This window comes from Halichoerus grypus, chromosome 7 (assembly GCF_964656455.1).
Source record: "Halichoerus grypus chromosome 7, mHalGry1.hap1.1, whole genome shotgun sequence".
In the NCBI taxonomy this organism is placed as follows: domain Eukaryota; kingdom Metazoa; phylum Chordata; class Mammalia; order Carnivora; family Phocidae; genus Halichoerus; species Halichoerus grypus.
In genome coordinates this window covers 102,357,208-102,474,441 of record NC_135718.1, presented here as the reverse complement: position 1 = coordinate 102,474,441, position 117,234 = coordinate 102,357,208, and the positions used below count along the sequence as shown (strand labels likewise).

General features: G+C 37.4%; 1 protein-coding gene across 2 annotated transcripts; it reads right to left on the bottom strand.

Moving 5' to 3' along the window:
- Positions 1–27,800: 27,800 nt before the first annotated feature.
- On the bottom strand, positions 27,801–115,085 carry SUCO (SUN domain containing ossification factor). 2 transcript variants are annotated; one of them, XM_036074175.2, is made up of 24 exons: positions 114,889–115,085; positions 91,580–91,688; positions 89,430–89,540; positions 87,164–87,318; positions 85,429–85,566; positions 85,052–85,202; positions 81,183–81,306; positions 80,304–80,428; positions 79,191–79,258; positions 66,494–66,601; positions 64,777–64,882; positions 62,613–62,633; positions 62,370–62,425; positions 61,788–61,879; positions 61,236–61,301; positions 53,518–53,586; positions 52,649–52,739; positions 48,920–50,083; positions 45,789–45,876; positions 42,542–42,646; positions 40,802–40,956; positions 40,235–40,326; positions 30,878–30,933; positions 27,801–29,833 (listed from the first exon to the last, which is right to left on the bottom strand). In XM_036074175.2, the coding sequence occupies exons 1-24, from the start codon at positions 114,948–114,950 to the stop codon at positions 29,390–29,392; spliced, it is 3,756 nt and encodes a 1,251-aa protein (XP_035930068.1). In that variant the 5' UTR covers positions 114,951–115,085; the 3' UTR covers positions 27,801–29,389. The 2 variants fall into 2 exon arrangements, with proteins under 2 accessions (XP_035930068.1, XP_035930070.1); XM_036074177.2 differs by lacking the exon at positions 62,613–62,633.
- Between the last annotated feature and the right edge of the window lie 2,149 nt (positions 115,086–117,234).

Sequence of the window (117,234 nt, the reverse complement as noted above, 5' to 3'; positions counted from 1 at the left end):
TGCTCTCCCTCCCACCAGCCTTCCCGAGCACAAATCACCCTGCAGAATGACGCCAGAACCACACTGATAAAAACAAACTCGGAGATCTCAATTTCTCACCTAAAAACTTGTGTTGAGGGTTTGAAGCCTCAAGTCATTCAAATTCCCTAGCGTGACACATGGGGCCCCTTCCCGTTACACTCCAACACCCGGCACTGTCTTCTGTCCAGACACTTCTGCCCACATCCCACTCTGCACTTAGGAGACAGCGTGACAGATGAGAGCAGAACGACTGCATGAGCTTCTCACTATCTTTTCGAGATGGGCAGAGTGAATGTGCTTTTTGAACTCACATATGGCTTTACTCATACTTACGAAAAATGGCAAGTTTAAAGTCCAGAAGTGATCATAGGAATGTATAATTTTAAGAATTCCACCGTGCATAAAACCAAAAAAAAAAAAAACCTTGAAAGTATCCTGAAATAACTCAGATAAAAACCCTATAGAATCATCTTTTTTATACTGTAAAAATTTTACTGAAGTTGGCAAAGATTCAAATGAGTGAAAAAACACACCACATCGAGGATGGGGAGGATAGAAAGTGTTGCATGATGCTTAGGGGTTTCTGGTTCTTGAGTTAAACTGTGTGGGGTTCAAATCCCAGCACTTCTACTTATGAGCTGTGTGAACTGGACAGGCACTGTCCCTCCTCGGTGCCACAGTTTTCTCATCTATAAAAACGGGCCTGATCAGAACAGTATTTATTTCATAGGGCATTGTGAGCACTAAGTGAGTCAAAGCACTTGTTACACTTAAAATAGTCCCTAGCTTCAAAGTAAGCTCTTAGCAAATGTTGTCCTTGCTGTTGTAAATGCAGCAAATCTTCCCACATGTAATCCATCCTTAGACTTAACATACCTGATGGTCTTCCACTAAAGATAAAAGAAGATGCAGAGGGGAGATAGGTTGCAGGAAGAAGTACAAGTCAATGCCCAACAACCAGGATCCGCAGAGATTCTACCAGTGGACTGATGGACTGATGGACCCCTCTGTTTCAGGCTAAGATCCTCCCTGCTTTTCTCTCTCAAACTCGCACAGAAACTTCTAGCATTCTTCAGTAAAGAATTATGCTATACTTTCACACCTCCCTCTGCCCTGCTTCTTGATTTAATCCAGGATAGGAGGAATCAGAATCCTAATATCTGCCCCCAACCCATCCAGCGTCCTCGGATCCTGGGGAGAATCTGAACAGAAATAGAGACAGAGTGCAGTCTTTAAACACCAGTATCGCTCTTTGATAATGCCACCAAATATCATATGTTGGCTAAATCATGGAGAAATAAACACTCTAACAGACAATAACAGGGACTTGTCATAGTTTGGGGTACTACCAGAACCTTGTTCATTAGCAGAAATAATCTTTTCAAATAAGATGTTAGCTTTGTGATTGCTGGGGGGTGTGGGGGGAAAACACATATATTTGCCTTTGAAAGATGCACTGAAGGGGCGCCTGGCTGGCTCAGACATTAAAGCAGGCGACTCTTGATCTTGGGGCCGTGAGTTTGAGCCCCACATTGTGTGTAGAGATTCCTAAAAATAAATAAACCTTAAAAAAAAAGATGCACTGAATAAATAAATCAAAGGGACAGCAGGCTGGCAGCTCCCACGTGTGGGAAACTCCAATTGAGGAACTTCTCTCTTTCTCATTTCATCCCTCTACTTGTGCTGGCGGCCTCTCTGATTTTCGAGCCAGCGTTCCTTGAGGATGGATGGGGGAGAAAGATTCAGAAATGGTGATTTCTTTCGGATAAGGGGTAGGATTGCCTGTCGTAGAGATTTAATGGGATGTGGGTGAGGCTTGGGAGCAAATTTAAGCGCAGGACCAAATCAGAGAACGCTCCTTGTACAAGTTGTTAGAATTTTTTTTAGGTATCTGAACTTATTAGATGAAATTTAAATTATCTTTAATGATGGTTCCTCTAGCATCGTAATTCCCTTCAGAAATTGTCCAGACCCTTTAGTAAAGAATTCCAGTGATCTTTCCCCATCTTAGCATGTCAGCCACATGGAGGTTAAAAGAACAGAAGAGGAAGGGGAAGGGGCTCCTCTTTCTTTCCGTCCCTCCCATGTTTTAGCAGGGGAGCGGCCTCAGTGGACTGTCATGGCCTGGAACTCTAGACATGACTCAGCAGTCGCCCGGAGTGGTGCACAATGGAACCATTAAGATCCTTCTGCCACCTCACTCAGTGATGCTGAGCGTGCCATCTTCGGAGGACACGCTGCAGGTGCCAGCGGCCCTGCTGCCAACATGGGGAAGCACACAGCATTGCACTGTCCCCTCCTTTCTCTGAAGCCAGCACTCCTTCCATCGCCACCGATGCATTTCCATTGCCATTGAGAATAAAATCTGAAATCTTCAGGGTGACTTCCAAGCCCCTCGTTATCTGGGCTCTTCCTTACTCTGCAACTTGCTTTCTACTCTCTTCCTCTCATGCCACACTGCAGTCACACGGGCCTTTCAAATATGGCATCAAATACGGCAAGTTCTTGCCCACCTCAGGGCCTTTGCCCAAGCTGCTGCCATTGACCAGAATTGCCCCACCTCGGCCCTACTTTTATATGACCAGCTCCCAGAATCCTTCAGTTCTAAACCGAATATCACTTCCTCAAAGAGGTCTTCATTGGTCACTCCATCGAAATGAGATAATCCCAGTTAGCATTCTCTCACATCATACTCTGTTTTTTTTTTTCCCCCTTTTCTGGTACTTAGCACAATTTCAGAAATAGATATCATCAGATATAGATACAGAATCATGTCTGTCTTCTGCACTCTCTTGTATACGCAGCCTAGCACAGTGCCTGGCAACTAATGTGCAATAAATATTGAAACAATTCTTACCAGACTCCCCATACAGTAGTTCTATAGCACCCTCAAATCACAGCTCATTCACTTTCTCAGTTTCTCATCAAATTTTGGCTCTTAAACCCTGAGACAAGTCAGAAGGCATTTGAGAGGAACCTCACAGGCTTACACCCAAAGGCATCCATCCCATTAATAATCCAGCTGGGTGCCAGGTTGGTCTTTCCCACCTCCAGATGACCTCCTTGCCACTGAAGAACATCCCAAGAAGCCAGGGAGAGACTGTCCTCACTCCTGACTCAAAAGTCTGAATACCATTCAGTGCAGTCACTGTTTCTCTCAAGAGGCTTATCAAGTTTTCTTATAGTTAGAACCCTGGTGGCTGACCCTGACATGATAAAGTTTAGGTGGTAGCTTAGGAGATTGACCATCTTTTTATCTGATTTTTTTTTTTTTTTTTGGAAGGCTCCACGCCCAGTGTGGAACCCAATGCGGGGCTTGAACTCACGACCCTGAGATCAAGACCTGAGCTAATATCAAGAGCCGGATGCTAAACTGACAGACCCACCCAAGCACCCCCAAATTTTTGTATTTTTATTGAAGTACAGTTGACACACAGTGTTATATTAGTTCAGGTGTGCAAAATAGTGATTCAACTTCTCTATATATCATGTTGTGCTCACCATGAGTGTAGCTACCATCTGTCACCATACAACACTATTACACCATTGACTATATTCCCTGTGCTGTAGCTTTTATTCCCATGACTTAGTCATTCCATAACTGGAAGCCTGTGCCCCCCACTCCTCTTCACCCATTGTGCCCATCCCCCCATCCCCTGTCCTCTGGCAGCTATCAATTCGTTCCCTGTATTTAAGGGTCTTTTTCTGCTCTGTGTTTTATTTTTTAAATTTCCCATGTAAGTGAACTCATATAGTATTTGTTTTTCTCTGTCTAATTTATTTTACTTAGTATAATATCCTCTAGGTTCATCCATGTTTTAAATGGCAAGATCTCATCCTTTTCATGGCTGAATAATATTCCATTATATATGTATGTATGTATGTCTACACACACACACACACATACACCCAAAGGTGCATATATCTTTTCAAATTAGTGTTCTTATTTTCTTTGGGTAAATACCCAGTAATAGAATTACTGGCTCATTTCTATTTTTAATTTTTTGAGGGACCTCCATACTGTTTTCCATAGCGGCCGCACAAATTTGCATCACTGTCAACAGTGCATGAGGGTTCCTTTTTCTCCACATCCTCACCACCACTCGTTATTTCTTATCTTTTTGACTCTAGCCATTCTGACGTGTGAGCTGATCTCTCACTGTGGTTTGGATTTGCATTTCCCTGATGATTCATGATATGGAATACCTTTCCATATGTCTGTTGGCCATCTGTATGTCTTCTTTGGAAAATGTCTATTCAGGTCCTCGCCCATTTTTAATTGGGTTATTTATTTTTTTGGTGTCACATTTAGGTCTTTAACATTTTGAGTTTATTTTTGTGTATGGTGTGAGAAAGTGGTTGTCCAGTTTCGTTCTTGTGCATGTAGCTGTCCAGTTTCACCATTAATTGAAAAGACTGTCTCTTTCCTATTTATGTTTTTGCCTCCTTTGTTCTAGATTGACCATACAAGTATGGGTTTATTTCTTGGTTCTTTATTCTGTTTTATTGATCTATGTGTCTATTTTTGTCCTAGTACCATACTGTTTTGATTACTACAGCTTTGTAGTGTAAGCAGATTGACCATCTTTTCTTCTGAGTCCTCATATGCAAGCACAATAATACATTAGAACCACTGCAAACAGCACTGAGGTCAGATGCTGGTTATTAATCATATGAATGTCTAACTGTCTGGATTTCTGCCAGTTAGAGAAATGGCTAACTGTGAATTCCAAATCTGGAATAGTACTTGGCATTAAAGGCACTCATAAATATCTATTGATGAGATGAATGTAAGTGAGGAAACTAACACTCAAACAAGTGAAGCGACTTACCTAGGGTCACAAAGCCTGTTGATGTTTGAGCCAAAATTCTAACCCAAAAAGGGCACAATGTGAAAATGATTAGGAAACAAGAGTGCTTAAACCTACCCCATGAGCAGCAGCCCCAGGTGCATAGGGCTGGGAGCACGCTGCCTCCAGGGCGGTGAGGAGGTAGGATAGGGTGTGGGGCACACCCCTAAACAACATCTTTTAAGAATGGAAATGCCTGAGTCTTGTGGGCTCTTTTATGAGCCCCTTATTGATGTTTGAAATGCTTCATTGCAAAAGCGCATGTCATGGTGGGTTTGCGGGAAAGTCAGAAGCACCAAAGGCTGACTCAAATGTCAAAGTCGTTGTGTCTTTGTCACCCACTGTTTCCTTTGAGTGTCTAGCAGATGTTGGTGAGGGCTGTGCATCTGGATGCCTCGAGAGCCTTCCAGCCTGGGGGTCTCACGAGAATCAACTTTTGGGTGCACAGCCTCTCAGTCTGGGATATGCTTTGCTGTCACAGGCCGTGGGACAACAGGAAAAGGACAGCCTCAGCCCAATGAGTGAAGAGTCCGGAGCTCTATACCAGTTTGTTAGTAAACAAATGAGGCTCTCACCTCTGAGCCTTGTTTGCAAACCAGGCGCAATATTGTCGTATCAACCTCACACCTTCCCGGGCTCTCGAACCTCATCGCTAGAATAATGTGGAGATCATCCTGCCGCGCCCCTTATTTCACAGATGTGGACCTGAGCCCCAGAGAGGTGAGAGGATTCTCCCAAGGCCACAGCCAGAGTGTGGAAGAGTTAGGAAGAAAACCTATCTTGTCTCCCAGTGCGTCCCCACCACATCGTAAGTATCTGGACAGAAAAACGCAGCATTTATTTCTGTCCAAGTCCATCTCTACGTTCTCAAGCACCAATTCATGCAAAGCACCATGGAGGGTGCAAAGACACACCCTTGGCCATGGCACATTCCTTAAGGAGCTCCCAGTTGGGTGGGATGTCCCTGTGTCTTCTACACATTCCCTCAAATCCACAGGCCTTTCCTGTCCCTCGCAGTCAAAATGCTGACTCGGTGTCCTGTTGGGTTGGGTGGGGAGGAGAGGGGAAGGAAAGAAACATTGATTTTGCGACCACTATATGCCAGGCACTCTATACATTCTCTTACTTGACTCTCAAGCAGCCTTCTGAGGTAAGTATTATCTGCATTTTGAAATGATTCAGAAAAGCTGAAGAACTCATGAAGTGGCTGAGCTCAGATTTGAATTCAACTTTCCACCAGACCACACTGTCACTCTTTAGCTTTCTCTTCTTCCCACAGCCATCCTCTTGTCCTGCAGAGGCTCAGGCACCTGGAGAACCTTTGACAGGTAAGTTCCCCTCCCCCAACACGTAACCTCAAAATCCTTCCTGTCATTCTAGGGAACCTGAGTTCTAAGTTGATGGTCTTCATTCACACTTTTCCATCCCCACACCACCCCCTTCCCCCTTCCCTGCCCCTCCTGTTTTTATAACACCTACTGCTTCACTCTCAGCCATTAACTATCCCCACTTCCCTAAAGGCACTGTGTTCCGGCCCTGAGGCTTCACAGACCCCACCATCCCCCTCTCCTCACCCGCACCTCAAGACAGGAAGCCCAGGTATTACCACCTCCTCTGTTGACAGAAGAGGACATGAGAGCCCAGCCAGGCTGTCCTTCCACCAGGAATGCCCGGACCAGCCCCCCCCTCACCACATCCTCAGGGCTCCTGATCCTAGACCTCACTGCGCCGCACGTGTGCGGGGCTCCCACATCATGGTACACAGGATTTTCATCCCCTTTTCCTGGGAATCATTACATCATTCCAGCCCTTTGCTTGGTTTGTGCCTTCCTTCACAGTTAATCCTAGTCATCTTCTTCTAGCTGCCTAGCTTAGCCCAGTATCCCCAAATCACACTTGGGAATAGCCTCTGCCCACAATGTCCTTTGGTCTTCCTGATGAACTCTTCCTACCAAAGTCAGCTCAGACAACATCCCGTTTGTGAAAACCTTCCCTAGGTACAATGAATGCCTCCTTCCTCAAGGTTCCTGTGGCCTGTTGATTATAGCCCTTAACCCACCAAGTCACTGGAAATCTCTCCTATTTCCTAAACTCAAACATCTTCACTACAGGGACACTTTCGTGTCCATTTTGCAATCACAATCTCTAGCCCGGAGGCTGGCGCACAGGAACTGCTCAATAAATATTTTCTGAGTATTGTTCAACTGAAGAGACACTATGGGGTAAAACAAGAACCAAACAGTGGAAGGTTCTGCTCCACTAGACTCTGAGCTCTGCAAAGGCAGGGAGACAACTTCTTCCATCGGTGGATTCCCACTGTGCCGACAAAGAGCTACAAACACAGAAGGAGTGGCCGCGGGCTACCGTCAGTTCCCGGTTCCAGGAGCTAGCTGAGCACTGGATCAATGATGCCTTGGCAGAGATTTGGGGCAAGGGGCTGCACTAGATGATCCTGAGCTCCCTTGTAGCTCCAAAGAGCATGGTTCCATGGTGAGCAAGAGGTTGGTTAACAGCTCAAAAGACAAACAGGAAAAATGGAGGACAGAGGAATGGAAGTAAAAGAGGCACAAGGTGGGAAATAAAGGGTCAGTGAGGAAAGGCAGGCTGAGCACTGGAGAAAGGGAGGAGACTGGAAGGACTGGCAAGAAGAGGAACGCAGGAGGGCAGGGCTCCTTAACCACGGGGAAGTGCTTGCACACCCGCATGGCCAGACTCACGAGAGCCCTGCTAGCCCAGAGGCCGGAGTCGTAGAGAGTATTAAAGCTGACATGCCAGAAGCTGCCGCTCCTGGAAACCAGCCAGAAATGGACTTGATGCCCATTCCACCCAGGCAGGAACTGAAATCCTAGAAAATCAGCTGCAACGAACAAAACCAAGCCACACAGGAACACGGGAACGCCCTTTCTGCCCTGTGCCATCTGGCCCTACTCGACGGGCTGCAGCCTGGCCAGCCCCGAGCCAACACGCCCGAGCCTCGGTCCTCAAGCAACAGAACTCGCAGAGGGCATCCCGCCTCCAGCTCTGGCCACGCGCTGGCTCCGTACCCCATCCATCCCCTTTCTCCAAAACATATTAGCCCTGTGCCATCTGGCCCTACTCGACAGGCTACAGCCTGGCCAGCCCCGAGCCAACAAGCTCTGGGACCTGTCCAATTTCCTAGGCCAGCAAGAATAGGAGACCGGCGCTCATGTCACTTTTGCTGTGGGTCCGGTTCTAACTTCATGGCCTGGTTCTTATCAGCACACAGCCCCCTGCTGCCCCCAGGGATGTTTGCAAACATCATGAGTGTTCATGTTTACGGGGTACCCGTTATGTTCAGATACTGAATCAGATCCTCTGCATGGATTCTCATGTTGATTCCTCTAAACAAGCCAATAAGGTTAAATATTCTTCTTGGCAGATCGGGAGACTAAAGCTCAGAAAGGTTAAATGGTTTTTCCAAAATCACACACACAACTATTAAGGGGCAGAGCCTGGATTTAAACCAGTTCCAGGGCCCATGACGCAGGGCCATCCAGGAATGGAGACTTGCTCCCTGATCCCAGAGTCCCTGCCCACATGTCCCTTCCTCAAACACTCAGGCCCTGCTTTGCACCCTGCTGTCTTCCGAGGCCCGCTCCCCTGCCCCAGGCTCTCCTCCCTGGCCCCTGTGCTTGAGCCCCCCGAGGCAGCCCGCTGACAGGTGCCCCACCGGCCTACCCAGGTGCCTCCCAGCCGTCTCCAGTCCCACGCCTCACTGCTGTGGGGGCCAGCCTGCTTGCCCTTTTATGGTCAGCCTCAGAAACCCGCCCCCATCACCACTACAGAGGTTAACCTTTGCCTCGTGCTGTCCACATCTATCTAGTCTGTCCTTCCCCCAACAGAACTGGTTTGAACACACACCGAGACTGAACGCATCTCCAGAGAGCGACTGACAAATGGCTGAATCAGCTGCTTCTTTGCTGTAATCTAACCCGTGAGTGCCCTTGATCCTACGCTGCCCTTACCCTTGCATGTCTCACTGTTCACCTATCAAGGTTACTTGACAGCAAGGAAAGGGAGATGTCAGCCCCCGGCCTGGCACTCCTCGGGCTCTGATCTTCTAAGTGGAGGTGGGGGGCGGATTTCAGCCGAGGGAGCAAAGGTCCCTTCACCTTGCAGCTCTGAATTCACTTACTTCTCGGCTCCTGGCCTTCCTCACTGCTGCACGCCGAATACTTCTCTCACACCAGCAGCCTGACGTGTGCACACACGCATGTGTGACCTCCTGCACAGGTCTGCTCCTCTCCTTGTGCTCGGTTAACCAACTCCACCACACGGGGCGGGGGGCAGGGAGGCTGGAGAGGACGGGTGCAGAGAAGAAGGACACAGATGACCCACAGATGACTGCGGTCGCTAAAGCAGCTCGGTCTTCCCAGAACTCCTTGGCCTGGTTCTCTTCCAGCTGCAGCTCCACAGAGTGAGGTGGGTGCTGAGGAAGTGGTCAGTGGGCGGCAGAAAGCACTTCCTTTCCCACAAGGCCTCAGGGCCCGACGCAAAGCGTCATCACATCTCCTTCCAAAAATCTCTCCTGCCCGCATCCCCTTTCTCTAGTGGACGGGCACATTGTTTGTGTTGCCCATTTTTTCACATTCTCCGATACCCGTGGTGTGCTGGTTGCCGTCCTGGTGGGGGATCCCTGCGTTCACATTCACATTCACGGTCAGGGGAGTTGGCACTGGAATGCCTCTTAGCACTGGGCTATGTGTTCGTTCACGTACTCACTCTGCATCCGCGCACCCCTGTGCCAGGCATGGACCCTGCCCTTGGCCTTCACGCAGTGTGGCCATCCAGTATAACCTCCCCATCGTCCGTCCAGCTGGAAGTCTGGGGTGAAAGACCTTCCCAGATGCGCTGAGCATCTTGGCTGGCAGCATATCATTTCCAAAAATAAACTATGTCAGAGCAATTACATATTACAAGTGTTATATTCAGAGGTTTCTCGTGCATGGATGTGTCCTTCCCAGCCTCCTGTTCTCCACAAGTCAGGCACGCAAGGGGCGTCTGCTTGCGGTTGGTGGTGAGCAGCTTTGTGCACAAGGTCAGGCACACCTGATAGCTGACTGTGTCCCAAGAGACGAAGTCTGGTCCACACTGAAGATATATACCACGTCCTAAGTGACATCTCTCATCCCGAAACAAAGGTTAGACGTTATTGTCACTGACACTCTTCTTCTTGAATCAGACAGAAAGTCTCTTTCTTTCATTCAATCCAACTTTTGTCCCCATCTAAGAGCAGAGATTGCACTTCTTGATTGCTTTGCTGGACTAGAAATAGTGAAATGGTATTTGCCCTCTTGGCAATTGTCCTCCACAAGAAAATAGCCAACTTTCTAATAAAACAAAACAGACACCCCCCCCTGCCGAAAAAAACCCAGTTCCTATATGGAACCGGAAGGGAGTTGGGAAGGGGGACCCAATTTAGGAGCCCAGCCCTTAAGGCTTAGATAGACATGAGTGTTTTTATATGAACACTTAAACGCAGGGAGGATGCCAAAATCCTCATCAGTGACTGCACTTCTTCACTGCAGTGGAATCTTGCCCTACCACCCCTGCCCCATATGTGGTAAAAACAGTCCAATTTTCTTTGGTGGATCACCTGCCCTCCCTCTCTGTCTATGTGGTTCAGTCACAGCTAATCCCACCTGGATACCCTCCTGCTCAGTCATGAAAACCACGAATCCTGCTGGCCCCAGTGATTGGAGCTGAGAGATGGACAAAGACAGATACTTGGTGACATCATCTGAGTCCAGCAGGGCCTTAATCTTGGAGTTCTACCCCTGTTTTATAAGTTGTGGAAGCCATAACCTTTCCTTTTCATTTCTTTCTTTCCTTTCTTTTTTTCTTTCTTTCTTTCTTTCTTTCTTTCTTTCTTTCTTTCTTTCGAGTATAAGCCTATTTAAGTTGGATTTCTGTCACTTGCAACCAAAAGAGACCTAATGAACCCATAGTAAGGACACTGAGTCACTGCTCAAGGAGAATGAGAGCTTCAGTAAAGGGCAGTGACAACATTTTGGGCACCTGGCCTGAGTCCTGCGGCTCCTGAGAAGAGGAAAGGTCAGCCCCACCCAAACGGGGATGTGGGCCCTAAGGGGGTGCCCTGGTGCCCTAGCAGAGCTCACCCAGACAACAGAGCTCGTCCTGAGCTGACATCTAGTTCTCCACCCACCTAACTTTCCAGTGAGATTCAGTGTGAGAATATGAAACTGCTTTTGATGAGGTTTTGCCTCCTCTGACTCCCACAGTGCTTTCCAGGTCCTCAGAATATAATTTTTAATTTAAAGGCACCCAAAGATGCCCGAATTGGGATTCACCACCAGCCACACCTTTTTCTGTTGCTGAAACCCAAGCTTCCTCCATTGATAATAGACATCTGATCCAAAGTCCTTCTTTCTCTGTGACGGCTGTCCTTCCCTGTGTTCACCTGGCACAAACAGGGAGGACATCAGTTCTTTAACAAAAGCACAGTATTAGACCTTCATAACTGACTGCAGGTCCTACTTTTTGAGTAGATGCTTTGATTTCTTGCTGCCTTTCCTGGTTCATTTCCTGCAAATCATCAGTCCTCCCTTCCCATCCAGAGTTGGAGAGAGGCAGCAAGATAGAGACTGATGTGCCACCAGCAAACCAGGAGCTACCAGTCATTCTCCCAACTTCTGCTGAGCATCAGGCCCTGCATACCACTGTGGGGATGCAATGGAGCACAAGAGATCCTTGGTCCTCAAGGATTCTACCCAGCAACCCATCAGTGAGGATCTTATTTGTGGCTCCTAGATTACAAAATGGCTGTAAAATTATGGGCAGGCTAAAGACATAACACATAACACAGCTCATGCTGTGCTGTGTGTTCTACCAACCTGACCTGATCTACTCAAAACACATGTACAGCATCTGGCAATTCCCTTCCCACAATGTGACCAATGTGGGCTGTCGGTCACCAGGAGTGGGCAAGGGAAAGGGGTGAGCATAAGTGTCCTTGGTTCTACCCTCAATCCCTGAACTCCTGGCGCCAAGCTCTGTGCTGTACTCATCAGGGAGGCAGAGAGCAGGCCAGTCCTCGTGCTGGTCGCCCAGTCAGAAAGATGGCCCTAAAGCTGAAGAGTCTCCATGTGACAGTCACTGCATTGCAAGACCAAGGGTGACAAGCACTCTGGGGGCCTCCAAATGAGTACTGAGAGAAAAGTCCTATTTGGAGTGAGTTTGGGGGAATGGACAGTGAGGGGGCTTGACGAATCAGCCCCCCTTGTTTATTTTAGCTTTATGTTTAACAACACACAGGCATAGGAATGAAGCTGGCAAACAAGTCATGAGAAGTTGTAATCAGGTTTGTGACCGAATCTCCACTGCTCAGTGTGCTCAGAGCTCCAGGGAACTGTCCCTGAGCCACAGCCCCATGGTCCTCCTCCTCCTCCAGGTGACCCTCCTGGGTTGTTCCTGGGGGCCCTTCCCCACAGCCGCCCCTCCGGGCACACACTCCCCAGCAGCTGCCTGCTGCCTGGGGTTTCCTCTCCCCACGCGGCTCCAAGCCCGATCACTTTCTTTTGGGGTGGCTCTGACACAGCCTGAAAGTCAGGATTTCCAGAGATGAGACACATCAGAGGCTGTGCGGGCTGGGCTGAGAGCTCGAGCGTTCCGCGCGCAGTGGAACATGTATGCTCCGCCCGCCAGTGAAAGACAGTCAGCCCTCCCCTTGTTCCACAGGGCGGCCACACGGGCGCAGAGGGAGCCCCTGCCCCGGGTCTTCTAGAAAACCGAGCCAGCATCCAGGCCCACTCGCCGGTGTCCTCAGAATCTGAGCCAAAGGAGGCTTTTCTCACTGGAAACTCAGGCAGAGGAGCCAGATGGAGGAAGCACAGCGAAGAGCCAGTCAGAGATACGGATCTGAGATGGGGCTGTGCCAGAAGCAGCTTCTGGCGTTTGATGCTGGTCAATCGTAAATCTGCATCCTGTTTGCCTCAGTGGCCCAGCATAAGTGCACATGGTTCAGTCTGTACACACAGGGGATGTGTTTTTCACCTGATGTGTATGAATGTGTGCATGACTATGCAAACACGAATTGCAACTATAAATATGAGTATGCAAAGAGAATGAGTACATCAGTATCTTCTCATGACCAGGTAAAGTTAGCTTTGGCTCCTTGATTCACTGATAATATAAGACAATATTTCACACTCATTAATATCTTGCCCCTAAACCAAAGGATATAAACGATGACCTTTAACTTCATTTCCCAAGTAACCACAAGCACAGTTCTGGGCTTGGACAGCAGAGGGAAGCACTTTTCTTACTGGAAAGGGAAAGAAGAAAACAGGTGGGGAGCATTTCTCTCCCACCCAGCAGCTTCCTCCCTAAAGATCTTCACAAAGAGGGTGCTCCATTGATCGACAAAGATTTATAGAAAATTTAAGGAAATACAGAAGTCCTCAATTTAGTACTATCTGGTGGTAGATACCAGAAAGTGAATACTAGCTTAACAAACCGTTATAACCTCACAGTAAGAGTAGGCACAGTGCCTTGGGAGCTAGGAGGAGGGTCACCAACCTTACAGGGCAGAATGCGGAGTCAGAGAAAATACCGCAAGATTGTGATGCTCAAGCCAAGCCTCCAGTGATAGGTAGGTAGGAAGCAGCTAGGTGGCAAGGGAGGGAAAGTCATTCAAGGCAGACAGATGAGCATGACAAAGAAGGCATGTCCGGCAACCAGCCTGCTTTATTTTTCTCACCGACTCAGTGCCATCTGACATTTTATACCTTTATATGTGTATTGGCAGTCTCTGCCAACTAGAATATCAGCCCCCGGAGGGCAGGGACTTTGTTTTGTTCTCTGTTATATCCCCAGCATCTAGAACTTGCTTAGCATTTAGTAAGAATCGATAAATCTTGGTGAATGCATGACTGCTGGAGAGGAGTGAAAAATGAAGCTGGGGAGTCAGGTAAGCTGGCCCCCACAATCACAAGGGCATCGTGTGCTGCACTGGAGACGGTGAACATTACCTTGGAGATCCAGCACATGGTTTATAATCTGGAAGCCCACAGACCAAACACATGAGTGTTTTGCTTGACCTATAGCACGTTTTTAAAATTAGGCTATTATATATATATATATATGGCTTCCCTTAATATGCGGTAATTTGGGCCCTGAAGTCTTGCAAGACAAAGTTGCTGGTGCTGATAGCAGGTAGTCCTTTAATAAGGCCTGTGCTCCAAAGGATACAAACGTAGTGATTCAAAGGGGCACCTGCACCCCAATGTTTATAGCAGCAATGTCCACAGTAGCCAAACTGTGGAAAGAGCCAAGGTGTCCAACAACAGATGAATGGATAAAGAAGATGTGGTCCATATATACAATGGGATATTACTCAGCCATCAAAAAGAATGAGATCTTGCCATTTGCAATGCCATGGATGGAACTGGAGGGTATTATGCTGAGTGAAATAAGTCAATCAGAGAAAGACAAATACCATAGGATTTCACTCATATGTGGAATTTAAGAAACAAAACAGATGAACAAAGGGGAAGGGAAGGAAAATAAAATAAGATGAAAACAGAGAGGGAGACAAACCATAATAGACTCTTAACTATAGGAAACAAACTGAGGGTTGCTGGAGGGGAGGGGGTTGGGGGAATGGGGTAACTGGGTGATGGGCCTTGAGGAGGGCATGGGATGTAATGAGCACTGGGTGTTATATGCAACTGATGAATCACTAAATTCTACCTCTGAAACTCATAAAAAAAATGAAAATAAATAAAATAGAAAGTCAAGCCTGTGCTCTCCAGTTCCCCTCAGTCTCCTCCAGTGACACGTGTCTTGCATCAGGCCTTCCTTCCTTATATGTCACTTGTTTGCTCCCCATTTAGATACTTGGGTTTGCAACTACTAGCTTAGGTTCAGAATGTCTGGTTTAAAAATCCCACCATGATAGCAAGTCTCCAAAATAATCCCCCAATGTTATTTATGTATTTATGCCCTCCACAGTGACTACGAGCTGGTCCTGTGTAGCTAATAGCGTGCGAGGGAAGTGACATTGTGTGACCTCCAAGGCCACTTCATAAGAAGCCAGTCACCACATGAGAAGTCTGACCACCCCGGGGCCTCCATGCAGTGAGGAACCCTACACTAGCAATGTGGAGAGACCAGATAGACAGAGAGATGGCTGGACAGTTGCCAAGTGTTCTAGCCCTCCCTTCGGAGATGCCAGACCTGCGAAAGCCATCTGGGACACCCAGGCCAGCCGCCACCCACCTGCAACCATCCACAGCCATATGAGAGACTCCAAGAGAGAGCCATCTAGCGGAGCCCATTCAACCCACAGAATCATGACAAACGATAACAAATTATCTTAAGCCACCATATTTGAGGTGGCTTGTTACACAGCAATAGATAGCCAAACACCCACATCACCACTTACTAGGAATGTGGCTTTGGGTACATTATTTAGCATCATTAAGCCTCAATTTCTTCATCTTTGAAATAATGGTGATAACAGTACTGACTTCAGAGTTTTTTGAAATTCAAATTAGATCATGAATGGAATGTACTTAGCTTTAAAGCTGGCACATCTTAGGTGCTTGATAAATGCTAATCATTATTTTGTTTTAGTTGTCAAAGTTGTTGTTGCTGAAGTCTCTGTAGTGGGTAGTTATCTCTCAAAACCAGCATGTCAAAAAAGGGAGCAGAGGCAGGGAAGGTGCTGATGGACAGATCAGGGGCAAGGAGGGTGTCCACGCAGAAGACTGTGTGGTGCATATATCTTGATATCTTAAACCCTGAGACACCAGGCAGTTGGCCATTTCCTTCATTTTCATGTCTATACTAAGGATTCTGGGAACTCCTATCAAATCACAATTGATTAACTCAAACCCCATTCAAAAATATTTATTGAGCACTGACTATATGTCAGGCACTGTTCTAGGTGACCTGGGGGTACAGCAGTGATCAAAACAGATAAAGACCCCTCGGGGAACTTCCATTCTTGTGTTGAGGAACAAATACCAAACAAACAAGAAGTAAAATATGTAGTATGGCAGATGGTGATAAATACAATGGAAAAAAATAAGTAGGAGTGATAATAAGTGTGACCTGGAAGAAACTAGGTTGTAATTGTATGTAAGTGGGTCAAAGAAGGCTTTCCCGAGATGCTGGAAGGTGAGAGACAATACTGGGCTTCGGAAGGACCACCATACAGAAGGATCCAAAGGTAAAACAAAAACAAAAACAAAACCCTAGAGGCTCATATTGTTATACCTGATGATCATCAATCACATGGATGGACATACATGTTTTCTCCCAATGATTCTCTAAGACAAATGTTATCCTTAATTAGTCACTTTTTAATCCTATGGTGCTATATATCTCTTTAAGTTACTTTAACTTCTTTTTGGAACAAGGGAAGGTGATGTATTAGTCAGGTTAAGTTAGGTTAAGTAACAAATAATCCCCAAAGCACATTAGCTTAACAAAATTACAGTGTATTTCTTGGTCACAAAAGTCCTTAGTGGCTGGACTCCACAGGGCCTTCATTCAGGGACCCTGACCGCTGAGGCACAGTGGCCATGTTGCCAATCACTGCAGCAGGGAGGAGGGAAGATGGAAAATGCTGGAAGACACAGGTCACTACTTCTCTCCTATTTCATTGACCAGAGCAGGTCATGTGTAGCTCTGTGTGTGTGTGTGTGTGTGTGTGTGTGTGTGTGTGTGATCATCCTAAATGCCTAGAAGTAAAAGGAAATAAATATTAATGAATACTTTAATATCCACCATAGATGGATACCTGGATAGATAGAAATGATAGATAATAGTAGTGATAAATAATAGAGAGAGAGAAAGTAAACAAAAGGAAACTGAGTCTTAGAAAGCTCAGCAATTTGCCTAAGGTTAAGCAGCTTATAAATAGCCAAGTCAAGATCAGAACCCAGATTCCTTTGAATTTCAAATTGACCCCAGTGAGACTGCTTGGAATCTATGGCACTGAACGGAGTTCTTTGATATCCTGTCAGATGTTAGCAACTGAATGTGCCTTTCTGACTGGGTGTTAAGTTTCTCTGAATTTTGTTTTCATGAAGCACAATTTGAGAACCTCTGCTCTTTTTCCAGCAAATTTTATAAAACTATCATTATTCAACTATCACCACAAAGGACTTCAGTCAGCTCAGCAAACACTACTGTTTCGTGGGATCAGAGTCTGAGAATCACTAAGATGAAAGTGAGACTCCGGGGTATTTCCCAAAACCAACAACCAATTCTCTGGTTCTCCAGACACCAACTTGGTGTTCCACAAGTGAATTCAATTCTGACACTAACTTTCCAGAGTTAGTGCAGACCTCACAGCCTAAGGGCTCAGCCCCACAAGACTGCCCCCCACTTCAGATGCCAGTGGAAAGCTTGGGATCCCGTTCTTCTGACTGGCTATAAATCAGGGGTTCAAGCTTCCATGCCTTGGTGGGGCACACCACCTGCCTAACACCTTGAAGCATTTACAACCCTGTAATCTCTCCAAACGCTGATGTTTAAGGGTTTTATGAAGGTTTTATTATGTAGACATGATGAAGTAAATCATTGGGCCATTGGTGACTCAATGTCCAGCTCCTCTCCTCTCCCAGGAGGGAGGTTGGGGTGGGGGCTAAAAATTTAACCCTCTAATCAGTCACCTCATTAGCATACAAGAGATATTCTTTTTTTTAAAGATTTTATTTATTTATTTATTTGAGAGAAAGAGAGAGCGAGCAAGAGAGAGAGTGAATGACAGAGAGAGGAGGAGCAAGCGGGAGAGGCAGAGAGGGTGAGAGAAGCAGGCTCCCCGCTGAGCCAGGAGCCCAACTTGGGACTTGATGCCAGGACCCTGGGATCATGAACTGAGCTAAAGGCAGACGCTTAACCGACTGAGCCATCCAGGTGCCCTACAAGAGATATTCTTATCACTCTGGAGATTCCAAAGGTTTAGGAGCTGCACGCCAGAAACCCAGGACAGGGCCAAACATTTACAGATCATCCCCAACTTATGATGGTTCAACTTGCCATTTTTCGACTTTAAAATGGTATAAAAGTGACATGCATTCAGTAGAAAGTGTACTTCGAATTTTGAGTTTTGATCTTTCCCCAGCCTACTGATATACAGTACAGTCCTCTCTTACGATGTTGAGTGGTGGCAGGGACCCAACTCCCAGTGAGCCACAAGGTCACAGGGGAAACACAGATACCCTTACAGTCATTCTGTGCCCGTACAACCATGCCATTCGCCACTTCCAGTATGGTATGCAATAAATTACATGAGACATTCAACACTTCATTATCAAACAGGCTTTGTGTTAGATGATTTTGCCCAACGGTAGGCTAATCTAAGTGTTCTGAGCACGTTTAAAGTAGGCTAAGCTAAGCTATGATGTTCAGTAGGTTAGTGAATGAAATGCATTTTCCACTTAATGGTATTTTCAACTTACAATGGGTTTACCAAGCTGTAAACCCTTTATAAATTGAGAAGGATCTGTATTTTTTTTTTTATCATACTACATTCACCATGCTTAGACTAATTTTATTCCAAAATATCCCAAACTTGCTGCTTTGAATGTGGAGATAATTTGTAACTCTCCAGAAATGGAAACTAGGAGTGGGAGATGCCTGAGAGAAACAAATTTTAAAAATTATTCAATTAGGGGCCCCTGGGTGGTACAATCAGTTAAGCATCCAACTCTTGGTTTTGGCTCAGGTCCTGATCTCAGGGTGGTGAGATCAAGCCCCACATTGGGCTCCGTGCTCAACATGGAGTCTGCTTGAGATTCTCTCTCTCTCTCCCCCTCCCCCCACTCATGCTCTCTCTCTCTCAAATAAATAAGTCTTAAAAAAAAGTTGTTCAATGGAATTGAAAACGGAAATTACTGAAACTGGACATTAATACCTGGAAAACTTCAACGATTTTTTATAGGTGGTGTATCTGGGGTGCCCCAGTCGGATGGGGGCCAGCAGTGCGGATGGTAAAAGAATTCACCCAAAGCAGAACGAAAGAGATAACAGTGTATTGTATACACTGTTAGGGAGTCACCGGCAATACAGCAGAGGAGAGGCTAGGAGGCAGTGGGTGGGGGCTGTTTTTAAAGGGGGAAGATGAGGAGGTATGGCGACATATGGAATTCTCCCTTTTTTGGTAACTATGCCTGGTCGTAAGTAGCCTGTTGGTCAGCTAGGGCCTATGGCTACTTCGAGGTGGGCCGCTTAATGAGCTTGACTGCATTCAGCTCTGTGGGCGCAGTGGGCCCTTTTGCCTTGCTCAGGATTCCATGGCTCAAGCCTGTTGCCTAAAAGCAACCTCTACAGTGTGTACATGGTTCCTATGAAATATTTCACTTGTTGAGTTGTGGAGATCTCTATATGTATATATAATACAGACCTACAGTCCCTCTTCCAAACTGGAAATTTTTCAAAACTCACTTGGCCCTAAATTGAATTCATTTGGTGACCATATTTGACCTAAATAGTCATAAGGCTACTTAAGAGTCTTTATAGAGTCTTTTTTTTTTCTGTACTAGTGTGAATATTCATAGAACTGTCAAAATGTGAATTTTGATCATGTCAACCTAAAATTATCAGGAGGCAATAATTAAGAGTGTTTATTTTGCATCAAAATATTGCAGTTTGGGGCACACAGATTTGGGAAGCAACCCCAATAGTGTCCCATTAGGGAGCAAAAGTCAAGGGTTTTTAAAGCGAAAAGGGAATGCTTGCATACATTGTTTACAAAGAATTTTTGATTGGCGTTGGCGGCAGAAAGCTGACTTCGACTGAATGTAATTGGTTGCTAAGCCTATCTATTAAGCAAAATCTCTTACTGTAGCAAGTTGCAAGTGTTCGGGCTGAGTCCTGGTAATTTTTGAGGTTTGGCCCAGTTCAAAAGTTCATGGTTCCACCCGGTGAGGACATGCAGAAGGCCCACCTCCTTGATGGCCTCTCGGCCCCATTGTAAAACTCCTTGACATAAGTGACCCCGTTTCATTTCACCTTTCACAACCAAATATTAGTTTGATCATGAAAATCTGATCCAGAGTGGGTATTACGTCATAGCAAGATATGTACTGTGTTATCTTTGTAAAATGGAAACGTTTCAAAATTTTGAAGCACATTCGGCCCCCAAGATTTGAATCAGAGATGGTGACCTAGATGGTCATCTGTCCTGCTGATAAAACTGTCCAGGTACTGTGCCAGTTGAACCAGTTTGGGAGCCAGTACTCTCCCCCTTGTAGGGATGTCTTTTCTTACCCACCCCCTTCTCCAAGGCCGAGACAAGGGGAATTATTCTGCCTGCTCTCTCATATCAGTCAACGATGTGGCTGACGTCCTTATCTCTTATTTATCTTCCTCTAGGGGAAAAAAGAGGTCCTTGTAATTCCCTGTTGCAGTTTTACAAGCTCGGCCTCATGGTTTCCTCTTTCCGTTGGTCTCTCTTTTAATAAGTATCCTTGCTTGTTCCATTCTTCTCTGTCCCTGCACAGAGCCTCCTGCCCCACAAGCTTTCTTTGTATCTGAGCCAGTGGAGAAGGATGGGTCTCTGCAGATGTTGTCTTCCCATTTCTTCCTCACAAGAGTAATCTGTGATTTATTGCCAGAATTTTTTTAAATAGCCAGATGGAAAGGGCTCTGATGTGACTTTTCCTGTGTCCTTCAGATCCCTCTTGAGAGAGATGTGACACAGCATCGAAGGGAGGTTCCACCCCTCTCTTCCCCTCCCCCAACCCCGCTTGCCCCTTAAGATGGAAGGACTTCAAACACACTGTATCATACTCAAGGTTTTAGGAATGACAGAGCCTTCTGTGAAATGATGAAAATCAAAGACCCCTAGACAAAGAACAAACTCAGCATTTTGCATAGAGTTTCAGGTTTCTCAGATACCCTCTGCCAGGCCCAGATTAAGAACTTCCATCCTGACCAGTGATTCTCAAAGGCTAGGGATCTTGGGAGGTCCCTCCGATCTTTGGGCAGGGAGGTTCAAGTTCTACACCACACTCTCTCCCACTCTGAGACACACACCCAGCAAGACCAGCTGAAAACATTTTGAACAACAAGAAAGAGATCCCATGTGTGTCCTCAGTCTCGCATTATTCAAGGAAAATAATTCCTCCAGGTGGTTTACCTCTTTGATGTGAAATCTTCTTTCTGTAGAGTCATTATAGAAGATGAAAATTTTCCTGAGATAAATTCACCTTATCAGGACTGATCCTGTCTTGACTCAGACTTCTGAACTCAATCTCCTTGGTCATTTGTGTCCTTAGTTTCTTGCATGCTGATCACTATTTAAAAACTAAGTTTTTCTCTTATATTTACTTTGGAATTTTTTTCTTTGTCCTCTCTGGAGAAAGGCAATGAAGAAAATGAGAAGTGACTCACTTTTCTCCATCCTTTGCCTAAAAGGGATTTAAAATTCCTACAGCACCCAAAGATTTTAGAAACAGAAGTTAATTCAGTTGATTCACCCAGAATAGAACCAATAAGGACTCATAGGGGTCCACAATCACAGCCAAGGCTCCTTCGTTAATCCCCAGTCAACCATCCTCTCAAACATAAGTCTACGGTCACAACAAGGACTAGACGATACTTTGGAGGCCCCACACCTACTAATTAATCTCCAAGAGCAGAAAGCTCTATGATGGTGGTTAGTCATATGATAAGAGAAAGCCAAGAGGAGATATAAGACTCTGATGACCTTTATCCTGGGAAAGAAATTGAAATCCATCTGATCAATCACCAGCTGTGGCTACGAAGATCATTGCCCTCTATGCCTCTGGGCTTTTTAGGGCTCTTTCTGGAAGAAATACCCTTCTGATGCCTGGTCCTAACTCCTACCCTTCCTGACAATGTCTATCACCCCTGCTTCTCTTGCCTGGTAAACTCCGACTCACTCTTCACAACCTAGCTTATAAAGGCAATTTCTCTGTGAAATGTGCCTTGCTCAGGCAGAATTAAACCCTCCTCGTTCCTATAGATGTTCATCATACTGCTGCTAGAATACTATGATATTATATTGATGGCCATATGTTTGCACTTCTTTGTCCACTCTGCTCATAGACCATGAAGTTCCTGAGATTAGGAACTCTGTTTTTTCCATGTAACGTAACACTTAAATTAGCTTGGCCTGGAGTGTCTGCAATTTGTTCTTGGGGAAGTTTTGTAACTGCAAAGTAACCCAAATGAAGATGTTTCTAACAGAGATCTTAATTGGGAATACATTAGCTATGATTTTTGAGTGAACTATGCATATCTTTTGGCCTTATTCTAGAACTTCAATTTCTCAGGAACTTTACAGTTGTAGTAAGGAGGAGTCGACATAAGCCAATGGTCATCATTATATTAATGATTATAATATTAATATTATTAATGTGATGATTAATGTGAAATAGGATATGAGTAGAGAGAGGACGATGGTTAGAACTTGTTTTCTAAATGTGCATTTGACAGTCTTTGAGAGGTATGGGTTGTTTTTTTTTTGGAAGGCACGTGTACACGAACAAGCATGTGGGTGAGTGTGTGTGTGTGCAAACACGTGTGAACTTGTCCAAACTGTGCCTGGGAGATGGGAGCACAACCAGACCAAGGCAGGAAGCCAAGTAGGTTTGACCTGCTCTTCTTCTCAGGCCACACCTTGAAGAAAACAGAACAAGACTTGACACAGCCCAGCGGCTGCTGGTCCCCCTACCACCACTGCTACCATGAGGGTCTCTGTATGTGAGAATGTTTTATTGGACTGTGAAGATTTTAAAGGACTGGGTTGTGCTACTCAGGAAAAGTTTTGAGATGGGTCAGGCAAAGATCTTCTGTTAGGCCCCTTTGAACTCAGGGTTATAAATGAGTTACTAACAGGTAACAGTTACTGGATCCCCCAGAGAAAGAGCTCTAGGACCTATAAAACACATGATGAAAGTCAGCAAATGACAGATTTGGGGGAAACTAGTTCACCTAATTACTAGTGGAAGTTTGTTCATCTGTAACTCCTCTTATAGGAGGTATGAAATCTGTTAGCAATTAATGTTCCTCAGTAGAAATCTTGAGAACAAGGAATCATTTCCTTAAATTTCATTGTCTCTTAGTTATGTGACTCCTCTTTCACAAATACTGCAGAATGGAAATACAAACCACAGCCACTTGTCAAAGATGGGTTGACAATTTGTCATAAATAACAGTTTGTGAATCAATTTAGTCACCATAGGATCGACTAAAGGCTTGGACTCTCGGTCCTGATAACATCTGAAGAGGCTCACTAATCTTTAAAATCAAAGAACCAGAGGAGACAGCTCTAATCGATCTATGCTATAGTGAACATAATAAACACTCTAAAATGCCCCGTGTTATTTGATAGAGCTATAATTAGGCAAATCAGCAATGTGACAGAGTGAGCCTTGGATAGGCCATATGGCCCTTGGTAAATATTTCAGATATTTCTGAGCGACTCAATGAGCTCAGTGGCTCTGGAATACAGAGACAAAACGATCAGAGCTAATGAAGCCTGGGTAGGGCTCACACAATACATGCGAAGGGTGTTCTGGAGCAGTGGGGGGAGTCTTGGGGGAAAAGGAGAGCCACAGCTTCCGTTCTCTGCTAGTAGTTGTTATTTTTAAAGCAGAGCATCTTTGATGTGATGTACATTAGCATTTCATGGTCCTTCAATATTCTTTTTCATGTGGGGATTTTGAGTCATTTTTATACTTCTCTTTTAAAGTTCCTTAAACCCCAATAAAAAAGAATACTGATTGCCAGCTCTTGGAGAAAACAGACTTTACCACTGATATAAATACTATTCATTTCTCCTCATTGCTCCCTGGTTCCTGGAATTGGACTGTGTAGAATTCTGGACCCCTTAAGGTTAAGGGCTGTGGCAGTCCCTGCCTAATGAATCGTGTTCACAGAATATTAGTTTACCTCATTGAACAAAATACCTCCTTGAAGGAAGGATTCACATATTCTTATCTGATAACTACATGCTAACATATTCTTGGCACTTTTTTTTCTAAATTGGAACTTTCTCTTAAAGAACTTACTTCGGGCCCCCAATTCCCTGGCGTAAATAAAAAAAAATTTAAACCGAGGTATACTTGACATAGAACATTATATTAATTTCAGGTGTACAGCATAATGATTTGATGTTCGTATGCTTGTAAATGATCACCACAGTAAGTCAGATTAATGTCTGTCACCTTACATAGTTACAATAAATAAAAAATTTTACAACTTTTCCATTAGGAAATTTGGTACCCATAATTTTTTCAAAGAGTATTATGGATTTGTTCCCCCCAAGAACTATTGCAAAACATAACCTTGGAACTTTTATGGTAACTACTTTAGTTATCATAAAAATATTTTTTAAAGGAACACTGAGAGGACAGATACTAAATGCAACATTCTGTCCCAAATATGTATAGTTAATGCATTTCTGAGTGTTTGGTCTCACCAGGGTGTGACTACAAAATAAGGACTTTACAGGACAGGTCCAACCAGCCTAATGCCAGGAAGTGGTGCTTCTGTGAGTTCCTCAGAGGGCTCTTGGGCATTCTCAGGTAGTGTCCCCCATGTCTCCACCAGGAGGCATTACAGCATGGTGAAGAGCCTAGTCACTGAAGCCCTTCAGATAGATACGGGCTTAAATCCCTGCTCTTCCACTTATTAATTTTGTGACCTGAATAAACACCATGAATAAACACCATGAATAAATAAAATGAATAAACTGAGGCGCAGTTTATTGAATGAATGAATTAATGAATAAACTGTGCCTCAGTTTATTCATTTTAAAACTGGCACAATAACAGCACTTACATAGATTATTAAACAAGAGGCTATGTATACAGTGCGTTAGCATGGTGTTGGCACCTAGTAAGAGCAACTTCTATCAGATGGGATGCTTTTGGCGTAACACAAATACGTAACACAAAAACCAGTTGAGAATGGCTTAAACATGAGAAGGATTTATTATCTCATTTAACAAGGAGTCCCAAGGTAGGGTGGCTCCAGGATTGGTTGGTTCAGTGGCTTAGAGTGAGGTCATGAGCAACTTCTTTTTCTACTCTATCCTCTTCACCATGTCAGATTTTCCTCAGGCTGCCCTTGTGTGTGAGAAATTTATGTATATCATCCAGACAAGAAATTGTCCAGAGGGAAAACATCTTTCTCTTACTACAACTTGATTTTTGACAACAAAAAAGCCCCTCTCTTGGCAGACTTCTCTTCATTTGCCACTGGTCAGAATTTCACCACATATCCATACCTAAACCAGTCACCAGTAAGGCGAATGAATGGATTTACCATGATTGACTTACACTGACCAAGATTTACATCTGATCTAGGAATAAGATCACCTCCCCCAGGAGTATGTGCCCATGAAGTTGGGGGAAGAAGGAGCACAAAAGACTGGTGACTGATTCCCACCTAGAAAATGAAAAAGTTGAGAGACTGGCTTGCTAAGTACTCTGATGGTATGAACAAGGAGTCTGCAACCTGTTGGGACTGAGCAGCATTCCCAGGGTTTATGGCTGAAGATGCATGTTTTCCCTCTAAGAGAAGGGAGGGAAAACTGAATGGGAAGAAATTAGAGAGGGAGACAAACCACGAGAGACTCTGGACTCAGGGAAACAAACTGAGGGTTGCAGGAGGGAGGGGGGTGGGGGGATGGGGTAACTGGGTGATGGGCATTAAGGAGGGCATGTGATCTGATGAGCACTGGGTGTTACACAACTAATGAATTATTGAACACTACATCAAAAACTAATGATGTATTATATGCTGGCTAATTGAATTTAAATTAAAACTAAAAAAAAAAGAAAATACATGCTTAAGTATTTAGGGGTGAAGGGTCTTACTGTCCCAACTAACTTTCAAATGGTTCGCCCAAAAGAATGTGTGTATTGTGCGTGTATGTATGCAAATAGACACACACACAGGAAAAAAAAAAAAAAACTAAAAATGTTAACTGCTGAATCTGGGTAAAGCTGCACAGATATTCAACTGAAATTTTTCAAATTAAAAAGCTGGGGAAAAGCATGAGTTTTTTTTTTTTTCCCTAAATAGGACGAGTTTATTTTCAGTATTAACGAGATTAACAATAGTTCTCATTATTCTGACTTACCCATATTCAAACTCACCTGCTCAGAAAGTTGCAGGCCCAGTTTCTAACAAGTCCTACTAATCATTAAGAAAGGACTTACAATAAAGGTTATGTGCATAGGAAAGATCAAAGAGTAGAAAATGCCAAACAGAGGTATCCAGAGAGAAAGAAGGCTTTCTGTGACTGAAATATTTTGGGTCCATGGTTCGGGAATAAGATGCTTCTGCTGGGAGCTGAGAAATCAAGATGAGAAAACTTTGGCATCCCAATTGGATGTCGGAATTCTCTGCGGTGGTTATTTGTGGCTAGTTTAATGCAAACAGTGGGAGAAAGAGACCTGAGGAGGAGGAAGAAATTCTCAACCTCTACTCAATCACCAGCTGCAGGGTTAGGACTGAGAACCGACTGTGAATACACTCAAGGCCTGACCTTGAAGGGCACTGGGACAACTCAGAAAACGAATCACTTAGTACTCAAGTCAAGCCTGTTGTGAATGAAGGGCCAGCTCAGTTGCAGCCCAGGGCCCTTGTACTGGAGACCCTCAGAATGGGCACCAGAGGTGAGGATGACGCAGCTAGTTATGTGATTTAAAAGGTAGTAACCCACAAGGATGGAAGTAATAGCCCTCACCACTATTCTGCAGATAATCGACAGGACTCCATCCTTAGGGCAACAGGACTAAATCCCTAGTAATTTCATGTTAGGCAGGATCGTGGGTCATAGCTCTAAGTAGAAGCTATAGGTTCTACTCTATAAAAATCGATGTACGGTATAGATCCAGGAGGCTGGGACACTTACAGAGTGTGGCAGAATACATGGTCTTCAAAGATCTGCTTCTCTTTTGCTGGGAAGGTCTTGTCACAAACTGGACAATTCAAACAAAGGGTCTGCATGAGGTTCTTAATAAATCTGATGACTGACATTACTTCATATGCCATGCTCTTACGTAGATTTGTTCAAGTAGGTTAACAAATACCTATTTTGTATTTCATATATGTAAGCTTGTATCTTCAAATTGGGAACACCTCTAAAACTGGAAAACCAGTAGGTGGTAAAAGCAGCACACCAACTGGGGACAAGAGTTGCAGGTTGCTGTTGAGGAGCAAACAGTCCTTGGAGGGGCCCCCGGGGCCAGTGGCAGACAGTAGAGAACTCCTGTTTTCCCATATAAGGCTTATCAAAAAGCTATTTAATTCCTCAAATTATATGTAACACAGTATTTTTAAAAATCCAATTAAAAGAACTGTTTTACTTGGCATCTTTGCTCTTATGATCCCTGTTTCCTTTTATTTTATGCTGTTTTAATGCTAACGTTTAGAAGAAAGAAGATGAGGCCAACTATCAAGCCACACTGAAAGCCTATTCTGCATACGCAGCTTCGCTTCCTACCAGGCACACGTCTACAACTGGCAAGAACTCTTTTTTTTCCTCATGTAAGTATAATCTCAGAGAGGAAAAATAAGCCCCAAATTGTAAAATGTTATGCTCTGGTTAGATGTTTAAAAGTTGAAAAGTAAATTGTAAAGCATTACACTCTATTTAGATGTGGAAAAACTTAAAAATTAGTAGTCCTCAAGATGACACCTGATAAGAATATACATACATGTACTCTACTAAATAAAGATCAAAAACTCTCATTTTAGTGTTTGAAATGGTGAAATTACAATTGTATAGGGAACAAAATGTTTACGTGTAAGTTCAATCAGTTTAGAGTTGGCTGAAATGTGATCAATTACGTAATGAGATGTTGCTGTAGTTTTTAAAGTGGCAAAAACTTCATTCTATGTTCCGAGTAATATATTTGTAAGTTCTCCTTCAAAGAACAGAAGAGCCAGTAATTAATAAAGACAAGTGTTCAGATTTATTTGGAAATTCACAGTTTCTAATGGCGCTACAGCTCCGTAGTTACAAACTGAAAGTCATCTTTCCACAACCCTGGGTGCTGCACGCAGATTGTGTAACTCCCGGTCTCCCTCCGCTCTCATCTGGACCTCTTCTCAATGAGTTTCCATACAATCAGGCCCTCTTGCTCTGAATGGCTAATTGTACAGACTGGAAAAAAATTTAAATCATCTAAAACATACTGTTAACCTAAAAGCAGCAACTTAAACAAAAAAAGGCTTTAAATAGGTCACATTACAAACAATACCCCCAGAAAGGTATTAGACAAGTTTAAAAAGTTATTACTAAAAGTGCTCAATAAGTTATAACTTAAATCTTACAACACAAAATGGTCAATTCTCTCCCTTTCAAAAAGAAACTTCCCACTTTCACTCATTACTGTACAAACACACACTAAGAAATCATTTTACTCAAATACAGTCGCTGCCCATTATTTTTAAAGAAAACAAAAGACCAAATGAAGACAGACACATTGACATCACATGTATACCTCTGCACATTTGTAGCCAATACAAAGCAAACATCAAGGAATAATGATCCCTTTAGACTTGACCAATTAGACGAGGTCTGGCAAACTCACTCACTGGTTCCGTGCATATGTACATAGGCAGTGATTCTATCATATGAGACCTGGACTCATCTGACAAACCTTCAAATGTTCTACTTGTAGTAACAGGAAACAATTACCTAAAAGTCTGGAGGATTAGTGCTTATTGTGAATGTTTAAAATGTAATGTAGCTAACGAAAACCCTTACAACAAGTGGTTAAATGTGTTTAAAAGGTGAATTTATAAAAAAATTTAGTTGCAAATACCAGTCATTTGCAAGAAAAAATCTTGTAGGCTTTTTTCTCATTGAGTCAGTAACTAGAGAAAAATGAGTGTGAATAAGTTAAATGAAAATATCAGTACTGCCGTTTACCCAAAAGAACAGAAAAAATTCCAGCAAGTTTTTGTTTCAAGTGAGTTTGCTACGCAGAAGTCTATTTGGCAAGTCTGCAGGATCTTTATACTGTCTGACCCACATTACTGAACTTCAGGTGCAGATCACCTTAAAGCCTTGTAGTGTTTGCAGCTTCAAAAAACTAACAAAGTTATAAAAGAAATCAAATGACAGAAAAAGTTCTCCCTCCTCTTCCAGTGGCATTATAAATAGACAAAAGGCACATAAATATGGGAAGGTGCAAGAAATAGGAACAAAGCTAAAGGAAGAGGTTTAGGCTTTCATTCCTATCCCACCCAAAGGAACTGGGCTTCCAAATTACATTTGTCCCAGTAATTAATCTGTGAAAAAACATCTTTATAAAATGTCTACCATTGTCCTTGTAGGACGTGATCAGCCTTGTAAAACTGCTCATTAACCAAGATTGACACAATCCCACCTACTTTTTTAAAAAGGCAGAAACCATAATTTCTGAATACTTTTCCCATTAATATTTCTCCCTCCCCCAAACCCTTCAAATACCACAGACTGTTCTTCAAAGAACAACAACAAAAAGTCTCCAGTATGAAAAGTTCTATTCATTTTAGATATGTCCCGAGACCGCTGTGACACCAAATGTTCCCACGGTGATCTCTTTGTTTCCTTTGATTATGTCATGCAGGCTCGGCAATGATCCTGACTTAGTCTGTATTAGAGTTTTTATCAATTTTCCTTGGTCTTGGACTTTAGATCGCCTTCGTTTTAAAGCCCTCTTCTCAGTTTTTGTCTTTTGGGACTGTCCATTGCACAGACTTGTGCAAGCGGAAATGCCACAAAAGTAAGACTCTTCTGACTGTGATGATGTTTCTGAGCTTCCTTCAGACGGAGGACCCTTGTAAGAAGAGTGATAAACTTCTCCCATATTAGAAAAATCTCTCTGGTTCATAAAGGGCTTCCTTCCTTTTAGGTCTCCATTGGCTACAGGGTGCAATGGATCTGCTGGCTTTATGGTTTCAATTTTTTCAGTCTTGTACTTGCAGCGTTTCTTCTATAACATTAAAACAAGGTAGTAATGAGACCTCCAACAGTTACCTCATCAAAACATCTAGAGAGCTGAGCTAATGGAGAAAAGTGCCCACTCCCGGTGAAAAGTAAAACAGTATTATGAACAGCATACATACTGTTACGTTCTGTATAGATATTACCATTACCTTCCCATTTTGTAAGTGCTACTCAATCAAAACTCTTTACTTAGCTGCCACCTCTGAAAACAGATTTAGGGGGTGATAACTAACATCTGAGTACTTACTACGCACCAGGTATTATACTAGTTGTTTTCATGTGTATCTTACTTCCTGAGAAGTGAGTATTTTATCCCTGGTTACTAAATGAGAAAACCAAGGTCCAGAGGTTTGGTTCCCTGCCCAAGTTACAACACAGTAAGTGGTCAGGTTGGGATTGAATCCTGGGCTATTTGGCTCTAAAAGTCCAAGTTCTTTCACCTAGAGATCATTACCTCTAATCAAAATGAGTACAACTTACTTTGAGAGGCAAAATGGAAAAAGCACAGACTTTGTAACCAAAAAGCCTAAGTATATTTTGAGGTTTACCATTGATTTAATGAATCATTCAAAGACGGACGACATAAACCCTCTGAGTTTCAGTTTTCTCATACCAACTCGGGGACACTACCATCTCCAGGCTGCTGTGAGGAATACAGGAACAGCACACACACACACTGCCTAACACACACTGATACTCAATAAATAAGGACTATTAGCCAGAGGTCAGCAAACCTTTTCTGTAAAAGGCCAGGTAGTAAATATTTTAGCCTTTGCGGGTCTCTCTTGCATATTCTTTTTTATTTTGCAACCCTTTAACGATAGCTCCAGGCTCATACAAAACAGGCCACAGGCCAGACACAGTCTGTGGGTCATAGTTTGCTGACCTCTGTAACATTTATTTATCATCATTACTATGACTGGAAATAAACAGTAAATTTAAGGACCGCTTAAAGATCATATCAAACCTTTCTACTTAGTTCTTCATCTACTATCACATAACACAACAATACACTTAATCAAAATATTACCTTTTTTTCTGGAGAGAACTTGAGGGGTTCTACGATGTACAAATCATTTGGGTCTACTATAAGTAAGAGAAAATAAAAAGCAGATGTAAAATGTAAAGTAGATTATGCTATGATAAACACTATGAAAATATTATATATTGTCCCTTAGTGATTATTTTCCTAACAGATCCAATGAATTTATAATAATAGATTAAGCATATATTTATGCATTTTAAATTAGTGAAAAGCGACAAGGTGGTTCTTATTTTGGGCTTGACTGGTCTCCTTCAAATAATTTCCCTAAGATTTTAACTGACAGCTAGCCATCAGCCAACACAGTAAGCATCCTTCTTTGGGCCCAGCCCTACCCTCTTACCTGATGAGAAGGACACCACCACCAGGTAAGCTAATAACAAACCTAGAGATCATCTGAGTATTTCCCTAGAGAAATACACTAAACTACACTGTGTCACAAATGTGGGTTAATTATGTGCAACAAGCAGTTGTGACCAGGTACAAAAGCCAGTTAAAGGAACATACACATAAAAAAGAGATTTAAGAAGTTTTTTCTAATTGTATTTTACTGTGACCAAAACTATGAACGCCAAAATCTAAAAACAGCTTGAACATGCAATATAAATGACAAAGCAATAATGAATAAACACTGCTGGCAAGGTGAGTAAATTAGAAATATTCGCTTTAGGTTTCTAAGATTTCATTACTTTAAGCACATTAAAGACAGCTGTATACCACTCCCACACTGACAAGATAAATGTCTTGACAAGACATTTGACTGACAAGATAAATGAGATTTCAGTCCTACTGAACCCATTAAAAGTAAACAATATGTGGTCTGACACAGCCAGAAGTTTATAAAAGCTGCAAAATTCACTATAAAACTTTATGCTGCAAATTTACTAGTAACATGATTCAACCAATTATAACTTTTTTGCATTATGTACTAGAAATCTGTTGAGAAAGTCATCAAATATATAAAAATATCTAAACATTCCTCTAAATAGCCATTTCTATCAGGATACTAATCTCGCTCAAATTGATTTAAAAAAAAATGACACTTCTAGGAATGGTTGTTAACTGTTACTCAGATCACCCTCTCTACTGAAAGCAACTAAATGTGGATTTAACAAGTCAGGAAATGACAGATGTTGGCGGGGATGAGGAGAAAGGGGAACCCTCTTATATTGTTGGTGGGAATGCAAGCTGGTGCAGCCACTCTGGAAAACAGTATGGAGGTTCCTCAAAAAGTTGAAAATAAGAGCTACCCTACAACCCAGCGATTGCACTACTCGGTATTTACCCCAAAGATACAAATGTAGTGATCCGAAGGGGCACCTGCACCCTAATGTTTATAGCAGCAATGTCCACAATAGCCAAACTATGGAAAGAGCTGAGATGTCCATTGACAGATGAATGGATAAAGATGTGATATATATACACAATGGAATATTACACAGCCATCAAAAAAAAAAAAAGAAATCTTGCCATTTGCAACGATGTGGATGGAACTAGAGGGTATTATGCTAAGTGAAATAAGTCAATCAGAGAAAGACAATTATTATATGATCTCACTCATATGTGGAATTTAAGAAACAAAACAGAGGAGCATAGGGGAAGGGAGGGAAAAATAAAACAAGACGAATCCAGAGAGGGAGACAAACCATAAATGACTCTTTTTTTTTTTTTTTTAAGATTTATTTATTTATTTGACAGAGGGAGAGAGAGCACAAGCAGGGGGAGCGGGAGAGAGAGAAGCAGGCTTCCCGCAGAGCAGGGAGCCCGTTGCGGGGCTTGATCCTAGGACTCTGGGATCATGACCTGGGCCAAAGGCAGACGCTTAAGCAACTGAGCCACCCAGGCGCCCCAAATGACTCTTAATAATAGGAAACAAACTGAGGGTTGCTGGAGGGGTGGGGATGGGGGGATGGGGTAAATGGGTGATGGACATTAAGGAAGGCACGTGATGTAATGAGCACTGGGTGTTATATAGGACTGATGAATCACTTCTAGCTCTGAACTCTACCTCTGAAACTAATAATACACTATGTTAATTAATTGAATTTAAATTTTTTAAAAAATCACTAAAAGCACTGAAGAGCAGCCAAGATTAAGTAGGTAATCTCTAGGCCAAATCTGAAGTAAAAGTAGGAAGCCAGACAGTGAAATGGAACACAAAAGTCATTTTTGTCCTGACAGCATTTGCCAAAGCAGGAGTATGCAAACTTTAGCTCTGATGGTATCAAGGGAATGAGTCAGAAATAAAATCTCCAGACCCACCCAAAGTAGTAGTCTAATAAGAAACCTTCACTCTCCCCTCTGTAAGCTAGGACTCTAAAGAACTACCCTCAGAGAAAGAATTAACCCATGCAATGCAGGAACTTACAGTCCAAATTCCCATCATCTGGTGGTCCAACTAACCTCATGCTACAAACATAAAATATTCCTGAATATAAAGCAAACACAAATTTTCTCTGGAATAAGGACCTACCTCCTAGCTCTCTAATTATCTCTACAAATAATTTTTCAAAGAGAAGGACCAACACACAAAGGTAACCAAGCACAGAAAGACACAAGGCCTCTTGAGCAAGAGCCTGCAGATACAACCAATGAAAAGATTCATAAAGACTTAAGATATCAGAATTATCAAACATAAGACTATAAAGACAGTTATACTTACTATGTTTAATAAAAAGCTTGAAAATATCTGCAGGAAACATAAAACAAAAAAGGGACCCAGATGTTTAAAAAAATACTAAAAGAACTCCTAGAAATGGAAAATGTAGTAACTGACATTAAAAACTCAATGGAAGAATTTAATAGCAGACTACAGATAGCTGAAGAATGTGTGGTCTGGAAAACAGTACGGAGGAAATCACCCAAATACAGCACAGAAAGGCAAAAAGAATGGAAATAAGAGTTTAGGAGGATAAAATGAGAAGGATGGTAACATACTGAATTAAATGGGGACTCTTGAAAGAGAACGAGGTAGAGGGAATGTTTTTGGGGAAAAAATAATGGTTAAGAATTTTCCAATACTGATAAAATATACCAATTGAGAAATTCAAAGAGCCCAACAAATTTAATCAGGAATAAAGAAAAAAAGATAATGTTTCAGTATGAAGGGAAGTAATGGCATATGGAAAGTCTCAGAAAGCAGACCTGAAGAATTAAGAAATCAGTATATATGTGGATAAATGTAAATGAACATTAGTGTAAAAAATAATAATAGTATATCTTGTTGAATTACAACTAAGCAAAAAAACAGAATTTAAATACACAAAACATTAACACGTAAGTCAAGTTGGGGATAAAAGATCTTGGTACTGTCCAAGAAGAGGAAAAAGTACTGATTAACTGCAGACTTTGACAAGTATTTGTAAATTCTAAAGTATGAGAAGATGTCAAAGATAATGCACAACTTCTAATGACAGAAAAAGAGAAGAATCTCTTCCTAGCTCCAACAAAAAATCTCTTTAGGAAAGGGAGGAAAAATAAAAAGAGTTAATAGGTAAAAGATATGTGAATACCTTTATGCTAATAAATTTTAACATTTTTTTATTTTTTTTTAAAGATTTTATTTATTTATTTGAGAGAGAGAGAATGAGAGAGAGCATGAGAGGAAGGAGAGTCAGAGGGAGAAGCAGACTCCCCGCCGAGCAAGGAGCCTGATGTGGGACTCGATCCCGGGACTCCAGGATCATGACCTGAGCCGAAGGCAGTCACTTAACCAACTGAGCCACCCAGGCGCCCCTTAACATTTAGATGAAATGGAAAAATTAATGGAAATTTTTAATTTAAAAAATTTAATTTTTAATTAAAAAAAATCAGGTTCCTATAACCAAAACTCCTCTTACAAAGACAATTCTGGACCTATGTGACTAATAATTCACTTGGCATTATACTCTCCAGGTCCATTCATGTTGTTGCAAATGACAAGATCTCATTCTTTCTTAAGACTGAGTAATGTCCCATTGTGTATGTATATATATACACCACATCTTAATCCATTCATCTATGGATGGACATTTGAGTTTGTTTCCATATCTTGGCAATTGTAAATAATGCTGCAATAAACACAGAGGTGCATATATCTTTTCGAATCAGTGTTTTCGTTTTCTTTGGGTAAATAGCCAGTGATGGAATTACTGGATCATATAGTAATTCTATTTTTAATTTTTCTGAGGAACCTCCACACTGTTTTCCCCAATGGCTACACCAGTTTGCATTCCACACAACATGCATGAGGTTCCTTTTTCTCCATATCCTAACACTTGTTGTCTCTTGTGTTTTTGATTTTAGCCATTCTGTCAGGTGTGAGGTGGTTATCTCATTGTGGTTTTGATTTACATTTCCCTGATGATTAGTGATGTTAAGCATCTTTTCATGTGTCTGTTGGCCATCTGTATGTCTTCTCTGGAAAAATGTCTATTCAGGGTCTCTGCCCACTTTTAATAAAGAGCCAATAATGGCCAAGAAACTTGAAGCAACTGAAAATTCATTTAAAATTTTACATTGGAATTCCTATCTAACACCAAACACAAAAAAATAAATTCCAGGTAGATTAAAGACCTAAAAATAAAAACCGAAGTAAACATTTAAAAGAAAATAGAATATCATCCATAAACTTGGAGCAAAAAATTCTGTTTAAACAGGAGATAAAAAGCACTAACCGTAATTGGAGAAAATTTATACATTTGATTACACTAACAGGAGCTTCTCTTATTTAAAAAACTCTATATAAAACACAAGTTTCAGAGCAAAATAAGATATCTGCAACATACTTAATCAATGACTAGGATCAAAATCTTAAAAATAATTATAAACCAGTACAAAAGAGATAAACAACCCAACAGAAGAACAGGCAAAAACCTTAAAATTGCCCAGGAAAGTCATATGACTAAAAGGCATAAGTATATTTGTTCAACTTCATTAGTAATCAGGTAAATGCAAACTACAACTGCACTGAGGTTAATGAATACCTTAAACCTGAGAATCCTAAGTGTTTATTGGCAAGAATGCAGAATAATGGAAATTCTCACAACACTGGTGGAAGCACAAACTGTTTTATGACCACTTTGGAAAAGCCTGCCATTATCTAATCACTTGCAGATAAGCATACTCTACAACCCAGCAGTTTTACATCTAGGCAATATTCCTAGAGAAATTCATACAACTATATTCCAGTATACAAACAAGTGTTTACAGCAGCATTATCTGTAAAGCCCCAAATTGTAAGCAACAGTAGAATGGATAAATACACTGTGAATTAGCTACTGAAATAGGATGGGACGCAATCGTGTATATGAATCTCCCAAGAGAACGCTGAAGAAGAAAAAAAAGTTTACATGTGGTATGATTCTATTTTATCAAAAGCTCAAAATCAGGCAAAACTTATACTGTGAGAAATCCAAAGACCAATGGTAAAACTATTAAGAAAATCAAGAATATGATTATTTCAAAAGTCAGGATAGCTACCTGTGGGAGAAGCAATACCAAGAGTGCTGATCTTGTTCTACTTCTTGATCTGAATGTTAGTTACACAGGCATTCACTTTACAATTACTTTGCAAGTTGTACATTCTAGTTTTATGCACTTTTTGTTTTTTTTGTTTCCTTATATTTCACAGTAAAAATGTGTCACAAAAATCAAAACAATTTTGATCCACCTAGTTTGTCAACAAAAATGAGAGTTGCAAATCAAAGTATAAACCTGATGAAAAGAGAGAAGGACACTAAGAAAAGAAAACTTATAATGAATTAATGTAAGTTACAACATGAATTATCTAAGCCCCATTATTACCTCAAATACTTAGCAGGCAAGAGATTATGTAATTTGTCAATTTTGTATTAATTCATATCAACTTTGTACAAAAGTCCTAGCTTTATATAAAAATAAGACATGGAGCATTACAACCAAGCCACAGAAAAATGATTATAAGAGACTACTATGAACAACTGTATGCCAAAAAATTGGAAACCTAGAAGAAATGGATAAACTCCTAGCAACACACATCAAGAATGAATCACGAAGAAAGAGAAAATATCAACAGATCAATAACAAGTAAGGAGACTGAATCAATAATCAAAACCTCTCAACTAAGAAACGCCCCAAACTAGACAGCTCCATCAAAGAATTCTACCAAACATTTAAAGAAGAATTAACACCAATTCCTGAAACTCTTCCAAAAATTTGAAGGGAACACTTCCAAGCTCATTCTATATAGCCAGAATTACCCTGATACCAAAGCCAGACAAAGGCACTACAGAAAAATTACAGACCAGTATCCCTAATGAATACTGATATGAAAATCTTCAACAAAATATAAGCAAAGCAAATTTGATAGCACATTAAAAGGATATTACACAATGACCAACTGAGATTTATTTCTAGAATAACAAGGATGATTCAACATATGAACATCAATCAATGTGATATACATTAAAAGAATGAAGGACGAAAGCCACATGATCATCCCAACTGATGCAGAAAAAGCATATGACAAGATTCAACACCTTTTCATGATAAAAATACTCAATAAATTAGGAACCGAAGGAAACCTCAACATATTAAAAGGTCATTTATGAAAAAGCCTATAGCTAACATAATAATGATAAAAGACTGAAAGCTTTCCTCTAAGATCAGGAACAAGGCAAGGATGTCAGCTCTCATCACTTCTATTCAACTTAGTACTGGAAGTCCTAGCCAGAGCAATTAGGCAAGAAACGGAAATAAAAGGCATCCAAATTGGACAAAAGGGGGGCACCTGGGTGGCTCAGTCAGTTAAGTGTCGTACTCTTGATTTCAGCTCAGGTCATGATCTCAGGGTTGTGGGATTGAGCTCTGTGTTGGGTTCTGTGCTAGGCGTGGAGCCTGCTTGGGATTCTCTCTCCCTCTCCTTCTGCCTCCCCTCCCCCAACCCCCACCCCCGCCAATTGGACAAAAGTAAAATTATCTCTGTTTAGAGATGACATGATCTTATATGTAGAAAAACCTAAGAATTGCATAAGAAAAACTGTTAATGGATTCAGAAAAGTTGCAGGATACAAAATCAAAGCACAAAAAACCAGTTGCACGTCTATACTTCAGTTGCACGTCTATACTTTTAACAATGAACAATCCAAAAAGGAAATTAAGAAAACAATTCCATTTACAATAGTATCAAAAAGAATAAAATACTTAGGGATAAGCCTAAGAAAGTGTAGGAAAACTACAAAATATTGATGAAAGAAATTAAAGAATACACAAACAAATAATAAAAGAAGACACAAATGGGAAAACATCTCACGTTCATGACTGGAACACTTAATACTGTTAAGATGTCCATACTACCAAAATGATATACAGATTCAGCACAATCCCTATCAAAATCCCAACAGTATTTTTTTGCTGAAATAGAAAAATACATCCTAAAATTTATATCGATTCTCAAGGGACCTCAAATAGGCCAAACCATTTTTAAAAAGAAGAATAAAGTTTGAGGATTCACACTTCCTGATTTCAGAACATGTCACAAAGCTATAGTCATCAAAACAGTGCAGTACTGGGATGCTTGGGTGGCACAGTCAGTTAAGCATAGGACTCTTGGTTTCTGCTCAGGTCATGAGGTCAATCCTGGTGTCGGGCTCTACACTCAGTGTGGAGTCTGCTTAAGACTCTCTCTCCCTATCCCTTTGTCCCTCCCCACCACTATCTCTCTCAATTCTCATTCTTAGTTTCGGCTCAGGGTGTGATCTCAGAGTTGTGAGATCGAGCCCCACATGGGGTTCTGCATTGAGCAGAGTCTGCTTAAGCTTCTGTCTCCCTCTCCTTCTGCGCCACCCCCCCACTGTTTTTCTCTCTCTCTCAAATGAATAAATAAATCTTTAAACAAAACAAAACAGTGTGGTACTGGTATAAAGACTGGTAAGTAGACCAATGGAATAAAGGACCCAGAAACAAACTCTCACACATACGGTCAAATAATCTTCAACAAAAGATTAAGTCAATGAGGAAAAACAGTTTCTTCAACAAACAGTCCTGGGAAAACTGGATACTGACATGCAAAAGAATGAAGCTGAACCCTATCTTACACAATATACAGAAGTTAACTCAAAATGGATTAAAGACCTAAATGTAAGATGTAAAACTATAAAATTCCTACAAGAAAACAGAGGAAACTTCATGACATTGGAGAAATTAACAACAAAAAAATTAAATAAAAAATCTTTTAAATTGGGCAAAGGATATTTCTCCAAAGATGATTTACAAATGTCCCCCAAGCACATGAAAAGATGCTCAACATCACTATGTCAAAGTCAGAGGTCAAAACAGTGGCTATCCTGGGAGGGGGTGGACAGTGACTAAAAGAGCACAAGGAAGTTGCTGGGATGCTGGAGCATGTTCTCCATCTCAGTCTGGGTGTTGGTCACACAGGTGTGCTCATTTGGTTTATGAAAATTCATCAAGCTTTACATACAACGATTACACTTTTCTTACATGTAACACTTCAATTAAAAATTTCAGTTATAAAAGAAAATCAGCCAAAAGAAGAAAAAAAGAAAGAAAAAAGCAGGAAGGAAGAAGAGATTTACTAGTCCTAAGCAAGCACACATGTAATGGGTTAAATTTGTGAAGCTTTGTGATAACAGTAAACCAGCAATGCTCAGCAATGATTACTTGAATTATTTAATCAATTGGAACATGCTGCTGTTAGTAAATCCTGAAGAAAGAGAAGCTAACAATTATTAAAGAAAGCAATCCTAATTGAAATATACAATTAACTTGGTTATTTTAATACTGCTATAAAGTTAAGTCTCTCAGTAAGCGCTAATTATAAAAAAACTAATACAGAAAAATAGCTACTCGGTACAAATTCATTCATTTAAATTTAAGTATTCACTGAAGATAGATGATGGAATGCTATTATAGACCCTGGCCTATAAAAAAGAGAGAGACTAGATCTTTTTTTTCAGAAAGTGCCTCACAGTCCTAAACTACAGATAAAAGGGGTCCTACCTGTACAAGAGGAGGAGGCAGATAAGCACAGGATGCTATGGGAGCACATTCAGGTTTTCCAAATCTGTTGAACTTTCTCAAACATCCCTTTCTAAAAAGAAATACTTCTAAACAGGAGCATGTGCAAACAAAGCTACCAATGGCTAATTAAACTAAGCCCTCCTTCCCCACCCTCTGGGCTTTCAGGAATAAAGGAAGATATAAAGTGTGAAAATGATAAGGTGGTTTTGGCATAGCACAAACACAAAGGTTACTTATACCCATTATTCTGTTGCAGATGGTTTTGAACACAACACTGACATTCTACTTCTGCCAGAAGTAAGCTGGATTCCTGTTTATATATATGTATATTGCATAAAAATCTACCTTCTTTGCCAGTTAACTGTAGAGACTTGGATCTGATGAGTGGGAATGAAGTTCTCCTTTTCAAATTCATATCATCATAGGAAGAGAAACATCTAAAACATGAAGAAAAATCAACATCGGGCACAATGAGTAAACTACATATAATGTACTCTGCAGCTGGGGCTTGATGGAAGCTATTGAGAACTGAATATGCCGCAGAATACTAACCTCTAATGTAACACACCAGTTATTACTATTACATGTTAAAAAAAAAAATTAAGGATCATTCTCTAAAAGGTGCTATATTAAAATACCTATTATCCTCTCCCTTTGAACTCCACATTCAAGCATCCTTCACAACCAAAATATTTCAAGGGTTTATGCACTTCCTATTAATGTTTTCTTTATTCCAGTCTACAGTACCTCCCAGATACAGGACTATCTTGCTAGTTCCAATGATGTTTTAACATTGCAATTTTAAGATATCATATGGGGAAAAGAAATTATCTCAGTATTCCCTTATTCAGTCAAATTTCTCAAAAATATAAAAAAACAGTAAAAAAATGTGAAATAAAATGCTGATATTACCTTTTAGGGCTTGGATATTGATTACTTTTAGGAAGTTTTGAAATATAATCTCCATCAAATTGAGAAGTGTTTCGACAGCGTTGCATACAAAGCATCAGTCCCAAGACAACACAGAGAACCAAAGATATGACAAGATAGCTTTGTCGATCTGAAACCTGAGAGGAGAAAAGGATTTAATTATTATATATTTTATATATTATAGTAATATTAAATATTACATTATTATATTTTGTTATTATAATTTAAAAATTATATTAGGAAAAATATAGTGGGATATAAAATTCAAAGGACAAATCATTTTAAACATTTTTTCATGTGTTTCAAAACCATAAAATGCAGGGCATGCTCTTAGAAAATGTACTACTGAGGTAATGTCTTACTCTGTCTTCCTTTCCCCCTCCAAATCTTTGAACATTTTCAACCTATAGAAAATTTTTAAAAATAGCAATGAACATATTCATGCCTTTCACCTATGTTTACCAATAATTAACATTTTGTCACATTTGCTGTGTTTTTCCATCTGTACTATCTCCTGCTTGGGGAGAAAAAAAAAATCTTGCTCCTGCCTAGTCTTTGCCATCTTGTAATACTGAACCAGCAATCACCCAGTTATTTAAGCCAAAAACATGGGGGTCATCCTTAGTTCCACATCTCACATATCCAATCTTTCATCAAGGCTTGTCTTTCTCTTAAATATTTCCTGAATTCAACAACTTCGCACTGTTCTCCACTTCTAATACCCTAGTCCAAACCAACACCACCTCACCCAGGTTACTGCAACTGCATCCTAGTTGGTCTCCTCCCCACTTCTGCTTTTGCTGTTCCTTAAGAGGCAATTCTCCACAGAGCGACAAATGGGGAGTTTCTCCAAGTATTGGAGATGACCCCTGTCACTTCTTAATTCTTTCCAATGAGTTGCAATGATTAGAATAAAATTCAAATTCTAAATTGCCTACAAAGGCCTACAAGACCCAGTCGCCATGATATCCTGAAGGTACTTCTTACCTTCCTTCCCCTCATTCTGCTCCAGCCATGCCAACTTTCTTTCTGCCCTCAGATATATTACACTCTTTCTAATCGTGGGTCCTTTGCCTAGTGCTGCTCACAGGTTTGTTCTGACCCTAGGCCGCATGTGGCTGCTCTCCTCTTGAGCAGTCAAGTTCTAATGCCACTGCCTCAGATAAGCCTTCCAAAATCACTCTAGCTAAAGGAGCAACTCTTACCACACCACTCCACACACACACATTTCATTTTCTATCCCACTGTCCTTCACATATATTTACTATATGTATTCCCTCACTCCCCCAGAAGAGAGGCTCTGTGTGGCCAGGGACTACGCACTGTTGTATGCCCCAAGGACTGTACAGCTCACACCCACATACAATGGATGCTCAATAAATACTTATTAAATCAATAAAATTTTTGCTTTGTTAAACAACTCAATAAGCCTTTGTGAACTGAAAATGAAGTATCAGTGGTTTGGAAAAGGCCTAATAGAATTGCTTTATAATCATATTTTAGGTAAGACCTAAACTATGAATGCCTTGTTTTCTAAAAAATTATCATAATTAGTATATTTCCAAAACTTTAAAATGCCACATTCTGGTATTCTAAACAAGTTCTCTATAAATGACCATTTTGTTTGGTTGAAGTTCTTAGATAACATGTTCTTAACAAGCCTGCCTTTATGACAATCTCTATATATGCAGTGTGTCTTACAATACCAGCAAATAAAAATACCTCGTGTTTTAATTCTGCCACTGTTGTTGATAAGTTTGAAACAAGCTGTGTCATGTTGGTCAATTGTGCCTGTAGTAACTGGATGGCTTCAGTCTGCCGCTGATCCTATCATAAAGGAAGAAATATTATTTTTGTGTGTGTGAAAGTTTCATCTGTACATTAAATACACTGTAAGTTCCAGTAAAATTACTAAGTTCCTTAAGAAAAAAAATATTAATAGGAAGCTTCTAATGAATGAATAAAGTGTGACCAGAAATTTAAAAACAAAAAATGAATCTGAGACTGTTGAACCCTCCTCTCCTACCCCTCCAAAAAACCATTTTGCCATTTACTGCTACCATTTGGATTGGATTACCATCTAATAGACGTTAAAAAATTACTTTTCAAGTTAATATGGGCTCTACATGTATAAACCAGCATATAGTCAGCTGTATGCAAAACAATCACTTTGTCAAATATGTATTTTTAAACCAAAGCAGTCAGCACAAAAACATGTTGAAAATTTTTGAAAAATGTTTTTGGATATAAAGCAGGCTCATACCAAGAAGCTTTTAAAAGTTCTAGTCTATTGTACACTAGGATGGAACTTAGGATGTCCCATAGTCAAAAACCTGCAACAGTTTATCTAGTCAACGTTGGATATCATCAACGAAAATAAATTAATCGAAAACATCCATCTTTCCAGCTCTAGATTTTTAAAACTTTTATAATCAACAAATATGCCTTTATGTAAAATATCTGCATGCGTATTTTAGGGAATTATGCATCATACTCATGGTCAGGAACCTATATTAATAGGGAGACTGTATTGAAAATTTCAACTTACTACTGAATTTGGGGAGGGGAAAGAGGGCAGAATGTAAAGAAAAGCTAACACTCTATGTAGGATCATTATGAAATAGCTATATAACCATTTATCACTTTAGACCTAAGTTTTTCAAATTTAGATTTAAATAAGTTTTAGGGGCACCTGGGTGGCTCAGTCATTAAGTGCCTGCCTTTGGCTGAGCATGATCCCAGGGTCCTGGGATTGAGCCCCACATCGGGCTCCCTGCTCAGCAGGAAGCCTGATTCTCCCTCTCCCTCTGCCTCCAGTCCCCCTGCTTGTGCTCTCTCTCTCAAATACATAAATAAAAATCTTAAAATAAATAAGTTTTAAATCTCAACTGTGTGTGTGTGTGTGCGCACAGGGTGGGGGGAGTAGGCTGGGGGGAGATGGATACATAAAACTGTAACAAAAAGTTTCACTTACATCCCTTACTGCAATACTCTGTGGTACTTTCTTTTTTTTTTTTTTTTTTTTAAAGATTTTATTTATTTATTTGACAGAGACAGAGATAGCGAGAGCAAGAACACAAGCAAGGGCAGTGGGAGAGGGAGAAGCAGGCTTCCTGCCGGGCAGGGAACCTGATGTGGGACTCGATCCCAGGACCCTGGGATCATGACCTGAGCGGAAGGCAGATACTTAACGACTGAGCCACCCAGGCGCCCTCTGTGGTACTTTCTATCCTACTTCATCTGTTTCAAATGCTGAACCTGACTCATTAAACTGTTTCTTCTGACTCACATTTGACAAATACTGATAAATTCCAGATAGTTATAATCATTGAAAGAAAAAACTATGAAATTTAATAAGTTAGTCAACACTTCTAATCAAGGTTTACCTCCAATACTGTTAATAACACACAAATTATTTACAAGTATTTAAATAAGTCTTTGAGATGAGAAAATATAGAGGGGAAATCATTTTAACCATTAAAATTAATGAAGAACTAAATAACTACTGTGCTCATGGGTCAGAAGACAATATTGTTAAGATGTTAATTCTACGAACTGATGTATAAATTCAATAAAATCTAATCAAGATGCAAACAGGTTGTTTTTTGTAGAAATTGACAAGCTGATTCTAAAATCAATATTAGCCAAAACAATTTTGGAAGAGATGAACAAAGTTGGAAGATTCACACTATGTGATTTCAAGAGTTCCTATAAAGCTACAATAATTGCAACAGTCTGGTATCAGCATAAAAATAGATGAACAGAACAAAAGAGAAGCCCTGAAACAGACATATGTAATATATATATAGAGAGAGAGAGAGAGCGAGAGAATTGATTTATATTTGTATTTATCAAAAGTGCAAAGGAAATTCAGGGGGGAAGGGTAGTCTTTTCAACAATGATACTGGAATAAAGGGAAATTTATTCATGTTTCTCTATCCCCCTCCCCACCAAAAAACTTTGAGCCATACTTCAGAACATGTAAAAATTAAAATAGATTATAAATCTAATGTAAAACGAAAACTACAAAACTTTTAGAAGAAAACTGAGGAAAAATTCTTTGTGACTCTGGGTTAGGGAAAGATTTTATAGAGCAAAGAGAAAATAGATAAACAGGCTTTAACAAATTAAAAACTTCTGCTCTTCAAAAGGCACTTTTAAGAGAATGACAAAAGAAATAATGAACTGGGAGAAAATATTTGCAAAGTATACCTCTAATAAAGGACTTGTATTCCGAATACATTTTAAATAACTCTCAAACTTCAATTAAAAAAAAAAAAAAACTAAAGGAGGAAATCTGTATGGAACCACAACTGGATTGTTAGGAACTAGCAGTAAGATGCAACTAAACTCTGAAACCTCAGGTCTCCTCACTTCATCTCACCATCCCCTAGTCCCAGAAAAACTTTTAGCAAAGTATAAAATTTCTTCATCATAGTAACACACTGTAAAAACTTTTAATAAACATCTGGATATTGCAATACCGAAATTGTGCAATACTGAAATTGTTTCCTTAAAATCAACAAGACAGGGTAATGGCCAATTACCAGTCACATTGCGTCACAGGCAAGAGATAAAGGGGGAAAAAAGAAGAAATGAAAAGGTATAAGGATTAAAAAGAAGAAACAGAACTGTACTTATTTGCAATCAATTAGATTATCTGTGTAGAAAACCACAAAAGATTTGAGTTTAACAAAGCTGCTTAAAAAAAGGCCACTGCATTTCTGCCACATATACACACACAAACTTAGAAATGTAATAGGAATAATGCTCAAGAAAATTTTCTCTAGAGGAGATATAGATGCTAATAGCTAGGTAATTTTCCAAACATGACATCATATCATAGGTTTATCATCACCTATCAGGGGAAAAAAATGAACCAACACTACTTATCCTTCTTACCAGCAAGAGCCTACAAAATTCAAAAGCAATTTATATAAAAAGTAAATAAGGGTTGAAGATGACCAACCTGCTCCTCTGCTATTCTTGAAGTATTCTGAAGTTTTACTATTGTTTTATTGAAAGCCTTTTGCATTTCTTCCATTTGTTTTCGGTACCTACGGAGTAAGAAAAGATTTATTAAATTAGCTTTAATTTCTTATTTCTTAACTTATTACTGGAAACACACTTCTGATTGCAATACAGGAGATAAATCTACTTTTTTGAAAATGACTCTTATTGAGGCCTGGAACACTTACAAAGGTAAAATAAAGAGATCCCTTGAGGTATTTGCTACCTTACTACTATGTAAGATTAGTCACATATATGATCAATCAATTTATGACAAAGGAGCTAAGAATATAAAATGGGGAAAGAACAGTCTTTTCAATAAATGGTGTTGGGAAAACTGGACAGCCACATTCAAAGGAATGAGAGTGGATTGCTATCTTACACCATACACCAAAAGTAACTCAAAATGGATTAAAGACTTGAATGTAAGACCTGAAATCATAAAACTCAGAAGAAAACACAGGTGGTAAGCTCCTTGACATTGATCTTGGTGATGGTTTTCTGGACTTGACAACAAAAGCAAAAATAAACGAGTACATATCAAACTAAAAAGTTTCTGTATAGCAAAGGAAACCATCAATGAAATGAAAAGGCAACTTGCCAAATGGGAGAAAAACTTTGCAAATCATATATCTGATTGGAGTTAATATCCAAAGTACATAAAGAACGTATACCTCTGAATAATAAAAAATTAAAGAATCCAATTAAAACAGTGGCACAGGATCTAAACAGGCCTTCTCCACAGTCATACGATGGCCAACAGGTACATGAAAAGATGCTCAACATCACTAATCATCATGGAAATGCAAATCAAAATCACAATGAGAGATCACATCTGTTAGAATGGCTATTATCAAAAAAGATAAGACATAACACATGTTGGCAAGGATGTAGAGAAAAGGGAACCCTTGCTGGTAGAAATGCAAATTGATGCAGCCACTCTGGAAAAGTTAGGGAGGTCCTCAAAAATTAAAAATAGAACTACTTCATGATCTAGCAACTCGACTTCTGAGTATTTATCCGAAGAAAATGAAAAACACTAAGTTGAAAAGATATATGTACCCCCATGTTCACTGCAGCATTATGTACAATAGCCAAGATGGCAACAACCTAAGTGTTCATCGAATGATAAATGGATATAGTAAATGCGGTATCTGTACACAATGGAATATTATTCAGCCACAAAAAAAGAAGGAAATCTTGCCATTTGCAACAACATGGATGGATGGACTTGAGGACGTTATGCTAAGTGAAATAAGTCAGAGAAAGACAAATACCATACGATCTCACTTATATGTGGAATATAGTAATAATAATGATGACAGTAATACCCTCAAACTCAGAGATAGAACAAATTGGTGGTTATGTGAGGTAGGGGATGGGAGATGGGAGAAATGGGCAAAGGGGGTCAAAAGGTACAAATTTCCAGTTATAGAATGTATAAGTAATGGGAATGTAATGTATAGCATGGTAACTATAGTTAATAATACTCTATATTTGAAAGTTGCTAGGAGAGTAGATCTTGAAAGTTCTTGTCGCAAGGAAAAAATCTTATAATTGTATGGTAATGAATGTTAACTAGACTTAGTGTGGTGATCATTTTACAATATATACAAATATCAAATCATTATGTTGCATATCTGAAATTAATGTCAATTATATCTCAATAAAAAATTAAAAAGAATCAGTAATTTCTGTGGTTCCCTTAGGGGGGCAATTAGGGTAGGGAGAAGCAGGTAGGAGGTACTTTTTTTTTTTTTTTAAGATTTTATTTATTTGAGAGAAGAGAGAGCACAAGTGGGGGTGGGGGGGGGAAGGACAGAGGGAGAGAAAGAAGCAGACTCCCCGCGGAGCAGGGAGCCTGATGTGGGGCTCGATCCCAGAACCCCGAGATCATGACCTAAGCCGAAGGCAGACACTTAACCAACTGAGCCACCCAGGCGCCCCAGGTAGGAGGTATTTAAGTGGGCATGCATGCACATGCACACACAATTTGCTAATAAATTGTGTGGATTAGGAGGAAACCCATTAGGATATAATGATGACCTTAGTGACATCTTAGTAGTAGCATTTTAATTTAAAAGGAGTAGGAAAAGGTGGTGTTTCAGACATTCTGGACACTTAGTGCCTAGGTGGTTGCAAAATGTTGGAGAAGCCCTGAGGACACTGGACACTTAAGGGATAAAAAAGAGTAAACAGATATAAAAAAATGGAGAATTGTGCCTGGGGTCCCTAATCACTGCATAAGCACACTGGCACTTATGAGCACAATAGCATAAATTATCACAACTACAACTAGGATTCTAGGACTTCTTTGAAAGACTGCAAATGTTGCCTAATCATCCAGTTCAGTCTACTCTAGTCTTCACTGATTTTTTTTTTTTTTTTAAAGATTTTATTTATTTATTTGACAGAGAGACACAGCGAGAGAGGGAACACAAGCAGTGGGAGAGGGAGAAGCAGGCTTCCCGCGGAGCAGGGAGCCCGATGCAGGGCTTGATCCCAGGACCCTGGGACCATGACCTGAGCCGAAGGCAGACGCTTAACGACTGAGCCACCCAGGCGCCCCTAGTCTTCACTGATTTAAACTCTTACTTGTTCTTGTCTAATTCCACTAAAAGCTTCAATATCTAATGTTTTTTATAGATATTACATATACAGTGTGTGTGTGTGTATATATATGTGTGTGTGTGTATGTGTGTATGTGTGTGTGTGTGTGTGTGTATATATATATATATATATATATATATATATATATATATATGTTATATAATACTATAATTTTCACATGAGTACTGTGGGAGCCAAACAGTAAAAGTGGCTAAAGTTAAACAACAGAAGAAAGGAAAAACTGATTAAAGATAATTCAAACTTGTGGTCACCCTAATATTTAAAGATATTACATCACTTAGTACTTCTAAAAAAGAAAATCAATTCTTTAAGTCATTGATCAACATCTAAGTAACACTCTCTCCAGCTAAAATGGTACTGATTACTACTATATCATGAGATAATTAATCCTCTACTCAGAAAACATACTATGCTACTTATGTTGCAAAGTAGAATGTGCTAATTGATAATAAAGCTTACCTTTGGCTAAGCTCCTCCAGATAGCGGCCACTGAGAGACATGTTAACTTCTAAGGCTTTTATACGATTATTAAGTCTCATAAATACTGACTCCTTTTGGTTTGATCCATGTACAAGATTTCCATTAGTGTACCCTAGATCTGTCGAATTTTGCAATTCAGCATAAAAGTCTGTAGCCGTCCTCTGTAGCCCTCTTAAAAGGGCATCTTCCGGAGACTGTTCTTCCTCTCTCACTTCAGGTAATGAAGAAGTATCCATAACAGGAGTCAAAATTTGCTTTGGTGTGTCAGCTATGTTCATTTTGGCTTCCCCATCTTCACTGTCTGGCATAGTAGCTGTGTTTACAGGTGGTACTATTGTTTCAGATAGCTTTGTGATAATGTGCATGGAGTTTATATCTTCTTTTACAATATTATCCATTACTTCACTAAGTTTATTTGTTTCATAGATCACAGCTGGCTTCTCTATAGAACTAAAACTCTCAGACTTTTTTTCTGTCTCATTATCAAACTCAACAGAATTCTCTTGAGGGATCACTTGAGATGGTGTAGGTCCTGCCTCATATTTACTAGGCTCAGACACTTCTGTTTTAGGTAATGAATGGATTTCTGGAGTAACATCTAAGAGAAGAGACTGAGGAAGAGTTTGAGGATGGCTTGGTTCAAGTTCAATTGCATCTGCACTGTGATTAATCAAATCACCTTGGTGCATACTACTTAAATCACCTAGAACAATAGTTTCAGCATCCTTTTCCTTTCTCTTACTGTCCAATTCTCCACTTGGAGGTTGCAATACTAAAACATCCACTGATTCTGCAGGAAGTGGTAATGGTGGTTGAGCCGACATGAGATGATCTTTTTCTTTACTCACAGCAGTTCTGCTATGTTGCCGATAAAGAGCAACTCTAACTGAACACCATTTATATACGTATTCCGAAAAACTAGAAATACAACAAACTGTGGTCAGTTCACTGCAAAATATTTGTGTCTCTGACTCAAACCAGGGTGATGATTCGTCCTCCTGTTCACCACTACCCAGAAGGGTCACTGTAGATGGACTTGCCTCCTCTTCTTCCTCTTGAACCAGCTGTACAATTGGACTCTCTTTTGGAGTATCGGGTGATGATAGCTCTGTATCATATATGTGCCCTTCAGTGGTTACAAACCTAGAAATACATATCATAATTACATATCACTTTAATTAGAAATCTAAAGTTAAAATTATGCTAAAAAATCAATGTATCATACATCAAATAAAAGGAAGACTAGAAATATAGAAGAAACTGAAATTTTTTTTGGATGAATTTTTCCCCTTTAAGTCAGTTTCATTATAAAAACAAGTATTATTCAGAAATGGTAACAGAAAGACCATTTATCAAGTGATCAGTCAGATGACTCAAATCACTATTTACTAAATCAAACTTGCTTTTTAAAAATATCTATTTAAGAATTGCTTATATGTGGAGTCTAGGAACTAGAATCTGGGATTCTTAATATATGAATGCACTTTGTATTTGAATATCATACTTTTAAAAGGTAGCTAGATTTCTCAAAGAAAATTTTTCTGTGGATGACTTGAGGAATTCCAGGGTAGCATTACACATACACACACGATTATCTGCATCCCTCCCTCCCCAAAATAATCTTAACATCATCTGGGCTAATTTTCTATTATTTAAAGCCAAATACTTAACAACTCTAATGAAAGTCCTGGCTAATAATAAATAGTGCCCCATCTATAACTTAATACCATCTGTAGGATCTAGAGTATGTATGTAAGGTAGGGGAGTAGGGGGATGGAGCTGGTAGGAATAGTGCTGTAAATTATAATGTCTGTGGTTCATTCCAAGATAAAAATAAATTTCCAGGTGCAACCCTTACAGTACAAAAGGTACAAACTGAAAAAATAAAGTCATTTGAATACCAAAAAGAAACATCTTCATATATAATTTTCCTACTCTGAAAAATTACTAAGAATGCCAGGAAATGTCTGAGTAAAGACTAATATCATAGTAGCAAAGGTAGGAATAAAATAGTATCTAAAAGCTAGATTTTCATCTTGTTGACAGTAAGTAAATGGACAAAACTAAAACACAATTAGACTACGCTTCTCTAAATAGATGATATATAGATAGATGGTCTCTAATAACATTTCTTACATCTTTATTGCTTACTATCTACAACATAAATTTAGACAGTAAAAAGGAGCAGTGTCTGAAGAAAGGGAGGGAGAAAACTAAAATGAATTAATTTGGTACAAATTAAGTTATATACCATCTATATATACCCTAATCAGAGCTATACTTTAAAAAACTCAAATGTGGGAAAAGAAAATAAGTCATCTTTTCATAGGAACTTTAACAGTGACACCCTATCATGGATTCTTTCATTTTCATTTATTTTCTTCAAAGGATTGCATATAGTAATCAAAAAGAATTTAAAACAAATATAAAGAAACATTAAACTAAAAAGTAAGCAATTATATTAAAAAATCTATTAAAATCAAACTAATAGAGAAAAGTAAAAACTACTATATAAGCCTGATGTGGTATCTTTCAATAAATATTCATATGTCTATATGGAGGAGAGTGTGTATATGTGTGTGTGTGTCTGTGTGCACATATATAAAGTGAAATCAGTTTCCTTTAGTTCTGAAAAATAAGACATACTATGTGTTGTTAACTGAAGAAGCCTAGTCCTAAAACTGGGACTAGCAGGCACAGCTCCACATAATTAGAAACAACACCAAGAATGTCCCTATCCTAAATAGATTTCTTAGGATCTTCTAGGACTCAATGACACAGAATGCTATATTTTCTCTCTAGTCATCCAATAAACAAATATCTTTAGTCACTTTCCAAATAAACACAGAATACAAGTATGTCACTGTGCCCTTCAAAGCACAAAAACCTCATTTTTTATTTAGTATGGTATTTAGGAATTACAGCTCAAACCATACCCACTGCACGTTTCATTACATATTTCCTGTTCAAATATCTCATCCTGTCAAGCAGAGTTCTGAGACAAAAGGCTTTCAACATTTTACAGAGTATATCTAATGAAATACACATAAACTTACAATAACTATACCCAATTATCCAGTCTATGAGCTTATCTCTTATAGATAAGAAGAAGTGGCAAAAAACCTTAATCATCTCTGGTAGAAAAGACTAAAGAAATGAGGATATTTTATGTTAACTACATGACAGACATTCCTGTCCAAAGTGCCCCACTGCAATCCAGGAGAAGACGTCTATCTAATTCAATTTAAGAAAGTGAACACTGTAAGAGTTTGTTTTGAGACAAATACATAATTTAAGAATCACTGCTCTAGGAATGAATATCAGGCACCTTTGTAGCTTTTGAGGCACAGCACAGGTACTTAATCAATGCTTTTAAATTTGAACTTAATAAATGCAAGCTTTTAAAATGTGTCCTCAAACCTATACCTGCAGAATTAGGCCAATTCTTTGCAATAAGAAAAAGATTCAGTATTGTGAATAATAGAAGTAATATATATCAAAACAACAAACATCTGGTCTGGAGTGAAGTGCATTTCTGGTACCCAAGAAGCAACTCAAAGATATTTTAAGTGGCTGTGGAATGCTTGCCCTATGATTCAGAGCTTTCTATAGATAATCATTTCACACATAAACCACAAGTACCTTTCTATGTACTAGTACATTTAGCTCTCCATTTTAACAGAACTCTAATATCACAATATAACTTACTCAGGTGATGGAACAGGAGTTGAAACAGGAGCTAAGTCAGGCATTTTAGGTGCAGCTGTGGCAGTGGCATTCTCAGATATACTTTTATTTCCTATTTTAAGAAAGATACCCATGTTGAGTTTAATTTTAAAAAGCTATGCCATGACGATATTTCACCATAACAAATAAAGAACTTTAGTTTCTGGGGGAGAGAAAAAGTCAAATAGGTTTGCTACTGCAGACTTTATTTTCTTTCATCAAGGTTCTTTTAGAAAGAAATGATCATACAAAGTCAGAACTACAAATAATGCATATTCTCAACTTCTCAGATAATTAAAGCAAGTCAATGACTATAAATTCTGTGTAATCTTATGTGATTAACATGCCTTCTAGACACCTAAAGGAGTTACTAAAGGAAATAAGAAGAAATGTATGGGTCATTTTAAGTTCGCACTTGGAACTAAGTATTTTCTAAGAACAAAAAAAGGCAAGGTGGTTTCTCCTTGCTATTAATACTCTTATTTGGCATTCTGTAGAGGGAAAAAAAAAAAAAAATCACTTTGTAAATTGAGTAGTTATTTGATAAATAAAAGCATGCATGAACTACCACTAGAAAACTTCAGGAAAGAGATAAGGGATAAAATTATTACTTCTACAGCAGGAAGAGTCAAAAAAGAAATTCATGAATTTTATATAGACAGGATCGTATTATAAGAGAGAACTTGTGAAATTCAAATAAACAATGAATAATAGAAGATTGGTAAGTCCCTTTGATTCATTTCTATATTTCTAAATGAAAATTAAGTTCCTTGGCTTATTAATTAATTTTCCTAACTAGAATGATCCTTGGAGTATCAGATATTTAAAAGACCCATAAAATGATTAGGTACCTTCTGTCAGGTCTTCAGTTTTTGCTCCCAGAATATTAGCGGCAATATTCACCATATTTAGAATGGCATCTAAAACAAAATTCAATCAGAAAAAAATACCAATACACCTAAAAATTCTTATATAGCTTAATATCAGATAGTCAAAAAACCATTTATAATGGTCTTTTTGCATTTTTTTGGACTAATTACCTTTTTGTTCATCTTACTACGTAAGTCCAATATAGGACACAAATTTCAGCCAAAAAGTATAAAACATAAATCTGAATTTTTATGTTCAGAAGGAATTTAAAACTTAATTATACTTTTTTGGTTAACCTTCCCCAAACCTTTTGCTAAAACACTATCTTCAGCATATTACAAAATTCAAGTAAAATTCAACATATAGCCTCTACTGGGGCAGGGAAAAATACGTGACAACCAAAATTAGTATTTTACAGAAAAGCTTGTTTTTCTTTAAAAGTTTCTACCGTTTAAAACAAAAACAAAAAAGTTTGAAGAAGTAGTTTTTCTTAAACAGGTGATTTTTATAGATATAAACAAAATGGGAAGATTATTATCCAAAGGAGTGCAGGAAAATTTTATTTTCAACTATGAACATATCTTAGGAGAGCAGGAAAATTTTATTTTCCACTATGAACATATTTATTGATAATATGGTTAAATCCCAACTTGATACTGCACAGAATCAAATTTCTTTGGTAACTTTTAATGATGTTTAATGGATAACACATGACACAAAATCTTTTGTGAATTGGGTGGGTATGGGCATGGGCAGGTTAAGTTAAAGTCATAAAACTCTCAGTGCTGTAGGTAAAGCAATCTGCATACCTGCAAATTCTGCCTCTTTCTAAAGAGGATACTTGGATGATGAGTTTAACATCTGAATAAATAGCCAAAGGCACATGAGTATCACAAAATACCTGACTCCATAAAAAGCTGGTGCTGAGAATAGGTGGCTTCCTTCTATGATGTAATTTTAAGGGAAATTAATTTCCATCCCCAATCTAATCTCTAACATTCCACTAGAAGTTAATTCACCAGTTATCAGGTATTTCTCCTATTAAAATATTAATATCTGGCAAGGGCTACATATTAAGTCTCATCAGTTATTTCTGTCTTGTTTTCCTTTCCCAAGAGATCCATAGGGTTTTCATCACACTTTCAGTGAAAATCATAGATGTGAAAAGTAGGAAAGGCTCTAAGGGAGGAAAAGCTAACACCCTATTCAGAAAATTGAGAGGAAGCCAAGCACTGTCACCTGGAGCTGATCCTATAGATACATGTTTTATGGTAGGAGAAAATACTAAGAAATTTTAGACAGTTTAAAATGATAACTGGTAGTCATAAATTTCGATATTTACAAAGTACAGGAATGGTACTTTGTTCCAAGCACTGGTACAACACACAAAAGCTTTGTACTTGATTTGTAAATGTCTAGGACTATAGGTCAACCTTGCCCTTCCTTTGACCAGACAAACTGGTAAACAAAGAAGCAGCGTTGATTCTTAGGCTAAAGCATGAGATAAAAACAAGAATGGAAACACATATTTCCACACAAACCAAAATAAAAGTGGCAATGGAAACTCTTTTATTTCCACATAAATCCACTTTTAATGTCAATCAATACTGCAATAGTATCTGACCTGCCAGCTGAAGTTCAGTCAAAATGGACTGCTTCATAGAATCCAAATTCTGGAATCAAATCTATAGTCTGAAGTCCTTGTGCTTCAAAGGGCAATCTGACCTCAGATAACAAATTTTTTGGCATTTAAATTTGGGGGTATTTATTGTTAAAGAATTCAAGAACAGAACACATCTACGGATCTGTGTAAAGAGAGCAGCTTTAGAGTACTACTTTTTAACCTAAACATAAAGAAGATTTACACCATCCTTCATTTAAAAATACTATTTATCATCATTTCAGGGGGCTACTTGGTAACAAAAGCAAAATTTGGCAAATTTCTACATTCTCAGTCCATCTAAAAATTAATTTTGCTTCTGTTCACAGAACACTGCCAAATGTAGTCTTATTTTGTCTTTTGAGAGAAAGCAACTTTGTGTATATTCTATTCTGACCATTCCCAATTTGCATCCAAACACATGATAGTTTGTCACAATCATAATGTGGCCACTAAAAGACCTTCTGAATAGGCTAAGGTAATAATTTGGAATATAGTACCAAACTAGACATTTGTCCTTAATTTCTCCCAGATTAGCCAACTCCTTTATCTTTGAGCTGGGCACTATTCATCCAATCTCATTCTTTTAGGAATGAAATTCTCCCCAGGGACCATCAACATGTTATACTCAGTCTCCAGCCACTAAGGCTCCTTTTGATATGGAAAACAAACTACCTACGCTACAACATAACAAGACAAACCAACAAAATAACTATTTTCTACCATTTGTATTTAGATACCTCTGCTGCATGCCCACCCTCATTCTCACTTCTCCTTCTAGATCTATAAAATATATACATTCATAAAAAATACTTTGATGTAAGAGAACACAAAAACTGTATTTTGTCTTAAACATATACACAGAAACCTGGCCTTTAAGTGATTCTAACAAAATGCAGACCATATTTAGAAGTAAAGGCAGACTTGTAAGAAAATGAAAGTAGAGAGTGGTCTGGAAAATCCACATGACAAAGTACAAGGAAAGCAGAATGATATTAAGAATTTTTTGTTGAAGTAAAATATTTAAATGTTCTGGTTAAAGAATGTAAATAAAAGAACCAAGCAGAAGAGCTGCCATAACTGGCATGTATACAAAGTCAAGAACGCTGCTTTCCCCAACATCGTAGTTTCCCCCTTTTTGGTAGTTAAGAAAATTATATAATGTCAAGAATGTCCAAACATTCAGTATGTATGCTCTTTGACAACCAAGTTCCAACGGAATCAATGTACTCTGGTGACATATATTTCCTATAACTACTAACTGCTCAATACCAAAAGGAAAAGGGAGTTTCTTTTTTTTTTTTATTTTTTTATTGTTATGTTAATCCCCATACATTACATCATTAGTTTTAGATATAGTGTTCCATGATTCATTGTTTGTGCATAACACCCAGTGCTCCATGCAGAACGTGCCCTCCTCAATACCCATCACCAGGCTAACCCATCCTCCCAGCCCCCTCCCCTCTAGAACCCTCAGTTTGTTTTTCAGAGTCCATTGTCTCTCATGGTTCTTCTCCCCCTCCGATTTCCCCCCCTTCATTCTTCCCCTCCTGCTACATTCTTCTTCTTTTTTTCTTTCTTAACATATATTGCATTATTTGTTTCAGAGGTACAGATCTGAGATTCAACAGTCTTGCACAATTCACAGCGCTCACCAGAGCACATACCCTCCCCAGTGTCCATCACCCAGTCACCCCATCCCTCCCACCCCACCCCCCACTCCAGCAACCCTCAGTTTGTTTCCTGAGATTAAGAATTCCTCATATCAGTGAGGTCATATGATACATGTCTTTCTCTGTTTGACTTATTTCGCTCAGCATAATACCCTCCAGTTCCATCCACGTCGTTGCAAATGCCAAGATCTCATTCCTTTTGATGGCTGCATAATATTCCATTGTATATATATACCACCTCTTCTTTATCCATTCATCTGTTGATGGACATCTTGGCTCTTTCCACAGTTTGGCTATTGTGGACATTGCTGCTATAAACATCGGGGTGCACGTAGCCCTTCGGGTCCCTACTTTTGTATCTTTGGGGTAAATACCCAGGAGTGCAATTGCTGGATCATATGGTAGCTCTATTTTCAACTTTTTGAGGAACCTCCACACTGTTTTCCAGAGTGGCTGCACCAGCTTGCATTCCCACCAATAGTGTAGGAGGGTTCCCCTTTCTCTGCATCCCCGCCAACATCTGTCATTTCCTGACTTGTTAATTTTAGCCATTCTGACTGGTGTGAGGTGGTATCTCATTGAGGTTTTGATTTGGATTTCCCTGATGCCGAGCGATATTGAACACTTTTTCATGTGTCTGTTGGCCATTTGGATGTCTTCTTTGGAAAAATGTCTGTTCATGTCTTCTGCCCATTTCTTGATTGGATTCTTTGTTCTTTTGGTGTTGAGTTTGATGAGTTCTTTATAGATTTTGGATACTAGCCCTTTATCTGATATGTCATTTGCAAATATCTTCTCCCATTCTGTCGGTTGTCTTTTGGTTTTGTTGACTCTTTCCTTTGCTTTGCAAAAGCTTTTTATCTTGATGAAGTCCCAAGAGTTCATTTTTGCCCTTGCTTCCCTTGCCTTTGGCGATGTTTCTAGGAAGAAGTTGCTGCGGCTGAGGTTGAAGAGGTTGCTGCCTGTGTTCTCCTTTAGGATTTTGATGGACTCCTGTCTCACACTGAGGTCTTTCAACCATTTGGAGTCTATTTTTGTGTGTGGTGTAAGGAAATGGTCCAGTTTCATTCTTCTGCATGTGGCTGTCCAATTTTCCCAACACCATTTGTTGAAGAGACTGTCTTTTTTCCATTGGACATTCTTTCCTGCTTTGTCAAAGATTAGTTGACCGTATAGTTGAGGGTCCATTTCTGGGCTCTCTATTCTGTTCCATTGATCTATGTGTCTGTTTTTGTGCCAGTACCATACTGTCTTGATGATGACAGCTTTGTAGTAGAGCTGGAAGTCCGGAATTGTGATGCCGCCAGCTTTGCTTTTCTTTTTCAACATTCCTCTGGCTATTCGGGGTCTTTTCTGGTTCCATACAAATTTTAGGATTATTTGTTCCATTTCGAAAAGGGAGTTTCTATTAATATTAAAGCCATAGGGAAAAAAAGGGTGGGGGGCCGCCTGGGTGGCTCAGTCAATTCAGTGTCCGACTCTTGATTTTGGCTCACGGATGTGAGATTGAGCCCTATGTTAGGCTCTGTGCTGGGCATGGAGTCTGCTTAAGATTCTCCCTCTCCCTCTGCCCCGGCTTAAAAAAAAAAAAAAAAAAAGATTAAAGCCACAGAATTCTTTTTTTTTTTTTAAAGATTTTATTTATTTATTTGACACAGAGAGAGAGAGAGAGAAGAGCAGGGGGAGCAGCAGAGGGAGAGGGAGAAACAGGCTCTCCGCAGAGCAGAGAGCCTGATGCAGGACTCGATCCCAGGACCCTGAGATCATAACCTGAGCCGAAGGCAGACACTTAACCAACTGAGCCACCCCAAGCCACGGAATTCTGTTTTGGTGCCACTATCTAAATTTAAAAAGTAAATCAGATTCAAAATTAGCCAATTTCAAGCTAATTCATAAAGTGTGATGATGATAGTAAAATTCAGATATTTCAGTGCCAGAGACTAGCTCTTTGGCCTGATTCCACTCTGTTATTTACTCCTTAAATATTATACCACCTTGGAGGTGGGAGCAAAGTCAGGCTCAGAAACAGTCCCAGACTCTTCAAAAGGACAAGTACAGAACACAGCTGTGTTAGGTCATGTCTATAACCTTTATGACACCAAAGTCTTATCACTGCCAGCTACTATGGCCTCTCTTTTTTTCTGAAACTTCAAGAGATGGAGATCTTTTTAAACCCTACTATATTTAGGCTTAGCTGACATCTTCCCACCCTCCCTCCCTCTCACTAAACAAATTTTGTCAACACTAGAACACTGAAAGGTAAATAGAGAGATCCATAAAAAGAAAAATAAATATGTTACTAAAAAACACATCTGTGAGGAAAAAGATCCCAAAAGTGGGATATAAAGAAGATTCTTTATCTAATTAATACAAATAATACCTTGGTCACAGAAGTGATTACAAACAGGGAAATGCCCTCCATTGTGATATAAACTAGGTTTTGTCTAGGAGTTAATACCATAAGAATACAGAAAAAGAAACCAAGAATATTAACAGGATTTTCCTTTGCCTACAACTATGGTAAGGCATACACTTCCCTCAGGTGCCCCTTCCTCTCCAGCAACCATCAGAAGCTAGAGATCTTTCAGTCTGGGGCTATTTTCTGACTCCATAAAATAACAATGCTTCCACACAGCTAACTAATATAACATCATTGAGCTATGATGATTATTACATAGCACAGAATTTTTAATACATATTTAAGGACATGAACAATAATATTAATATCCAGAGAGATAACACAGCATCATGTTTTCACTCCTAAAAAACTATATCCCATAGCAGTGAATGAAGAACCTATTTTTAATACTATTATCAACTAGATAGCTAAGAATCCTACTTAAAAGTAGTCACTAATATATAGATAGTCAGTTGACTAGCAATAGAGTGAAACAAAATATATTGAGCTAATATGCAACAAAGTTACATATTATATAAAGGGTTCCTCTTCTACAGGTATTTTTAGCATTCTTCTCCCTATGCCTTAAAAAGCCCACTGAATACATTATATGTTAAAAAAAAAAAAAGGAAGAAGATAGTAGGAAGGGTAAAATGAAGGGGGGAAATCGGAGGGGGAGATGAACCATGAGAGACTATGGACTCTGAGAAACAAACTGAGGGTTCTAGAGGCAAGGGGGGGTGGGGGGATGGGTTAGCCTGGTGATGGGTATTAAAGAGGGTACATATTGAATGGAGCACCGGGTGTTATATGCAAACAATGAACCATGGAACACTACATCAAAAACTAATGATGTAACGTATGGTGATTAACATAACATAATAAAGATTAAAAAAAAAAAAAACAGCCCACTGAAGACTAGTTTTCTATGGAGAGGAAAAGGGGAAGAAGGGAAGAAAAAAAATAAAAGATGAAAAAAACCAGAGGCAACTCCTAGCTCCATATACTGTAGCTATACAAAATATCTACCTAAGTATATATACTACTGATTGATTAACCTAAAAAGGTATAAAGACAATGTACACCATGAGACTGGGATTGAAGCAACTCAACTCACTAAGGGCAACAAGGGAAAGGCACAAGAAATTAGTCATTGATTTTACAAAGATTTACTTTTATTATAATCAATCATTAATCTCCAAATAAAAACAAAACTTCTTCCACTATTTTATGTTCTTTATGAATAACCAAAAATAACAACCATTAAAATATACCTACCTGAATTATAACAATAAAAATTAAGTGTCGGTTGGTAATGGTCTTTCCAAGAGTCTCCTTAGCCAGCTTACCACTAGGTTCAGAATTTAATAGGCTGGCATGACAAAAACTAAACTACTAGTATCTTAGTCATTATTTCTTTAGTTTACAAAGAGTGTATTATTATTATTGTTCCTGCTCGAGAATCATTATTATTATGAATAAGAACAGCCTTTATATTTGTAATTAATTAGGAAACTAACCACATCCATAGATCAATGATTTCTTGTTTGCTAAGATTTCACTGATGCCTACTACCTCTGAACTACCATTCGAATTCCCTTCCCACTTAGAATGACTACCCAGATACTTCTACTCATATGGTCTGGAGCTCTTTAATAATTCTTTCCCAAAATAAATTCATAGCCCATTCTTCTAAGGAATCTGCTTAAAAATATAAGCACTTAGTTAGGGTAGAAGAACCAACCTGTGCTTGCATTTTTTCCTCTCCTCTTTCTTTTCATTCACCCTTCCTATTTTATCCCTAAGGAAATACATTTCAATGCTAGTAACTTTGATTTCAACTCAAGTTAAACATTAGGAGGAGGAGCTTCCCAAACCATATACCACAACAAAATATCCATATATGTCAGGGGGAAAAAAAGGTTGGGAAATATTTTAATAGTGTCTAGAAAAATCCCAAATACTCACTTGTAGCAGAACCAAGAAGATTTTTTGAGGATTTATCCTCCACAGTATTGTAATCCAACGGATAATCTGTTTAAAGAGAAAATGAAGGTAATTACACTGTGAACTACTTTCAATAATATGTTTAAAAGCTCAAATTATGTCCTGTCGAAGTCAGCTGTCGTTTAAAGCATATTTTATAATAAATATTCACTATACACCTAAAATATGTTCACAAAAAGAAAATGAGATTCAGAAGCCATTTATCAAACAGATGTTTTAAGCCAAGGAAAATAATTCCACTGCTTACCAGAATTTTAATCACATTTATAAGACTTTATTAAAAGTTTTCCATGTACTTTACCAACCCCTGATAAATGTCTTCATTTCACTTATAGGAAAATTAAGGAAGGGAAAAATTCTATTTTTCAGGCTATGATTTAAGATCTCTTAAAACAAGGACTTAATAAAGTAGAAATGGAGGGTGTCATAAAACCTTCTCCTATCCCTTCAGGCTATTAGACTTTAAAAAACAAAAAAATACACATAATAGTCACATGTCTTAAAGTCACTTACCATAGTCCTCATCAAATAATTCTTGACGTTCTGACTGATACTGGGAATCAGCAATCTCTTCATATTCTTCGACCATGCTAGTGCCAAATACCCTATTAACAACAATTGCATTAAAGACTTTCAAAATAAAACTAAATTGTTAAGACTCATCTCTTCATAATAAATGACAAAATACATTAACTTTGGTCATTTTTTTGAGGGCCATTAGCTTTTGGACTCCAAAATAATGACTGTTTCTTACACTGTAGTCATCCATCCACTGTTTCCCTTAAAATTTTATCTATTTAAGGCATTTAAGATTTGATGGCCAGTTTTATCAGTCTAAGAATTTTCCGTATACTATCATCATAGCAAAATAGCAAGCAAGCTAGGCCAGACACACATAATGGTTATTTTTTCTTAGAGCAAATTTTTACATTTTTCTAAAACGGATTCAAGGACAAGAAGGGTTTAACAGCTTATGTTTCTATAGTATTAACTTCACATAGGAGAAAATTATTTCTTCACTTTAAATATGCTGGGATTTTTGTGTATCACTTTAAAAAAAAAATCACTCAATAAATGTCTGTTGTTCTGTATTACCTTATAAGGCTCAATGGACAAAAGTGCTCTGATCCAAAATGTGATACCAACTCTACCTAAAGAATAAAAAGCACAGCGCACATGAGATTATCTAACAATATATGCAGTTTCTTTCATTATAACATTTCTAAAAATAAAGTCCTCATTTCCCCAAAAATCAATAATTGTAAAGTTTTGCTTTTTTGCCATGCAGTAATATGCCATGCCCTGTTATTCAATATTGCAAAAGAGAAGGTTGCTAACCTTTATGTACTTGATGAACATCTGAAGCAAGAGAAAGGAAAAGAAAAAGAAATCAGTTCCAAAGTCTGGATAACATGCCATAAGCAACATTTAATATTTGTAAATTATATTGTTTAACTATTGAAAGCAATGTACTGTGATGGATAACATTGTAGTACTCTTATTTCTTTGCAGAAATCAAATCAGTGGTTTAAATTTTTACCATCACAGCTAGAAAGTATAATCTAACTGTAATGAAATTAACTTTAAGGTTAAGCTGAATAATCTAAAATTCATTGCTGTTGTTTTATTTATCTGTCAGGGATAAAAACATTCTAAAAGTAATAAAGAGTATCTAGAAACAACCTGTGTCTTATATTAATTCAATTATTATAGATATGTATCATGTATATACCTATATATATAGATACATATGTGGATATACACATGTACATACATATTGATAAAAAGATTAACTAGCATAATATAAAATAGCATTTATTCTTGTACCATACTGTATACAAATTTTTTTAGGGAAAGCATGAATTTTTTTGGATGCTATGTTATTTCAAGTATAACTTACAGAACTAAAAGATATATATCAATCCACTTTTAAAATATAGGCTATTAAAAGTAGACCGTATATCTGGGTTTAGTTTTGGGATAAGGAAAACCCACGTAAATTTATAAATTTATTGACATTAGAATTAGAATTAAGTGTTTTTTGCTTTTAGAATTAATGCTATCAAAAAGAACTTTTTAGAATAGTCATCATCAAGATGCTCTATAGTGTCCCACCATAAAAAGAACCAAGTAGGAAATGACACTTTTTATACCACCAATAAATTATGTTTTGCCATTATTAATAAAGTAGATGGTATGAAGAATAATTCTTGGAACTATTTCATTAACAGGTGGGTTGCCTTAATTGTAAAATTAATTGTATCACCTGCCAAATAATTTAAAAAATTTTTCCTTATCACAGTGTAGAAACTGCTATATAAAAAGGTCATTAAACAATTGTTTAAAAGAAATGGAAAATATACCTTCATTTTTCTGAACACTGCTGAACCATTAACTGAGAATATCAACTGTATTTTAAAAATAGAATTTAGCATTTTTATATTGAGACTAGGAATACTACAAGTTTACCCATTCATAGAAGCCAATTTAATACATGCTTAAAAAAGACAGACAGTAAAATCCCAGAGGACGATCAGGTAGCTATAAGTTCTCACATTTAAAGAAGAAAAGACAGAAATCAGAGCTGCTATCATTCCAAAACACAGTGGTACTTTAAGGTGTGCTATTATTTTAAAGAAAAAAAGAGGGGAGGAGAGGAGTAGGAAATTCCTGTATTTTGTCTAAAATCCAATTCAAGAGTGATAATTCTACTTTGGTAGATAATTCATTCTCTATATTGGTGGAGGAAGCGCAGAAATACTGAATAAAAGTGTTTAAAAGTTTACTTGAAATTGGTATTTGGACAAAGAATATTTCACTTGAATATACAACAGAAAAGGCAAAAGATGGAAGACAAATAACTGGATATTAAAATTAAAACAATCTAAGAACCAGATTCTAATAAAAAAATCAGACCTGCTTTAAAGACTTCAGTGACTAACAATGATTTGGACTTTGAAATACAGAAAGACATGATACTATGAAGATGACATTTTACATTAAGACTCAAAAAAATATTAAGACATAATTTGAAATTTCAGGGATGCCTGGGTGGCTCAGTCAGTTAAGTGTCTGTCTTCAGCTCAGGTCATGATCCCAGAGTCCTGGGATCGAGTCCCGCATCAGGCTCCCTGCTCAGCGGGTGGCCTGCTTCTCCCTCTGCCTGCCGCTCCCCCTGCTTGTGTCCTCTCTTTCTCTTTCTCTCTCTCCCCCTCTCTCTGAGAAAATAAATAAATAAATTTTTTTTAAAAATTTGAAATTTCATCAGAGCTGCAAATATCAAAACGATTAGCCTAACTTTCCAGTTATACAAAAGGGAATGTATTAATATTTGTTTCATAAAATAATAAATGCAAGTGAGAATCATTTTATCAAAAAGAACACTACATTAAATTTCCTCTTAAGTTTTATGATTTCTAAAAAGGTGGGGTGAGGTATAAAAACGTATGAATAATAGGTATGTTTTCATTATAAAACACAGTCCTGTAGGTATAAACATTACCTTCACATATTTTGCATACATCTGTTCATCTAAAGGGAAACTCTGGACATTCCTCTCATCTCTACCATGAAAAGTACCCAGCTTAATCCACTTATTTGTGGGATATCTAGGAAATATAAATATAAACATTCTTTTTAAAATTTATAAACCACATATTGAGAGGTTCCATCACATCTTCAAAATATATCCTGTTTAATTTTTTCCTCTCCAGGTGCACACACTCACTTAACATAGTTTAAATAGTAAAATATTGAGTTGAAGAAATGCATTTTCTTTTCCAACTAAACTGTGACAAGTTCCTCTTTACAGGGAAAGAATATCTTGCAAAACTCACACCATTAACAAAGAGAAAACAAGAAAAGGAGAAGACAAAAAGTAGGACCAAAGTGGCTTCTTGGGCTTCCAAGTAAACTGGAGGTTTTAAAACAGAGTAGCCAAGAGATTGTTTTGGAAGCAGGTACTACTCTTCATGTACTAAGAAGTGTGTGATGATATAAAATACAAATAAAAGTGCTGGTGGAAAGGGAAACAGAAAAAATCCTTTACCATTAGACTAGAATTTCACAGATCTTACATAGCTGTTTCCCCATCTTTAAAAGAAAATCAAACATAAAAGCCTTAAAGTATTATTTTTGTTTTCTACAGTGTTTTAAAAATCCCTCAAAGTAATGGAGTGCTATTAAAACAAAAAAACACTTTGTTAAAGCTGGGTATGTCCACTTGACATATAAGAAAATAACAGCTTAGAGAAAAAGAAGTGATCTGAGCAAGGTTATTAGGTGAAAAATGGATGGAATTCAAGAGGTCTTGAGAATTAATTTCAATAACTGCATATATGCAGTGCAGAGTGTGAGGTGGGAGAAGAGCATGAGAAACCATTAATGATCAACAACAGAAGAATGGTTAAATAAATAACAGCATTCTACATGCCACATCAGAGACACTCAAAAAGTATTTACTGAATGAGTAAATACCTCCAGTGGGGGAAAAATATAAACCATTCATTAAAAATGGTATACTTAATGTAGAGAATTACTGAATCAATATGTTGTACACCTGAAACTAATGTAACATCCTATGTTAATTATACTCAAAAATTTTTAAATGGTGTTTAAAAGGCAAAAGGATATTATCAGGATATAAGCAGTAAAAGCTGATTTTTTTAAATAGAATTAGTAAATATATGAATATACAGAAAGGCCTGGAAGGAATATATTAAAATGCTAATAAGTTATCTTTGATTGAATGGATTGTGATTCTTTATCGAATTCCTCATGTTAATTCTTTCATAATCACACACACGTAACAAAGTTTTAAATTATACTTTAACATAAATATACCTCATGATATATAAAATGAAGTATTCATGAAAGTTTTTAATAACTTTTTAAAGAAATGTTTGGCAGCAACAGAGCATAATAATTAAAAATAAGGACAGATCTAGGTTTGAATTCTGATTCTCCAATTCACAAATTATGTGACCTTTCCTTGTCTGTTTCCTTACCTTATAAAGGAATAATATCATATGATTATAAACACTATATGAGTTAATGAAAGTAAGTTGATTAGCAAGTGCCTAATACTACCGTATTATTATATTCTTAGAAATTGATATATTAAAATAAAAAATAAAATGAAGTTTTAAAAAGTGACCCATCTTAAAATTTTTATTCTGGAGATCCAACATAAACTTGTAGAAAGCACCCTTAGCATTTACCTGTCACTGATAGAAACCAGGAAGTCTTTAGGAGTTGAAGAAAATAATTCATAATTTGCAATATCAAGCTGTTTTACTTGAATTGGTTCACAAAGTTCAATAACAAACCTTTAAAAAGAACAAAAGACAATTACTGAGATAAGCCAACCAAAATAATAGTTCATATTAAACATAAACAGTTTGCATAAACTAGACTTCCATTAAGTCACTCATTATTTCCCAAGCATATCATTAGTTGGGGGGGTGGGATAACTATAATAACACAATATATTGCTTTTGTCCTACAATATTTTTTTAAAGGTTCTTTTTTTAATTCTTGGAGAAGGAATGACCTCACTAAGGAAAGCTAGCAAAAATGTAAAGTGACTAGTCTAGAGGGCAATTTGGCATATACATGGTCTCAAAGGGTACCACAGTCTTTGATTTAACAATACACTTTTAGAAATTTATCCTAAGGACATATAGCTTCAAACATTCACCCTTGTATATACATTGTAATATAGCAAGGCACAGTTTATAAGAGCAGGGAGAAATAGTCAACCTACATGTTTACTAGCATAGAGGATTCAAGTATGGTCCACCCAAACAATAAAATACCAACAGGCATTAAAAATTTTACTAGAAACTATACATTCCGGGGCACCTGGGTGGCTCAGTCCATTAAGCATCTGCCTTCAGCTCAGGTCATGATCTCAGGTTCCTGCTCAGTGGGGAGCCTGCCTGTCCCTCTCTTTCTGCCCCTCCTCCCTGCTCGTGCTCTCTCTCTCTAATAAAATCTTAAAAAAAAAAAAAACTATACATTCCATTTATATAAAAATCTAGAAAATGTAAAGTAACTTATAGTGATAGAAAACAGATCTGTAATTGCTGTAGGGGCACAGGAGTTAGGAAGGAAAAGTTACAAAGGAGGATGAGAAAACATTTTAGGAAGGTGGATATGTTCATTATCTTTATTGTGGTGATAGTTTCATAGATGTATAAATGTCAAAAATTATCAAACTGTACATTTTGACATGTTGCAGTTTATTTTACATGTGTGTATATATATTTTTATGTCAATTATGCCTCAATAAAGCTATTCTATAAAAATGATGCCAGAGACCTATATTTATGGACACAGAAAAATGCCATAAAACACTGCTTCTTAGGAAGAATTACAAATATGGTGCCATGTGTGTAAAATAAAACTGCACACAGTGTGGCATTTCGGAAAAAAAAAATACTCATATCAAAAACTAATGATGTAATGTATGGTGATTAATATAATAAAATTTTAAAAATGTAAAATAATAATAAAAAAATACTCATGACATCTAGCACTCTAATCAATACTTTCAAAAAGTAATTACTATACCAATATATTGACAAATAAATCAAGAGCATTAAAATTAACATATTGTGTTTAATTTATGAGAGCAAAAGAACCAAGTTCTAGCAGATGGCAAAAACAATCAGGTTTCAGAGAAAAGCTCATAAAGAGAAGCAAACTAACATTTGCTGAATGCTTACTCTGGGTCAGATACTATGTTAGATGATTTACATCCACTCTTTGACTTAATTCGTACAACCAAACTGCAAAGAACATTATCTCCATTTTATAAAACAATTCAATAAACATTAATTGGTTACTTCACATTCTCCTCGTCTGCCTTTTAATAAGAGGCCCCCTCCCACCACCGCCCCAAATGTAGCTAGCTTATGGCCACACCTCAAAGACTGTGCTTCTCAGTCTTGGCTGTGTTATTTAGTTTGGGGTGAAGAAGGGCTGTGAACAGAAGTGTCAAGTGCAACTTCCAGGTCAAGCCCTTAAAAGGGAGCTGCTACTTCTCCATTTGCTTTCTCCCACCTTAAAGGTTGGAAAGAGAATGTGGTAGGAATAAATCATTTCAGCAATGCAGGCAGGGACAACACCTTAGAGGAGGCAAAGGAACATGACAGAAAGTGTGTGGGTCCTTTAAGTGTTCTATCTATCTGGCTCCAAAGCTTAAACATATCCCATACCACCAAAACACCTTTGGGGGAGGGAACTAAAGAAAATCGAACTCAGACTTTGCTTGTTATTAACAACAAAGAAAATAATTCTAAAAGAGCATTAAGAAGAAAATAAAATGCTAATTCTCCCACACCTTTCTTTTGCATACAATGTTCTCCATTTCTAAGACATGAGCTATATATCAGAAAAAAGGAGCTTTCAAACAAATGTATTACCAGGTATAAAAAGTGAATTCAATGTGATGAGCACTATGTGTTATACGCAACTGATGAATTATCGAACTCTACATCTGAAACCAATGATGTACTGTATGTTGGTTAATTGAATTTAAATTAAAAAACACGAAAAAAAAAAGGGAATTCACCAAGATTTAACAATTCTAAAACTTGTATGCACCTAATAAATAGCCTCGTAATATATAAAATATAAGCAGGTATGTAATTATTCCTCAGTTAGTTGATTTTAAAATGCTCTTTCAGGGTGCCTGGGTGGCTCAGTTGGTTAAGCGACTGCCTTCAGCTCAGGTCATGATCCTGGAGTCCCGGGATCGAGTCCCACATCGGGCTCCCTGCTCAGCGAGGGGTCTGCTTCTCCCTCTGATCCTCTTCCCTCTCATGCTCTCTGTCTCTCATTCTCTCTCAAATAAATAAATAAAATCTTAAAAAAAATAAAATAAAATAAAATGCTCTTTCATTTTTTTTGCCTCATTTTTTATGTTTTCTTAGAAGCAAAGAATATTCTATGCAAATTAATAGAACTACATATAAAAGTTGACAAATCCAATTTCAATATGCTTCTTTTTAATTATTTATAAGTCAGGAATTTTAAAAGATCAGACAGAGATCTAAACACAAGAGTAGCATGATGAACCACCATGTATCAAAATTTAGTTGATACAATTAGGAAGGAAATTTATAACCTTAATGTGTATATCTGAAAAAAAATTAAGTTCAATAGACTGAAGTTAAAGAAAATATAAGATAATAAAGTTTCAAGCAGAAATCCACAAAACAGAAAAAAAAGACGTGATAGAGGGAATCAATAAAGTCAAACTGGTCTGTGGAGAGAAGACATAAATTAAAATACTAGGAATTTTTAAAAAAATCATTAAAACAATAAAAGAATACTACCAACAACTTTATTACAAAAACTTCAAAAATGGATTAAAGACAAATTCCTAGAAAAATATTATTTACTAAAACTAACTCAAGAACAGTAAACCTAGTCTTATAACTACTCCTTTTTTTAATTTTATTATGTTAATCACCACACATTACATCATTAGTTTTTGATGTCGTGTTCCATGATTCATTGTTAGCGTGTAACACCCAGTGCTCCATACAATACGTGCCCTTTTTAATACCCATCACCAGGCTAACCCATCCCCCCACACCCCTCCCCTCTAGAACCCTCAGTTTGTTTCTCAGAGTCCATAGTCTCTCATGTTCGTCTCTCCCTCCGATTTCCTCCCCTTCATTTTTCCCTTCCTTTTTTTTTTTTAACATATAATGTATTATTTGTTTTAGAGGTACAGGTCTGTGATTCATCAGTCTTACACAATTCACAGCGCTCACCATACCACATAACCTCTACTGTACGACCCAGCAATTGCAGTACTGGGTATTTACCCCAAAGATACAAATGTAGTGATCCGAAGGGGTACGTGCACCCCAATGTTTATAGCAGCAATGTCCACAATACCAAACTATGGAAAGAGCCAAGATGTCCATCAACAGATGAATGGATAAAGAAGATGTGGTATATATATACAATGGAATATTATGCAGCTATCAAAAAACCCTATTTCTTTTAAAAGTAGTTTAAAAACATTCCCATCTACTCACACCAGTACAAAACAGTACATGCCCAAGCTTATTTATAAGTAACACTGTCTGCCACAGCAAAAGATTAAAACACCAAATATCCACCATCAGAAGTCTAGTTGAATACTGGTAAAACCATATAATGAAATTTTATACAGCTATCAAAAAGAATGAAAAAGTTTTCTATGAACAAAATAGAAAGATGACCAGATCATGATCCCAGGGTCCCGGGATTGAGCCCTACATCGGGCTCCTGGCACAGCGGGGGAGCCTGTTTCTGCCCCGCCTGATGCTCCCCCTGCTTGCTTTTACTCTCTCCCTCTCTCTCTGTGTTGTCAAATAAGTAAATAAAATCTTAGAAAAGAAAGAAAGGAAGAAAGATGACCAGATATTGTTAAGTTAAAATTCAACTCTAGGTGAAAAATAGTGTGTATAATATACTAAGTTCTGTAAAAAGAGGGAGATCAATAAAAATTTACATTTACATTTGCATAAAGAAACTAAAAAGATAACTAAAAATTTAACACTGAATAAGATGGATGACAGAGATTAGAAGAATATCTCTCACTGTAACTCCCCTACCCTTTTGAAATACTTTTTTGGGTTTGAACCATGTGAACGTATTAGTTTTTAAATTATACCCTTAAAAGAAAATTAGTATCTTCCCATAGGCCCAGATGGTTTTATAACTGAGTTCCAAACTTAGAAGATACCTAATGGTACAAGATTAGAAGCAATGCCTCCAAAATAAGGAATAAGATGACACTGACTACTATCACTGTTTCTATTCACGATTTTCTCAGGGACCTTGCCAGCATGTAATGACAAAAAGAAAGCAAAATACAATGAAAAGGATTAAAATTTTTTTAAAAAAGAAAAATTTGTAGGGAAGCTATAATTTTCTACATAGCAATCCCAAAGAAAATCTACGTATTATTAGAAAAAGAATATAAAAAGATAGCTGGATATAAGATTCGTTTAAAAAAAAACTAGACATCTATATACAACAAAATGTAATTTTTTTTAAATTTTATTTTATTATGTTAGTCACCATACATTACATCATTAGTTTTGATGTAGTGTTCCATGATTCACTGCTTGCGTATAACACCCAATGCTCCATGCAATACGTGCCCTCCTTAATACGCATCACCAGGCTAACCCATCCCCCCACCCTAAAATGTAATTTTTTTAAAGATTTATTTATTTGAGAGAGAGAGAGAGCGCGCATGCACATGAGTGTGAGCAGGGGGAGGGGCAGAGGGAGAGGAGAGAGAATCCACAAGCAGACTCCTCAGCTGAGCGCAAAGCCCTAAATCAAGAGCTGGCCACTAACTGACTGAGCCACCCAGGCGCCCCAAACCCAGCTAGTATTCTTATGACTGTTGTTCTAAATTCTTGTTCAGATACACTCCTTGTTAACTGTTTTGAGCAAATCCCTGGCTGTGATTTCTTGATATTCCTTTTGGGGAAAATTCCTCTGTCTTGTCATTTTGTCTAGGTTTCTGTCTTTTGCATATTATGAAAGCTTGTAATGTTTCCTGTTCCTGAGAGTAATGCTATATTAAGAAGGGGTCATACACTGTCTGGGGCCTGGCACTTCAGGAAGTGTTTCTGGTGTATGCTGTGTGCACTCTGCTGCTGTGTTTGGCTGCTCTTTCCCACAGGTCAGTCCTCTGCAGAGTTCCTTCTTGCTTGCAATGGGGAGTGCTTGGACCTTTAACTAGGTGTGCTTTGATTTGTTTGGTAAGATAAGCCTGATTTAAAAAAAAAATTATCTAACAGAAAAATGGGGAGGGAAGAATGAATCCCTCCTACACACCATATAGAAAAAATTCCACTGGGATCAAAAACCTAAAGGTGAAAGGCAAATTTTCTCTAGAATTTAAAAATTTAAGCTATCTTTTTTTTTTTTTTTAATGTCGGAGAGATCTGACATTTTTATTCAGTAGTTCCACACTTTACCTCTGATTTACAATGTACCTTTATCATAAAGTTTCCTTATAAGCATGGGTTTGTTTCTGTACTCCCTGTTCTGTTCCACTTGTCAGTTTATCACCACCTGCAGTAACACCACACTTTCATCAGCTTTATGGATCACAGTATCAGGAAGGGCAAGTTTTTGCATCATATTCTTCAGGACCATCTTGGCTATTCTTCTGCTTCTGCTTTTTTCTTATTAATCCCAGACTTAGCCTGTTGAATTCCCCAAATGTCATGTCGAATTTTGTTTGGAATTTTACTGAATATTCAGATGACTCAGATATTGAGTTTTCTTATGTATAAATAGGACATATCCTTTTGTCTTTTAATGTCTTTCAGTAAGATTATTTTTAAAAATTTTCATGAAAGTAATATATATCTTGTTAAATTCATTTCTGAGCAGCTATTTATTTGTTGCAATTGTAAATATATTTTAAAAAATTATATTTTGTTGGGACGCCTGGGTGGCTCAGTCAGTTAAGCAGCAAGTCTTGATTTCAGCTCAGGTCATGATCTCAGGGTCCTGGGATTGAACCCTACATTGGGCTCCGTGCTAAGTGGGGAGTCTGCTCTCTCCCTCTGTCCTCGCCCCACTCCCCTGTGCCTTCTCTCTCTCTCTCTCAAATAAATTAATTAAAAAAAAATACTAGGTGGGCTTGAAAAAGCATAGAAGACACCAGAGAAACCCTTGTTGCAAAGATAAAAGACCTAAAAAACTTGTCAGGCCGAAAAAAAATGCTACAAATGAGATGCTGCAAAACTGACTGAATGTAATCACAATGAGGATGGAAGAAACAGAAGAACGAACAGGTGATAACAGAAGATAAAATTATGGAAAATAATGAAGACGAAAAGAAGAAGGAAAGAAAACTAGCAGATCATGAATACAGACTTAGGGAACTCAGCAATTCCATGAAGCACAATAATATCCGTAACATAGGAGTCCCAGAAGAAGAAGAGCAGGAAAGAGAAGCAGAAGGTTTATTTGAAGAAATTACAGCTCAGAACTTTCCTAATCTGGGGAAGGAAACGTATTCAAGTCCAAGAGGAAAAGAGAACTCCCCTCAAAACCAACAGAAACAGGTCAACACCAGACATATCACAGTGAAACTTGCAAAATACAAAGATAAAGAGAGAATTCTGACAGCACCTAGGGACAAAAGGTCCTTAACCTACAATGGTAGACACATAAGGTTAGCAGCAGACCTGTCCACAGAAACTTGGCAGGCCAGAAGAAAGTAGCATATATTCAACGTGCTAAATGGGAAGAATATGTAGCCAAGAATACTCTATCCAGTAAGGTTGTCATTCAGAATAGAAGCAGAGATGAAGAGTTTCCAAGACAAGCAAAAACTAAAGGAGTTCATGAACACTAGACTAGCTCTACAGGAAATATTAAAGGGGACCCTTTGAGCAGGAAAGAGAGACCAAAAAGCAACAGAGACTATAAAGGAACAGAGATATTCTACAGGAACAGCGACTTTACAGGTAATACAATGGCACTAAATTCATATCAATAATTACTCTGAATGTAAATGGACTCAATGCTCCAATCAAAAGACACAGGCTATCTGAATGTATTAAAAAAAAAAAAAAAGACCCATCAATATGCTGCTTACAAGAGACTCATTCTATACCCAAAGACACCTCCAGATTAAAAGTGAAGGGGTGGAGAACCATCTATCATGCTAATGGACATCAAAAGAAAACTGGAATAGCCATACTTATATCAGACAAACTAGATTTTAAACCAAACACTGTAATAAGAGATGGAGAAGGGCATTATATCATAAGAAAGAAGTCAATCCAACTAGAAGATCTAACATCTGTAAATATTTATGCCCCCATCGTGAGAGCAGCCAAGTATATAAATCAATTAATAACAAACTTAAACTCATTGATAATAATACAATACACTATAGTAGGGGACTTGAACACCCCCACTTACAGCAATGGACAGATCATCTAAGCAAAAGATCAACAAGGAAACAATGGCTTTGAATGACACAGTGGATCAGCTGGACTTAATAGATACATTCAGAACATTTAATGCTAACGTAGCAGAATACACATTCTTCTCAAGCGCACATGGAACATTCTCCAAATACATCACTTACTGGGTCACAAATCAGGTCTTAACCAGTACATAAAGACTGAGGTCGTACCATGTGTATTTTCAGACCACGACATTATGAAACTTGAAGTCAACCACGAGAAGAAATTTGGAAAAGACCACCAATACATGGAGGTTAAATAACATCCTACTAAAGAATGAATGGGTTAGCCAGGAAATTAAAGAAAAAATTTAAAAAATATATGGAAGCAAATTGAAATGAAAACACGACAGTCCAAAACCTTTGGGATGCAGCAAAGTCAGTCGGTCATGAGAGGGAAGTATATAGCAATACAGGACTTCCACAAGAAGCAAGAAAACTCTCAAATACACAACCTAAACTTACACCAAAGGAGCTGGAAAAAGAACAGCAAATAAAGCCTAAAACCAGCAGAAGAAGGAAAATAATAAAGATTAGAGCAGAAATAAATGATACAGAAATTTTAAAAAATAGTAGAACAGATCAACGAAACTAGGAGCTGGTTCTTTGAAAGAATTAACAAAGTTCATAAAGCCTTGCCCAGACTTATCAAAAAGAAAAGAGAAGGGACCCAAATAAATAAAATCAGGAATGAAAGAGGAGAGATCACAACCAACACTGCAGAAATATAATTATAAGAGATTATGACCAATTACATAACAACAAATTGGGCAATCTGGAAGAAATGCATAAATTCCTAGAAACATACAAACCCCCAAAACTGAACCAGAATAGAAAACTTGAAGAGACACATAACCAGCAAAGAAACTGAATCAATAATCAAAAATCAACAAACAAGAGTCCAGGGCCAGATGGATTCCCAGGGGTTAATTCTACCAACCATTTAAAGAAGAGTTAATATCAATTCTTCTGAAACTGTTCCAAAAAAATAGAAATGGAAGGAAACCTTCCAAACTTATTCTACGAAGCCAGCATTACCTTGATTCCAAAACCAGACAGAGACCCCACTAAAAAGGAGAATTACAGAACAATATCCCTGATGAACATGGATGTAAAAATTCTCAACAAGATACTAGCAAATCAAATCCTACATTAAAAGAATTATTCACCATGATCAAGTGGGATTTATTCCTGGGCTGCAAGGGTGGTTCAATACCCACAAATCAATCAATATCATACGCCACATTAATAAAAGGAAGGATAAGAACCATACGATCTTCTCAAAGATCTTCTCAAAAATCTCAAAGATTCCACCCCAAAAATTGCTAGAACTGATACATGAATTCAGCAAAGTTGCAAGATATAAAATCAATGTACAGAAATCTGCTTCATTTCTATACACCAACAATAATGAAGCAGCAGAAGGAGAAATCAAGGAGCTGATTTCATTTACAACTGCACCAAAGACCATAAGATACCTAGGAATAAACTTAACCAAAGAGGTAAAAGATCTGTACTCTAAAAGCTATAGCACACTTATGAAAAAAATTGAAGAGGACACAAAGAAATGGAAAAATATTAGATGCTCATGGATTGGAAGAGTAAATACTGCTGAAGTATCTATACTACCCAAAGCAATCTATACATTCAATGCAAACCCTATTAAAATAATACCAGCATTTTTCAGAGCTAGAACAAACAATTCTAAAATTTGTATAGACCCAGAAAAGACCCCGAATAGCCAAAGTAATATTGAAAAAGAAAAGCAAAGCAGGAGGCATCACAATTCTGGACTTCAAGCTGTGTTACAAAGCTGTAATCATCAAGGCAGTGTGGTACTGGCACAAAAACAGGACACACAGATCAATGGAACAGAACAGAGAACCCAGAAATGGACCCACAACTATCTGGTCAACTAATCTTCGACAAAGTAGGAAAGAATATCCATTGAAAAAAAAAAGACAGTCTCTTCAACAAATGGTGCTGGGAAAACTGGACAGCAATATGCAGAAGAATGAAACTGGACCACTTTCTTACACCACACACAAAAATAAATTCAAAATGGATGAAAGACCTAAATGTGAAACATGAAACCATCAAAATCCTAGAGAACACAGGCAATAACCTCTTTGACCTTGGCTGTAGCAACTTTTTACTAGACATGTTGCCAGAGGCAAGAGAAACAACAGCAAAACTGAACTATTGGGACCTCATCAAGATAAAAAGCTTCTGCATAGCAAAGGAAACAATCAACAAAACTAAAAGGCAGCCTATGGAATGGGAGAAGATACCTGCAAATGAAGTATCAGATAAAGGTTTAGCATCCAAAACCTATAAAGAACTTATCAAACTCAACACCCAAAAACCAAATTATCCAGTTAAGAAATGGACAGAAGACATGAATAGACTCTTTTCCAAAGAAGACATACAGATGGCTAACAGACACATGAAAAGATGCTCAACATCACTCATCATCAGGGAAATGCAAATCAAAACCACAATGAGATACCACCCCACACCTGCCAGAATAGCTAAAATTAACAACACAGGAAACAACAGATGTTGGTGAGGATGCAGAGAAAGGGGAACCCTCATGCACTGCTGGTGGGAATGCAAACTGGTATAGCCACTCTGGAAAACAATATGGAGGTTCCTCAAAAAAGTTAAAAATAGAACTACCTTATGACCCAGCAAGGCACTACTAGGTATTTACCCAAAGGCTACAAAAATACAGATTCAAAAGGGTATACGCACCTTGATTTACAGTAGCATTATCAACAATAGCCAAACTATGGAAAGAGCCCAAGTATCCATGCAACTGATGAATGGATAGAGAAGATGTGGTACACACACACGCACACACACACACACACACAGGACTATTACTGCCATCAAAAAGAATGAAATCTTGCCATCTGCAACAACATGAATAGAACTAGAGTGCATTATGCTAAGCGAAATAAGTCAGTTGGAGAAAGACAAATACCATATGATTTCACTCATGTGGAATTTAAGAAATAAAACAGATGAACACAGGAAGGGAAGGAAAAATAAGATAAGATAAAAACATAGAGGGAGGCAAACTGTAAGCCACTCTTAACTATAGAGAACAAACAGGGTTGCTCAAGGGGAGGTGTTTTGGGTGGGGATGGGCTAAATAGGTGATGGGCATTAAGGAGGGCACTTGTAATGAGCACTGGGTGTTATATGTAAGTGATGAATCACTAAAGTCTACTCCTGAAACCAATACTATACTATATGTTAACTAACTTGAATTTAAATAAAAACAAGAATAGTGATGAAAGTTTTGAGGAAGATGAGGTATAAACTTACTCTACCAGATATTAAGACTTATAAAACTACAGTAAGACTGTGTGGTCTTAATATACCTTAGGAGGATTAACCTACTTAAATCAAGTGAAATCAGTAAAAGGTGCTCTGAAGTTCAATTACAGTGAAAAGACACATACGTAAGTGAGCGAAAACTAAATATGCAGTAAACATATATACAGAAATGCATGCTGTTTGGCAGAAATGTTAAAATACAAATGGGTAGCTATGACTACTTCATATAACTTCATCCCAGCATGTCTCTGCTTGAAATACAAAATTTTGGAGAATAAAACTTGAGCTGTTACTGACTACAGAGGCTCCTACAAATAAAAACAAAAACCTCAAAATAACACTGTAATTATAATCTCAGATAATCATATCCTCAAATCCAATCTATGAGATAAGGAAAAATACACTTTTAAATTATCCTTAATACCCTTAAATAATTTGTGGTGTAAATGTACCAAAAGGAGTGAAGGCCAAGAATAGAAAATAAGCATTATCTTTAAAGTTTAAAGAGTTTCTCCTCAAATTAAAAAAAAAAAAATCAATATATATATTTTTAGTAAATCAGTAATTTACCTCAGTAATTTACCTCAATTCTTTTTTGAACAGCTGCTTTTGAGCAATTAAATCAAATAATCTAATAAAACTGTTGGTATATCACACATTATTTTCCTCCATAAATCTGTTCCTTTGCCTATATTCTTTCTTAGTTAATGGCAGAACTATAGATCCAAGTAGGAGTCAAAATCCTGGGAGATTTCCTAGATGACTCTCTCCACATCCAATTACTAACCAAGAGCTGCCAATTTTATCTGCTATAAATATCTTTCATAACGCCCTCTCTTCTGTATCTACACTGCCAATGCCTTAATTAAAGCAGGTTCCTAACTGGTTTCCCTGCTCCCAATTGCATTCTGCTGTAGGCCATCCTTTGAGGACAAGCCTTCTTAAAACACCAGTGAAATCATGTCACTTCCTTACTTAAAACACTTCCCTCCATGGTCTTTAAAAAACTTCAAAAAATTGTAAGCTAAGTATACACAGCATTGGATGGCCTGGTTATTGGTAAACTAAATCTCCTGTCTCCTCTTCCACGATTACTCTAGTTATACCTTTATTCTTATCATGACTAAAATAACCTCTTCAGGCTGCTTCTACTTACAGCTGCCATAAGAAATATGTTCCTTTTAGCACTGTTCCCTTATTCTTACAGTTCCTGAATACCTCTCCCTCATTTGTGACTTCCTATGAATCCTTCAAGATTCAGCTCAGGAATTATTCTCTCACAATTAAATATCATCACTGTTCCTATCATAATCTTTCAGCAATACTTTTAATACTATTTTCATAATTATTTGGCTAGACCTATTTTTTGCCTGTGGCTGTGACCTTTTCAAAAGGAAAGGTATTTCGTCTTCAATTCTGTATCCCAGGACCTAAGGTAAGTACAGTACCAGCACCTATCAATCATAAATGCTTTTTAAGTGACTATAGGAACAAATCAATCTAATCCTAACATAAAAGCTTAACATAATATGTACACACATAGAATGCACTTTACTTACCAAATTTTAGTGCTGCAAGGATTCAACATATAAAGATCCATATTTTCTATAAGAATAGCAGATGTGCTCTATTTTAAAAAGGGGGAAGGGAATAAATTACTTAAGGAAAAATATTTCAACTCTAAAGATTTCTAGGATTTCTATTTTTAGATCTTAAAATACTAAGATTCTGAAACACTCATCTGAGAAGAAGGCATAAAAATGGCTAAAATTTACTGGTTATGTCTATAGTGTTAAGTTAGCCTTACAACAAAACATTTTAAATTAAATGTCTGTTACTATAAAGGAAAAATGATTTTCTATTAGCTATTTTCTTTTTAAAATTTCAAACAGGTTTTAAAAGTTAAAAGACAGGATGAATGCCCTTCATTGGATGAAGAGATAAACTGCAGCACATCCAGACAACAGAATATCATTTAGCACTAAAAAGAAATGAGCTATTAAGCCACAGATGAAACTTAAATGCATATTACTACATGAAAGAAGCCAATCTCAAAAGGCTACATATAGTATGAGTCCAACTACATGATACTCTGGAAAAGACAAATCTATGAAGATAGTAAAAAGATCGGGGGTTGAGAGGAGGGAGGGATGAACAGGTGGAGCACAGAGGATTTTTAGGGCAGTAAAAATACTCTATGATACTATAATGATTGATAACATGTCATTACACATTTGTTTAAACCCATAGACCATATGATAAGAGTGAACCCTAAGGTAAACTATAGACTTCAGGTGATAATAATGTGTCAGTGTAAGTTATCAACTGTAACAAATGTATCACTCTGGTGGGAAGTATGTTGATAATGGAGGAGGCTACACATGTGTGAGAGTAAGGGTTATGAAAGAAATTTCTACCTTTCTCTCAATTTTGCTGTGAATCTTAACTGCTCTTAAAAAACAAAGTCTTTGAAAGAAATAAAAAAGGTGCAATGTATCAACCAATATAACTAAGAATTCATACAAGAAAATGTCTTTAAAAGCATAATCTTACATTTATCAGTGAATCAGAAAAGTAGCTCATGTTAAAATATAGTTCTCAGCAAACTGCTACCTTGATTTAATAAAGTTACTAGTGTCCTACAAGTATAGAAGAATTTTATAGTTAAGTACCTTGGCTTCTGGATTAGCTGCCAAAATTTTGGCACCACATTCTACTGAGGCATAATTATTTCGATTTTTCTGCACTTTTTTTGTTGCATGTAGACCTCCATTAGAAGATGGATGCATTGACTGACCTGCAGACAAACCTTATTATAAACATATATATATGATGATTATGATTAAAAATACTCCCAACAAACAATGATCTCAAAAGCAATAGCTGATGTGTACTGATGAACAGGTTTTAATGCTTAAGAGAATGTTTTAAAAAACCCGTTAAATTCAAAATACTCCCCCAAACCAAATTAACTACAAAAATCCACATTACTTGATTTATGTCTAAGTAATATAATTCTCAAAATAAAGCTTATCCATGAGAATCAAAATATTGTATATACATATTTTATTAAAGATGAATGCTGTCCTACCATTAAGAATTTTTAACTCTGAGACTTACTTTACAAAAAGAAACTGTAATACCTCAGTCCAACTCTATTTACAGTTTAAAGCTTTATGACTCAAAAAGTTTCATTCATATCCCAGACAAGCCCCCCAAAAAACAAACAAAAAAAAAAAAGTTTCTGTGCAATTTTCCTTATAAACTGAAATGAAAACTACTGCTCTGCCTACTTTATCTTATTTTTTCCTCATTTAATAATTTACAAAATGGATTTTAATTAAGATTAAAACTATATAACTATATAATTATACACAGGTAAATTACATAGGTTGATAATTATCTTAGTAACTTTCACCTTTAAAAAGTTTTCAAAGGTTTTATTTTATTTTACCAACTATGGAGAGAAATGCGTATTTAAACCAGGCCCCTCCCCCCCAAAAAAATAATAAATAAATAAATAAATAAATGGAATCACAGTGTTTCCATACTTTTTTCTTTTTCTACTTCCATAACTTTCTTCTTCCATTCATCAAATGTTGGTATATCTTCTGGATCTTTGGGACTTGTTACAGATATATGGTCAATTTCCCCTGGTTTTGTATAATCAGAACTCTGAAAGAAATGTGAAAGAACAGAGAAAACAGATTAATAAATTATAAAAGTACAAATGTTTATGTGAAATTAAAGTCCAATTTTATAGTTGATAGATAATATTTCAAAAAAAAATGAAATGTAAAAAGTTTTGGTTTACTTAAAAGTTGAGTTTCTCTTGAAAAATTGAAATCTTCTACCTAAGCACAACAAGATATATTCCTTCACGTTAACAATATAAGTATAGGTTGTAAAACAAATTGTATTATATCCTAAGCAATTACTTACACATAAAACTGTACAAATCAATAAATACTACAGTTGTAATGCATTCATCTTAAAATTTAAGTTAAAATAATATATGCATTAAAGAAAGCGAACTAATTTTAGACGTAGCATATAGTTTCTAAAAGATCCTTAACACGGATTACCATTTACATAAAAATTTAAGATGGATTTAAAAACATAAAGAAACACAAAGAGTCTAAAGAAAAACAAAGCTTTTTAAAGAAAGTATAGAAAAATCTTCATATATAAAAGGATTTAACAAGTTGAAGAAAGAATAAATCATAAAAGAAAGGCTGATACATTTGGCTGGATTAAAATTTAAAATTAAATGTATCAAAAGACCATAAACTACATCGTACAATAAGCCACAAGCTGAAATAAGTAGTTGCAATATCTGCAACCAATAAAGGATTACTACCAACTACAGACTACCTACAATCAATAATGGAGGAGATAAACAATAAATTCAGCAAAGAGAAAATACAAAATGCTCAATCTCAGTAATAATCAGGGGAATGCAAATGAAAACCAGAGATGCTGAATAAATTATACCAATCTGATGGAGTTTGAAGTGTGGCATGTCTAGTGCTCGCTTCGGCAGCACATATACTGAAGTGTGGCATGTCTGTTGAACTATGGGACATCTATTAGACTGCTGAAGGGGGTTCAAAATTTAGCAATATTAAGGGTGCATGGCTGGCTCAGTCAGAAAAGCATGCAACTCTCATCTTGGCATCCTGAGTTCAAGCCCCAAATTGGGTGCAGAGATTACTTAAATAAATAAACTTAAAAAGATTTAGCCATATTAAGTAAAGATGTGCATACCCTATGACCCAATAATTCCACTCCCATGTATAAATATGAGTGAAAACATGCACACATGCCTAGGAAAATATGCATGAGAATGCTTACTGCAGCACTGTTTGTAACATCAAAAAATTAGAAAAAACCTGAATTGAAGACCAGATAAATTGTGGTAGTGAAATACAACATTGTAAACAATGAACAGACAAATCTAAAAAACAATGGTGAGTAAAATGATATTTAAGGCAAGAATGATACCACTTTATATTGCTTCAAAATATGCTAAATAATAGTATGTACTGTTTATAATAACGCAGTTTTGGAAAAAGTTTAAAAACACACTCTTATACACACACATACACACGCTGAATTTGACACAGGTGTTCTATCTGAAGAGGAGAGAAGAAATATAACTGGGAAAAGGCACACAATTTAATTTGTAATTTTTTCCGTAAGCTAAATAATATATGTAAAGATGCTCATTCCATTATTTATTTCTGTATTCCTAAAACAATGCATAACATATTTATTAACAGTTCCCTGAGAAGTGCACAACATCTATTTAGACAGCTTACTCCGGTAAATAGCACAAGTCTTCTGTAGTGTACGTGTGCTATATATAGTGTAGGGCACATTTTGAGAACTAATACTCGCTATATTAAAGCACACATTTTTTTTTTAAGATTTTATTTATTTATTTGACAGAGAGAGAGAGAAAGAGAGAGACAGTGAGAGAGGGAACACAAGCAGGGGGAGTGGAAGAGGGAGAAGCAGGCTTCTCTCAGAGCAGGGAGCCCGATGCGGGGCTCGATCCCAGGACCCAGGGATCATGACCTGAGCCAAAGGCAGACGCTTAACGACTGGGCAACCCAGGCGCCCCTAAAGCACACTTTTAAGGACTGATACTAGTATATTAGAATTACACTAATACACTAGCTTATTAGAATTACATGAATTACACAAATACACGCATACAAATACCCATAATCTCCCTCTAGGAAGACAGCAAATTGGCTCCCATACAACCTCCATCTTTTGCAGAACAAGCTAACTGACTAAATAATGTGGCTATTAAATAAAAACCTAGTTTCAGCACAATGAGAAAATAAGCAAAAACATATATTTATAAAAATTAACCTGAGTACTTAAGAATAAAGCCCAAATACTAAAAGAAATACAACAAAAAGTAGAGGAACATACACACACTTTTTGAGGTCCAGGCAAAGCAATCACTATCACCTCTTAGCAACAAATAAGAGAACTAAACAATACCATAAAAACACTTGGTAAAGCACTGTCTCTCAGTATGGCAAAGACTGTCTTCCAGATTCTTGAGATAACAGGGATAACACAAAGATCTTTTGCATCAGAAAAAATACTCTCTCCAGTCACACAAACTTAACTGGGAAGAATTATCCTGAACTGGACAACACATAAAACTACTGGATATTTCATAATGTGCTTATTATCTGATAATTTTTCCAGGATATTAATATAGTTAAAAATTATACCATTTTGCCTATTAGCACAAACTCAGAAACCATTTTTATATACTAGGTAATGAAGGGCAGTTTCAGTCTGCTAATGGTGAAGGAGAACAAGCAAAACTGGGACAAAACTGGCTGCCATGTAGTATCAGAGAAGTCTATGTAGTATCAGATGAATCTTAAATACCTCCAAAAAAGATATTTTTGTAATGTTTGTCTAATTTTATTTATGGCTGTAGACAACTGAACTATAACATATGCTTGATTTGGTTTCATTGGGAAAATTAGTTCCTTCAAGATGGTGGCCTACGAAATGTTGAGCTCCTATAATTTTAAGAAGCATCATAAAAACAGCTGGTAGTGATAGTAAAGTCTCCAGAAGGAAGTTTAGTTAGTTGTGAGTACAGATTCACTGAAAATATATGACAGAGAAGGTGGAGAACAGAAGATCCAAATTAAAAAGGAACAAATGTGGACATGGTACTTAGTACTTTGAACCTCTCTTTGATTCCGCATGTTTTACTTTTGTTAAGTTCATGGAGTGGACTTCATCTCTGTTACTCAGTTATTTCTTACCTGAAGGAGGCCTAGACTTCTCTGTCAACATTTCTTCAGGAAATTCTGCATTGGCCTCTATATGAAGTCAAAGCAGAACTCAAAAGGAGAAAGGAAAGTAAAACTGCTACATGGGGCTAATATAACTGTAAAATTCATACTCTTCAATATAAGCTGTATTCTGCACACAAGTAACAAAAGGTAAAAATGTCTCTTTAAAATAATTCTGGTTGAAGAGCCTAAATTTAACAGTGTATATGGAGTTAAACTTATATTCTGAAGATACCTGAATTTAATAATCATAACTTCTTCTATATAGCTCTCCAGAAACTTCTTAAGTAAGGACTTTATGTATCTGCTATCAAACAGTTGATGGTAACAGAAAACCACTTAATTATATACAAGTAAAGGCAGTTCATACTTGGAACAACTGTATGTATAAATAATATACTGGTAACAGTACCCAGGAAGTAACCATTTGCTCTCAGGAAGTACAGCTCACCTCAGTTCCACATTCCTCATTAACTACTTAATCCCTAATTTTATGGCAAATATGGTTAGCAAATTGCAAGATTAGCTAATAATAATAATGCATATAATAAAGTAGGAAACAGTGCAAGTTATATACCTACCTCATTTTTTAAATTATCTGAAGCGTTCAATGCAGATTTTGTATCACCACTAGCCTGATCACTTGCTGAAACTTTTGATTCAAATTCTGATTTTGTTATTTTTCCTTTGCCATGTGAAGATGACACATTTTCTATATGCTGGCCAACAAGGCTATTTGAAACCAAAAAGACATATTAAAAAAAATTAGCTGAATAACAAGTTTATGTAATCTAAACTGTTAAAATTATCATGTACAAAATAAACCAAGAAAAGAGCACAAAGGGATTAGCTTTCTCACGATCATAAACTGGAATTAAGCACACACCAAAGTCCATTCAAACCTGACACTGCTATTATTACAGAATTATACAAAAGGAAAACAACAGCTCACACCCACCTTTCAGGTGGACTGACAAAGGAAGGCTGATCAACTGGAGCATTCGCTTCAAGGGCCTCACCAACATCACAATCAGTTTCAGATTGCTCAGTTTCACTTGGTTTTGCTATAGGAATAGTACCAGGGTTTTCTATTTCACTAAAAATAGAAACAAAAAAGACAATCTGGCAACTCAATGAACATAATGTGGCATAAGTTAAAAATTGTATTAGTGATTTTCAAAACATAATCTAAACCAGAGAAGAATGCCTTACAGTTCTACAGGCTGTTTTCAAGAATTTACTCATTTTAAATCATGTAAAGTTAACTGCTGACTCTTGATCTGTTAATGGCTTTGGCTGTTAAATAGGTAATTAACAAATTTTAAAACAAAATATCATAGCTTAGTATTTGATCTCATAAAAAATAAGATTTTAAATTTATTTATGTATGTATTTATTTATTAGAGAAAGAGAAGGAGAGTGCACCAGCACATGCAAGTGGGGACAGGAGGGACAGAGGGAGAGGGAGAGAGAATCTTAAGCAGGCTCCATGCTCAGCATGGAGCCCGACTTGGGGCTCAATCTCATGACCCTGAGATCATGACCTGAGCTGAAATCAAGAGTTGGATGCTTAACTGACTGAGCCACCCAGGTGCCCTTAAAATTTATCTTAACTGTATCTTCTCTAATGTTTCCTTTCTGTTAGTATAATCTACCAGTATTAGAGTTGTTGCCTATAGTTATCAAAAAATAATCTATTATCTTAAAACATTTCACTAAGTTCTTAAGGCACTTTTAGAATTTCATTTTTAAAAATACTACCCTAATATTCTGTCCTACTCACTTCCAATTCACTAAGCAGTCATGTTCAGTACAATGGGAAAATAAGATGTACTGTTCAGATTTGTAGTATCTAGCCTTAAATTCTTTCTGGAATAAGTATTTTTAAATTTTTAAATACTACCGTTACTTCTAAGAATGTCTTGTTTCTTTATTCCTTACCTAGGATAAACCCCTAAATGGCAACTCTAACATCTTTGAATACAACTCCTCTACCCCAGTCCTTTCCATTCTTGAGAAGAATAAGTGTTTAAAAAGTGCTGTGGGAAAAAAATTAAAAAAGTAGTGAAGATAATAAGAATATTAACTGACACATATATTATTATTATGTGCCAGATATTGTTCTATTCATTTTTAATATATATATTAACTCATTTGATAAAGGAAATGCTTAATGTAGTATGAGAGAAGGGAATTTTGTTCTGTAGTGTTGCTGTAAGGACTAGGAAAGTACACAATAGATTTTCTAAATTAAGGAACTCTTACAGCTACATATTCTGAATATTTATTATCAAGTTTGAAAAAGGTAGCTATTCACAAAAAGACACAACTATGAATGGAATGCTGCAGTAATACTTGATAGAAATGAATAATCTGACATTCGAATCTTTGATAATTATAGGGAAGATTATTCAAATAAGTAGTTACTTAAACAAGTAGAACCTCATTTTTTGTGATGCAGAGATTTCATGGCTGAGATCTAATCAACCTCACTGGGTTTAGGAACAGAATAAATACTTATATCAAAAGATCCTTACATTAAAATAAAATAAAAATGTAAAACAGAGGCATCATAACTTAAGTCTGCTATATAGTCTAAACTTCAAATCTGAGTTTCAAGCTGCCTTATTTTCTTAAGACATTTTTCTATCATTACCTAATTAGATTCTCTTTTTTTCTTTGTAATAACTTACTCAAGCTTTGAGATTGGAGTGATCTCTGAGGTAGATGAGCTGGAAATATTTTCAATGTTTTCACTGCCCACAACTCCACTGGAAGAATCTTCATGTAGATCAATTGTAGGGAGTGTCTCAATTACAGATGGACTTAACTTTTTTGACTCCATATTCTGTTTAAAAAAAAAAAAAGTCAGTTATATTAAATGTTGAGATTAATAAATTATCTCTTTAGCTATACAGGATTTTATAAAAGTATGTCTCAAAAGTGACAGTATCAAGAATGTACTTTTATAAAAATCCTATCTTCCAACAATACCTCCCAAGGAATATATTTCATATTAAAATACAAGCTCTAGACATTTTTCATGGCATTTCACAAACTAGAACAAAGGAGCGTGCCTTTCTTCTTTCCTATTTTCTATCAGGACCTACATATATTTCCCTCTTACTTTAATTAATGCTAGTAGCCACACAGAAATCATATTTAAATATACAAAACAATACAACACATACTTCTTGCCGCAGAGCAGTTTAGAAGATAATGTACATCAATAAACAACAACACAGGGCATGTACAAGTAACATTACAATGCAATAAATGATTCTCACTGATCCTTCAGTCCTTGGATGCTCTGGGCCATTCACTCCTCTAAAACACAATCTGAAATCTACATAATACCACTCATATTTGAAACCTCTATCAGCACATCTCCCCCACTACCAACCTTAAATAGAATTAGCCATTCCTCTTCCTCTATGCCTCTACTGTTCTCTGTATAGACTTAATAGAGCATCTGTAAAACCTCAATTGCCTTATTTAGGTCTCCTTCTCTTTTTCAAGTATACTATAAATGTCTTGAGTAAGAACTATGTTCTCTTGATTTTCATGTTCCCTGGCACATAGTAGACATTTAATGCTTATTAAGTGAGTATCAAGTGAGGTACTCATGCTCAGTTCAACGAAAAGAGAAACTATAGACTATTATGGACTAGAAAAACTAGGACTTTGAAGAAAAAAAGGACCCAGTATGAGAACAGAAAGAAAACATAAGATATAGAGTCAGTGAAATATAAAATATGATCATTTGGGGAATTATTTACACTGAAATGAAAAATACACAAAGGAATACAAATAGTTTGCATTTTATGGTGGAGGCCTTGAGAAAAGGAGTTTATATTATTATCAAATATTATCATTTTAATATGTATTCAGTACTAAAAAAAATGAGATAGTTTACTTTTTTTTTTTTTTTTTTTACTAAGTCTCCAAAATCCAGTATGTATTTAATACTTACAGCGAGTCTCAATTTGGACTAACTGCATTTCCAGTGCTCAATAGCCAAATGTAGCTAGTGGCTACTATACTGAACAGCAAAGATCTATAAGACGCAGTAAGCACTTCAAAGTACTTGAGCAAGAGTATACCATGATAAAAATTCTAGAAAATGAACAATGGCAGGACTGTTCGGGATAGTCATATAACTAGAAGGGCTACAGAGAACACTTTTCTACTCTTTCGTACAAACATCTGACAAACATCTTCCAGGATCCAATAAAATGAAACTCACTATTTGTACTTAGATAGCCCAATTAAGTCATAAAATAGCTCTAACTGTATTTAAAAAAAGAATTCTCCCTCATTTTGAGCTGAAGTTTGTTTTTGTTAATATTTGAGATACTTAGTTTTTCCTTAGCTCTTCTTCCTCCAGATCAAATATCCCTAGTTCCTTCAGCTATTCCTGATATTAAATGGGTTCCAGATGCTTCAGCATTCTGGTCAGTTTATAGTTTTTAACATCTTTCATAAAATCTGATGTACAAAATGGAAAATAATATTCAGAATGTAATATAAGAAACATATAAAACATACTTTAACCTATTACTAATTCATATTCCACACTGAGTGACAAAAGTTTGGTATCAAAATACTTTGTTTTACATACAAATACTTTCTTTTGTTGTAAGTTAGAAAAAATTTCCCGACATCTAAAAATCTGGAGACAAAGATCCATTATAGTGAGCCAAAATGGAATCTAAGAAGACATGAGAATTTACACCCAAACTTTTACTACAAAGAAATAGTCACATTTATTATTAAATCTGTAATTTTACATTTTCTCAAAAGCAGTACTCCTAGCAGGTGAATAGTATTAAAGCCAATTGCACAACAGTTCAAAAAGAAAAAGTAACAATACACAATATGGTGACCAAACAGAAGTTTTCTGTCTTGTGAAGCAGTTTTAAAAGACGTATCATTAAAGATCAAAGCAACATAGCTTACCTGTACATCCACAATGTAGTCATCTTTTAATTTATGTTCTTCTGGAGGAATAGGTAAATTTGAACCCACTTTTTCCGATAATTCGGCATTGATAGGTCCCTCTCTTTTATCCTATATTGCAACAAAGAAAAAAAGGGTAACTGATAAAACTGTTTCACAAAACAGTCCTAAACATATTATATACTTTATAACACATTTGACTCTTACTTTTATTTGTGTACATGCTTATTGTCCATCTTCCTGCATTCCCTTCCTTGCCACCACTTAAAATGTATACTAAATGAGTTGAAGACCCTCATTTGATTTCTTAATAAGCACTTTAGTCCTACCACACAGCACTATGTATTAGGCACACAGTAAGACTTCAGGAAATATCTAATAAATGAATGTACATACAGCTCTTTGTATCATCTCTCTTTTGACACTGACTTACAAGTTAAGATTTCAGACACCTTCAAGTTTAAATGTATCTTCTAGCATGTAAGTTTCATAAAAGCAAAGTTCATATTCTTTGTTTACGTAAGTCTTTATAACGTATACCAGATACTTAAATATTTGCTGAAAGAATATGTTTTCCCCCCTGAATACTTCGCTTATATTCATTCTCACATTTAGTCTTCAAATTTTTCAGCAGAGATTAGATCAAAGTTTTACAGACCGTGGGTAAAAGTATAAAATTGTATTCTTTTTAAAGAGATATTCAGCAACAGTCTTCAAAATTGCTCCATCCCAGAAATAAATCCAACATAACTCCAAAATTTGAATAAGTATCATGCCAACCCCTCCAAGTATGTCATTATAAACTTATGTTCACACACATGCACACACACAAGCCCACGTGCACACACACAGCTGAGAAACAATGCTAAAGTCTGTCAATAAAGAAATACATCATAATTTATACAATGAAATAAAAATGTAACCATCACAAGAATACAACAACATGAAAAGGTATCTATGAGATATTATTGGGGCAAAGGGGGAAGTCATTTGTAGAATATTTATAATATGACATTTTATGGAAAATAAAATACTAATTTGTGTGCCATATATAGATAACCAAAAAAAAAAGTCTCAATGTTTTCACAAGAAACAGTAAATTGTGGTTCCTCTGGGGAGGGGAACAGGATATAAATATGAATATTTTATAGTTAGTATAAATTACTTCTATACAGTTGATCCTTGAACAATGCAGGGGTTAGGGGTACCAAGCCTTAGCACAGTCAAAAATCTCCATATAACTTTTGACTCCCCAAAAACTACTAATAGCCTATTGTTGACCGGAAGCTGTACCAATAATAAGCAGTCAATTAACACATATTTTGTATATGTATTATTATACTGTATTCTTACATTAAAGTAAGTTAGAGAAAACAAAGTGTTAAGAAAATCATAAGAGAAAATACATTTACAGTATTGTACCATAAAAAAATCTGCATATTAATGTACCCACACAGTTCAAACCCATGTCATTCAAGGATCAACTGTAATACATATATTGATGGGGGGGAGCCAAATCTAGTCAATACTCACCTTTTATTATTGAGTGACTGATTGATTTTACTTTCTTTTTTTTTTTTAAGTAGGCTCCATGCCCAATGTGGGGCTTGAACTCATGATCCTGAGATCAAGAGTCGCATGCTCTACTGACTGAGTCAGCCAGGCACCCCACCTTTTATAATTCAAAATGATAAAATAATAAATGATTTAAAGATCATCTGGTCTGGTTTTTTGGACTCTGTCTATTCACTCCACCCAATTATATAAAAAAACTACATAGCCACTGACTGCAGGGTCTCCCTATAATCCTCAGTTCTAAGTGTTTACTTATAAGGGTTTCTTTTGAAACCTTTGAACTATTTAGAATATTAAAAAGTGAACCACTGGTTTTCAGTTCTCCAAATAGCTACTATTTTTTTCCCTACTCTAGGACTAAGGATGTTACAACATTCCAAGAATAAACATATAAATATCTCAAGGATAGCTTACTTTCAGAATGACCTGAGTAATTCTTCCGATTACAGCAAGGAGAATTACAAATCACCAAAAACTATGTCATAGTATTTTTGAAATTACTTTTATTCCAAATGTTTTGAGGAAGTCTTAAAAAGCTGACACACAAATTACATTGTCAACTTTATTTAAGGTACCTTTTTCTGGAATTGTACATCTTCATTTTCTAGTGCACAATTGTCATCTTGAGAGTAATATGATGAAGCTGAAGAACTCTCTTTACAACATACACGCCAACTGGGAAGCCTGTAAAACATTCACCATCACCAAAAGAAAGAAAGAAGGAAAAGTTGTTAAGCCAACATATTCCCTACTATGGGCTAGAATTTTAGGCAATAAAGAAATAGATGGCTCCTACCCTAATGCCCTCAAGAACTTAACAATTTAATGAAGACAAATGTACATAAGACATTTTTTAATGCCCTAAAAACCCCCATAAACTGTGTTATCAGCATTCCAAGTAAGGCATTATGAATTTCATGAAGGTAAAACAATAAAGATTTCACAAAAGGACTATCTGATAATTATCACAGAAGGAAAAGTTTTCAAGGAGTTAACCTCCTCAGAAAGTACCAGATGCCAATAATATTCTAAATTTTACTAAATATTTAAGAACAGAGAATTCTAAAGCTGCCTAAACTATTTCAAAGCATAGAAGCTAAGTTTCCAAATAATTTTGATATAGGAAACAAAGCCGTGATAGCCAAAATTAAGAGAAACAGCACACACAAATGAATACTACAGGTTAATACAACCTTTGAAATCAGACACAAAAATTCTAAATAAAACAATAAAAAAGAAAGTCTCTAGGAACACACCAAAGAAATAATATACCACTGTTATGATCAAGTAGAGTTTAGTTCTGATATTCAAAAGTGGTTCAATATAATAAAATCTATTTATTTAGTCTACCATGCAAAAATATGATGGAAAAATATCTTAGGATTATTCCACAGTCACTGAAAGACATCTGATAAACTTACACATCCATCAAGATTTTCTTAAAATAGAGAATAAGCAGATGTTTACCACGGAAACATATATGCACAATACACAAGCCTAAAAGTCAGTACCAAACTTAGTGACGTAATCTAAAAATAACCCTATTTAGATCTGAAACAAGACAAGAATGTCTATTACTGTTAGTATTACGTAATATGATAAAAGGTATAAAAATGGAAAAGGGGACAGAAAATGATCATTAATTGCAGATAATGACTTTATATAGGTGGAAAATTAAAAAGAACCACCTATTAAAAGAAGTCTTGGATATAAAAATTATATTCCTAGGTATAAAATTAGATTCAAATCAACTCTACTCAAACCATCACTACCTGTTACAAGATGAAACAGAAGAAAAGTTCCCATTTGCAAAAGAACAATAAAAACTAAAATACAAACTTAGCAAGAAATGTTCTATTTGGTTGACCTGTTTGAAATCGCCAATATTTGACAATTCTTTTTTTTTTTTTTTTTTTAAAGATTTTATTTTATTTATTTGACAGAGAGAGAGGGAGACAGCTAGAGAGGGAACACAAGCAGGGGGAGTGGGAGAGGGAGAAGCAGGCTCCCGGCCGAGCAGAGAGCCCGATGCGGGGCTCGATCCCAGGACCCTGGGATCATGACCTGAGCCGAAGGCAGACGCTCAACGACTGAGCCACCCAGGCGCCCCAATTCTTTAACATGGAAAAGTCAAATTATACAATTTGAGCTAATATATACAGAAGATTTGAAGACATAAAGAAGGAGATTTTTAAGTAGGTAGGCTGACTCTAAAATTTATATAAACAGTAAGAATAATCAAGAAGATTTTAATATGAGGGAACTACATGTCTATGAAACCACAGTAATCACAACAATATAGTTTTGAGATGACAGAGGGAAAGGGAATCCCCTTGGTGACTGGAAACAGAAATCCTAAGATGACAGCTATACAGAGAGAACAGGGAGCAACCAGTCTAAATTGGAGGTTATCAGAAACTCTAGAAGAACCTTCTTTCAGAGGATGAAATTGACAGCACATCAGATAGGTCTTTGAAAATCTTAAGTACAAATCTATGTAACTGGCAGACAGTTCGTAATTAAATAAAAAAATAAGCAAACTTAAGAAGTCAAATATTAGTTCCAGGAGAAAAGAAAAGAAGTACAGAAAAGGAAAAGTAATCATGTTTTACTACATGGCTCAGCTGTGAATAGCATATATATGTCAATAATTATATAAATAATGAATATTGATCTAACCCAAATTATGACAGAATTGTATTACCAGCATATAGTAAAGAGAATCTGATCATCCGCACTAGAATACCTAAAACTGACATTAAAGCAATTATTTTAGAGACAAAGAATATAAAATTAATCAGCCAAGAGATGAAAGTGGTTTCTTTCAAACCAAAATAAATAAATAAATAAATAAATCTTTTAGAGCTATCTGACTTTCATATGGATATACTATTTTGATAAAATTAAAACTAAAAAAATAAAGGGGGAGAAGAGCAAGGTACATAATAATATATACATACTTAGTAGGCTACCATGTATACATGTGTACTAAAGGTATTTGTGTGTGCATACATTTCTTTGAAAGAATTTTTTTTTTAAAAAAGCACTACCTTGGTTGCATCCAAGGAGGAAAACTGGGTGGCAGAGTCACAAGAAAAATACAAGAGCATTTTTTACTAAATACTCTATGTCTTCTGGGCGCCTGGGTGGCTCAGTCGTTAAGCGTCTGCCTTCGGCTCAGGTCATGATCCTGGGGTCCTGGGATCGAGGCCCGCATCGGGCTCCCTGCTCCGCGGGAAGCCTGCTTCTCCCTCTCCCACTCCCCCGGCTTGTGTTCCCTCTCTCGCTATCTCTCTCTCTGTTAAATAAATAAATTAAAAAAAAAAAAAAAAAAATACTCTATGTCTTCTGAATTTTGAACCACAAGAATATATTACTTTTCAAAACCTCATACTGATACATCATTATTTATTATGTACTTCTTTACTGACAGACTTTTACATTGTTTCTCGGGGGGGATGTGTGTGTGTGTGCGTGCGTGCGTGCGTGCGTGTGTGTGTGTGTGTGTGTGTGTGTGTAGGTATTTGGGACAACCAAAGTTTCAAATATCCAAAACTGTGGATATTAGCGTTTTGGTGGTGATACCCCCTTATTTTCTTATCCTTTTCTATAGTTTCTAAATTTCTACCACAAGCATATACTAGTTTTATCATCAGGAACTACGTGTGTGTGTATACATAATTCCTAATATCCACAGTTATTGTGAAGACCAACAGATCCTTGTTTTTAATATCATAAATTAAATCCTATTACTCCAAGTTCTGAGTTTTTTGGAAATGAGATTAGCATTAGCATCAGTAGACTCAGTAGACTGCCCTCCCCAATGTAGGAAGGTTATGTGAGATTTAGCATTCAGGGAGGCTGGGTGAAAGGTATATAGTTAACTCTTCGTACTACCTTTGCATATTGTCTATAAATCTAAAATCAATCCAAAATACAAGTTTCTTTTAAAAATAAGCACAATCCATGGAAGAAAAAATTGAGAAACCGAACTTCAAAATTAAAAACTTCTGTTCCACAAAATACACTTATTAAAATGAGAAGGAAAGTTACAGACTGGGAGGAAATATTTGCAAAGCATATATGTGGTAAAGGATTTGTATCCAGCGTAAAGAACTCTCAAAACTCAAGTAAGAAAGAACCCAATTTTTGGGTTGCCTGGGTGGCTCAGTCAGTTAAGCATCTGCCTCAGCTCAGGTGATGATCCAGGGGTCCTGGGATCGAGTTCCGCATCGGGCTCTTTGCTCAGTGGGGAGCCTGCTTCCCCCTCTGCCTGCAGCTCCCTTGCTTGTGTTTGTGTGAACACACATGCTCTCTCATGCTCTCTCTCTCTGGCAAATAAATAAAATCTTTAAAAAAAAAAAATAAGAAACAACCTAATTTTTTAAAAACAGGCAAAAGATTTTCACCGTCATATCACCAAAGAAGACACAGGGATGGCAAATAAAAGTGAAAGATGCTCAACATCCTTAGTCATAGAGAAATGCAAATCAAAACCATAATGAGATACCACTACATACCTATTAAAATGGCTAAAATTTAAAAGACTGGCCATACTAAGTGTTGCAAAGAATATGGAAGGACTGAAACTTTCATATACTGTTCATGGGAATATAAATGGTACAATCACTTTGGAAAACAATTTGGCATTGCTTTAAAAGTGAAACACACTTATATATGATCCGGCCATTCCACCCTTAAGTATTCACTCAAGAGAAAGGAAAACACAAAAGGTCACAAGAGCTCTATTTATAGTAGTCAAAAACTGGAAAAAACTCTCAAATGTCCATGAACAGGTACAAAGATAAACAATCCGTACTACAGACATGCAATGTAATACTATTCAGCAATAAAAAGGAATGAATTTGAAACACACAACACCCTCAAAATAATTCTTCTGTGAAAGAAGCCAGATCAAAAAAAAAAAAAAAATAGTATATAGTGTATGATTCCGTTTACATAATACAAAAAATGCAAACTAAACTATAGCTACAGAGGGGCGCCTGGGTGGCTCAGTCGTTAAGCGTCTGCCTTCGGCTCAGGTCATGATCCCAGGGTCCTGGGATCAAGCCCCGCATCGGGCTCCCTGCTCAGCAGGAAGCCTGCTTCTCCCTCTCCCACTCCCCCTGCTTGTGTTCCCTCTCTCGCTGTGTCTCTCTCTGTCAAATAAATAAATAAATAAAATCTTTAAAAAAAATAAAAATAAAAAAAAAAAATAATAAACTATAGCTACAGAATGAAAATCAGTGGTTGCCTGGAGGAGGAAGCCAGGAGGAAGGGATTACAAAAGGGCATGAGAAAATTCCTGAGGGTAAAGGGGATATGTTCACTAATTGCTTGGATAGTTTCATGGGATGTATACATATGCCAAGATGTATCAAACTGTACAATTTATGTAGTTTTTTGTAGGCCAATTATGCCCCTGATAAAGCTGTTTTAAGAAGTGGAGCAGAAAGAAATGAAATAAGATTGACAAAAGGCTAATCATTATTGAAGCTAGGCAACAGGTACATGCCTATTACACTCTTCCTTCTATACTTTTTTTGGCATGTCTTTAAATTCCCATAAGAAAAAGTTTTAGAATTCCATCCATTTTTAAATAGAAAATAATAATTCAGTGTTGTATTTACTTTCTACATATATTATTGTAATACCTGTCTGGGTACAGTTGCCAGAATAGAATTCTTTAAAATGGACAAAAAGCATATGGATAAATTATAAACTGTATGAGCTTAAAAGCAATAGAAATATTAGCAATTGTTGAGCACTCCATTTTAATTTCGTATTTATATCATTAATGTTTCTTTTTTTTGTTCACTCTCCAAAAAATAGGCTTACCATGTATTAATAGAATAAATATATATTCATCTATTTTAATGACAAATATTTGTTATTTGCCTATTATTTCCACAAAAGCTCTTTTAGATATGGTCTTAATGGTTACTAGATTTTAAAAAAAAAGTACCACAGTGTGGAAGGAATGAACGTTCGTATCCAGATGACACTAATAGTTTTTTCTTGAAAGAAGGTTTTCAACTTGAATGTATAGTGACTTAAGTTTTTCTTGCAGTGGGAACCTACAGTCTAATACTGCTAGGCACTATGCTGTTTTAAAGGGTATGTTAAAACTATATATTTCAAAAAATAGTGGTTAAAATGTAAATGTTAAGTAAAAGATGTATTAATTAGCTCTTACTGAAGAGAACAGGAGAAGGACTCAGGAAATTTTTTCTAGAGGATATAGCAACTGAATTAAGCCTTAAAGTGACAAAAAAAAGATTTCGTTAAGAGAGAAAGTATTCTTTAATGTGTAAGTGATTGAGGAAACACCATTTTTTTACTACCAATGGCTTAGAATGAGAGTGTTTTACAACTGCTAGCTCAAAAATACAGACCTAGCTACCTTAAACATTTACTTTTTATAATCTTATCAAAGAAAGTTAGCAAAATAATGCAATAATAAATTCCATTAATGTGCAATAAAGAATATGTTAATATGCAAATGAGCCAAGCCTAATAATTGCAGGGAGAGGGCAAAACTAAACTGGAGTCTGTCAAACTTTCAAATGAGTTAATGTTTCCCTCTGAGTTATACTGAAGAAACTATATAAGCACTTAAGACTACCAATACTTACCAGATATTATGTTAGATACAGAGGCTTGTTAGGAAATGTTAGGCATAATTTTCAATTCATTAAAAATTTGAGTAGATACATTGAGAAAACATGAAAAAAAATAAGTAGCAATTCTAATTAAAACAATTAAATTGATAAGCATTATGTCACTAAGAGATTTATTTATCATAGTAAAAAGATATGATTATAAATATATATGCACCCAACAGTATCACTTCAAAATATATAAAACAACCAAAGCTACATGTGAAAACAGAATAATCAAAAATTATGGCAGCTTATTTTTTTTTTAAGAGAAAGCGTGGGGGTTGGGAGGAATGGGGCAGAGGGAGAGGGAGAATCTTAAGCAGGCTCCATGTCCAACATGGAGCCTGACGCAGGGCTCAGTCTCAACCCTGAGATCATGACCTGAGCAGAAATCAAGAGTTAGACCAACTGAGCCACCCAGGTGCCTTGGTAGCCTATTTTAAATTATCTCTTACAAAATAAGAGATGGACAAAAACTAAGGAAACATAAGATTTATATTATATATAAGAAACAAGCTTGATCAAAAATATAGAACTTTATAACAAATCAAATTAAACATTCTTTTCAAGCACACATGGAATATTTCCCAAATACTGATCATATACTAAAACTTCAAAAGAAGACTCAAATTCCAAAGACTGAAGATCTAATAAACTATACTCTCCAACCACATGGCAACAATATTTGAAGTAACAAAAAGCCAACATTCTAAGTCTAGAAACACAAATGATACAGCAGAATAATCCTTCCGTTAAAGAGGAAATAATAAGGAACATTATGAAATATTATAGTGGAGGACTACTGGTCAAAATTGGTGGGATGCAGATAAGACAATAGCAGGAAAACTATGCTTCTAAACACATTGGAAGACAAACCCTGAAAAAAAGAGCTAATCTTTCAACTCAAAGAGATAAGAGTGTAAATAAAATAAAATAAAATAAAATAAAATAAAATAAAAAGGAAGGCTATAAGGACAGAAAACACTGAAATAAAGAAAAAGGCAAAGATTCAGAAAACCAAAACTTGGTTCTTTGAAGAAAATGTTAAAAAGATAAATCTCTGACAAAACCGATCAAGAAGAGTTGGTGATGTGAATTAACAAAATATGCTACAAAAACATGAAATAACCACAGATAAAACAGATTTTTAAAATTATAAAATATTACAAATTATACAAATACCAATATATTTGAAAAGTTAGAAGAAATGGATTTGTCTAGAAAAATAGCAAAATTGGCACAAAGTATAAAACTAATGAAAATTAAAGAAATTTGAGTGGATTAATCAATACCTCACATAGAGAAGGGAAAAATCCCAAACGAGGTTTTGTTTTTGTTTTTTTCACTTTTTATTTGGGAATAATTTCAAAGTTTCAGAAGAATTGCCAGCATAGTACAAAGAACATACACAAACCATATCAACCTATTGTTAACATTTTGCCTCATTTCTTCCATCACTTGTCATTCGCTCATAGCACACTCTCACATCTTCCTTCTCACACTCTTTCTTTCTCCCTCTCCATTTAATTTATCTCTAACTACCTTACTATGTATTTCCACAGAATAAGGATATTCGCTTACATAACCACAGTTCAATTATCAACTTCAGTTACAATGACATAATACTTTAACCTATCATCCATACTGCAATTTTGTCAATTAACCCAATAATATCCTTATAGCATTCCCCCTCCACTATTCCCAACTACAGAATTGAGTCCAGAATCATGTCCTGCATGTATCATGTGTCTTCAGCCTCCTTTAACCTGAAATAGTTTTTGGCCTTTACCTTATGTGGCACTGATATTTTTTAAGAACACAGTCCTTTAATTTTTTAAATAATATGGTCCTTATTTGAGGCTTGTCTGATGTTTCTTCATGTCCAGATTCAGGTTATATATTCCTGGATGGGATCCTTCATAAGTGATGTTGTTTTTCTCAGGGTATTATATCCAGAAGCATACGATACCCAACTGTTTCAGCACTTGCAATTCCACTTTTAGGTATTTCTCAAGAGAAATGAAAACTATGTCGTCCACAAAAAGGCTTGTATGAAAATGGCCCTAGTACCTTTTATTTCTAATAGCCAAAAACTGGAAGCAGCCCAGATGTCCAACAGCAGAATAAACTATAGTATATTCATAGAATGTACTAACTACTCCCAATAAAAGTAAATGAATTACTGACTAATGAAACAACATGGATAAATCTTAGCAACATTATACTGAGTAGCCAGACACAAGAAAATACTGTATAACTCCATTTAGATGAAGTTCCAGAATTAGCAAAACTAATCCACAGTGACAGAAATCAAATTACAGGTTGCTTCAGGGGACTCACTAGAAAAGGACATGAGGAACATTCTGGGGTGATACAAATGTTCTGTATCTTGATGGGGGGGGTAGGTTACACAAATATATGTATTTGTCAAAACTGATCCAACTACATATAGAACTAATATATGTGCATTTCATTGTATGTAAATTATCTCAACTTAAAAATTTAAGAAACAGAAAAGTTTGTATTTTCCTCCCAGCAGTAACCAAAAAGAAAATAAGCTATTGGCAATAAAAAAAATTATAAACAATTTAGAAATTAACCTAAGAAAAATAATACACAACCATTTATAGATAAAAAATTTTAACTCTGGTCATGATCATACAACAAAGAAATAAATACACAAAAAATCTAATATGTTCATAGATGGAATACTGGTGACAGCAATGTAAAGATAGCAATTCATCACTCAAATATAACTCTTATCAAAATACCTGAAGGATCCATTTGTTCTAAATATGATACAGAAAAAAAGTGGCCCATGAATAGCTAAATTAACCAAAAAAGCGAAGGCATGTGGTTCACCTTGCCAGATAATTAAATTTATTACAAAACCATTCTAACTAGACTACAGTACTGGGATAGCAAAAGACAAGCAAATGGAACAGAATACACCCAAATGCATTTATTAACATATAGTCTCTCGTTAGAAGCAGCCACACACAAAGTGCTGCTCAATGAATAAATGATATTATGAGGCTTTCCTGAGGGCATCTCCCACATCATTAACTACTTAAAATTCATTTTAATGATGATTCTAATAACCAAAGCAATTAAAAATAAAAGTGTTAAATGAAAAAAAGTAGAAAGAATGAGATTAATAGCATTATACAATTTATGTAAAATTTTATAACATATAAGCAAAACAAGACTATTTGGGAAGAAAACATCAAATAAATACATGCAAGCTGACTAGAAAGGCTCAAATGTACTCTGGGGTAACTGCCTAAAATGGGGAAAAGAATGACACTGAAGATAGAAGATAAAAGAGTAATCATGTAAAATGGAGTGAAAAAGGGGACCCATGCAGAACTCTGCATCGAGTATGAGCAATGTAATCCTAAGCACCTGATGTCTTGGGGAAAAAAAAAAAGTTATGTTTTTATTTTTTTATTCAGACTTTTAGATGAAAGTCTTAATCTAATTTTTACAAATAAAGAAGCTAAAGCTCAGAAATTAACTTGCCCAAAGTCATTCAATTTGTGACTGCAAGCCTAGATTATCTCTCCCCAAAGCCTATGATCTTTCTGTATTGCTATACTTCATATTTAATATTCTCTGGTCAACCGATCTGTTCACTCAAGAATTGATGGTATTAGTCAAGGCTAGTTATTGCATAACAAAAATATAAGAACTATCACAAAAGAGGAATAACATTTACCTCAGATTTAGATAGTGGCAACAATAGAAATATGAAGTTTTGTAACATAGTGGCTAGGACATGGAACTTCAGAGTCAAGATTCCCAAGTCCTCCATTTATTAGTTGTATGTTCTTGGGTAAATTACAAAACCTGCGTGCCTCAATATCGATACTCTAAAATGGAGTTACTTCGGGGCATGTGGGTGGCTTGGTCAGTTAAGCTTCTGACCCTTGATTTTGGCTCAGGTCATGATCTCAAATGGAGCCTGGCATCCAGCTTTGCACTGAGGGTGGAGCCTGCCTGAGATTCTCTCTCCCTCTGCCCCTCCCCCTGGCTCGTGCACCCATGCACACTCGCTCGCTTGCTTGCTCTCTAATAAATAAAATGGAGTTATTATGAGGAAAATAAAATGATGCATGCACTGTGCTTAGTCTGACATAAAATATGCACTCAAATGTTAACTACTGTTATCAGCTATTGTCCTTTCTACCTTCTTTTACTTATCAAATTCCAGATTAGCATATACTTAATAGTCTCAATTTCTTCACCTTCTACTTAGCCCTCAGCCTGCTGAATTCTAATTTCTGCCCTCATTAAACTACTGAAATCAGTATGGTAGTAGCAGGATTTACCTTTTTTGATTTCTCTGCTGTGTGTGGCACCTCTGACTACTGCTTCTACTTGAAACCCTCTTCTCCTTTGGTTTGTCAAATTATACAATTCTGTTTCCCATCTCTCTCAGAGTCTTCTGAGTCTCCTTTGATATGCAGCTGCGGACTGCAGCAGATTAAATTCCAGTGCTTCCAGGGTTCTGTTCTCAGTCTTCCTTGTATACCTCATTTAAAAGTTCAATCTCCCCCACTTCATGTTCCAAGATATCTCCAAAACAACTAAATCCAAACTTGAACACAAAAATCTTCCTTTTCCAAATCTCCTCTTCCTATACCCTTGATCTCATCATGTGATACTCCTATCCACCCAGTCCTCAAGTTAGAAACCTGAAAAACATCTATACTACTCCTTTTCTTTCATCCTCCCTCCACTATTTACAGTTCATTTTACCTCAAATTTCTGTAACCCATTTCTCCATCCTGTTATGATTGCCTTAGCTCAAGCCCTCATCTCTTACTTACAGCAACCTCCTAACAGAGTTCCCTAATTCCTATCTTACCACCTCTGCAAATCAACCCTTCACAGTGCCAAGAACCTAACTCTAATTGTCAGAATTACTGTTCTCCTTCTTAGAACCTTTTATCCACTCTCCATGACAAAATTCAAGCTTCCTTGCATATTTTAAAATATCTAAAATTTTCTTCTATTGGCTAAGTCTTCAGTTTCCTATTTTCTGCCACTCCCTGCCTCCCACTTCATGCTTCAGTAATACAGAACTACTTGTAGTTGTTCCCTGAACACATACTATGCTGTCTCATGCTTCCAAGCCTCTGGCTCATGCTTCTCTGTCTTCCAAGACTATTCTGCCCCTGCTCCCACTCCTCACCATCCAAAACCTGACTAAATTCTTATTCTTTTTTCTGGGGGCAGGAACATGTTAGGGACTAGGACACATTCCTGATTTCCACAATCTGGGGTTTGGCCACAACCCTTTGGCATATCTGAGCACTTACTACAACGCTGAACTGAAATTAATTGTTTGTATTTCTGTTCCTCACACAACGCTGAGCACCTCTACGGCAAAGAACTTACTGCCCTGTTCTCAGCATGGTGATCTACTGAGCTCTTCCTTTGACTATGGATTGGAACAGCTTGGATAAGAACTTAGAAAAGGGAGAGAGCCCAGTAATCACGGAATTTATGGTAAAAGAAAGAACAGAACTGGGCAATGAAGAATTGCTTCTTAACCACAAGTACAAATCTAATCCGTAGTATGGAAAATAGTGTCAGCCATTCAATTACAGCAGTGTGGTCAAAGTAATGCCCTGCCTACATCCTCCTTCACAAACAAACAAAAAAGGCAATCCAGGAAAGATATCTATGAAACATAAAGGTGGGAAAGTAGAAATTAACTTTCAGGTAAGAGTGAAAATTATGGTCTTTTGAACATTGTCCAGAAATTTGAAAAAATTATAAGAAATTCTATGAAGTACAGGGAGATTTGTAGGAAATGGGTATAATAGAAGCCACTTCGATCAAAATCCAAAAGAGACCAAAAGATCACTGGGCCTCCAGTGCTTTCGCTTCATAAGCCCTCTACTTTCTTTAATCACAATGTATTAAAAGACATATTCTTCTTTATCTATTATCAGCTTGGGGGCTCCTTTAAGGTTGGTTCTCTCTGCGAGGTCTACCTGCTGATCGATCACAAGAGGTCACACTGTGCTCGTTTCCCTCCCCAGTTTTTATTCTTTTCGGCTGCCACAGCAGTCTCCAGTCAAATCACATGGAACTGCAGAGCTTAGCTGAAGAAAACTCTGAATTCTAGTGTTTGCTTCTAATCAAACCTTTGAATTTCGAAAGTGCTGATCTTTAATTTTCACTCTGATGTAGGACTGGTCTTGTATTCTCTTAGCTTAACTATTCCATGTATCAAAATCTATTAGAGGATTGTTTCACTAAATTTACCTATAATTTCAAGGATCCAGCATGGGGTACCACTTATTAAACAATATGGTATGTTCTGTTTTTACATCTTAATATACCATTAGAAATTCAGCCAATACAATTGTTCTCAAAGCTGCTGAAGATAAACATATACTAAACTTACTTGATAATGACATATTTTAAGAAACTGCATCAGGTGTATTTAGCCTATAAAACCCAAGTCACAATACCTCGCGACCTTAATTTTCAACTCAAAACTACAAAGATGGTCCCCAAATAAATTACGAACAGGCTAACAGGTTATTCATGCTATAACAGAAAGCCTATCTAAGAAGAGTGAAAAATAAAGCTAGAAAAGTAGGCTTGGGCCAGACTTCAGGCCTTTAAGGTGAGCGTTTACATTTTTACTCTTCAGGATGACAGGAGTCTTTGAAAGATGTTTTAGCAAGAGACTGACATAATCAAAATTGTGCGTTAGTAAGATAAATCATGGCACTGTATAGAATGGGTTGAAGCATATAAGGGTGAGATTACTCTAGCCTCTCCTATCTCTCTGGCTGCCAATCAAATGTGTGAGAACTCACGCCTACCAGTTCTTCAAGTATCTTCTATTTCCACTCCCATAAGCTTTTACCAATTACTTCCCTCTTTTGAAAACAAGGCCCTTTTCTCAGCCTTATCTGAGACATTTTATATTGCTGCCACTCAAATGACCTCCTTAAACCTCTTCCCATCTTTCATTTCAAACCACTCTCCTTCCCTTCAGAGCTTTACTTTGCTTGGCATCTTTCTTTATTCTAAGTATCTGCAGAAGCTCCACGTTCAGTCAAACTTCTGTTTCAAAAATGATCCCTTCTATGAGGACAACTCCAGCCCAATTCTTAAATGCACTGAAGTCTGCATTTTAAAAAAAATTTTTAAAGATTTATTTGAGAGAGAGAGAAGAGAGCAAGAGAGAGAGTGAGCACAATAGGGGGAGCAGCAGAGTTCCCGCTGAGCAGGGAGCCCAATGCAGGACTGGATCCCAGGAACCTGGGATCATGACCTGAGCCGAAGGCAGACACTTAACCAACTGAGTCACCCAGTCTGACTGAAAATTAAAGATCAGAAGTCTGCATTTTTAAGTGCCTATATAATGTCCTTACTTGGATCATTCCATTTGGATCATTCCACTCATCTCAACAGCTCCTCCTATTCAAATCCTCTGCAACTCTTCCATTTCTTTTTGTACATGTCCAATTCTTCTAGTTGCCTCAGTTAAAAACAATTAACTTTTCTTCTCTCTTTGAACTTTATTGCACGGATTTGTAACTTTAGATCCTAGCATTTATTCTCTCAACCAGTATACTCCAAGAAAGCAGCTAACTTTGTTTTATCTACCAGAATCCTATTTAGAACGCACCACACAGAAGCCTCAGTAAATATCTCTCGACATTGACATAGATGACAGAAAGGGAGTTCTGAAGAACAAGAGCTTGTTAGAGGCAAACTAAAACCAAGTTCTCGGGGCGCCTGATTGGCTCAGTCATTAAGCGTCTGCCTTCAGCTCAGGTCATGATCCCAGGGTCCTGGAACCAAGCCCCACATCGGGCTCCCAGCTCAGCAGGAAGCCTGCTTCTCCCTCTTCCACTCCCCCTGCTTGTGTTCCCTCTCTCGCTGTCTCTCTCTCTCTGTCAAATAAATAAATAAAATCTTTAAAAATAAATAAATAAATAAAACCAAGTTCTCTTCTGAATCCTAGACCAATGTTATTTCTACTATATTGCCCCGTCAATGGCCGATCTATGTCCAAACCAGATCATTTACTTCCTCAAAACTCTGCTCAATGTACCCTCTCTTCATTTTTATTACCAAATACTTGTTATGATAAATGTCAATTATTTCAACTGCCTTTTTTTTTTTTTAAGTATTCATCCCTCCAAGTCTCTCTCTCCTGAAATATTTCTAGCACAATGATGTTAAAATAACATTCTTGGAACACTACTTCTCTTGCTCGATCTTTACTGTCTAATTCCTTGGGTTAGCTTGTAAAACCCATTAAAATTCCCAAAATACAGCTTTTAGTTTCTATGCAAGCTTGTCTCCTTACTATCACTCCCACCTATATCAAGTACATTATCTCTTTTATTCTCTTTCTCCTTGACAATTAAGTACTATCTACCCACTACAGACAGACACACACACACACACATACACCCCACACTAGGAAAAGACCATTATTCATATTAGCAGCACCAGTACATCTTATTTCAGTTCATGAAACATCTACATTCCAAAGAAGCAAAGTTTATAAGCCACACATTATTTTCTCTTAAACTTAAGTCAGGTCTTTCCTGACAACTCCAGGTCTAATTTTTCTCTTCTTTAAGCACCTGCTGAACAATTCAGCTTTTTGTATTGTTCACAAATGTTCAAACCAGGTATCTTAGAATGTTAAATGTACAAAAAAAAAAAAAAAAATCTCAGAATTAATCTAATCTAGTAGTAATGACTGGAATGAACAAGAATATCGCAAGCCTACTGAGACAGAATCCCCAAGGTAAGAATGCTAGGCATGTGTATTTTTTTAAAGCTTCATGAATAATTCTAATGGTCATTCCTAGTTGAGGCAATCCAGTATGCCCATTTTCAGGTAAGAAAACTGACACACAAAGAAAAGGTAAAGAAACTTGCATAAGGCCATCTATCAGACCACTGGCGGCATAGAGTAGTGATAAAAACACAGGCTCACCAGATGTCCATCGACAGATGAATGGATAAAGATGTACACAATGGAATATTACTCAGCCATGAAAAAGAATGAAACCTTGCCATTTGCAATGACATGGATGGAACTAGAGGGTATTATGCTAAGTGAAGTAAGTCAGTAAAAGAAAGACAAATACCGTATAATTTCACTCATATGTGGAATTTAAGAAACAAAACAGATGAACATAGGGGAAGGGAAGGAAAAATAAAATTAAGATAAAAACACAGAGGGAGGCAAACCATAAGAGACCCTTAACTATAGGAAACAAACTGAGGGTTGCTGGAGGGGAGTGGGTGGGGAGATGGGGTAAATGGATGATGGGCATTAAGGAGGGCACTTGATGTAATGAGCACTGGGTGTTATATGCAACTGATAAATCACTAAATTCTACCCCTGAAATTAATAATATCTATATGTTAACTAAATTGAATTTAAATAAAAAATAAGAACAAAACACAGGCTCAGACTCAGCCTACTTAGGCTTTGGCTCATTGCTTACTAGCTGTGAGAACTTGGGCAAGTAGGTTAACTTTTTTGTGCCTCTCTTTTTTCATCTTTAAATGGCGTGGTTCTCAAAAGAGTTGTAAAGAGAATAAAATAAGTCGGTGGACATGAAACACTTAGAATATAAATAAGCACCCAATAAAGGCTCACTATTAATATTGCAAAAAAAGGGTTACAACCAAGCTCTGAGTTAGTTTTATGCCCTTTCCACTACACGAGTATGAATGTGTATTTTGACAACCAGCTTGTATACTCCAGAGGACAGAGCTCAAGTCTCCTGCTTCTTCAGTATTCCCCACCACAACAAATACATTGTTGGTAACTAAATAACATTTTGAATGAATTTTATGGATTCCTGTTTCTGAACCCTGACACCTCTGCCCTCCTAATTATACCAAAGCACCCAGAGGAAATAAAAAGAAATCTTATAACAATGCTTACTATGAGCACGGCATTGTTTTAAGCACTTCACATATTTTCTCCTGTTAGATTACAAATACTCTATAACAAGAAATACAAAATTAGCTTAGTACCTATAAGCCACAAAACATTTTCTAACAAATCTAGGTGTTACCTCTATGTAAAATATAAAACAATTTTAACTATTGATTCATCACAAAAATAAAGTCCTAAAATAAAATCAAGCTTTCAAAAAAATCTGCATTTATGAAATAAGTTTATCCCAAGGGATTAACAGTCTTATACTGCAAATACTTGAAAACAATTTCTCATATCCTTGCAACATATACAATTTTATTTTTTGAAACTACTTTAAAATATGGCCTTAAAAGCAAACCAACATACAATTGGCACTAAAGTACAATCTGCAACATGTACATATATGTTTCAAATAAAGAGTTCCATTTATGTATAAACTACTAAACAAAAGTATTTCATACATATGTTTTTACTTGAAGATGGCTTGAAAGAATAAAGCACTTAAATTTTTTATAAATTTTTCTCTTCCCTTTCATTCCAAGCCCTAGAATGTTAGCTATATATATTGACCTATTTCTCTATTCATACAATTGAAAAAAGTGAAAGAATAATTTCGGAGTTCATGAACAATGGAAAAATGAAATAACCGATGTCCAAAGGTACGTTTAGGTGTTAGTATCTTTTGTTTTTTTCATTACCAGCCAACCCAACTCCTGCCTCCATTCTGATATATCCTCAAATGTTTAATAATCTAAAGAGGTTATTATAAAACACATCCAACTCTTTTAAAAACAATTCAAAGGATACTATAAATAAGTAATTTGCCACTTTTTTATTGAACACAAGTGTTGGAGTTTTACACAAAGATGTTGTACCTCCCTGTCATACCTTCTTTCACAGACCTTTTCCTACTTAATAACTCAACACCTCTTTTAAGTACCATACACTTTCTTTGGAATGTATATCCCAGGACAAAGATAAACTTTTCTTCCCAAAGTTTTTCACATCAAGTTCCACAAGAAAGACTTTTTTTAAAAAAATTGAGATACAACTGGCATATTATGTTTGTTTCAGGCGTACAAAATAATAATTCAATATTTGTATATATTGTGGTATGTTCAGTACATCCATCACCACACAGCTATAATTTTTTTTCTTGTAGTAATTTTTAAGATCTACTCCTAGCAACTTGAAGATATACAACACAGTATCATTACCTAGAGTCACCATGCTAAAAACTGCATGCCCAGGACAAGAGATGATTAAAAAAAAAAAAAAAAAAGTTGGGCGCCTGGGTGGCTCAGTTGGTTAAGCGACTGCCTTCGGCTCAGGTCATGATCCTGGAGTCCCGGGATCGAGTCCCGCATCGGGCTCCCTGCTCAGCGGGGAGTCTGCTTCTCCCTCTGACCCTCCTCCCTCTCATGCTCTCTGTCTCTCATTCTCTCTCAAATAAATAAATAAATAAATCTTTAAAAATAAAAAAATAAAAAATAAAAAATAAAAGTCATCAAATGATTTAAAGAAGAGGGATTACTTTATTATTTTATTTTGAATATTATTTTATTCAGAAAAGAGATTTATGGTCTTAAAAAAAAGTTACAGAAATACAACAAAGAAAATCATTTCTCCAAACAAAAGACAAAAGACAGAGTTAGGATTTTCAAGGATATTTCCAATTATCTTAAAAATGATAAAACTACGTATATATTTTTCTTGTTTCTTATATTTCTGCTCACTTATGCATATTGACAAATGAGCAAGAATCCAGCAAAATTATCAAAGAAAAAGCGACATAAGGGCTATAGAAATAAAATCACAAGCCAAGAAATATTACCCCTGAGGTCAATGAAAACTAGGTAACATACTCAGAAAAATTACTACTAAGGACAAAAAAGCAAACAAAACAGACCCACCTTGATTTAGATATCTATCAAGTGTCTCCAGTGTGACTGCCACTTTAGGGTTTCCAGCCTCCAAAGTCTGTTCCTTCCAATCCATTCTATCCTCATAGTGATCTAATTAAAAGATCAATCTGACCTCATGCTCTTGCTTAAACTACTGCCCTGGCTCATACTCTCAGCCAGGCTAAAAAATCAGAGTTCATTTGCATAATTATCAAGTCCCTTCAAAACCTGGCTCTAGCCTCCCTTCCCATCTCTCCCCACATATACTCTAGGAATCTTGCCTCTACCTGAAACAAAATTCTTCCATTTTGAACTATCCATCCTGCAAACCATTTATACAGATGAGTACTGAGACGCATAGAAATAACTCGTCCAAGAACATACAGCTAGTGATAGCCGTATCTAGAATACAAATTCTACCCTTAGTGTTCCTAAAGATCTTTGTAATTATTTTTTGTGATTATTATACTTGTCAAATGTATGAGAACTGTTTAAATGTCAGGTTTTTCTCATTAGCTCTAAATATGAGCTTCTCCAAGATGATCCTATTGGGTGCAAGAAGAATAGATTTTTTTTAGTCTTAAAGAAATAAACCACTCTGATAAGGGATGATGATTAATGAGGGGGCTATACAAAGGTGGGGACAGAGTATATAGGAAATCCCCATAACTTCCACTCAATTTCAATTTTGCTGTAAACATAAAATGGCTCTATAAAATAGTCTTTTTTTAAATTAATTAAGCTTTACTAAGTTTAAAAGAAGAATTTATACTTGTTCTGAAGGTCAGCTGGTCACACATCAATAACCCCAGGGACTATGTAGTCAGAAACCTGTGGGAAAATGTGGAAGTCCCACAAAATGGTGTTTACTTCCAGCACATTGTGAGGCACTGGCATTTATGTGTGCCCAATTAAGTAGACTTAGGGATTATATTATTTAGTTTTAACTAAACTGACTCTCACAACATGGAGAATTAGCTTTGAAAAAATTCCTGCAAAGACTGCAAAGATAGTAACTACACAAGCACAAGTCAACAAGAAAATTGCAGGGCTAAGACTCTTAACTAGTACAAGCTATTCATCAATCACATCATGATGTAAAATAATCTAGATGGTCAATCACAAAGCTCTCACCAGAAATTATTATTTGAGAGCGAAAAAAAGTACTATTAATAGAAAGTATTAGACTGTTCATTTTTCTCATCTTTTTTAAACATCTAATTTATGTAACTTATTATTATACTATTATACTAATATCATATTGGCACATGCACATAACTTATAAACAATTAAGCATATACTAAAAGGTGCATACACATGGTTTTACTGACTGAGGGGGGGACACACTCAAAAAATTTTGATTATCCACTGCTTAAAGCACAGACCAAATCTTTTTCCTCTTTAGGAAAATCTTCCCAGTTTGCCAGGACTGAGGGTAGTATATTAGGCTGCATGATGCCTTCCAGAGATGCCCAAGTCCTAATCCCTGAATATGTTACATGTTAAAACAGTCTTCGCAGATGTGATTAAATTAGGGATTTTGAGATGGGGCTATAATCCTGGATTGTCTTGGTGGGCCCAATGTAATCACAAAAGTGCTTGTAAGAAAGAAGCAGGAGGATCAGTCATTTAGTCGATGTGAAGACTGAAGCTAGAGGTTAGAATGATGTGAGGAAGGAGTCACAGACTTCACGCAGGTAGCCCTAGAAGCTGAAAAGGTCAAGAAACAGATTCTTTACCTCAGAGACTCAAGAAGGAGCCAGCTCTGTTGACATCCTGACTTTAGCCCAATTAAGACTTATTTTGGACTTCTGACCCCAGAACTGTAAGATAATAAATGTACGCTGCCACTAAATTTTTGGCAACTTGTTAGCAGGAGCAGTAAGAAATAATCCCCAGGGGATTCCTGGGACATGGGACTTTCACTGACAAAACCAGGATAAGCTGGTCACCTGATTTTTAGGTTTTCAATGCCCGTAACAACATATAATACAAAATAAGCAGGAGAAAAATCCTTGTTGAATAATTTTATGATGAAATATATAGATTATATACCCTATTTATATTTTGTGAAATATAAAGATAATATACCCTTACTATTTTATAAAGACCTGTCATATGTATTATCTCATTTCATTCTCCTAACAACCCAGTGAGGTGTGAATCAATTAGTTTTCCTACTTTCAGGATACAAGAATTAAGGTTCAAAGAAATTACATACCATGTCCAAGGACACATACCTAGTAAGTGATGAAGCCATACCAAGAATACAGGCCTTCCGACCTTTGACAACAGTCAGGATCCTCTGCCACGAATCAGGCTGCCTAGATTCAAATCCAACCTCCTAAACTTAATAGCTGCTTAACCTTGCCAAATTATTTAATTTACCTACTTCTTTAACTATAAAATGCAAAATAAGGTTAACAATAATACTTACCTCATAGGGTTGTGAAGATTTGAATGTACTAAAATGTGTAAAATACACACCACAAGCTAGACACAGAGATAGAGGACAATATTAATCATTATTACTCTGTGCTGCAGCTACAGTATGTTTATGCCTAAAATACTCTGTACTACTTGATAAAGAATCACATAAAATATGTGAAAGTAAAAAATAGCAACTAGAATGACTAATAAGATGGAAGAATAGGTTTTGTGTGAAAGCAATCTAAGGTTAGGACTCTAGGCTGAAAAGACAAACGGAGAGGGGAGACATAATCAAGATCTATAGAAGTGTGAGAGTATAAAAAAAAGGGGTAAAAAAATTTCAGTAATATCAGTAGGAGGGAGGAGAACCTTAGAAACTACAGAACTGTAGTATGAACACACAGCATTCATAAATTACAAAATGATACAGCTTAAAAAAGAAATGGATCACAAAATTTGGGGACAATTTATAAATGTCAAAGAAGACAAAAATGGCTACTAAAAGGAGCTTAACTACTCTTCTGTAAACATCTAACCCTGTAATGGTTTAACATACCCATTATTGGTAAAGGGAGAATGGAGATATTGGGAAATAACATACAGACCAGACTATAACAAGGATTAGACCTCCAGTTGAATAACTGCAGTAATTTCAATATTTCAATTCCCCAAGGAAGAGTGTCTCAAAGACATAACATACCCTCCGCCAATCACTACCATGTACCACTCCTCTTCTCCAATCTCATCATCACCCTTCCAAGAAAATCTCAAACCTAAGTATCTTCTTTTCAATGCCCTTTAATGGCTTCAATAAAGAATAATTAAAATGTCCCTAAATTTGGCAGTCCAAACCAATCTCAAAATATACTAATCCAATTATTTAAGCTGAAGTTTCTTAAACTTTTCACTCCTTACTTAAACCCTCAACATTCATTCTTCACTGTGAGAGCCAACAAACTTTACAGAACTTTATGACTACTACTTTCAATACTAGGCTGACTGATTTTTTTTCCTAACAGGTCGTGATCTTCTCACTATTACTAATGAATAAAGCTGAGAAACCATATTGAAGTCAGCCTAAGCTAAAGATAGCCAGAAGTTACACAGAGTAATAGAAGCATGGTTAATTTAAATTCACAAGTGATTTTAGGAAATACATCGTAATGTTTGATTTCCTCTCCACCATCTACTTAAAATTAAAAAAAAAAAAATCATGTATAAGGGTACAAATTTTCATCCAATAGATAACTAAGTCCTGGAGTGATACGGAGTATAGTGCATATAGATAATGATACTGTATGACAATCATTAAACTTACTATGAGACTAGGTTATAATTATTCCAACCACAAAAAAGAAATGATAATTATGTGACATGATAAAAGTGGTAACTAACACTACAATGGCAATCATATTACAATACATAAATATATCAAGCCAACATGTTATACATCTTAAATTTACACAATACCACAATGACATTTACACAATGTCAAATATATTTCAATACAAAAAAAATCAGAGATACTGGTACATTTTAAACTTGAATGAAAAGTGTAACCTCTTTGCCCTATGAGCCATTTCAGAAAGTGCTGGTGAAGAATAACATAATCTAAAGTTGGGCAAGATCAAGGAGAAAGAAGAAAGAAATGATATGTATCCTGTAAATTACCAAGCAGCCCCCAGGAAAAGGTGGAAATGAACACAAGGTTTTGGTATCTCACCTACAAATTTAAATTTAAAATGGGGTGAGTGGACTCATCTCCTGCATGCACTTCTTTGTACCCAACATGATACTAAAAAGTAGAAAGGGTGACAGCGGCCCTATTAAAAGGGTTTGGAATTAAAGTCAAAAGGCCAAATGTCTTGTTCTCCAAAACTTCTATCAATCTTCCAATCAAAATTCCTCAGCTAGGCAAGTGTTTTCCTTTTCCTCTCTTTTATTATTTTATGTGAGCAACAACTCCACAATTTCAATATCTTTGGAATCTATTAAGCACAGAAAAAATGAACACATTGTTGGGGTTTTCCGGAAATAAACAAGAGACTCAGTTTATCTAGACTTTAATAAAGAGCAAATCGCTTTGACTAAAGAAGCATCTTTTCAGTCAGCTAACGTCACACATCTCTAAAGAAATTCCCTAGGAGGGAAAAAATGGCTTTTCCCAGTATAATGATACCAATCCTTTTACTGACAAGGTCTCTTTGCGCCTCAAAGATACCCAAATGTGCCAGGGATCAACAGAAACTCCATAAACTTTATGAACAAAGCACTCTTCCCGCCTTCAAAATACAGGACTTAACCTCCATTACTAAGGGACATTATTCAAGCCACACCAGCAGAACCTACTGTACACACTACACCTAAGACACTGTACTAAACCAACGGCTTTTCATCATCTACCCCTTGAAAAGTGCTTCATAACGCCCCCAAAAGTTTCCAAGAACAGCAACCCCAAGTGTACTGGAGGCCAAAGACAGTAAGACATGCCCAGAACTACTGCTTGTACATTACTCTCACCCTCGTGACAATCACGTTTTTAAAATCGCACCTCGGGCACACATCACATCCCCTTATCACACTATGAAAGCGAGTTGCTGGCAGTAAACCCGAGCAACTTACCTAGCATTTATCTGAGAACTACCCCAACACCCCACCGTCCCCAAGGGGCAAAGTAACTGAGTACAAAGGCACTCAGGTGGTCCCTTCCACTCAGGCACCTTTCCCTCCCACTTAGTCTCTGTATATGCCAAAACACACCGTGGAAACCGCACAGAACGCAGCCAGGCCAGTCAGCGGGACAGCGCGAAGTAATCGGTGTGTCGCTCCGTAAAGGCCTGGGAGACCCGCACCCTGAAAGCCAAGATGATCTGGGGGTGTGACCTGGGCTGCTCCCTTCTCCCCTCTTGGGAAACTCCCGTATTGTCGCGGCGACTCACCAGACCAGGGAGCACAGAGACAGGCAGGAGACCAGGGCCAAGGCCCGGCGGTACTTCTTCATCTTCTCCTCCTTCTTCCCCCTGCCAGAAGGCGGCACATCCTCCCGGCAGCCGCCACTGCCGAGGCCAAGATGGAGGAGCTGGAGCAGGAACGAGAGGATGGGACTGAGAGTCCTAAGGGCTGCGGGGCTGGGGGAGCGGCTCCTCAGCGGCTCGCTTACTGGCCGCCCTCTCCGAGGGGCCCACGGAGGCGCCGACAGGGGCGCTTCACAGGAAGACTCCGGGGACTGCCGCAGCCGCTGGCTCGTTCGCGCCCGCCTCCTCCAGCCGCCGCCGCCGCCACTGACGCCCCATATCGCCCCCGCCCGCCCCGGCTCTCCCTCCGTGCTGCCGGCGACCAACGGCCGCGGCCTACTCCTCTCTCAACAGCCAATCGCCGGCGGGGCCGCGCCACCTCACACTCCGCTGAGCTGGAAGAAGACGCGTCACCCACGTCCCGCGGCGCTCGCGCCCCCACCAGGCTCCGCGCGGGCCACGCCCCCTCCGACGTCTCTGGCGGAGGAGCGGGGAGGACACAAAGCGCGAGAGCCCTGCCCACCTCAAAGTCCGCCGGGTCAGTGGCTCATGTTCAGGAAGTGGGAGAGGAGCCCCATGACCCTCAGCGGTCTTCTTTGCAATGGCCCGCCCCCTCGCCCAGGGCGCGCCGAGTCCGCGCAAGGCCCCTTGGGAGTTGTAGTTTGTTCTCCGGAACGCTCCGTTCCCTTTCCCTAGCCCTCCTAGAATCACAGTTTTGATGGGAGAGGTCTATAGTTTCGCTTCACACCGCCAGAATGACCAGCTTTGGAATTGTTATATTCAGTTCTCCACTTTTGAGCACAGTTCGTGGGATGGATGGCCTAGAATGACGGTGGGGAAAAAAAGCTATAACTAATAAAATTTAAAAGGTGTTTTCCCGGTGTCGATGGGCGCGGCCCATCGAGTTAGGTGCTGATTGGTAAGCGGAAGGGGGGGGGGGGTGCCAAGATTTCCTCTCACCTGATTGGTTGGAGCGGAAAGTCTCTCGCTGCTTCTCCACTGTCTCGGGGAGATTTTCAGCGCCCCTGATTCCTGTGTTGGGGTTGCCGGGTTTGGTCTGCATTCTAATAGATTCGTGCTTAGGGTGCACCGCAAAGGGGAAGGAAAGGAAAACTTGGGTCCCGTTGAGGGAGCCTCAAGTCCTGGAGTTCACCGAAAGCGAGGAAGGCGGTCACGTACACACGCCTATGCTACTGTGCGGAGCGAAAAAGGGGTTCTCAATCTTTAGTAACGAGCAGTGTGCCCACTCTAGATTTTTATGCCACTGGGGTCCCTAAAGATCTCTCGGAAGCGGTTTCTGCCTGAAATTCCAAAATGTTTGACCGCTTTTCTTCCCAAGCCCCTCTTGTAGCTCTCTTAGACGGCCGAGAGTATAGAGGAAGAGGCGTTAGCTTCTGCTCAGAGAAGAGGTTTGGCCTCTGGCCTAATATATCCTCTGTCTCTGGTGATATATTCGTTTCAGACCCTGACACTAAGTTAGTCTCTACCGAGGGATGCTTCTTTTATTAGATAAGAAATATAAAAGTATAACTCAGTGGTTTCCTTTTTTTCTGTCTTGACTGTCGGGAGATTCAAAACTCTCTTCCCCAGAAAGCAGCCAGACAAATGGGGGAATAGAGGCTCCAACTGTCTGTGCTGTGGAACATGGGATAATGTTTAGTGGGAAAAAAAAATGTTTGAAGCAAATAGTATTAGAGCATAGGTCACGTATTGCCCATGTGGCCGTAGGGGAAAAAATAAAACACCTTAGTAAAATGCTTAAATTTGAAACGAAATTTCCTTATGAACCTTTTAAGTTGAATTGATTGGTAATTATATTCCCAGGGACCTGAATGATTTGACCCATTCTAAGAGTCTTGATATAAGTCAACTGGATATATTTTTTAAATTCTATAAATGATGATATGGAAACTAATTTTTCTGGCAATAATTAGGTAACAGTTCCAATGATCTGCTGATACCACTTTTAGTATATAACAATAAAATCCTTTCATCTCTATTTATCCTTGCAGTAGGCAAGCATTTGTCCTACTCAAGAGCAGTAGCAAATGATTGCTACAAAAGTTAAAAAGAAGGTAGGGACAATAGAAAGATGGGGATTATTTGACATTCTTGACCATGTTGAGCACACTTTTCCTTTCATTCTAGGAATTACTTTGTTCAGGATAAGGAACAGGTGCTCCCCCGGTGATCCTCAGTGGATTATAGCCAAGGAAGTCTGATTAGAATACATGCTTATCTCAAGACTGGCAAGTTACCAAGCACCTTTTC

Coding starts and splice junctions, on each gene's coding strand:
- SUCO (XM_036074175.2), bottom strand. CDS start 114,950: ATGAAGAAGTACCGCCGGGCCTTGGCCCTGGTCTCCTGCCTGTCTCTG. Junction 50,084..52,648: donor ACTCCTGTTCCATCACCTGA/GTAAGTTATATT, acceptor ATGTATTTCTAG/GTTTGTAACCACTGAAGGGC. Junction 29,834..30,877: donor AGTTCTCTCCAGAAAAAAAG/GTAATATTTTGA, acceptor TTAATGTTATAG/AAGAAACGCTGCAAGTACAA.